This window comes from Mustela nivalis (assembly GCF_964662115.1).
Source record: "Mustela nivalis genome assembly, chromosome: 14".
In the NCBI taxonomy this organism is placed as follows: domain Eukaryota; kingdom Metazoa; phylum Chordata; class Mammalia; order Carnivora; family Mustelidae; genus Mustela; species Mustela nivalis.
In genome coordinates, this window is record NC_139033.1 from 82265746 (window position 1) to 82403647 (window position 137902).

Here is a 137902-nt window from a genome sequence, read left to right on the forward strand (position 1 = left end):
AGGGGGGAAGGGGAATGGGGGGAGGAGGAGGGGAGGAGGAGGGGGAAGGGGGAAGGGGAATGGGGGAGGAGGAAGGGGAAAGGGGGAAGGGGAATGGGGGAGGAGGAGGGGAGGAGGAGGGGAGGAAGAAGGACTAGCATTTGCCAGCTGGATAAGTGGTGTTGCAGGGAGGGAATGACAAAGGCGTCCCAGGCAAAGGGAGCAGCAAGGACAGAGGCAGGGAGTGTGGAGTGGCAGGAACACTGGTCTTGGAAAGGGAGAGATGTAGGATGTGAAGTTTTGGGCCATCAGAAGATCAAGTCAGAGCCTCACCAGCATGAACCAGAGCAGGGTCTAATTTCTGGAGCCTCTCTTCCTAGCTGGGTGATGAAGGACAAGCTACCACTCTCGGGGCCTCAGTCTCCTCACCTGTGAAATGGAACATCTTTTTTTTTTTTTTTAAGATTTAAAAAAAAAATTTATTAGAGAGAGAGAGAGCACAGGCAGACAGAGTGGCAGGCAGAGGCAGAGGGCAAAGCAGGCTCCCTGCCAAGCAAGGAGCCTGATGTGGGACTCAATTTCAGGTCGCTAGGATCATGACCTGAGCCAAAGGCAGCCGCTTAACCAACTGAGCCACCCAGGCGTCCCGTGAAATGGAACATCTTAGCACTGCTCTGCGGTGCCAGTGAACTTGGTGGTGGGTGTAAATGTGCAGTAACCAGTGCCAGGCATACAGTCAGCCTGCCCAGGAGCTCCTTCCATCCCTGGCCCCTCCTTTGGCCATTGTCAGACTTCTCCTCCAGGCTCCCACACCTCATCCAACCATTGCCACATTCTGGCATTCTCCTTGGTGCCTCCACAGGATGCTTCGAGCTGCTTGAGGGCAGGTGCCACCTTTGTATCTCCCTCTCAGAGCCTAGCAGGACCCTGTGCTGACTAGGAGAAGAAAAAGAAGAACGTGGTAAGGTCTAGCCAAAGCATCTGGAGTCCAGGAGGAGGAGGAAGACTGGAATTAGAGGAGGAAGAGGGGGCTTTTAATGGAAGGCTCAGGGAAGTGGCACACAAAGGCCAGGTCCAAATGAACATGGTCTGTCTGAGTGGAAGGGGATTGGTGTGACCAGAAGCCAGGCCTGCCATGGGGAACAATAAAAGTTTTGTTTTATTTCTTTTCTTTTTTTTTTTTAAGATTTTATTTATTTATTTGACAAACAGAGATCACACCCCAGGACCCTGGGATCATGACCTGAGCTGAAGGCAGAGGCTTTAACCCACTGAGCCACCCAGGTGCCCCTTTTGTTTTCTTTTTTCTTTTTTTTTAAAGATTTTATTTATTTGGCAGAGAGAGAGAGAGATTGCAAGTAGGCAGAGAGGCAGGCAGAGAGAGAGGAGAAAGCAGCATCCCTGCTGAACAGAGAGCCTGATTCGGGGCTTGATCCCAGGACCCTGAGATCATGACCTGGGCCAAAGGCAGATGCTTAACTATCTGAGCCACCCAGGTACCCCTTCCCTCCTGTTCTTCTAAGGTTGCCCCATTCTGTCGTCTGCCTCCTTTGCTCCCTATTAACTTCCTACTCCATTCTGGCCATCCAGACAGCCTCATGGCCTTTGCCAGTATATTTTCTCCTGCTTGAAACAACCTCCTCTCAGTCTCTCAGCTGTTCCATCCCAGGGTTCCAGGGCTGGCCCTGAAGCCAGGAGCTCAGTCTCTGTTCCTAGCTCGCTGCATGAACTTGTGCAAATCATTGGCCTTCTCTATGCTTCTGTTTCCTGTGAGATGGGCTGTTAATGGTAGCCATCTCAGAGTGGTTTCAGAGATTAAGGAAAATAAAGCACAGGAGTGGGGAGCTGGCATTTGAGGTTCCAGTGTTGGCTCTTATTATACTATTTCCTCAGTGAGGCTTCCATGACTTCCCAATGAAAAGTAGGTTCCCCCGTGGGTGCCTGGGTGGCTCAATCATGATCCTGGAGTCCCAGGATTGAGTTCTGCATTGGGCTTCCTGCTCAGCAGGGAGTCTGGTTCTCCCTCTGACGGTCCATCCTCTCGTGCTCTCTCAAATAAATCAATAAAATCTTAAAAAAAAAAAAGTAGGCCCCCATAATCACTTTCCCATCACCCAGGTTTCTTTTCTTTTTTTGATTTTATTTATTTGACACACACAGAAAGAGAATAAGCAGGGGGAGAGTAGAGGGAGAGGGAGAAGCAGGCTCCCTGCTGAGCATGGTGCTGCATTCCAGAACCCTGGGATCATGAACTGAGCTGAAGGCAGCCGCTTAACTGACTGAGTCACCCAGGAGCCCCTCAGTTTTCTTTTCTTCATAGCACTTATCAGTGACCGAAATAATCTTGGTTATTCAATGATCTTATGCAACCAATAATTATTGTGCACCTACTATGTGCCAAACACCTTGTAATCACCTCCGGATGGGACGTTCAGTAAAGGCAAGGTGTCTGCCGGTTCCATTCATCTGTGTTCGCCCAGCATCGTCATGGCACACAGTAGGCACTTCATACGTGGGGGCAGGGGGAGCGCCCCGCCTGCCCCTCCCCCGCTCCAGGAAGTGCGGGGGCTCCAGCCGCCCGGCGGGCCGCGATGCATTCTGGGAAAGCAGCAGCACCAGATCCAAGATGGCGGCCAGCAGGAGGCTGATGAAGGTAAAAGCCATTCTCCGGCGCCGGCCGGGTGGGGGGGGCGGCGTCCCGGGCCGGGGGTCCCCGCGGCGGGCGGGACTCCTCGGGGCGTCGCCGCTCGGTCTCCCGTCCCTGTGTGGCCCCACCGCCCCTCTGACCGCACACGGGCATAAGGAGGTAACGGGGCCGCCTAGGCCGCAGCCTGGGCGGGAGCGCCAGGCCGCGCTGGGAGCTGCCGCTGGCCCCTCCGCCCGGTCCGGGGCGTTCACGTCGCCCTCTGCCCGGAACCCGGCCAGGTCCTTCTCGCGGTCCTTCCCCCGGACCGGGGGCGGCGTTGATGTGGGGACCCCGCCGGGAGGTCCCGAACCGGGCGCCCGCGGGGAAGGCCCGAGCGCCGGAGCTCCGACCGGGAGCCCGCGCCGCGGAGCCGCCCCGCCCTGGGCCGCAGCGCGCCGGGTTTAGAGCTCCGGAGGCTAGGAGGTTGGGAGGCTCGGGTTGGGGAAGGAAGGAGGAGGCCAGGCGACAAAAGTTAGGTCAGTTTGTTGGTGGGTCGTTTGAAATTGCTCTGGGTCCTAGCAAACTGTCGCCTTGTGACTGCAGAGTCACACAGCCGGCAAGTTCCAACTCCAGGAAGGCGTGGGGTCGGCCGCATTCGCGGCGCTGTTCTCTTTCCCCGTTTCCTTTTCAACCTACCACTTAAAATCATCAGGATCTTCTTTCCCTGCCGAAGCAAAAGTGCCATTTTGGGGGGTGGTTTAGGGGTTGGCTTTAGTCGTTCGAACCCAAATCGGTCAAAGTTTATAAAAATAACTTGGTACTTTGTATCTTGCATGCAGCGGGGTGCCTTTTTGCTAAGTGGCTCCTTTGGTGGGGAATACAGATGCTAAACTGGCTTAGTTCTCTCCGGAGTATGTTTGCCGGCGTCCTCCGGAGCCGACCTCGCCAAGACTTGTGAGTCCGCGCCCGGATAGTGCTGCCGGGTTGCACGGGGCCGGAAATAAAAAGACCTAGGAGCTGATTTCCTGAGAGGAGATAAAAAGCTGGGGTTCCTCTTGGGTAGAGCAGTGCTCGGTGGAACTAGACATTGAACTTGGAGTCACAGCCTTTGGGCCCTCCCTCCCTGGGAACGTTTCCTTTCTTTTGTTCACTAAGGGCTGGGAACGACATTTAACTTCATAAAAGTGGATCGGAAGTGGGCACAAAAGAACAGTCAGCAGATTCCAGACTTTTCCTCATCTTTTTTCTGTCTAAGACCCCACCATTTACCCACCAGTCATCCAGATGAGAGGACTGTTATTCACTTAGTTCCCTACCCTACTGCAGTCACCCATTAAGACTTGGGGATTTTACTTTAGAGGGAGTTCTGGAGTGTGCTTTCCTTCCTAATCTTAATGCAATTACCAGAATCCATACTCTCGTCTCTCAGATGCCTTTCCAAGTCCATACTCTTCTTTGACTCACTTCTTGGACACTAAAGTTCTTCTTCTAAAGCAAATATTTAATCCTTTCGCCCCTATTGAAACCTTTGTGATCTTATTGTCCTCAGCAATTAATCCTAACTTGTTATTTGTCGCAAAAGACCCTCCTTAGGCTGGCAGAAATCTGTTTAGCCTCCCCTCCAGTCCCTTACTTTCCCACTACCCTTGCAAATCATAGTAGCTACTTTTTTTTTTTTAAGCTGTTACTTTATGCAGCCCTGTACTTCACATTTATAATCACGTTTAATCATCCTTGAAAAGTAAACATTCCCATTTTGTAGGTGGTAAAATGGAATGCTGAGAGATTGGTTGGGTTGCCTCAGTTTTTCTAGTTTGGGAGGGTAAGCTGTAATCTCACATCTGTTTGACTCCAGAGCCCCCTGCTCTAACTCAGTCAGTCACTATGTGGTGTTCCTTTGTACTTGCTGTTTGGTCTTCGAGAAAGGCTGCCTTTCCCTTGCTTCTCTTTTCCAGGGAAATCCTAGGTTCAGTTCCAATGCCAGCTACTCTGTCAGGCCTTTGCCCCCATCCCCTTTCAGAATAAGTTGTTCCTTTTTTTTTGTGACCACAGCACTTTCTTTATGTTTCTCTTTAAGATTTTGTCCCAATCAGATTTGTGTTAGACTTGCATTTCCTACTGGGTTTTGAGTTCTTCAAGGACAGGAATCTTGACCTAATTCATCCTTGCAGGGTATCCCCTAGTCTACCCCAGTTGACCTAGTTGGGGCTCCCAGGCTTCCAAGGTTCTGAGAAGGGGAATTAACTGGTTTTTAGATTATTTTTGTATTTTCAAAAAATTGGAGCTTAGAGAAAATGTGTAACGGTAACTGAGTGCTTTTTTTTTTTTTTTAAGATTTTATTTATTTATTTATTTGACAGAGATCACAAGTAGGCAGAGAGGCAGGCAGAGAGAGAAAGGAGGAAGCAGGCTCTCTACAGAGCAAAGAGCCCAATGCGGGGCTCAATCCCAGGACCCTGGGATCATGACCTGAGCAAGCGGAAGGCAGAGGCTTTAACCCACTGAGCCACCCAGGCGCCCCTAACTGAGTGCTTTTAAGTGCTAGGTCATTTACATTAATTCTTTTCAATAACTCTTAGAATTAGCATATTGCTGTCTTTATTTTACAAGTGAGAGAATTGTGAGGCTTTGATAGGTTGAGTGTTACCTAAGGTGGAGTTGCTATCTGACCAGGGTGGGAAGAGGTAAGATGTTAAATCTCCCTACCTTCAAATCCCAAGGTCCATGCCTTTTTCTTACTCCAAGGGTACCTGGAAGACTATGTAGTTTCTTGAGTTGTGGATGGAAATTCTTTTCAATTTAGTAGAGGAATGCTGGTTACATGATGCAGGTAATTGGCTCTGAGAGTCAGAGTTTAAGATGTTTAGTTTAAGAAAAAACAAAACCCAAATTATTGTTGCATGTCGATAAATACATGGAAATAAAATAGGCGTTTTCGATGATGAAAAAAACATGTTGAAAAATCAAATGAATTACATCTTTTTTTTTTTTTAAAGATTTTATTTATTTATTTGACAGAGAGAGATCACAAGCAGGCAGAGAGGCAGGCAGAGAGAGAGGAAGGGAAGCAGGCCCCCTGCTGAGCAGAGAGCCCCATGCGGGACTTGATCCCAGGACCCCGAGATCATGACCTGAGCCGAAGGCAGTGGCTTAACCCACTGAGCCACCCAGGCGCCCCTCAAATGAATTACATCTTAAAGAACTTTAGATTTCTTCAAAAACTATTATCCAGGACACTCACAAAGATTTCTTTGTAACAATGAACTGTCTGCAGATAGTATAAGATACATTATTAAAAGTAGACTGGTTTGCATATATTGGGCTGAGAAGTTATTTTAGGCAAGGTGAGTATGATCAAGTCTTTAACTTAAAAATCATTTTCTGGGTGCCCGGGTGGCTTACTTAGTTGGTTAGGCTTCTGTCTTTCGTGCTTTTCGTGGTCCCAGGGTCCTGGGAGTCTCATGTCTGGCTTCTTGCTCACCTGGGAGTCTGCTGCTCCCTCTGTCCCTTCCCCACTCTCTCTCTCAAAAATAAATAAACAGGATGCCTGGGTGGCTCAGTGGGTTAAAGCCTCTGCCTTCAGCTTGGGTCATGATCCCAGGATCCTGGGATTGAGTTCCACATCGGGCTCTCTGCTCTGCAGGGAGCCTACTTCCCTCTCTCTTGTTCTCTGCCTGCCTCTCTTCCTACTTTTGATTTCTGTCAAATAAATAAGTAAAATCTTTAAAAAATAAATAAGTAAACAAACAAAAAAATACAGGGCGTCTGGGTGACTCAGATGGTTAATCCTGCCTTTGGTTCAGCTCATGATCCCAGGATCCTGGGATCAGGTCTGGTATTGGGCTCCCTGCTTGGCGGGGAGCCTGCTTCTCCCTCTCCCTCTGCTGCTCCCTCTGCTTGTACTCTCTCTCTATCAAATAAATAAACAAAATCTTAAAAAAAAAAACAAAACACACTTACCAAAAGGATTAGCCTTTTTCAGAACACTTTTTAGGAATTACAATGTTAATAAAACATTAAATACATTTTAATTTGCAAGCAGCAAATTCAGCATTGATGGCAACAATGTGAATGTAACCATTGCTTCTATCAGGAAGGGAAATAGCTACAAAAGTGAAACCTGTAGGTGTGGTTGAGGAAATTGATGCAGTCTGATCAATTCTTTTCAGCCTCTGAATTGCACACATCTCTCCTAAGGGCCCTCCAGCTAAGTTTCTCCCCACAAGGGCTCTTCTGTAGATTTAAGATTTAAAAAGGGTGGGGTGATATTTTATTAGTTATTATGGTGTAACTGTTGAGATAAGGAATTGAGATTTGTGGCAGCCTTTTAATGCATTTTCAATAATGTTCAGTCGGGGTGCCTTGGTTGCTCATTCGGCATCTGATTAGCGATTTTGGCTCAGGTCATGATCTCATAGGTCATGGGATCATCTCTCTGTGTTGACACCATGCTTAGCAGGGAGTTTGCTTGGGGTTCTCTGCCTCTGCCCCTCCCCCCATTCATTTTCATGTGCACGTGCTTGCTCTCTCTTTCCCTCAAATCTTGCAAAAAAAAATGTTCAGTTAAAACTCTGTATTGGTGTACTTTCTCTCAATCCATAATTACACATGAATAAATAGGAGGAGTCACTAAATAACAGTTCTTTCCTTGGAATTCATAGGCAATAAACTGGTTTGGTTTTGAATACAAGTTTATGTTCTCTGAAGTTGGGTAATTAACACAACAGAGCAGTGAACATGTCTGGTAGGTGGGTTGTGTGTGTCAGAAGATGAGAGTTTTCCAGATGATGCTCTGCCAGTATAAATGTCCTGAATCCACAGGGTTTTGGGGAATTCAGAAAAGCATTTTTTTTTTTAATCGTAAGTGTAAAATCCCAGTAAGTTGGGACGATTTCAGCTTCCCTCAATGACCCTCATTGTACATGTTTCTCCATTAAAAGAAAATTGGGACAGGCCTTGGGAAAGAGAGTTTACTTAGTTGTTGCAACATTTGCAATCTTTTCTCAAGGTCCGCACTGAACAAAAACGCTTGTCTCAGGGTACTTGGATCTATTTTGATTTTGTTACAACTCTAACGAGAGTTTGTCACATTAGCATTGTATTGTACCAAGTCAGCTGGTCATATTCCATTGAAAAGTACCGCTAAATGTTCAAGAGATATTTCTATTTTCTTTGCTGTAACACTAAGGGATTAAACTTAGAGAACCCAAAGGTGCCTCTCCTGAACCCGTAGTTTGTATCTAACCACCTTGAGTTTTCCCTTTGAATGGCACATAGACCTGTAGTTGTCCAGGCTCATCCCATGCACCGTGCTTCTCCTGTCTTGCCTTCCTTAGTTAATGAGCACCTTATCTACTCAGTCACCCATGGAAGAACCTGGGGGAGCCCACCTCACCCCCTCTTCCCTCATCTAGCCACTTGCCAGATTCTGCTGAAGTAGGCCTTTATCTTTGGTCTCTGTGTGTCTTTTCTCCATACGCACAGGCTGCTCACCTGTGAGAGCTTTTGCCTCCAGGTTTCCTCTAGCCAGTCTTGTCCTGTTAGATAAACCTAACCCTCACCTCAGTGAAAAATGGGGGAGGAAAGGGTGTTTCATTCGGGGCAAAGCTATTGAGAGGAAGAATACGGTGTACTGGATAAGAGCTTCTGGAGGGGTGCCTGGGTGGCTAAATTGGTTAGGTGTCTGCCTTTGGCTCAGGTCATGATCCCAGGGTCTTGGAATCGAGTCCTGCATTGGGCTCCCAGCTCAGTGGGGAGCCTGCTTCTCTCTCTCCCTCGCCTCCTGTTCCCCCTGATTGTGTTCTCCTGCTCTCTCTGCCAAATAAATAAGTAAATAAACCTTTTTTTAAAAAAAGATTTTATTTATTTATTTGACAGAGAGAGATCACAAGTAGACAGGCAGGCAGAGAGAGAGAGGAGGAAGCAGGTTCCCTGCTGAGCAGAGAGCCTGATGCGGGGCTCGATCTCAGGACCCTGGGATCATGACCTGAGCTCAAGGCAGAGGCTTTAACCCACTGAGCCACCTGGTCGCCCCCCCCCCCAAAATATATATATATATTTTAAATTTTATTTATTTATTTGACAGAGAGAGAGAGAGAGGGGTCACAAGTAGGCAGAGAGGCAGGCAGAGAGAGATGGGGGAAGCAGGCTCTCCCAGGACCCTGAGATCATGACCTGAGCTGAAGGCAGAGGCTTAACCCACTGAGCCACCCAGGCGCCCCGATATATATATTTTTAAAAGAGCTTCTGGAGGTTGCATATCCTAGGCCTGCCACATCTTAGTGGAGGAACTTGGGCAGGTTACTTGATCTCTGTGTGTTCGTTTACTTCATCTGGTGTGAAAGTGAAATAAATTAGTATGTATCATGTGTTCTGGAGCATGCTTAGCATATCCTAAGTGTGAGATACGTATAGATTATTATTATTATTGAGAGTCAGCAAGACACATCCCAGGACAGTGAGGAGAGCACCCTCGCAGGAGGAGAGGGCTCAGTGCTGAAAAGGTGGGCTGGGCCAGGTAGGGGTGGCATGCCAGGACACGACCTCACCAGAGGCAGAGCCCATTCTCTTACCCTCCCCTCTCTCCTGCCTCTTGAAGTAACCTGTTCCTTAGGGTTAGCAAGAGGTTTGTTTGTTTGTTTGTTTCTTTCTTTCTTTGTTTTTTTAAGATTTTATTTATTTATTTGACACAGAGAGAGAGATCACAAGTAGGCAGAGTGGCAGGCAGAGGGGGAAGCAGGGTCCTTGTTGAGCAGAGGGCCCAATGCGGGGCTCGACCCCAGAACCCTGAGATCATGACGTGAGCCGAAGGCAGAGGCTTAACCCACTGAGCCACCCAGGCCCCCCAGCAAGAGGTTTCTTGAGACAGCTATGTGAACTTGTGCGTCTTTGTTCAAAAATACATACTTTTTCCAGCAAAATTGAAAAGCTCTTGAATTCAAAATTAGTCTTCCCAGTATCTCAGGATCTCACCCTTGTATTATTTCTTTCTGTCCTGCATGTATTATGCTCAGTGCGATGACTGTCACTGTGTCCAAAGATGAGCCGAGGTGCAGTTCAAGGTGCTGAATGGTGCTGAGCTGGGAGTAGGGGATGGGAATTTGAAGGGAACTCTCTCTCTCTCTCTCTTTTTTAAAGATTTTATTTATTTATTTATTTATTTGACAGAGAGAGAAACAGCGAGAGAGGGAACACAAGCAGGGGAAGTGTGGGAGGAAGAAGCAGGCCTCCTCCTGAGCAGGGAGCCGGATGTGGGTCTTGATCTCAGGACCCCGGGATCAAGACCCAAGCTGAAGGCAGACACTTAATAACTGAGCCACCCAGGTGCCCCTCTCTCTCTCTCTCTTTTTTTTTTTTAAAGAGATTTTATTTATTTAAAAGAGTAAGAGAGGGCAAACATATGTGCAAGGAGAGGGAGAGAAGGGGAGAGAATCTGACACTGGGCCGATCCCACAAACCTGAGATCATGACCTGAGCTGAAATCAAGAGACAGAAGCTCCACCGACGGAGCTGCCCTGAAGGAAACTCTCAAATAAGTAGTTGCAGTCCCAGAAATAATCCTGTTGCTTTTTGTCTTCTGTTTCAGCCCCTGAAGCAGAAAGTTAAGGAAGGTTGCTTCTTTCTGGTGGTTGTTCTGTTTTTCCTCCTGGCCCTTTGTGCAGTCTGTTTAAAATTCCAGAGCTTAAAGAGGTCCCCTTGACAGGCTTGGGGGGCACCACTCACAGGCTCACAGTGGAGCCTGGCACACTCACTGCCCAGGCCTCCCTGCTCTTAGGGTCTTCCCATAGCAGCTTTTTTTTTTTTTAAAGATTTTATTTACTTATTTATTTGACAGAGGAAGAGACAGCAAGAGAGGGGACAACACAAGCAGGGGTGGTGGGAGAGGGAGAGGCAGGCTTCCCGCTGAGCAGGTAGCCCGATGCAGGGCTCTCAGTCCCAGCACCCCAGGATCACAACCCAAGCTGAATACAGACGCCCAACAACTGAGCCACCCAGACACCCCTGATTTTTTTTTTTTTTAAGATTTTATTTATTTGACAGAGAGAGAGATCACAAGTAGGCAGAGGAGCAGGCAGAGAGAGAGGAAGGAAGCAGGCTCCCTGCTGAGCAGAGAGTCGGATGCAGGGCTTGATCCCAGGACCCTAAGATCACAACCCAAGCCGAAGGCAGAGGCTTAACCCACTGAGCCACCCAGCCACCCCTGCTTTTGGTTTTTAAGGAAGGAGGGACATGGTGGATAGGAGGAGAATTCATTTCAGGTTAGGTGATGGTTTGGGTTTGTTCAGTTTTTTTTTTTTGTTTGTTTGTTTGTTTGTTTTAAAGATTTTATTTATTTGACAGAGAAAAATCACAAGTAGATGGAGAGGCAGGCAGAGAGAGAGAGGGAAGCAGGCTCCCCATGGAGCAGAGAGTCCGATGTGGGACTCGATCCCAGGACCCTGAAATCATGACCCGAGCTGAAGGCAGCGGCTCAACCCACTGAGCCACCCAGGCGCCCCTTTTTGTTTGTTTTTAAGGTTTTGTTTATCCACTTGACAGAGAGGTCACAAGCAGGGGGAGCGGCAGACAGAGGGAGAAGGAGAAGCAGCCTCCCCACTGAGCAGGGAGCCTGAAGTGGGGCTCGATCCCAGGACTCTGGGATCATGACCTGAGCTGGAGACAGATGCTTAACCAACTGAGCCACCCGGGTGTCCCGGTTTTGTTCAGTTTTTAATATTTTTGGGTCAGTGTTGATGATTGTTTTCTGTACTTCATCATCTTGTCAGATTTTATTTCTACTTCTTTACCAGCACAGTTCAGCAGAGGAGTGAAATACTATTTTGACAGTCTGTGGCCCAGCAGGCACATTTGCCAGCATAGCAGTCAGTAATGTCAAATCCAATGCTCATGGTGGTGCTCTGTCTTTCTGAGAGGGGATGCTGCCTGACTCTGTCACAGAATTGGAGAATGGGTACAACTCAGAAGTTGAACAGCCTCTGAGTCCCTTCTGACATGATTTGTAAAATATCTGCTTCATACTAGTGTACCTCTTGTTAAGAAAACTCAGCACAGGAAAGCTAACCTTACAGAAGGAGACCTGCCAGGTATTTTACACACGGGATTCTCATTCCAGTCACTCGTGCTGGGGCTCTGGACTTTGGAGTGTGTGGCATAGGTCAAGAATGCCAGGTACAACCATGTTCAGATGGGGACAGAAACCTATTCCAGGGGCACGGTACATCCAGAAGCAGACTGTGTGTGGAGCTGACATCAGAGCCCACTCAGCTGGGGCCCCAGCCACGCTCACCTGGAGGTGTGTGGGCAGTGCGTTCCTATAAGCCTGTTCTGAATGTTCTTTTCAGAATGTCCTCTTAGAATGACCTCTTGACAGTGGCCCACCGCTCTGGTGGTGCTGTGGTTGAATGACAGGGACGCGAGTTTTGATCTTCACTTCTACCACGGACTTGTTTCTGTCATCACCTTGAGCCTCAGTGTGCTGATTCTGCAAAAGGGTAATGAAACAACTTTGTAGTTTCATTTCATGTAGTTTCATGACTACTTTGTAGAGTTATGATAGGAGTTGAGCACGTTAGTTGTCATAATAGCTAAGTATAAGATGGAGTACTGCTGACCCATGCAAGGGTTCATGTGTTGCTTTGGGTTCCACCTCCTTTGCTGAGTATTCGTTGAAGTAAGAGAATCATATTTGGGGGGTTTTGAAACTTTATGTTTAGATGTAAAGTATTTTGAACTTCATATTAACGTCATGATTTAGCGTCATTGCCACTGGTTGCTTTGTGCAAGCTTGGAAAGCACATTTCTGTCAAAATTAGTTACTTGGCTCCCATGACACAAAAAAGCAGGAAGTTTTTTTTTTTTCCCCAAATTATTAATGTCCTACCAATTGTGGAGTTGGTACTTGAGAGTGATGCTGTACTTAGATTTAAGGCAGGTTTGTGTAACTTTCCCTTAGACATCCAGCTCCATCTGCCCGGTTTCATTTTACCTGGACAAGAGGAGCCTAGAAACATTCCTTGCACAGCATAAACACTTAAGGGCCAGCTGTGAAGGGTTAGGGCAGTATCTGTCTCTAAGCTGTATCTCTTCATGTCTTTGTCATTGTAACTTTGGGCGAGTGCTATTCCAGAGCAGGCAAGCCCTCCCAGGATCCTGCTTAGGAAATAGGAGGCCCTGCGTTGCCTGTTTGCAGTGAAGGCTTGGCCACCCTCACCCACTGCTTTGTGTGGCTGAGAGATTCTACTCGGTCTCCAGTCCTGGCCTTACCCTTGGGCATCTCTGAACATCAGCTTTATGAGCTGTAAGGTGAAGCTAATACGCCTGACGTGCCTTCCTCCAAGGGATGTTGTGAGCTTCTAGTCCCTATTCTATGTGCTGTTCATTGTAAATACTGCTGAGTGTTGTAACCAACCACCGCTCAGGCTTCTCTGTCAGGGTCTTCCTCCGGCCTTTCACATGGCTGCTTTGGGTGTGGATCTCCTACTTGGAAGGCACACATCTTCTGGAGCATCTTTGTTTTTGGAGATTACCTCCAGAAACACCTTGCTTTCCTAAAAGACCACCTCTTCCCTAGCATCTCTCCCTTTCTCTATGGTATTTTATCATTCTGTTTTTCACATTTTTTAAAAAAAGATTTTATTTATTTGACAGAGAGAGATCACAAGTAGGCAGAGAGGCAGGCAGAGAGAGAGGAGGAAGCAGGTTCCTCGCTGAGCAGAGAGCCCGATGAGGGGCTTGGTCCCAGACCCTGAGATCATGACCCGAGCCGAAGGCAGAGACTTGAACCCACTGAGCCACCCAGGCGCCCCAACACATTCCTGTTTTTTGTTGGGATTTTGAAGGGGATGATGACACTAAGCTGTTGCCCTACAAAGGGGAGTGTGGTGATGATGTATTCTTAGCAACCCCTCTGCCTGTGTTTCTTTTTCCTTTTTCTTTTCTTTTCCCTTTCATTTTCTTTCTTTTATTGAGCTAAGTTGATCAGTTCATTTCTGGAAAAGCTTTGTGCCAACAACTATAAACATATTCCTTCTTTCTTTCTTTTCCTTTCCTTTCTTTCACATGACAAACTTATTTTTTAAGGTGATTTATTTGGGCACCTGGGTGGCTCAGTCAGTTAAGCATCTGCGTTTGGCTCAGGTCATGCCTGGGATCGAGCCGTGCATTGGGCTCCCTGCTCGGTGGAGAGCCTGCTTCTCCCTCTGTCGCTCCTGTTTGTGTCCTGCACATGCTTGCTGTGTTGCATGCGCACGCATGCTGTCAAATAAATAAATAAATATTTTAAAAAACTTATTTATTTGAGAGAGAGGCATGCACGCACACAAGCAGGGTAGAGGGGCAGAGAGCTGAGGGGAGAGCTGAAGGCAGATGCTTAACCGATTGAGCCACCCAGGCGCCTCCACAGTCATTTCTAATTTAAGATCCTTTGAGTTCTGGTCATAGGCTGTTAACGCCATATCGGGTCTATTCCCTGTTATGTAGAGGAGGGAATATGTGTTGGTGCCTCAACACTGTCTTGGATTTTAAGAACTACTGTGATATAATTATGGAAGGGAATGAAACTAACATTAATTGAATATCTACGAGGGGTGCTAAGTGTTAAGCACTACAGTGTTTTTTGTAATTCTCAGTAGAGCCCTATGAATTTGGTTTCCTGTTTTTCAGGTGAGACTACTGGAAGGCTGGGAGCTTCAGGGGGAATGAAGGGCAGGGGTGTAAGCTCAGGCCTGTCCAGCTCCAGGGGCTTCTGCTCTTTCTAGTCCAATGACAGTTTGACAGCTGTTGAAGCAACTGCTTGTCAAATCAAAACATTGTTTCTCTGTATAATATATAAAAGTAGTGCTGAAGAGAATGGTTGGGGATTGCAATATACTGAATTTTTTGTCTATAGGAAGCTTCAGAACAGAGAACAGTAAAGTAACCAATGTAAGTCATAGTAAGCATTCATTTTTTTAAAAAAATGTTAGAAAGATTTCCAGGTTTCTGTTACCACAGACTTGTTGCAGTAAAAAGGATTCCTTACACTGCTTCTGTGTGCCTGGCTCAGTGGGAGGTGTTAGCTCTTTTAGGAGCTTATTTCTAGTCATGGAAATGACACTGAATTAATCAGAGCCTCAGTTATCTTCCTTTGTAAAAGACGGGATTGGATAAGCATGGTGTTTTTTTTGTTTTGTTTTTTGTTTTTTTTTTAAGATTTTATTTATTTATTTGGGGGAGAGAGAGAGAGAGATCATGAGCAGGAGAAGGGTAGAGGGATAAGCCGACTCCCCAGTGATCAGGGAGCTCAATGTGGGGACTCTGTGGGACTGGATCCCAGCACTCCGGAATTATAACCTGAGCCGAAGGCAGATGCTTAACCAACAGAGTCCAGGCGCACCGGGCATGGTGGTTCTTAAACGGGCGTGCACCTCAGTGTTACTGGGGGACTTCTTGGCACAAGTGCCCAGCCTTGTTCTGGAGATTCTAATCCTGCAGTTCTAGAATGAGGCCTAGGCACGATTCAGGCTTTCTCCCTCCACCCTCCCTCTCTGTCCCATCTCTCTGCATATGAGTATTAAATAACTCTCCTGGGGCCTTTGGGTGCCGTCTGATTGAGAGTCCCCCAATGTTAGTTAACACTTGAGCCAGATTTGGCTCCCAGTTGCTTCCCAAACATACCCGGTGATTTCTTCCTTCTGGGGCTTTGCATACATTTCTAACACATGGACACACCTGTTCCCTTCTCTGCAATGGTTTGTTTTTTTCCCCCATTCTCCAGGGCCTGACAGCTTCCCTTCCATGAACTGATTACCCTCTGCTGTTGCCTGCTGGGCCTCCCTTGCTCTGACCTCCAGGTTACTAGAGTAGTACTTATATGCTCTTCTAACCTCATCTCAACAGCCAAGAAGATGGCACTCAGCTTTACTTTTTGTGGTTCCTTTCGGGGTACAGTATGCTCTTTTCCAGTCAACAGATAAGAAATTACAGGATGCTATCGAATATGCTTTTTTTTTTTTTTTTTTTAAATATTTTATTTATTTATTTGACAGACAGAGATCACAAGTAGGCAGAGAGGCAGGCAGAGAGAGAAGAGGAAGCAGGCTCCCCGCTGAGCAGAGAGCCCGATGCGGGGCTCGATCCCAGGACCCTGGGATCATGACCTGAGCCGAAAGCAGAGGCTTTAACCCACTGAGCCACCCAGGCGCCCCTCGAATATGCTTTTTAAAACTATATAAGCACCCCCTACCTTCTGACTTGCTGTCCATAGCACTGATTTGACATCTGAAGCAGCCCTGGCTTTCACAGCTGATTTTTCCTCTGTATTTCTGTCTGGATTTCTTTCTTTTTTTTTTAAGATTTTATTTATTTGACAGAGATCACAAGTCGGCAGAGAGGCAGTCAGAGAGAGAGAGGGGAAAGCAGGCTCCCTGCTGAGCAGAGAGCCCAATGTGGGGCTCGATCCCCGGACCTTGAGATCATGACCTGAGCCGAAGGCAGAGGCTTTAACCCACTGAGTCACCCAGGTGCCCCCTGTATGGATTTCTTAAAGAGGACCATGGTCACAAGCTAGTTTTGAATCACTGGCTTGTGAAGGGTTCTCAGGTCCTGTGTGAGGGTTGTTTAGGAAGATTTTGAATGGTTGTTTGGGAAGATTTTGAATGGTTGCCCATCGTAGATCTCCAAAGAAGAAAAAAAGACTTCCTTAAATACTTTGCCCAAACTCAGATGCACACACTGTAGTTTTGTGACAGCCCACTGTGTATAGCTGTCTCCTGCTGTCTTTTCCGGGATGAGCTGAAGGTTCTGTGGGATGTGGAGTAGCCCGCTCCTGCTGGGGTCAGGGTTGTCTCCTGTTAGTTTCTCGGAGCTATTAATCTGTGGTCTGTTTCTGGAGCTTGCCGCACCCTGGCCTGGGATGGGCATCAAGCTCTCTGAGCTAGAGTCTAGGCAGTGGGCTTTTCCCCTTTTGAAGAGCTGGGCAGCATGCCCATGCTCTTTTGGCGTCCCTCAGTACATTGAGATCCACCTCTGGGATCAGAAATGGACCTCATTTGGAGAAGCACTGCTCTCTTTCTCCTTTACCAATTGCCATGGCTGGGAAGCCTGCTCTTCCCTACCAGGAGGAGTGAGCTAGTTGGCTTGTTCTGCTTTCCCTCGTGCTCTTCCTTTGGGTTGTCAGTATTTGGGTTGTCCTGGCTGATCCAGGACAGCTTCTTGCAGAACTGAAACAAACCTTTGTGGGCTTATTTTGTAAGCTCCTGTCGTTCTTGGCTTTGGTCTTCCTGACTCTGTTCTGGAGCTGGGTCCCTCTGTTTTCCTTTGTCAGGTCCCTTTTTTCCCATCATTTATAATAGTACCCTTTTGAATTTGAACTCTGAACTTACATTGGTCTCTTTAAATTCCTTCTCCAGGGGCGTCTGGGTGGCTCAGTGGGTTAAAGCCTCTGCCTTCAGCTCGGGTCATGATCTCAGGGTCCTGGGATGGATCCCTGCATTGGGCTCTCTGCTCAGCAAGGAGCCTGCTTCCCTTCCTCTCTCTCTGCCTGCCTCTCTGCCTACTTGTGATCTCTGTCTGTCTAGTGAATAAATAAAATCTTTAAAAAACAATAATAAATTCCTTCTCCAGTTCTTCCTTCTCAGGTTCATGCTGAGTTATAGGAGTGCACTTTTGCTTGAGGATTTGTCAAGTGTCTTGAGTCATCTTGCCTTTTCGAGTCTCAGACCTTTGTCTGAATCTCTTTTCTCTGAATGCCTTGAATCCATTTCTTCAAGTTGTTCTCCTTGGTGGAGGTGTGGTTGGCATTGTGGGCCGAATAGTTCTTGACTGGAGGGCCTGCTTGTGCAATGCAAGACTTTTAGCATCCTGGCCTCTGACGGTGCCAGGGGTTCTCAGCAGCTGGGCCTCTAGAGGATGTTGGGAAATTGGGGTGGGGTGTGGTGTCACAATGCTTGGCATGTAATGGGCAGGGCTCGGGATGCTCAAGTGCAAAGTCCTGCCTGGATGGCGGCGCCACCCTGTTGAGAAAGGCTCTCCTAGGGCTGCCCAGCATTCCCTGGAGATTTATAGGGCTTGCTAGCTTGTTTGTTTGACTTGGTTTCTCTCACTTCTGCCTTGTTGTAATCACTTCTTCCTTGTTGGTTAGAATTATGCAAAGGAGGTTGCCTCTTCCGCTCTTTGGCAAGCTTAACTTGACAGCAAGGTAAATTGAGAGTTTATCTGATGACCAGCAATTGATAACCAAGCGTTGGAGTCCTTGAGCCTCCCAGTTCTGCCAACAGTAGTGTCACCTTTCCTCTCTGGCAGAGGGTAGGAGGAATGGCATCCTCTACCTCAGTATGGCTTTTATCTTTGTGCATGTATCTCTCTCTCTTTTTAAGGAGGCTCCATGGCCAGTGTGGGGCTTGAATTCATGACCCTGAGATTGAATCATGTACCGACAGAGCCAGCTGGAGACCCCAATGTTCATGTGTCTCTTGGTTTCAGAGCACCAGTAGGTGCCCTCTCTGTACTCCTGCCCACAGTGCCCACTCCTTCCTCCCTTTTTCTTGAGCAAGGTGCAGGTTTTCACTCATAGTTTATACTGGAGTCTCATCTTGCCATATTTTTGTAATTCTTTTGAAATTTACCTTCTTGGGTTTATTACTGATACATCCTGTTGTTAGTATGTGGATTTCTGAAGCCATAGATTATATGTACAGATTATTTTAAAACTAATTTTCTCCCATGAAAAGTGAATATGATCTTATTGGTTGTCCAGTTTCAGAGCTCTCTCTGGAATTGTTTTCCTGACTACTTTTGGTTTAAAACATTTCTGATAGCTTGGTAGGATTTGTGTCTAACTGGGAATCTTTTTCTAGTATCTTGCATCAGGGACCAGAAGATCAAATACATGGAGAGCCTTTTCTATCCCAGAGTCTTTTTTCCTCCCCAATACCCAGCTTCCTGTCCCTTCACTATCCTGGTAATTAAGCAAGTATTTGAGCATGACCATGAGCTCCCGGGGCTTTTAGATCTCTGCCTTCAAGCTTGCTCTCATGGAACTTACATACTGTTCGGGGAGTGGGGACAAAGTGGTCGTAGAGTGAAATTTATTTATTCCCCATCCTGAAGGCTTCTTTGTCCCCAGGGGAGCGTTTCTGATGAGTCCTGGGCACTAGCAGGAGGACCAGATGGCAGTTGGCAGGTTGAGTGGTCTCTCAGGTTCCATGCTCTCCTTCCTCCAGGCTCAGGAAGAGGGGCGGGACCATGCCTTCTCCACAGCAGGGGCCACAGCCACTGCAACTAGCTTCCTCACGGAAGCTGAGTGTTGCTTAGAAATGGAGCTCCTGGGGCGCCTGGGTGGCTCAGTGGGTTGGGCCGCTGCCTTCGGCTCAGGTCATGATCTCAGGTCCTGGGATCGAGTCCCACATCGGGCTCTCTGCTCAGCAGGGAGCCTGCTTCCCCCCCCCCCCCTGCCTGCCTCTCTGCCTACTTGTGATCTCTGTCTGTCAAATAAATAAATAAAATCTTTAAAAAAAAAAAAAAAAGAAAGAAATGGAGCTCCTCTCCCAGTGGCAGTGGCTCTCTCCTCTCACTGTGGAGCTTGTTAAAAATCCCCCATTTCAGACTCCACCCCACAGTTGCTGGACCAGAATTTCCAGGGCTGGGGCCTAAGCCCAGATGGTTGTGGTGGGCAGCTAGGGTTGACAAGCGGCAGCACCCTGTGGGAAGAAACTTGGTCGGGCGTGTCGCCTGCCGTGAAGCACCGGCATGTCCCAGCTGTCTGTTCTGCGTGTTCATTTGATACCCTTCTCAGCCCACTCCATGCCAGGCAAACCACACATCCTCCAACTTAGAACCTGTGACAGTGGCTCAGTTCTCACTTCGTCTGGAATTGTTTCCCCACGGGGCCTTGTAAACTGTTGCTGGTGTGGTGGGAATGTGGAGTGCAAAGGATCTTTTGGGCTTGAAGTAGAGGCTGGTTCAGAGCTTCTGTGCCGTTGTGGGCCATCACATCACACAAGGAGGGGCTTCCCAGTTGCAAAAGGGTGCATGGGCTGGACCAACAAGGAGGAAGCCAGGGCCCTTGAGGAAGCTGTCCTGCCTCTTCATCTGGGTGGTGGTGCTCTAGGGATGCAGAAGAAGGTACCCAGGAGACATGGAGGAGGTTTTTGTACCAGGATCATGAGGCCAGGTTGGGATATTGGAGGAATTGTGTCACTGCAGGTGTCTGAGAATGGAGGAATATTGGGAAGGTGAGCAGGCGGGCGTACCTTGGGTCTTGGGTCATGATGCCTGCTGGAGGTTGACTGGAGTTGTTGGAGAAGCGGTGGTGCACAGTTAAAAAACAAGTGACAGACTATAGCCTAAAGACCTCTCAGGCAGGGCCCTGAAGTAGTTAGTCCCTTAGTCATGCTTTCTGGAGGAAAGGCATTTGCTGCCTGGACTATTTGTATAATAATCCCTCATTTGCAAAGGGTTCTGTTATGTACAACATGGTTTCCCCTTCGTTGTGTTCAGCTCTGGGTCTTACTACCCCTCTTTTGAAGCTGAGGAAACAGAGGGTCAGTGAGAGGCTCCTGTCCCCCTCCCATCCTAGACTAGATAGTTGTTCTCTTCGTCACGTGTCCCTGCTGACACAGAGTTCTGGAATCACACTTACGCACTGGGTAGAAAACCTGGTGGGTATGTGTTTGCTCCTAGTCTTTGACATCTGACTCATAGCTTAATAAATCTTGGTTGGAAGAAATCAGGTCTGTAGCACCTTCCTTGCACCTCTGCTGCGTGACTGCCCTGTGCAGGGGTCTGAGGGTGTTTAAACAGAGGTCTGGTGACCAGCCCAAAGAGGAGGTGATGTGTCTGCAGAAGACAGTTACTTATCCCACTGAGTTCTGTGGGGTCACTGAAGTGGGGCCTGTCTTGGTCTGGGGCATGGGTTTGAGGGGACCACTGTGGCTCCAGGCCTCTTAACCAGACCAGTCACAGTCTAGTCCACACTCTGCAATTTGGTCATCAGTGGTTTTGGCACTTGGTTTAATTTGAGGGAGTCAGGAGGGATCTTAATGTGTGGTGCTTTCCCCTATTTGACACCCCTTTATGCTTTGTTAATCAACAGGAGCTTGAAGAAATCCGCAAATGTGGAATGAAAAACTTCCGTAACATCCAGGTTGATGAAGCTAATTTATTGACTTGGCAAGGGCTTATTGTTCCTGTGAGTATTGAACACTTCCACTTCTTACCAGATTATTCTTCAAGGTGATGTGTGTGCTGGGCTGACCTCTCTGCTCCCAAGTAGGCTCTTAGGTGAGGCAGCCAAGAGATGTGCAGAAGTGGGCTGTCACTCTAGGATATAATAAGGCAGGGACTTTAACCTCAGGTGCCTGAGTAGAATCCCATCTTTGCACTGGTTTTGTAAGATTCTGGGGGACCCCAAGTGTTCCACATCTGTGGTTATTGCCACAGGGAAAGGAGAGTGTTTTTGTGCTCTTCTCTTCCCTGGCTTCTCCATGCCTGGCCCCGTTTGTCCAGACGGGGCTGCCTTCTCTGACCTCTCTTGGGAGATGGTGGCTTTTCCATCTAGATCTTTTCTTTGCTTCCCTGCCGGGTTTTGCATCTGTATGTCTAAGCCTCTGGACACTTGCGTTCCAGGCTTTATTCCTAGTACCCTCCAATATGTGCCTTCTGTTGGTTTCAAATCCCTTTGTCTAATGGCCTGCCTGGTCCCCTCACCCAGTGTCTTGTTTGGGGCTTCTGCCTCTACTTTCTGACCCCTACAGCTCCTGTTCCCTCTGCCTCACAGACTTCTGCCATCACATCGGCTCAGGCTTGCTCCTAACAATGGCCTTCCTGTGGCCTTCCTGTCCTCTTGATTTAGTGTCTGCTCTTTGTCCATCCTTTCATCTCCTCACCCCTGAGAGCCTCATCCTGTACTAACTCCAGTTTGCAATCCCAGTTTCTCCCACCCTCCTAGAACCATCTCACAGTGAGCACATGGGTTCCCCTCTGTCCTCAGCACCTCAGCCTCAGCAGCCGTAGAGCCTGCTCGCCTCTCCAGCCTTTGGAGCCCGTGCAGCCTCCGGTTCTGTGACCTTGTACCACTCATTCCTGTCTTGCTGCTGCTTCCTGTGAGCTCTCAGACATGGACCTTCTTTAGTCTCCTGCCTTTCTTTAGTGCTGTTTCTTGGGCCCCTGCTTCATCCAGCATCATAGATGAGTAGATTATTACTGTACGTGAAGGAGTCCTGTCCTTGCCTCTGTTCCTGCCCTCTCCCCAGAGCCACACCCTCTGTCCATGAGGTGGCCTCACTTGGACACCGTGTGCCTTCCAGTTTCCCCAGCTCACAACCAGGACTTCATCGCGAGTGCTCCCTTCCTTCCTGTTCTTCAGTCTCCACTGCCTCCTCTTTTCATCCCCACTTTCCCTGTGAGCCTCAGGCCCTTTTCCTGTGCCTGTCCCTGCACTACATTGTTGTGTAGACTCTTTCCTTATGGGCAGATTGGCTACTTTGCCAAAGCAGAACACAGAACATGCTGACTCTAGATGCTTTCTTCTTCTTCTTCTTTTTCTTTTTTTTTTTTAAGATTTTATTTATTTGGGACGCCTGTGTGGCTCAGTGGGTTAAAGCCTCTGCCTTCGGCTCGGATCATGATCTCGGGATCCTGGGATCGAGTCCTGTGGATCAAGTCCCATGTCGGGCTCTCTGCTCGGCGGGGAGCCTGTTTCTCTCTCACTCTCTGACTGCCTCTCTGCCTATTTGTGATCTCTATCTTTCAAATAAATAAAATCTTAAAAAAAAAAAAAAAGATTTTATTTATTTATTTGACAGATAGAGTTCACAAGTAGGCAGAGAGGCAGGCAGAGAGAGGAGGGAATGCAGGCTCCCTGCTGAGCAGAGAGCCTGATGCAGTGCTAGATCCCAGGACCCTGGGATCATGACCTTGGCCAAAAGCAGAGGCTTAACGACTGAACCATCCAGGCGCCCCAGAGGCTTGCTTCTAATGCTGATTATAGGTCATGCCTTTTTAAAAAGTCCTTGCAACTTGAACAGCAGATACTGGATTCATGCTTTATTTTCATGCTTGTTTGAATAATGAAGGAAAGATACACTTTGTAGTGTTTTCAGTACACACTCAGAAATTTTAAATGTGGGAGCATCCAATCTGGTTTTGAGGATGAGTGTTTTAAGATTTCTCCAGGCTTGCAGATGGTGGGACTCAGGGCATTGTGCGTAGGTGGTAGAGGAGCCTCTGGGTGGGAAGGTTCAGCCAGTAACCCCAGGGCTTACCCGCTGTAGAGAATCGTTAGGTGCTAAGTGGAAGAGTGGCCAGGACCATCTGTCCTGTCCCTTTTCTAATTGCAGTTTTGTATCCTACTGACATTAGAAGAGTTAATCCATGGATCTGTTAAAAAATGACAGGAATGAATGGGATGGTTTTGAGTAGTCAGACTTGGGGCAGTCTCCCCCATGATGTCAGTGGCCTGAGAGTGCAGGTCAGCTCCAAGGGTAGGTGGCTGTCAGCAGTCTTAAACCAGAGCATTTCAAGGCCTCCCTCTGTTGTCATGTTGGCGGAGCCTTTGCAATGAATGGGCTGCGGTTTCATAAGTCCAAGGTGGAGACTGTTGTGGTAGAATGCAGTGTGCTTGAGTCTCTAGGGACTGGCCAGGCCAAAGCCTCACTTTCCATTTAGTGGAAGCTGAGTCCAGAGACAGTAGGCCATAGCTACTGTCTCCCCATTCCATTGCCTCTTCCCATTTCTCTCTTGTGTTCTTACTATGGTCACTGCCCAGGGACCCTGGCTTGGTATAAGGAATGTTTCAAGGAGGCAGTTACGGTGCTCTTGGCAACTGATCCCTCAACGGTCTTCACTAGTACCCCACACCTGGGCCTCCGGTCTTGCTGTACCATAGGGCCCAAGTCAGTAGGGGGAATCTTCTCCCCAGACTGACCTGGGGTACACCCAGCTGGGGTGAAGGCAGGGCCAGGCTGGTAAAGGCATAGTAGTCCAGACGCATGCCTTGACCACCTGGTCCTGGTCCTCTAGGAGTGGCTTAGTAAATACTGTAGCTCAGAGAAGGGGCAGACCCAGACTCACCAGAGAGGAAAGATGGGAGTGAACCAGATATGGTGCTTCCTTGAGGCATTTCACTGTTACTAAGGCAGTTCAGGCTTATTCCCTTTAAACTCTTGTTTTTATATAAATTTTTTTCATTTGAAATTCAGAGGTGATAGCTAAGGAAGAAAATGATCTCATAATCCTACCGTGAAGAAATGCAGTAAGTTTTTGGGCACCTGCCCTTCAGGAGCTGGAGGCATGGTGGTGAGCCTTCTTGAATTTCTCACCCAATGAGCACTTTCACTCTTCATCACTATTATTCCTCCTAGCCTTTTTAATGAACCATTTGATAGTTTCATAATTATCACGTATTTCCATCATTTAGTCATTGCCTCGAAACTTTGTGAATGTAACTTTTGATAACTGTACAATATCCCATAATACTTGTGTTATCATTTATTCAATCATTCTTTAATTTTGAATTTTTTTCCATTTTTAAGATAATTTATCCATGAGCATCTGTACGTGAAAATCTTAGCATCTTTGTTTATTTTAGGTTTGATTTTTTATTAAAGTTTTTACTTATTTTTTTAAAGTAATCTCCATACCCAACTTTTTTTTTTTTTTAAGGTTTTATTTCTTTATTAGAGAGAGAGAGCACACAAGTAGGCAGAGTGGCAGGAAGAGGGAGAGGAGGAAGCAGGCTCTCTGCTGAGCAGAGAGCCCGATGCAGGGCTTGATCTCAGTACCCTGGAATCGTGACCTGAGCAGAAGGCGGAGGCTTAACCAACTGAGCTACCCAGGTGCCGCATACCCACCATTTCTTAAAGTCATCTCCATACCCAACTCAAAACCCTCCTGAGACTGAGAGTCGGATACTCTGCTGACTGAGCCAGGCACCCCGTATTTTATGTTTGATCTTAAGATAGCCGTAGTCTGACTGGGAGGATGAGGGTTATATTATATATATCTATAAGCCAGCTTATTGTCAAGTTATTTCCCAGAAAGTTTGTGCCAGTTTATACTTTACGGACACCGTCTGCCTGTGCTTGTCCTTGTCCGTCGTGGAGGTTTCTGGGTGTTATTAAAGCGGGCTCTGGGGTGCCTGGGTGGCTCAGTGGGTTGGGCCGCTGCCTTCAGCTCAGGTCATGATCTCAGGATCCTGGGATTGAGTCCTGCATCGGGCTCTCTGCTCAGCAGGGAGCCTGCTTCCTCCTCTCTCTCTCTGCCTGCCTCTCTGCCTACTTGTGATCTCTCTCTGTCAAATAAATAAATAAAATCTTAAAAAAAAAAAAGGCGGGCTCTGAATGGCAGTAGTTCAACCCCCAGGCTCTGCGGTCTGATTGCCCCAGGTGAGAACCCTAGTTCTACCTCTGACTGGTTTGGGGATCTCTGGCAGGTTAAGCAGTTTGTCCTGGTATCCTCACATCTAAAAGGAGTACTCATCTCTCTGATTGTTGTCCAAGTTCAGTAAGTGCGTGTGTGTGTGAAGTGCTTAGTCTCACTCTTACTATTAAAGTCTTTGTGGGGCTCCCTGCAAAACTGTTGGTGGTATGTAGCAAAGAGCCTGTGAAGCAAGTATACGGAAAGAAATCATTGTGCCAGTGTGACAGGTGCAAAGATACTCAATTAGATTTATGTCTTAGTCCCATTCAGGCTGTTACAGAACAAAATACCAAATACTAGTGAGTTTAACTTAACAGAATTTTACTTCTCACAGTTCTGGGACCTGGAAGTGCAAGATCAGAGTGCAGGTCTGGGGAAGGCCTTGTTCTTGGTCACACACTTACCATGTATCCTCCATGTGAGGGAAGGAGCAAGCTAGGTCTCTGGGGCCTGTTAAAAGGTGCCAATTCATTCATGAAGGCCCTTCCCTAGTAATCTAATAGCTTTCTAAAGGCCCCATCTCCTAACACCATCATGTTAGGCATTAAGTTTTCAGTGTATGACTTTTGGGGCTACACAAACATTCAGACCACAGTAATGTGCATTTCTAATTTTGTCATTGTAGTTAAAGGTTTTGTTATTAATTTATTGACTGTTTATATTTTCCATAATCTGTTATCTGAGTTTTAGTATGCTGCTTTGTTGAATTGTAGGAATTCTGTATATTAGTCCTTTGTGTCTAGGAAAAATATTTTTCATCTTATTGTTTTCTTTCCTTCCTTGTTTATTCAAGAATTCTTAACTGGAAAGTTTCTCTTAAAATTTATGAAATTTTTTGCTTCATTTTTTTTTTTTAATTTTATTCATTTATTTGACAGAGAGAGAGACCACAAAGAGTCAGAGAGGCAAGCAGAGAGAGAGGGAGAAGCAGGCTCCCTGCCAAGCAGAGAGCCTGATGCGGGGCTCGATCCCAGGACCCTGAGACCATGACCTGAGCCGAAGGCAGAGGCTTAACCCACTGAGCCACCCAGGCGCCCCATTGCTTCATTAATTTTTTATTGTAAAATACATTTGACATAAAATTTGCCATTTGGGGGGCGCCTAGGTGGCTCAGTGGGTTAAAGCCTCTGCCTTCGGCTCAGGTCATGATCCCAGAGTCCTGGGATGGAGCCCTGTGTCGGGCTTTCTGCTCAGCAGGGAGCCTGCTTCCCTTCCTCTCTCTCTGCCTGCTCCGCCTACTTGTGATCTTTCTCTGTCAAAAAAAAAAACTTTAAAATTTGCCATTTGTAAGTATACAATTCAGTGACATTAATTATTTTCAAAATGTTGTGCAACCACCACTGTCTAGTTCCAAAATTTTCCATCACTCAGAGAAAATGTATCCATTCACTAATAATACCCTACTTCCCATGGCCCCCCAACCCCTGGGAACCTCTAATCTACTGTTTATGAATTTAACTATTAGAGATGTTTTATGTAAATCATATAATACTTGTCCTTTCGATCTGGCTTATTTCTCTTAGCATAATTTTTCAGGGTCATCCACGTGGTACCACAAACCAGAACTTCATTCATTTTTTATGGATGAAGAATGTTCCACTTTGTTTGTTTGTTTGTTTGTTTTTTAAAAGATTTTATTTATTTATCTGAGAGACAGTGAGTGAGAGCATGAGCGAGGAGAAGGTCAGAGGGAGAAGCAGACTCCCCATGGAGCCGGGAGCCCGATGCGGGACTCGATCCCGGGACTCCGGGATAATGACCTGAGCCGAAGGCAGTCGTCAAACCAACTGAGCCACACAGGCGTCCCTCCACTTTGTTTTTATACCACATTTTGTTTATCCGTTCATCATTTGATGGAAACTAGGGTGAAAAAAAGACACTAGGGTGTTTCTACCTTTCACAACTGTTGTGAACATTGGCATATAGCATGTGTACTCTGCTTGAGTCCTGTTTTCAGTTCTTTAGGGTGTATATGTAGGAGTAGAATTGCTGGATCATATGGTAATTCCATATTTTTAAACTTACTGAGGAACCGCCAAACTGATTTTCACAGTGGCTGCCCTGTGTACAAGCATTCCAATTTCCCCTGCATCCTCACCAACATTTGTTATTTTACTTTTTAACAAAGGTATACCCATTCCAGTAGATGTGAAGATGGTATCTCATTGTAGGTTTGACTTTTATTTTTCCCCCTCATGACTATGTATGTTGAATATCTTTTCATTTGCTTGTTGGCCATTTGTATATGTTCTTTGGGGAAGTGTTAATTCAACCAAGGCCTTTTCCCTCTTTCCTTTTCTTTCTTTTTTCCTTTTTGAAGTAGGCTCCATGCCCAGTGTGGAATCTAGCATGGGGCTTGACCCTGAGATCAAGACCTGAACTGAGATCAGGAGTCAGACACTTAACCATCTGAGCCACCCAGGTGCTCCAAGATTTAAGTTTTTTTTGTTTTGTTTTGTTTTGTTTTTAAAGATTTTATTTATTTATTCGACAGAGAGAGATCACAAGTAGGCAGAGAGGAAGGCAGAGAGAGAGGAGGAAGCAGGCTCCCTGCTGAGCAGAGAGCCCGATGCGGGACTCGATCCCAGGACCCTGAGATCATGACTTGAGCCGAAGGCAGCGGCTTAACCCACTGAGCCACCCAGGCGCCCAAGATTTAAGTTTTTTAGAGCAGTTTTAGGTTCACAGTAATGTTAAGAGAAAAGAATAGAGATTTCCTACATACCCTCTGGCCCCACACATGCCTAACCTCCCCCATTATGGACATTTCTTACCATTTCTTATCATTTGTTATGATTGATGAGCCTACATTGTCACATCATAATCACCTAAACCTATTAGGGTTCATCGTTGGTGTTGTAAATTCTGTGAATTTGGAAAAATGTATAATGGCACATATCCGTTATATTATCATACGGAGTATTTTCACTGCCCTACAATCCTCTGTATTCTACTTTTTCATTCCTCCCTGCCCCTCTCCCCGACCTGGTTGCCCTATGCCCACCCACAGCAACCATTAATCCTTTTACTGTCTCTGTAGTTTTGCCTTTTCTAGAATGCTGTTTGGTTGGAATCATACAGTATGTAGTCTTTTCAGCCTCGCTTCTTTCAGTTATAATCATATACAGTTAAGTTTACTTCGTGTCTTTTCATGGCTTGATAGCTGCTTTCTTTTTCGCACTGAATAATATTCTGTTGTCTGGATATACCACAGTTTATTTATCTGTTCTTGTTTGCTTCCAAGTTTTGGCAGTTATAAATAAAGCAGCTATAAACATTTTTAGTTGGGTGTTTGTGTTCTCCTTCTCTTTAAGTTATAGGAGTCCTTTATATGTTAGAGATATTAAACCCTTAATAGATAATATGATTTGCAAATATTTTCTCCCATTCTGTGGGCTGTCCTTTCACACTTTTGGTAGTGTCTTTTTTTTTTTTTTTAAATTCATGTATAGTTGATACTCAATGTTACATTAGTTGGATAGTGTTCTCTGATGCACGGAAGTTTTTAATTTTAATGAAGTACATTTTGTCTGTTTTTTCTTTTGTTGCCTGTGCTTTCAGTATTATATTTAAAAAATCATTGCCAAACCTAAGTCATACAGGTCTTCCCCTCCCCCCCCTTTTTTTAAAGTGAACTCCACACCTCATGTGGGCGTTGGACTCATGACACTTAGAGCAAGAATTCTACCCACTGAGCCAGCCAACCCCTGCTCCATTTTTTTCTAAGGATATTTATATTTTAGCTCTTAAGTTTATATCTTTGATCCATTTTGTTAATTTTTATATGTAAAAATTATATATGTAAAGGTCCACATTCCTTATTTTGCATGTGGACATCCAGTTTTCCCAGTACCATTTGTTGAAGAGACTGCTCTTGATCTTGGCGTCTCTGTCAGAAATCAGTTGAGCATATATGTGGGGGTTTATTTCTGGACTCTTGAGTTCTATTCTGTTGGTCTGTGTGTCTGTCTGTTTACCAGCCACACTGTTTTGGTTACTGTAGCTTTGTAGTAAGTTTTGAAATCAGAGGTACGAGTCCTCCAACTTTGGTCTTCTTTTTCTTTTTTACTTTTTTTTGGGGGGTGGGGGTAAAGATTTTATTTATTTATTTGAGAGAGGGAAAGAGAGAGCACAAGCAGGGCGAGCAGCAGAGGGAGAAGTAGGCTCCTGCCTGAGCAGGGAGCCTGGCACAAGGCTCGACACAAGGCTAGGATCATGATCTGAGCCAAAGGCAGACCCTTAACAACCGAGCCATCCAGGTGCCCCATACTGTTTTCGTTCTTTCTTTTTTTTTTTTTTTAAGTAAACCCTCTCCCCAACATGGGACTCAGACTCACAACCCCAAGATCAAGAGTTGCATGCTGTACCAACTGAGCTAGTCAGGTGCCCCTTTGCTCTTCTTTTACGAGATTGTTTTGGCTGTTCAGAGTTTTTTGAGATCTCATAAGAATTTTAGGATAGGTTTTTCTATTTTGTAAAAATAACACTTGGGATTTTGGTGGAGCTCACATTGAATCTTGAGATCACTTTGGGTGATATTTTCATCCGAATATTAAGTCCTTCAGTCTATGAACCCAGGATGTCTTTTCATATATTTAGGTCTTTAATTTCTTTTAGCAGTGCTTTGTAATTTTCAGTATGTAAATTTTATATCTCTGTTAATTAGCTCAGACTGCCATAACAAAACACCATAGACTGGATGGCTTAAACGACAGTAATTAATTTTTTCATGCTTCTGGAAGCTAGATGTCCTAGATCAGGGTTTGGCAAGGTCACTTTCTGGTGAGGACTCGTCCTGGCTTGTAAATGGCTACCTACTTTGTGCTACCATGGAGAGGGAGAGGGAGAGCAAGGGAGTTCTTTGATGCTTCTTGTAAATGCAGTAGGTTCTCCCCACCCTAACCTGCAGTTCAGTTGCCCATAGTCAACTGTGATCCCAAAGCAGATGATCTTCCTTCTGACATATCTTCAGGTCAGTATAGTAGCCTGACACTATGTTAGCATGCTTATGCGATTTACCTTACTTCATCTGATCTGATGTCTACGTGATTCATCTTACATCATCTGATCGCATCATTACAAGAAGAGTGAATACAGTACCATGAGCTATTTTGAGAGAGACCACATTTGCATAACTTTTATTATGGAATATTGTTATAATTTTTCTATTTTTTTTTTGTCAGTCTCTTACTGTGCCTCATTTATAAATTAAACTTTATCATAGGTATGTTTGCATAGGAAACAACATAGTATATAGAGAATCTGTTACTATCTATGGTTTCTGATACCCACTGTGGGCCTTAGAAAGATTACCATGTGGATAAAGGGGGACTACTCTACATTAATCCTGTTGGATCAGGGCTCCACCGTATAACCTCATTTAGTCTTAATTATTTGCTTACCCCAAATACAGTCACATTGGGGTTTGGGGCTTCAGTATATGATTTTGGAGGAAACACATTCAGTCTATAACAGCCTCCTTGGTTAAATTTATTTCTAGGTATTTTATTCTTTTCAATGTTATTTTGAATGGACTTGTTAATTTCCTTTTTTTGGATTATTCATTGTGTATAGAAATGGCACTGATTTTTGTGTTGCTTTTGTATCTTGCAGTTTTTCTGAGCTCATTTATTCTGTGTGTTAGGGTTTTCTACGTATGAGATCAGGTCCTCTCTGAGTATGGGTAGTTTTATATTTTCCATACCAGTTTGGATATCTTTTACTTCTTTTTCTTGCCTACTTGTCCTGGCTAGAAGCATCAGCACTTTGTTGAATGAAGTGGCAAAAGGAAGCATCCATGTCTTATTCCTGATTCTAGGGGGAAAATGTTTAGACTTTCACCATTGAGTATGATGTTGGCTGTAGCTTTTTTTTTTTTTTTTTTTTTTAAGATTTTATTTATTTGACAGAGAGAGAGAAATCACAAGTAGGCAGAGAGGCAGGCAGAGAGAGGGGAGAAAGCAGGTTCCCTGCGGAGCAGAGAGCCCGACGCGGGGCTCGATACCAGGACCCTGGGATCATGACCTGAGCTGAAGGCAGAGGCCTCAACCCACTGAGCCACCCAGGTGCCCCGGCTGTAGCTTTTTATATACAGCTTTTGTGGTGTTCTCTACCTAGTTTATAAAGTGTTTTTTCCCTGAAAGTGTGTTAAGTTTTTGTAAAGCGCTTTTTCTGCATCACTTGAGATGACTGTGTTTTTTTTTCCTTTATTCTATTAATGTGGTGTATTACATTGACTGATTTTTATTTATTTATTATTATTATTTTTTTAATTTAAGCATCCTTGCATTCCTGGAATGAATCCTACTTGGGGATGGTGTATAATCGTTATATGCTTCCGAATTCATTTTGCTAGTGTTTTGTTGAAGATTTTGGCTCAAAACTCATAAGGGATTTTGTAATTTTCTCGTAGTGTCTTTGGCTTCAGTGTTAGGGTGATGCTGGCCTTATATAATGAGTTATGAAGTGTTCCCTCTTTGGAAGAGTTCTGGAAGGATCGGTGTTAATTCTGTACACATTTGGTGTAGGTTGTCAGTAAAACCGTCTGATTTAGGACTCATCTCGTTGGGAGGTTTTTGATTGCTGATTCAGTCTCCTTAGTCATTACGGGTTTATTTCCATTTTCTTTTCCTGATTCAGTTTTAGTAGATTTAATGTTCCTGAGGGTTTGTCCACCTCATCTAAGTTCTTGAGTTTGTTGTTGTACACAGCTGTTCATGGTACTCTCTTACAGTCTTGTTTATTTCTGTAAAATTGGGAGTAATGCTTCCACTTTCATTTCTCATTTGAGTAATGTGAGTCTCCTTTCTTTTCCTTAGTCAGCCTAGGCCAAGGTTTATCAGTTTCGTTGATCTTTTCAAAGAATCAGCTTTTGGTTTCATTGCTTTATCTCTTGTTTTTCTACACTCTGTTTCATTTATCTCCTCTGTAATAGTTATTTACTTTCTGCTAGCTTTGGGTTTCGTTTACTCTTCCTTTCTTCATTCCTTAAGGTGTCCAGTTAGGTTATTGATTTGAGATCTTCCTTTATTGTTATTATTAGTGTTCACAGCTGTACGTTTCCCTCTGAGCACAACTTCCACTGCATCCCTGAAGTTTCTGGTCTGTTGTGTTTAAATTTTCATTCATCTCAAGGTATTTTCTAATTTCCCTTGTGTTTTTTTTTCCCTTGACCTATTGTTTGTTTGTTTTGTTTTGTTTTTTAAAGATTTTATTTATTTAACAGAGAGGTCATAAGTAGGCAGAGAAGCAGGCAGAGAGAGAAGGGGAAGCAGGCTCCCTGCTGAGCAGAGAGCCCAACACGGGGCTCACAACCTGAGCTGAAGGCAGCGGCTTTAACCTACTGAACCACCCAGGCACCCCTTGTTTGTTTTTTAAGAATATGTCTGATTTCCACATATTTGTGAGCTTTCCAGTTTTCCTTTTGTTATTGACTTCTGGTTGCATTCCACAACGGCCAAAAAATATACTTTGTGTGACTTAATGTGGTTTATTGTGGAGAATGTTTCACAGGCACTTGAAAAGAATGTGTATTCTGCTGTTGTTAGAGTGTTCTGTATATGTTAGGTCTAATTGATTGTTCGAGTACTCCCATTTCCTTGTTGGTCTTCTCTCTTGTTCTCTTATTGAAAATGGGGTATTGGGGGCTCCTGGGTGGCTCAGTTGGTTAAACCACTGCTTACGGCTCTGGTCATCATCCCAGAGTCCCAGGATCGAGTCCTGCCTTGGGCTCTCAGCTTGGCAGGGAGTCTGCTTCTCTCTCTGACCTTCTCTGCTCTCATGTTCTTTCTCTCTCTCAAATAAATAAATGAAATCTTTAAAAAGAAAGAAAGAAAGAAAATGGGGTATTAAAATCCCCAAAGATTGTTTTAGAACTTATATTTCTTATATTTCTCTCTTCGTTTCATCAATTTTTGCTTCATGTATTTTGGTTCTTATGTTTGTTGTATATAGGTTTATAATTGTTGTATCTTCTTGATGGATTGAACCTTTGTCAATATATAATGTCCTTTCTTGTATTCTTTTTTACTTAAAATCTATCTAGTTTGATATTAATATAGTCCCCGTAGCTCTCTTTTGGTTAGTAATTGCATGGAATATCTTTTTCCATCTTCTAGTTATTTTTTTTTTTAAGATTTTATTTATTTGACAGAGAGAGAGATCACAGGTAGGAAGAGAGGCAGGCAGAGAGAGAAGGGGAAGCAGGTTTCCCGCTGAGTAGAAAGCCTGATGCAGGGCTTGATCCAGGACCGAGGGATCATGACCTGAGCTAAAGGCAGAGGCTTAACCCTCTCTTCTCCCAGGGGGCCCCGTTACTTCTGACTTCTTTATGTCTTTGTAAAGCGAGTCTCTTGCAATCATCATATAGATGGATGGCATTTTCTTATCCATTCTGGTAATTTTTGTCCTTTTTAAAAAGATTTTATTTATTTGCCAGAGAGAGCACGCGCAAAGGGTTAGGGTTATGGTTAGGGTTAGCACAGGCGAGCACAAGCAGGGGGAGTGGCAGACTGAAGGAGAAGCAGTCTCCACGCTGAGGCAGCCACTGCTCAACTGCAGTTGTCCCATCTCTGTCTTTTAAGTGGAGAGATTATCCATTTACATTTCAAGTAATTATTGATAAAGTGTTTGCTTCTGTTATTTATCTTTGTTTTCTGGGTGTCTTAAATGCTTTTGTTTCTAAGTTCCTGCATTATTGCCATATATGTTGATTTTTTGGTAGCATACCATTTTGATTCCCTTCTTTCCTTTTATGTATACTTACTAGTTATTTTCTTAGGGGTTAACTTGCGGATTACAATTAACATCTTAATCTGTTAACAACTTGGTTTGAATAATACTAGCTTAATTTTAATAGTTTTTTGTTTTTTGTTTTTGTTTTAAGATTTTATTTATTTGACAGAGAGAAACAGTGGGAGAGGGAACACAAGCAGAGGGAATGGGAGAAGGAGAAGCAGGCAGGCAGCCCGATGCGGGGCTCGAACCCAGGACCCTGGGATCATGACCTGAGCTGAAGGCAGACGCTTAACAACTGAGCCACCCAGGCTTCCCAATTTTAAGTTTTTAAACACTCTTCTCCTATACATCTCTATTACCTTATTTTTACCCATACCATTTTTATTTCTTTTATATATTTTTTATTTTTTAAAAAATTTTATTTACTGATTTGTTAGAGAGTACAAGCAGAGGGAGTGGCAGGCAGAGGGAGAAGCAGGCTCTATACTGAGCAGGGAGGCTGATTTGGGACTCCATCCGAGGACCCTGGGAGTGTGACCTGAGCCGAAGGCAGACACTTCACTGACTGAGCCACCCATGCGTCCCTACCTCCCACTTCTATATGGATACTGTTGTAAAGAGCAGTTAAAACCCAAAGTACAATAATCTATATTACTAGCTTTTATATTTTTCTGGTAGTTAAATTTATTATTCTTTATTTCTTCATATGGCTTTAAGTTACTGTCCTTTCGTTTAGCCTATTGGACTCTTGTATTTCTTTTAGGGAAAGTGAAGATTCTCCCAGCTTTTTATTTGTTTGTTTGTTTAAGATTTATTTATTTATTTGACAGGTAGCGAGAGGTAGGCTTCTTGCTGAGCAGGGAGCCTGATGTGGGGCTTGATCCCAGGACCCTTGGGATCACCACCTGAGCTGAAGGCAGATGCTTAATGACTGAGCCACCCAGCACCCCCCCCCCAGCTGTTTTAAAAATCTGGGAATATTTTAATTTCTCACTCATTTTTGGAGGATAGTTTTTGCTGATGTCTTACTTATTCAACCCCTTGAATATGTCATCCCACTGCCTTCTGGCTTCCATGGTTTCTAGTGAGAAATCATTTGTCTTACTGAAGATCCAAGAAATCACTTCTCTTTTACAGCTTTCGATATTATCTCTTTGTCTAGGCACCTGGGTGGCTCATTTGGTTAAGCATCTAACTCTTGGTATTAGCTGTATGTAGGTCTTACTCTCGGGGCTATGAGTTCATGCCCAACATTGGGCTCCACACTGGACTTGGAGCCTACTTTAGAAAAAGATTATTGGGGTGCCTGGGTGGCTCAGTCATTAAGTGTTTGCCTTTAGCTCAGGTCATGATTCCAGGGTCCTGGGATTGAGCCCCACATCAGGCTCCCTGCTCAGCAGGGAGCCTCGTCCCTCTCCCTGTGCCTGTAGCTACCCCTGCTTGTGCTTGCTCTCTTTATCTGTCAAATAAATAAATTAAAATCTTTTTTTTTTTTTTTTTTTTAAAGCATCTCTTTGTCTTCAGTGGTTTGACTGTGTGTTTTGGTATAGATCTCTTTGAGTTGATTCTGCTTGAAGTTCATTAAGCTTCTTGTATGTGTAGTTTATCTTTCATAGAATTTGGGAAGTTTTTACACATTATTTTTCTTTTTTTTTTTTTTAAAGATTTTATTTATTTATTTGACAGATGGAGATCACAAGTAGGCAGAGAAGCAGGCAGAGAGAGGAGGAAGCAGGCTCCCTGCTGAGCAGAGAGCCCGATGTGGGGCTAGATCCCAGGACCCTGGGATCATGACCTGAGCCGAAGGCAGAGGCTTTAACCCACTGAGCCACCCAGGCGCCCCATTTACACATTATTTTTCAAAAAAAATTTTTTTGCCTGTTTTCTCTTGCTTAGCCTTCTGGAGGTCCCGTAATGTGTATTTTGGTCTTCTTGATGGTATTCCATATTTCCCTAGGCTCTGTTCACTTTTCTTCATTTCTTTTTCTTTCTGGTCCTCAGACTGGATAATTGTCCTAACTTCAAGCAGTTCTTTCTGATTCTTCCACTTGCCAAAATATACAGTCACACGCCTCTGCTGTGGCTTTCGTTTCAGTTATTGTGTTTTTCAGCTCCAAAATTTGTTTCCTTTTTATAATTTCTGTCTATTGGTGTTCTCATTTTGTTCAGAAATCATTTTCCTGGTTTCATTTAGTTCTTAGTCCATGATTTCCTTTATCTCTTTGATCATGTTTAAGACTGTTGATTTTAGGGGTGCCTGCCTGGCTCAGTCAGAAGAGCATGTGACTCCTGATCTTGGAATTGTGAGTTCAAGCCCTACATGGGTGTAGAGATTACTTAAATAAATAAATAAATAAAAACATTTAAAAAAAAAAACAACCGTTGATTTTAATTCTTTGTCTAATAAGTCCAGTGTTTAGACTTCTTTAGGGATGGTTTCTGTCAATTGGTTTTATTCCTTTAGATGGGTCACACTTTTTCTCTTTCTTTCTTTCTTTCTTTTTTTTTTTTTTAAGATTTTATTTATTTATTTGACAGAGAGAGATCACAAGTAGGCAGAGAGTCAGGCAGAGAGAGAGGGGGAAGCAGGCTCTCTGCTCAGCAGGGATGCTGAGGCAGTTGGTGGCTCGATCCAAGGACCCTGAGATCATGACCTCAGCCCAAAGCAGCCGCTTAAATCCACTGAGCCACCCAGGCGCCCCTCTTTTTTTTTTTTTTAAGGTTTTATTTTTGGGGCATCTGGGTGGCTCAGTTGGTTAAATATCTGAGTTTTTTTTTTTCTTTTCTTTTTAAAGATGTTATTTATTTGATTGAGAAAAAACACAAAAGGCAGGGAGAGGGAGAAACAAGGTCCTTGCTGAGCAAAGGGCCTGATGCCGCACTTGATCCCAGAACCCTGGGATCATGACTTGAGCTGAAGGCAGACACTTAACCAACCCAGTGAGCCACAAAGGTGCCCCAAGTATCAGACTCTTGATCTCAGGGTCATGAGTTCAAGCTCTGGGTTCGGCTCCATGCTGGGCATAGAGCCTACTTTATTTATTTATTTTTTTAATATATTTTTTTTAAGATTTTATTTATTTATCAGAGAGGGGGGCAGAGAGCGAGCACAGGCAGACAGAATGGCAGGCAGAGGGAGAAGCAGGCTCCCTGCTGAGCAAGGAGCCCTATGTGGGACTCAATCCCAGGACGCTGGGATCATGACCTGAGCCGAAGGCAGCCGCTTAACCAACTGAGCCACCCAGGCGTCTCCATAGAGCCTACTTTAAATTGGGGGGGGGGGGGGGAGAAAGGATTTTATTTTGTTATTCATTTATTTTTAAAGATTTATTTGAGTGTGTGTCAGCATGAGTGGAGGGAAGGGCAGACCGAGTGGGGATGCAGACTCCATGCTGACAACCGTGAGATCATGACCTGAGCTGAAACCAAGTCAGCTGTTCAGTCAACTGAGGCACCCAGGTGCCCTGAGATTTTATTTTTAAGTAATCTTTATACCCAGGGTTGGACTTGAATTTTTAACCCTAGGATCACTATGGACCTAGCCAGTCAGGCACCTCTCCTTTTCTTTGTGTACTTCGTGGTCTTTGTTTTTGGTGGTGGTGTTGAAAACTGGATATTTGAATATTATAATGTGGAATCAGATTCTCCCCCTTGCCCAGGATTTGCTGGAGTTTTTTTCGTTTTGTTTTCTAAGTGATATCAACAGCCAAGGTAGGGCTTGAACTCAAAACCCCAAGATCAACAGTCACATGTTCTACTGACTTAGCCAGCCTGGTGCCCTGGGGTTTGCTATTCTTGATTGTTGAAGGTTTCATTTGTGTTTTACCCCTTTTAGGGCTGTAATTTCCTTGAATGCCAAAAGCCTAAAAAAATAAAATAAAATAAAGAGTTTCTCTCAGTCTGTGCAGACTGGCTTCGTGCTGGGGTACTACTTTAACGCGTAGCCATTTCAGCTGCAATTCTCCCATAGCCTTTACTTATTGCTTACATTGATGCTACAGTTAGCCAGTGCTGAAAGCTACAGATGGGCCTGTGACTGCCCAGCAGGTAGCCTGCCCTAGTCATATGCGTGACTTTCTCAATTCCCCAGTATCCCAGGGCACATTTGAAGGCCCTAGTTTTCCCCGGTTTCTCCTTGGCTTTTCCTCTTTGCTTTAGGAAGTCTATTATATGTCTCAGTCACTCTCTTTGCTGTGCTGTGGGCTTTTCATTGCCTCAGTGTTTTTGAGCAGGGCCGGGATTTTCCACCCTTGTGTGGATTCTGAGTTAGGCAAAACAAAGGTAAGCGCCTTGTAGTCAGCCCCTCAGATTGCTCTAAGACCAGTTTGAACAGACAGACGCAGTAATTTCCAAGTAAGGTCTACTCTGCTCCCTCTGGAATCAGGGACCAGGGCCCCACGCTGGAAATAGAGGCTGCCTTCTTGCAGACTTCTTGCAGTCCTGCTAGGGAGCGGGTGGAGTAAAAGCGAGTAAAATTGCCACAAAGCTTTCCTGCCAGTTTTCAGTTGCCTTTTTCTTGATTCTGCATTCATTCCATTGCTGTAAACCTTGGATTGTTTTCCAGAGTTCATATGAAGTTGGTTCTGACAGTTTCTGTGGGTGTGGGATTTTTGTTTCTTTGTTTTGTTTTATGTTTCTGTGGAAGGGAGTTTGGAGCTGCTTGCTTTGCCATTTTGCTGATGTTGCTCTCTAAATTTGTAAATTTTAATCAGGAATGAGTGGATTTCATTAAAGGCCATATTACTGTCAATTAAATTTTATGATATGGGTTTTTCTTTTTTTTTTTTTTTTTTTTAAAGATTTTATTTATTATTTATTTGACAGAGAGAGAAATCACAAGTAGGCGGAGAGTCAGGCAGAGAGAGAGAGAGAGAAGCAGGCTCCCGCTGAGCAAAGAGCCCGATGCGGGGCTCGATCCCAGGACACTGAGATCATGACCTGAGCCGAAGGCAGCGGCTTAATCCACTGAGCCACCCAGGCGCCCCTATGATATGGGTTTTTCAAAGTGGCCTGTTAATTTCAAGTCTCTTCCTTTTCTGGATTAACCCCTCCTTCATAATGAGCTACTTCTAAAATATTCCATTGTAGGGATGCCTGGGCGGCTCAATCGTCTGCGCGTTGGCTCTTAATTTTGGCTCAGGTCACGATCTTGAGCCATGGGATTGAGCCCTGCGTGGGGCTCTGCTCATCAGGGAGTCTGCTTCTCTCCCTCTCCCTTGCCCCTCTCCACTGCTTGTGTGTGTGCACACACATACTCTCTCAAATAAGTAGATCTTCAAAATACATTTTTTAAAAAATTAAAGTGAAAATATAAAATATTCCATCGTATTAAGTTTACTAGTCTTTAGTGTTTTTGCCTCTGTTTATATGTGAGATTGGATTGTGTGTTCTGTGTGCTAGTGGATTTGGGTAAATGGTCACATGGACTTCGTGTATCATGAAGTAGCAATTTCATTCTTTTCCTGTGTTGTGAGTAGCTGATTTTTGCTTTTCTTGTAATTTCGCTTTTATATTTTGATGTCTTCTATTTTTCTTGGTGTTTGCTCTTTGTCCTTTTCTAATTTTGTGATTTGAGTGCTTGCATTCTTTAAGGCAGGAATTCATTACATCTTTTTTTTTCCCCCTAAGATTTTATTTGAGGGAGAGAGAGAAAGAGAGAATGGGGGGGGGGCAGAGTTAAAGGGCTGCGCTCGGAGCTGGACATAGGGTCCGATCTCACCACCTGGAGATCACTACCTGAGCTGAAACCCACAGTGCTTGACCGACTGAGCTGCCCAGGCATCCCAAGAATTCATTCCATCTTGAGTTCTGTTCTTGCCTAGGCTACTTCTGTCCCCTGTCATTGTCACCCTGAACTTGTGGTGCTGCTGCTGCTAGTTTTAGTTTTACCTGTTACTCAGGTACAGGTAAGACATGCACGGATGGAAACAATATAAACAATAACAGTAGTCGTCTTCTGATTGCCTGTGCCTCAGTTCCTCATCTGTAAAATGGAGCTAATAAGTGCCTGCCTCTCACAGCGGGCAGGGGACTAAAAATAGTTGACAGTGCTCCTTCCTGGCACAGAGCAAGTGTTTACCTCAGCTAATGCTGTGGTTAATGCTCGAGTCAGCTGCCTGGATGTCTTCGCCTTTGGGCTTCAGAACCACAGACTTGTGAGTCATCTTTGTATCCCTGAGGCCTTGTATATCAAAGGCTGCCTTAAGAATTGTTTTTAAAATGAAATGAAGGCCCTCTGGGGAGGCCTTGTACTTCCTTGTTGTTTCCCCTGCCAGCTGGTGGGAGAGGAAGCAGACTCTCTGACATGGCAGTTTCTCTGGCTTCCACGCTGGCTCCTGGGGCTCACTGCTCTCCTTTTGGTGCACACACACACACACACCAGATTCTGGTGAACCCCTCTGGAGTAGTTTTGGGGATGGGCATGAGTTGCACTGATAATACCCTCTTTCAGAAACTGGAAGTACTTCTGTCTCTGTGCAGGCTTTTTCATTTCAGAAATTCTTTGCAGCACCTCCCAGGCTCACCATCACATCTCCCCCACCTGGGCTGGATACCAGCCTCTTTGGAACAGCTTTGCCCCCTTGTCTCGTGCGCTGCATATCAGTGCCCACCACCAGTTGACTCTAAGTTGGACTGTGGCTAGGGTACTCGAAGCTAATTGTTGAGTTAAATTCCTGTTAACTTTAGGGAGAGGCATCACATTCTCCCAGGAACATCACACCTCTTCCTGCTTGGGAAGCCTCTTCTACTTAAGGCACCCGTCCTCCTGAGTCTTCTCTGAAACTCCCCATCCCCTGGTCTCAGTGAATCACATCCTTCCATGTTCTCTGCAGTCACCGTTCATACTGGTGAGGTCGCTTTTGATTGCAAGTAAGGAAACCCCCAACTCAGCTTTGCTTCGAAAAGGGAAAGTTAACTGCTCCAGAAAGTCCTGTGGTGCATGCTCTGGGCTGGTTAATCCGGCAGCTCCGTGATGGGAGTAGGGACCTGAATTTGGCCTGTCCCTCTTCTCCAGTTCTTGGTTCTATTCAGCCTGACTTTCAGCCATTCATCACATAGTTGCTGCAGTACTGGGGTCTGCTGCAGGGCCCACAGTGGCCAGGGTAGCAAGAGGACCTCCTCTTCCCTTCATTTCTTTTCTGTCTCTTTGAACGGTTTTTTTGAGATAATCATAGATTCTCATGTAATTATAGTAATAGAGATCGGCAGTACCTTTCACCTGTTGCATAACCATAGCAGAGTATCATAACCAGAAAATAACAGTGATGTAGTCCACTGACCTTGTTTAGATTTCTCCAATTTTAGTATGTGTGTGTTTTTGTCTGTGTAGTTTTTTGTGTTTTTTTAAGGTTTTATTTGACAGACAGAGATCACAAGAAGGCAGAGAGGCAAGCGGAGAAAGAGGAGGCAGAGAGGAGGAAGCAGGCTCCCTGCCGAGCAGAGAGCCCGATACCAGGCTTGATCCCAGGACCCTGGGGGTCATGACCTGAGCCAAAGGCAGAGGCTTTAACCCACTGAGCCACCCAAGTGCCCCTTGTCTGTGTAGTTTTTATCGTATGTGTAGTTTGCTGTGACCAAGAACAAAGACACCCATCCTGGAAGCTGTCCAAAGGCCGCCACATGTCATTATCCAGAACCAGGACACATGGCTTACCCCTGCCCCAATCCCAACCCCGTCTATCACTGGTAGGAAAGTCCCACAATGGATGATAGTGCTGTCCAATTGGGATATCCTGTGAGTCACAGCTGTACTTTTAAGTTTTCTAGTATTTTTAAAAATTCATTTTGGCATTCATTTTGGTAAAATAGTTTAGATAAATTATATTAAAAATATTTCTTAACACATAATCCCAATAATTATTACTGAAATATTTTAAATTCTTTTTTTGTACAAGGTCTCTGAAATCCAGGTGGTATTTTGCCCTCATAGCACATCTCAATTCAGAAGAGTTTCTCTTCTCTTCTCTTCCCTTCCTGCTCCACATGTGGAGCCCACTGTGGGGCTTGAACTCCTGACCCTGAGATCAAGACCTAAGCTGAGATCAAGAGTCTGATGCTTAACCAACTGAGCCACCAGGCGCCCCAGAAGAGTCACATTCCAAGTGTGCAGTTTGTTGGACAGGTTTAGACCAGTCAGGACTTACCTCTAGATCACAGTGAGGGAGCAGCATGACCACGTACAAAACTGGGGTTTTGCCTGCAAAGAAATGGAGGAATGCCTGTTGGCTGACAGCTTGTTGGGGTGTGCTGTGACCTGCACCACATCACTTGGCCCCCCCATCTTTTTTGGGCACTCCTCACAGTGTGACTTCTGCTTTATTGTAATATGAATATCTGTCTCAACAAGTTCTGGGTCAGGTAGAAGCCTGTATCAGTTTCCCTTAACATTTCTTGCCCCTAGCACTGATACGTCACACATAGTAGCCACCCCCCAAACAGTTTGTAAATTGAACTTGTAGTTACCCAAAACCAGTATTTCTCAATGCAGTTGCGTTATGAATTGCATTTTGGTGTGTGCCTGTGGATTATTTGTGTAGGATTGTCCTTGTTTCTTGTCCAGTAGGTGCCAGTGGCCAGTTTTGTCATTGGGACAATGTAGGGACACCCTCAGGTATTTCTCTCTCTTTCAGGATTCTATTTATTTGAGAGAGAGAGAGCACTAGCCAGCTGGAGGGAGAGGCAGACTCCCCACTGAGCAGGGAGCCGCCCAAGAAGGGCTCTGTCCCAGGAGCCTGAGATTATGGCCTGAGCCAGAGGCAGACATTTAACTGTCTAAGCCACCCAGGCGTCCCTCCTTCCCTTTCCCCATCCCCTGCCCAGGCATTTATAAACCTGTGAGGGAGGAATAACACTACCCTTAGTTGAGAATTACTATTTCTGTGTTAGCTTTGATTTGGGCAGGGCAGGGGTTTGGCGGTGGTGGGGTGGGGGGATGATTTATTTATTTGAAGCAGAGAGCAAGAGTGCGTCAGCGAGCGCGCGCACTTGCACGAGCAGGGGGAGGAGATAGAGGAAGGGAGAGAATCTCAAGCACACTCCCTGCCTAGCGCAGTGCCTGATGGGGGAACTTGATTTCAGGACCCTGAGATCATGACCTGAGCCAAAACCGAGTCGGATGCTCAGCCAACTGAGCCACACAAGCGCCCCAGTTTTTTTTAAAGTCTTGTTGAGATTCACAAACCATGCATTTCCTCCTTTTAAAGTATACAATTTGGGGGCACGGGTGGCTCTGTCAGTTAAGTGTCTTCCTTTGACTCAGGTCACGGTCTCAGGGTCCTGGGAATGACTGCCACAGTTCCCTGCTGAGCAGGGAACCTGCTTCTCCCTCTGCCTCTCCCCTTGCTTGTGCTCTCTCTTTCACTCTCTCTCTCAAATAAATAAATCTTTTTCAAAAATAAAGGGTACAATTGAGTGGATTTTAGTATATTTAGAGTTGTGCCACTATAACCACTATTACAACATTTTTCATTATTCCCAAAAGAACCACCCCTACCCATAGCCATCACCCTCATCCCCCTAGGCCTAGGCAACCAAAAAGCTTCTTTGTCTCTGTAGCTTTAGCTTATTTTGCATATTTCATATAAATGGAATCTTACAATGTATGACCTTTTGTGTCCGGCTTCTTTCCTTAGTGTAATGCTTTCAGGCTTCACCCATGTTGTAGCGTGTATCAGAAATTCATTCCTCTTATTGCCAAATAAGTTTCCATTATAATGGTTATATTCTGTTTACCTATCCATTCGTCAGTTGATGGGTATTTGGATTGTTTCCAGTTTGGGGCTGTTAAAAATAATGCTGCTGTGAACATTCACATACAGGTTTTTATGTGGAATGTTTTAATTTCTTATGGGTATTTACCTAGGGGTGGAGTTGCTGGGTTATATGGTAACATTATGTTTAACCATTTGAGGAGTTGCCAGACTGTTTCCACAGTGGCTGCCCCACTTACATTTCTACCAGTAGACTATAAGGGCTCTAATTCCTTATATCTCTGCCAACACTGGCTACTGTCCATCCTTTTTGTTACAGCCTTCTTAGTAGGTGCAGAGTGGTATCCCACTGTGGTTTTGATTTGCATTTCCCTGATGACTAATAATGTGGAATATATTTTCCTGTGTTTATTGGACATTTATATATCTTTTTTGGAGAAATGTCTGTTCAAGTTATCTTGCCAATTTTTAAAATTGGGTTATTTGGGCATGTGTGTTTTAATTTTTTTTAATTCAGTTGTAATTAGCTTATTATTTATTTTTATTTATATAATTAATTAATTAATAGAGACATACAGCGAGAGAGGGAACATAAGCAGGGGGACTGGGAGAGGGAGAAGCAGGCTTCCTGCTGAGCAGGGAGCCTGATGCAAGGCTCAATCCCATCATGACCTGAGCCAAACGCAGACGCTTAATGACTGAGCTACCCAGGCGTCCCTAGCTTTGTTGTTGTTGTTTTTAATATTTTATTTATTTTTTTAAAAAGATTTTATTTATTTATTTATTTGACAGACAGAGATCACAAGTGGGCAGAGAGACAGGCAGGGAGAGAGGGGGAAGCAGGCTCCCCGCTGAGCAGAGAACCCCATGAGGGGCTTGGTCCCAAGACCCTGAGATCATGACCTGAGCTGAAGGCAGAGGCTTAACCCACTGAGCCACCCAGGCACCCCCTAGCCTTGGTTTTTTAAGAAAGCAGTAATATCAGTTTTTCTTTCTTTTTTTGAAGATTTTATTTATTTGAGAGAGAGAGTGAAAGAGAGAGCACACAAGCAGGGGGAGTGGCAAGGTGGGAGGAGAAGCAGACATCAGGGAGCCTGATGTCATGCTCAGTCCCAGGACTAGCGATGGTGAGCTGAGCCAAAAGCCAGTGGTTAACCAACTGAGTCACCCAGCTGCCCCTCAGTTTTTCTTTCCTAAAAAGAACTTGTTTTATTTCCATGTGAATGACCTGGAATCGACTCCCTGCCTCCTAGATTGGCTGTGAGGTTCTCATACTTCCTACTTTATTAGCCACTCTAAGCTGTGATTTGTACCTGGGATATTCAGAGATGTGGAAATGTTTTCTGTGTACATGCTTTTGGGGTCACTGTGTTTCAGGCACATTAAAGCATTATTTTGAGAGCTGACATTCATGGCCATAACATAAACCCTGACATTGATGGTTTATAATCAAGAAGAGAATCTGTTGGCTTAGCAGTTCAGTTAGCAAACATTTGAGGCTTGTTTCTGAGGGTGCCTTGGGTCCTTGCTCTCACGTATCTCCTGGACTAATGGGGGAAGACAGGTGATCAAAATGCAACTAGGAGAACACAGTAAGGAGCTCACCAGAACAGAAAGGTTCCTTGCCACCACTTCTCTCTTAGATGAAACCAGGCTTCTTCCTTATATGAAAACATCCTCAGGGCGCTGGGGTGGTTCAGTTGGTTAAGTGTCCAGCTCTTGGTTTTTGGTTCAGGTCATGACGATCTCAGGGTCCTGGGATTGAGCTCTACAAGGGGCTCCCTGCTCGTTGGGGAGTCTGCTTCAGATTCACTCCCTCTGCCACCACCCGAACCCATGCCTTCTTTCTCTTTTCCAAAATAAATAAGTAAATCTTTAAAAAAAAAAAGAAAGAAAGAAAAGAAAATGGAAGAAATATCATTTCTGATTTTGTGGCTTCCCAGAATGGGTGCTGCCACCATGTCCTCATGGCTACCTACAGCCTTGCCAGCTCTGCTTTCCTGCTTTTCAGCCAGGGGAGCTGGCCAGTGCTCTTGGGAACACATGGTAGCTTTGTTTTTATTTAAAAAGTATGTTGGGTCTTTACTGCTCCTGCAGACACTCATGTTACTATTGATTTCATCTTTGCAAATGAAGAGGAGTTCATGCCCTGCAGAGGGGCGGTGGTAAGGAAATTGTGGTGCATACAAACCATTATGAAGATTGAGGAGCTAAGTGTATGGGTGAGGAAGATAAAGTCGGTAGCACACTGCAATGTAAATAAAAATAAAGGTGTTATGGCACCGCACGTACAAATCCCAGCATGTGAGAGAGTGCGCGCTGATGTGTTCACCTAAAAGAAAACGGAAAGGAGTGCCACCTGCTAGGGTGCTGGCCGCAGTTCTCTGTTAGGGAGAGAGACAAGGGTAGCCTGTTTTCTACCACAACACAGATTTCTCTCTCTGATAGCACCGAATGTCATTTTAGCAGCTCTGGAGGCCAGCTTTTAGAAAGCGGCGTGTGTTCTTTCTTGGCTTCCCTGCCCTCCTTCAACCTTGAGCTCCTCTCCTCTCCCTCCTGGGAGAAGTTAGCCACCTCTGGCGCAGCTCCCTCAGCCGCCACTGAATCAGAAATGTAATCTATTCAACAGAGTTTTATTGCCTCGATTTTCTGTTTGTTACTTAATGGATACAGAATGTTTGAAGGCAAGGAAAGTCTTGAAATTAGAGAGAGGAGGTACAACATTATGAATTCATTATACCACCAAATCATACACGCCAAAATAGTTAATTGTATGTTACGTGAATTTTGCCCCAATTAAAACACTTTTTTCCAGGGCACCTGGGTGGCTCAGTGGGTTAAAGCCTCTGCCTTCGGCTCAGGTCATGATCCCAGGGTCCTGGGATCGAGCCCCACATCAGGCTCTCTGCTCAGCAGGGAGTTTGCTTCTCCATCTCTCTCTCTGCCTGCCTCTCTGCCTACTTGTGATCGCTGTCAAATAAATAAATAAAATCTTTATAAAACAACAACAATAACACTTTTTTCCTGCTTGTGACAAAACCTAAAGACTTGCCAAAGCTAGTAGGGTGCTTGGGTATCTGTGACACTGGCACCCTCGCCTTCCTTTTTTCTTCCATTGCCCTCTGGTGACTGGTATACTGTTCTTGAATAAAAGTATCTGGGACTGTCCCAGGCAAAGTATAAAAGCTCCTTCAATGCTAGATTATTTTTTCAGTTTGGAAGAAGGAAGATTTCTCACAAGTCCACCCTGATTCCCGGGAGCACATGTGAAGCTTTGGTTTCCTTCTTTCACCTCTTTGTTGCTGCGTTCGTAGTTCCAGTCTCTCACCTTCCTTTCTGGGTCCTTACTCACCTTACAGCCCGCTTCACCGGAAATCCTCACCTGCCAGACCCCTTCCTTCTTTCTGCATCGCCTCTCTGGACTGAGATGGAGCCAAGTACTGCCTCTCTCAGGACCCAGCCCCGGTGGGTTTTCCGCTCTTCTCTGCTTTCCTGCTGATTCTCCTATAGCTTCTCACTTCTGCCTTTCTGTCGCTCTAATGGTTGTAGCCAAATGAGGGGATCCCTACATAAAACAATTTTGTCGCCAATCTCACATTACACTGGAGATATTTTGGGGGAAGAGCATCCCTCCATATTGGTGGGAACTGTTGTGCTCCTGTCAAAGCCAGCTGCAGGCTTTGTGGACAGAAGCCACAGGGGTACTGCCCTCTGTGGTCTCTTTGACATTGAGTGTGGCTCCACCTGCAAGGCGCTGTGGCCTAAGAAGTGGGCAACAGCTGGACTGCAGGGTGGGAGACCGTGTATAGCAACATGAACAGAAGTACAAAAGGACAGAGACAGTAGGAGTCCAGTTTCGTAACTACTTGTAAGTAATACGTACAGATGTCCAGAATAAAATGCCTTTGTTTACACTACATATGTGTAGAGAACATACCAGGGCCATGCTGCAGGGGACTAACAGCTCTTATCCTGGGGGATGGGATGTTCAATACACTTCAGGGTACAAATGTTAGCTACTTCATTTTTTTTTTAATTTATTTACTTGTCAGAGAGAGGGAGCAAGCGCAGGCAGGGGGAGCAGCAGGCAAAGGGAGATGCAGGCTCCCCGCTGAACAGGGAGCCCAATGTGGAACTTGCTCCCAGGACCCAGGGATCATGATCTGAGCCGAAGGCAGATGTTTAACCGACTGAGCTGCTCAGGCATCCCAGCTACTTCCGTTCTTGGGGGGAAAGTGGATTGTGTTGAGACGTACATATGAATTGAGAGCAGAGAAAGTTCCTTATTGAATTCAGTTCATGGAGATTGTGATTTTTAAATTTAGATATAATTAAAAAGGTAGCTTGGTCACAAGAGACAAAACAGGTTTTAAAAATACTCTCTCATGGGGCTCCTGGGTGGCTCAGTGGGTTAAAGCCTCTGCCTCAGGCTCAGGTCATGATCCCGAAAGATCGAGCCCTGCATCCCTCTTTCTGCTCAGCGGGGAGCAGCTTCCCCTCCTCTCTCTGCCAGCCTCTCTGCCTACTTGTGATCTCTGTCAAATAAATGAATAAAATCTTTTTAAAAAATGAATAAAAATAAATAAAAATACTCTCTCGCACTTATAAGTTTTAATATGATGGAATTCTGTAACATCGGGTATTTGTTGACAAAGACTTATACTGCGAAGTGCACTACAAACCAAAACCATTGGAGACAGTACAAACGACTCCTCTTTAGAAAGCAACATTAACGCAGAATGAGCCTACTAATCGAACAGATTTTGTGATTCAGGCAACCAGAAAGTGCATTTTCATAACAGATACGAAAGAATAAATACTTGACAATTTACATCTTCTTTGTTCAGAGAAGACCCATGACAAGATTCTAGAGTGGACCCTGAAGGCTTGAGCGCATAGTAGAGCTCCGTTCTAGGGGCTGACTGGGCTTGGCATCCTGGTCGTAGTGAATCTCTGGCTTCGTTAACTTGCTGGGAGAAACATAGGGAAAGGATGCTGCTGAGGGGTCATCACTAAAGGGGGCAGAAGTGGATGCAACACACAGAGCCTTCAGTTCGTCTGACCCTTGAAGAAGGGACAGCACGGTCATTAGCTCTAAACCAGGATCCTCCTGTTCACATCAGGTCAGGCATGAGTCCTGTGTGTGGTGTCAGTTAGCTGTGCACACGCTGTGGGGACATGCCGTGTGGCAGCAGTCCATGTCAGGGAGTGGGAGGACTGGCCTGACTTCCTCTCACTGCTAGAGAACTGTGTGGTGTCCTCACTGCAGCACAGAGAAAGCAGTCACAGCAGTGACACAAACGGTGACTTCTGTGGGATAATTGAAGGAGTCGGTCTTCACTCAAGGAAGAGAAGACATGAAACACAATGGGGTCTTGGGATTCTTAAAGGGTTGCCCTGGGAAGGAAAAGTTAGGCTTGCCCCTAGGGTTAGGGGTAGGATGCACAGGTCAAAGCCTGGGTGGGTGGGGGGTGGATTTGGTGCCTGTGTGGAGGAGCTTCCTCTCGGCGAAGTCGGTCTTAGTCGCTGCAGGATGGCTTTGTGCCTTGTACAGTGGGTGTTAGGAACGGTGAAGGATCTCAAGTTTTTACCCTACTTGCAAGCTTACAGCTTATTGGATGCGGCAGGTGACATAAGACTTCTAGTCCAGAGGCAGAAAGAGACAGGGACTCAGGGCACAAAAGCAGCGTGAACAACAGCACATGCTCATGGCTTCCCTGGGCCCGCAGGTCACACAGAGGTGACGAGGATGGGCCTGGAGGGTTCCGGCACGTGTAGTGAGTTGTGTTACCAGAGAGGAGGTCTGAGTTTAGGTTCTTCGGCTGATTGCTCAATTTCCATCTGACTTGTCTCATTTCCAGATGTGGCTGATGACAGCATCTGCTTGAGGTTGCCGTGGGGGGAGGTGAATTGGACGGAAGACAGAGAAGCAGCTAGCATGTCATAAATCCTTGGTAAAGAGCGGTCAAATCTTCTGTACATGCATGTGTATCATGACTAGAAGCAAAGGCAGAAAAATGGATTGTAAGCACAAAAGCAGTACCAAAGTTAGTTTTCTTTTTCCTTTTCTCCTCAACTGTACTGTTTATAAAATAAACAGTAAACCCTTTAAAACCAGTCATGTCTATAAAGGGAGAGTGGATACATGTTTGGCTAATCACCTATAGCGTCTTCAGGAGAGAGAGAAATAAAACTTGAAGGCTTTGCACTAACTGAGAGCATGTAAAATTAGAAGAAGAAATTAATTTTACATCTAAAAACATTCCATGACACGGTGGTATCAGCTAAAAGGAATGCAAGACACCCATATAGGCAGGAATAACAGAAAAACATTGCTCAGGGTCATGTGTAAAGATAAAAGTGCTAGAATCTTTGGTGAATTTGACAATGGAGTGGTGTTACAGCTTGATCTTGGTGTGAGGCAAATTCCTGGATAGTTGTGTAATATCTCTCTACTGCACAAACATGTTTTTTCATTAAGGTCCCTTGTAGTTTCTGAGCTACCTTCCACAGAGTAAGTTTAGCTCTGAAATGTAAAAAACTCACATGTGGTGCTTTAGGCCTTTCTCCAGAAGGTATATCCTGTGTTTTAATTTTTGCACGCCTTCTTCCGCAAAAATCACTGGCACGGGTGGACAGTCTGTGTGATTGGCACGTCCCCGATCTACTCCTTTGTTCATCCCCAGAGCCCCAGACAAGGACAGAGGCTCAGGGAAAGTAAGGTGAGTGTAGCCACGTTCCGTGGGGAGTGGTGAGAGGCCCAGCCTGTAGTGCTTCTGGCAGCAACAGAGCTGCTTTTCTTTGAGCTTTTTGCACCGGGACCAGGCATGTTGGACCGTGTGTGCTCAAACCTCCTCCTCAGTGCGCACTGCAGTTACAAACCCACATCAAAGCCGTCCAGGAAGGTCCCAGGCTTGCCCAGTGAGCAGGAGGTAGAGCCGAGGTTAGCACTGCTAACCGGACTTGGCTCATTCTTGTCTCCCAGCTCCTAGCGCAGGGTCCAGCATCAGGTAAGCCTCAGGGTTGATCAGTCTGGGGCAATGAATAAATAAATCTGGCAGATATGGCCAGCCAAACAAAAGTCAAACAGAAAAGCTCTTTTTACATGGCTCAAGTGGTAGAAGTGAATATGGTTTTTGTTTTTGTTTTTGTTTTTTAAAGATTTTATTTATTATTTGACAGAGACACAGCAAGAGAGGGAACACAAGCAGGGGAGTGGGAGAGGGAGAAGCAGGTTTCCTGCTGAGCAGGTTGCCTGATGCGGGGCTCGATTTCGGGACCCTGGGATCATGACCTGAGCTGAAGGCAGACGCTTAACTGAGCCACCCAGGTGCCCCGTGAACATGATTTTTACTTAGAAAATTTAAACTTCTCTTAAAAACCAAAAGCAAAAACTAAACCCCTAAAAACCAAAAATGAAAACCAAAAGCCATCTTATCTTCTCCGAGTTCCCCCATTGGTAATTTGTACAAATCTGTACATTTGTAACAGTGAGTCAAGCTGTCCTTGGTAGTGAGTGACTCTGGGTAGGCACAAGGCCTGGGAGGGGTCTGCTGCCGCTTTAACTTCTGGAGAGTGTTCTAGAGAATTCTGAAGAAGGGATTAGCAAAGGTTTTGTTGGGATAAAAATGATTTTCCAATCCTGTCTTCTCCTAACCTTTCTCAGGTATGTGCCAGGTGTCTCCCCACATAGGCACCTAGCCTGGACTGTTTGCTAACATCTCCACCTTATTCCAGACCCTGAGTCTCCCAGCTTCCTCACAAGCTTCCCCACAGATTAATCTTCTAACAGGGTATCCACTGGTCAGAGGGGAGTTCAGTGGCCTCAGCCTTTCTTCGGGAAGACCCCATGTAGGCACTCAGCCAGTCTGGTGGCTCCCAGCCTCTTGTCTTGGCCCAGATCACCCCTTCCAAGCCCCCATCCTAGTCTTTAGTCTTCTCTGCCTGGAAGACCTCTTCTACCCCTCAGCCTTCCCTAACTTTACCTGTCTTCAAAGCCCTTGCACCATGCCTCCCTTCTTTGGGCAGGATTAGAACATGGGTCAGTGTGGAGACCTGGTACCTGCCAACCCCTTTCCCCAGCAGAGGAGCTGTGTTTGCTGGAAGATGCCCAGGTGGTCTGAGGGTTAAAGAGGAAGGGCCATGGTGTGAGGGCTCTCAACAGCATTCCTGGGCACTCTGAGAAGCTTAGCTTTCTTTGGGTTGGGTGTGATACAGCGGGAGAGCCAGAGTACTAGGAGAAGGCAGTAGATGAAGGGTTTGCTCCACTTCCTGAATGTAGACGGAGGGTGGGGCTCTATCTTGGGTCATCTCTTAGGGGCTCCTGGGCCCATGAGGGTGTCCAGCCGCTGAGGTCTAGATCTTCGAGCCATCATAGGAACAGGGAGGTGGGGCATGGTTCTGGCCTTGACTGGCTACCAGCTAGGGGCAATTTGAGCTCCCCAGAGTCTAGCCATCCAGCTGGATACTGGTTTTACTTTGAGGAGATCTAGCTAGCCAGAATTTGAAGCCCTGGCTGTTTGGCCTCCCAGAATGCGGTATAGTCTTGGTTGGGTTGTTATTTAGCCCTGCTGTGACTCCTCATATTTTCCTTTTCTTCTTCTTTTTTAACCTTTTTAGATTTATTTATTGTTTTTAAAGATTTATTTATTTATTTTAGGGAGGAGGAGAGAGAAAGACTCTCCAGTAGACTCTGCTGAGCATGGAGCATGACAGGGAACTGTCTCATGACCCTGAGATTATGACCTTAACTAACTGCACCATCCAGGTGCCCCCACCTCTGTTTTCAAAAAAGATGAGATATTTGTAAAAGACCTGTCTGATAAAGAGCTATTATCCAAAAATAAGCAAAAAAGTCTTAAAACTCAATAATAAAGGAAAAAAAGGCAGATTTTATTTTTTATTTTTATGTTTTTAAAAGATTTTATTTACTTGAGAGTGAGAAAGAGTGAGCGTGAGAGCACAAGCTGGAGGGCGGGCAGAGGGAGAGGAAGAAGCAGATGTGGGACTCCATCCCACGACCCTGGGATTATATAACCTGAAGGCAGATGCTTAACTGACTGAGGCACCCAGGTGCCCCAAAGTCTGATTTTAAAATGGGCAAGAAAGGGGTGCCTGGGCAGGTTAGTCAGTTAAGTGTCTGCCTTCAGCTTGGGTCATGATCCCAAGATCCTTGGATCAAGTCCCGCATCAGGCTTCTTGCTCAGCAGGGGGCCTGCTTCTCCCGATCCCTCTGCTTGCTGCTCCCCCTGCTTGTGCTCTGACAACTGAAAAAATAAAGTCTTTAAAAATAGATAAAATAAGTGTCTTTGAAAAAAAACAAAACAAAACAAAACTAGAGGCGCCTGGGTGGCTCGGTCATTAAGCCTCTGCCTTGGGCTCAAGTCATGATCCCAGGGTCCTGGGATCAAGCCGCACATTGGAGAAGTCTGCTTCTCCCTCTCCCACTTCCCCTGCTTGTATTCCCTCTCTGACTCTCTCTCTCTCTCTCTCTGTCAAATGAATAAATAAAATCTTAAAAACAAAAAACAAACAACATACTCTTAACTTACAATCCAGGAATCATGCTGCTCTGTGTTTCCCCAGTGGAGGTGGAAAGGGGTGTCCGTACAAAAACCTGCACACAGGTGTGTAAGGCAGCCTTATTCATAGTTGCCCAACTCAGAAGCAACCAAGATGTCCTTCAGCAGATGAATGGATAAATAAGTGGTGCTAAATCCAGACAATGAAATATTCAGTGCTAAGAAGAAATGAGCTATTGTGCCATGAAAAACATGGCAGAACCTTAAATGCATATTACTAAGAAGGAGGCCATCTGTAAAGGCTATATATACTGTCGGGGCCACCCTTCAAGTTTTCATGAAGGACTGCAGGGCTGCTCTGAATGTATGATACCTTACCCAAACCATAGAATGCACAACACCAAGAGTGAACCCTAGTGTAACTGGACTGTGTGTGGCAGTGAGGTGTCCATGTAGGTTCATTGATTGTAACAAACAAACCAGTCTGTGGGGGAGGCTGTGTGTGAAGGAGGGGACTTAGAGGAACCCAGCTCACCTTTCCTCTGCTTTCCAAAGGTAGAGCATTCTGTGGCACCTGGCTGGGTCAGTCAGTGGAGCCCGCGACCCCTGGTCTCCAGGTTGTGAGTTTGAGCCCCACATTGGGTGAAGGGATTGCATAAGAATAAAATCTTAAAAACCACACAAACAAAAGTAGAGCATTCCTAGGAAACCTTGTGTAAGCCAAAGTGGTGTAAAGCAAAGAAACATTTAATTACCATTAACTTACATGGAAAAAACGTATAGTGTTCCCAGACCCCCAAAATAACCTCTCTCAGGCTTGTCTGATACTTTAGGACACACCTTGCTAACAGATAACACAAAATAAATCAGATAAAGCACAGGTGCTTTATCTGAATTCAGCGCTCTGCAAGCTACACTGGATGTAGTTCCTGGGGGTGGCTCTGGGCGGCGCCACCACTCTGGCGGCTCCTGGTGCTCATTGTCTGTGTATAAAGGATTGCGGCAAAACAACCACTGGGTGCTATATTTCACTTTTTTGCCGTTTTCGATAAAAGTGAAAATCCTCTTCAGATGTCTTTCCGTTGGCTAGCAAAATAGTTACTAACGTAGGCCTTTGATGAAAGTGAAGTGGCGTCACTTTTGGAAAGCAAGGGATACCTGTACTTCCCTCTTGCTGTTGCTGTAGACCTAAAACTACACAAACAAAGGCTATTAAGGGTATAAAGATAAAGAGACCACACCGTCTATCTCAGAGTTTTCTGGAATTTAGCAGACATCTTGTTGTAGAAATACTGATTATTGGTGGCCCTCAAGGTGACAAGGTTTCAATTGGCATACTTCTTGAAATAAATTAATTTTTCAAGTAAACAGAGCAGTTCTGTCTCAGCGACAGGTTTTTGAGCTGTGGTGTGTTCATTTGCCCTTTCCTCGTTCCCTGCAGGACAACCCTCCATATGATAAGGGGGCCTTCAGAATCGAAATCAACTTTCCAGCAGAGTACCCATTCAAACCACCGAAGATCACATTTAAAACAAAGATCTATCACCCAAACATCGATGAAAAGGGGCAGGTCTGTCTGCCAGTAATTAGTGCTGAAAACTGGAAGCCAGCAACCAAAACCGACCAAGGTAAGGCATGCTTCTTATGTCTTCCCAGATGGTGCTGCTGTGGGGGCTGGGGCCATGTCTCACAGTCCGGAGAAATTTTTACCTGACCAACTCCAGTGCACGTAGAAGTGCTGCTGAGGTCCCACCATTTCTCATGGACAGGACACATCTCAGTTAAACTGTTGACCTGTGTAGGTATTGGAGGAGGCCCTCCTGTGTTCTGATCAGTGGGGACACATGTAGAGAGACCAGCCCAGCATTGGCTGCCCATGCAGTAAGGGGCCACCCTTCAAGTTTTCATGAAGGACTGCAAGGCTGCTCTGAATGAGAAAGGGTGAGTGGTGTTTAAGGTGACCTCACACAGCAGTTAGCACATGAATTTAGACTTGAAGGAGGAAGGGAGGTTAGAGAGGTCCTGCCAGACTAAAAGAAGGGCGTAAGGCAAATCCATGTGGTGGGCAGCACCATGCTGGTGGCTCAGAGTGGGTGGCGTGGCGGGGAAGGCATGGTCCTGTGGGCTGTGTGCCCTGACAAAAGTACAGAGTTGGCCATGTGTGGTCACATGCCTCTGTGTGAACATCCATGTGCTCATTTTTCTGGGAAGGATACTTGATTGATCATTATGGTTAGCTTTCCTCTTGTCCTGTGGAAATTGGAAATATCTAGATTTTGTTACAGACTATGTCCAGTTTTTATTTGTTAACTCCAGAACTTTCTTTTGAACGCCTCATCTCATAATTTTAGTGGCTTTCTGATGTATAGCTACCTGAACCATTGTATGGTCTTTACAGATTAAAGGGAGTGGATGAGGCTGGAATTTGTGAGGCCAAAGGTGGTTTTTCAGTGACCAGTATAGTCATTTTTTGGTGGAACCCCTGGAAGAAGGAGTTGAAAACCTTTTGCACAGGAAGTTGAGCCTTCCTTATTTGAAATAATCGCCATGAAATGTGTCCACCAGGTTTCACAGATGAGTCATAGAAAGGACTGGGTTTCAGTGTTGAATCAGAATAGAAGGATCTCCAGTGGACGTGACATTTGGTCATGTACAGGCTGATATTTATAAAAGCTTGACAAAGTATGTTCTTCAGTGCACACCCTTGGGTTTTTTTCCTATAGAAATTCCTTGTCCTCATGTACGTCAAGCATGTTGTCCCTGGCACTTGCTGCTGTGTTCCCTTGCTTCTGCTGTTACTGTATTGCAAACCACCTCAAAACTTCACGGCTTAACATAACAAGAATTTGGTATTCCTCATTCTTTGGGTTGGCTGGGATCAGCTGGGTGGTTCTACAGTTGGTCATTCCTGAGGTCACTCACGGGTCAGTATCTATGTAATTCAGCATTCATGGCAACTTCAGGGTATATAACTAGTGCAGAAAACCCTAGAATCGACTGTACATGGCATGTCCACAATAGGCACATCTACAGAGAACATAGAGTAGTGCTTGTCAGGGCTGATATGGAGGGATTAGGAAGTGGGTGTGAGAGTGGGTGGTGTTTTTGGAATGATGAAGATGTTCTGGTGAACATTTTCACCAGAAATGCTGGTATGACACAGTTTTTGTGTATCTACTAAAAAACAATTGTACTCTTTCAAAAGTTTTTTTTATATCTCAGTATTTTTAGTATCTCAAATTTTAATTACAAAGTAAAGCATTAAAAACTGAGCAGAAATAGCAGGAGAAAAGTCAAGAAACAAAGCAAAACTTTATCAGAGATGTAGTAGAAGTTGGTGATAATCACAGCAGAAGAAAAGAACTTGAAGACAAGAGTTCTCTTCAGCAGTATATGTGGTTCTAGTAGATGTCTCAGCAGCAGAATCAGAGCTTAGTTTGGTGGTCGAACAAGATTTGCCATATAGAGTCATCAAGAAAGCCAGCATAATATGGACTCTACAACAGCAACAAAATTATATAAAGAAAAAAATCAAATAATTCCTAAATTGAATGTTTCAGTTCCTCCTACATTATCTTAAGACAAATCAAGCAGATAAAATTTAGAGGATTCAAGAAATATAATAAACAGCAGAAAACTAATTAGATTTTGTAGCACATTCTGTGGGAAGGCTGCTTATGCACTGCACACCTTCAGGTTGAGGGAAAGTTCTATTCACATCTTATTCTGAAAATGGAGCCCCTGGATCTCCGTGAAAAAGGGTGGGCATTGAATCACGGATATTATTTACATCCCCTATTACAAAGAAACTGTAAGAACAAAAATGAGGAAATTTTATAGCCTTTATTCTCTGATCCTATACATTGAGAATAGGAGGTAAATTTTGATAATTTTTTAAACTCTTCCATTTTGGAGAGAAAATAAAATACTTCTGAGGAATATTTGGGTCAAAGAGAGGTTAAAAAAAAAAAGACAGGGCTAGACCATTTGTGAAATATAATGAGTGTGCTGTTTTAAGTATGAAAATCCTGGGATGGGGGTCACAGTTGTAGTCTGAAAAGCAGTTGTAGCTGTCAGGGTCCTCACTAGCAAAACAAGCTAAGCTCAGCTGGCTCTTATTACAGTTGAGCTGAAGAGGAACAGAGAAAGGGTGAAATACTTGCCAGAACTACTAAATAAATTGGAAAATATTTTGACTTGATCAATAAGTGAAAGCAAGTTCCCAGAAAATAATTAAATAGATATAGTAAACTTGCAAACTGATTAGCTTTTGAAGAGCCACCCTAAATAGTGAACAAAGGGTTCTCTGCTGAAACATTGGCTGTGAAGATGATCATAGTGAAAAGCAGAGAGCCTTAGTACCCTCACAGAGGGTGAGCAGGAAACCTTGAAAACTCCTCACTGCCCTCCCCACACACCCCCACTGCACTTATCCAGGCAAGGACCGCTTGAGGTTCCTGAAATGCTAATGAAGCAGCGGTTCTGCTAGAGAACAGTCTCTGATCACAGCAGAAGACAGGAAGCCATCTGTTCATGCCCTGAGCCACATGTGGTGCAGGATTCCCGCCTGAAGTTGAGACGATGGAGGGATGTGGAGCAGTCTCACAGCTGAGCACAGGGTGGAGGATCTGGGAGCTTGCTAAAGGAGGGCATGGCGGGCAAGCTGGGGTAGTGTCTGCGAGAAACTGAAAGGTGTCCTCTGGAAGAGTATTGGTCCCAGTGCAGTTGCTTCCCCTGGCTGGACAGGGGTGCTCATTTTAATGTTTGTTGATGCATGTCTTCTGTTTCTAGCAAGTGAAAGTGATTTTCCATTGGAGTTACATTTACTTTTTCTTTGAGAAAAGTTTTCTTTCTTTGAGAAAAATTGTATTTTAAAAAATGAGGTGACTTAGAGGAAAATATTAGGTAAATAATCATTTAGGCCATATGTGGATATGTGGCAAACACTAGAATCCCAGTGGAGGGAGTTGGGGAAATAGGGACAAATAGGAACAAACAAAATAGCTTTATTATCATTCGTGCTGTTATAGAAGAATCAAATATGAAAGGGATAAATCTTAAATAAACAGACAAAAAAAAATGCACTTCCAGGGCCTACTTCCTCTTAGAGATATTTACAGGTGGGAGGTGATAATGCCTGCCCCTGAGGGTGCTGTGGGGATTGGAGTAGGAACTGCCTCAGCCTGCAGAGATGCTTCCAGGCCCTTCACTCCGGCTTGCTCTTCACAGTCTACCCTCTTTGGCCTCCAGCCCCTCCTCCCTACTCAGCCTGGACCCCGAGAGCCCTGCATGCGCCTCACCTGTTGCTCCGTCTCACCTGGTAGCACTGACAGGCAGAGGTGAGGGCAGGTGGTCTTTGGGTGCCTGGCCAGGAATGCTTAGTGCTGTTCCTCCCACTCAGAGTGAGCTAGTGGCTGAGTAGGCCTTTGTGCCTCGCTCAGCCATCATTAGCATTTAATCCATAACTTGCAATGCAGCGGGGAGAACATGGTCCCCAGCAGAGGAACCCGTGGCATCTGTAATCTAGAGGAGAGATGCCTTTTTGCTAGGAATTTGGCAGCGGGAGGGAACCCAGCATTCTGAGGGGTGCTGGTCCTAATCAGGGCTGGATGAGGAGAAGCGTGTGTGAGAAGGCAAAGTGGCTGCATGCAGCCCACTTCTGAGGTGAGGGGGCCTGGGGTTCCTGGACCTTCCGTTTCCCCCTCAATCTCCCTTCCCCACATTCCATTCCCTTGTGGCCTTGCCACCCCAGGGCCAGCCTTCCAGTACATCTAGGCCTTACTGAACTTTGGGAGAGTGTTGTGGGGCCCACCCCAAGCATTTGGTGTGGTTTCTGCTTGTGGAATCGAGAGCATAACTCTAGTGAGGGTTATCTACCTTCCGGTAGTTAAGATAGGGTGTCAGGTGAACCTTTCTCAGCTAGTTCAGGAGCTCCTAGGGGTCTTCCGGAGTGGGCTCACTGTGCATTTACACCATGCAGACACCAAGCTCCCCTGAACCACTCGTAGCGATGGGACATGTCACCCGGTCCCTACCCTAGAGAAGCTCCACCTGTGTGTGCAGGTGTGTATATGTATGTGAGGGGGTGTTTGTGCTAGGCCCGAGAGCTCCAGAGTTCGGGAGAAGGGGGAGTGAGAGTGACTGGGGGGCCCTGAGATGTCAGTTCAGGAAGGTTCCTGGAGGAGGCTGAGGTGTCATTCTGAACAGTTACCCACTGTCATGGTAGCAGCTTGTGGTCCAGCACTTTCTCCCAGCTACAGAGAAAAGATGGGTTGCGTCCTGGTGGTTAGAATTTTGGATAAATGGGAGGCCGCTTTATCTTAAAAGCACATTGATGTAAATCAGTGTTGTAGTCAAAAGTTGCCCTTTCTGAGACTGTTCTAACCAGCGGTGCCTGGTCCTTTTCTTGGCAGTAATCCAGTCCCTCATAGCACTGGTGAACGACCCCCAGCCCGAGCACCCACTTCGGGCTGACCTAGCTGAAGAATACTCTAAGGACCGTAAAAAATTCTGTAAGAACGCTGAAGAGTTTACAAAGAAATACGGGGAGAAGCGACCTGTGGACTAAACTCTGCCGCGACCGATTCCAGCGAGTGTGAGCGGAGACCCTGAACAGCGCATTCAGACACCCCGCAAAGCAGGACTCTGTGGAAAATTGACACGTGCCGCCGCCTGGCGTTTGCTTGTGGCAGTTACTAACTTTCTACAGTTTTCTTAATCAAAAGTGGTCTAGGTAACCTGTAAAGAAAGGATTAAAAATTTAAGATGTTCTAGTTCTGCTTTCTTTGTTTTAAAAATCACTGCTTCAATCTACTTTAAAAGAATGGTGTTTCTTTTCTTGTCCAAATTGATCCAGAACCTTCAATTTACATTTAGCCCTTAAGGTTAAGAAAAAAGGAAAAAAAAAAAAAAAGATTGCAGTTCCCTTTCTTCCCCTGCCCCTGCAGCTCCCACTTTCTTCCATTTGGTTTATTTTTCACCCATTCACTTCCTCCAGACCCAGGGCTATCTCCTCTGCAAAGGGGAAGAGACCGCTCCTGGCCGTTGTGGTGGCTTCTCTCCCATGTTGCACTGCCCTGTGTGGGAGTTGGTTCAAATTCTCCTGGCTCCAATTTAAACATCCTTTAAAAAAAATTTTAAAACAAGCAAACCACCACTCACCATCCCACCACCTTCCCCTCACCACCAAAAAAACCCAACAAACAAAACAAAACAAAAAAACCAGCCATGAAAAGGGAGGCCCAGTTCTTATGTAAAAATCTGGCCAGTGTTACCACAGTAACATTGATTAAATGGGCAAACCCTGATGTCTGTATGTGTGATTGAACTTCAGCCTGGCCTGGCCTGCTTGGGGGAACCCAGGTCTGTGGCCACGCCAGGGAAGGGCCTGCCGACCGGAGGACGCTGTGCACTTGCGTGAGAAATTCCTCGCCAGAGAGGCTCTCGAGGCCAAATGTTGACGCTCCTCCCTGCAGCCACTGCAGAAGACGTGCTGGTCATTGACGACAACGCTGAAGCCAGAATGTCCACGTGAAATTTCACGCTCACCTGTCACCGAGCTCCATATGAATGTGCCACGGAGCTCGCGCTCCCAGCTCCTCAGCGCAGCACAGCCCCAATGCGACCCTCCCTCGGCACAGTTTGACCCTTTGCGGGGTTGGAATTGGCGGGACTCGGCTGTAGCCAGCAGCAGGCTGGGGTTGCCGACGCCCTGCTGGCCCCTTCGGAGCAGCCGGCCAGCCCAGGAACAAGATGGCCTTCCCTCTCCCTCTGGACTCACAGCCTTTGCAGAGTCAAGCTCCACTTGAAGCTCACTCAGTAATATCCTTTACATGTGTTTTATATTGTTTTGACTGCCTTTTTTTGTAGAAATAAAAATTGACCTTAGAATTTATCATCAGATGAACTTGTAAGGATTTGAATGTTACTGTCTTTTCAAAGCAAGTGGGACTGCCCCTGAAATCGAGAATGCATGTTACTGACACCCGGAGGAAGCTGATGGTCCAAACGCCGTTATGTCACCAACTCCTCCTTCTGCCACTGGCGGCTGCCCTTCTGGTTCTCAGGGGGAAACTAGATCCTGTGGACAAGATGACGTAAAGAAACTGCTTTGTGTTTTTAGCTCTCTTAACGTGGGATCTTTCCGGGGCTTACAGACCTGTAAGACGGTTTCACCTGTGCAGAGGTGGGTGTGATGGGTAGGTTAGGCAGCAGAATGTTGTTTAGTTGTCCAGGTGCGTGGCCCCTGCAGTATGTCAGTGAACTCCGCTTCTTTAGTCCTAGGTACGCCAGGGGCAGGTTCTGGAGACTTCTCTGTGCCCAGGAACGCAAGAGTGCCGGGCCAGTGTTTCCACATCTGTCTCTTCATTAGCAGAGAGGTGATGATGGACTTTAATTTCACTCACACGCAGGTTTGTAATAAAATGCCAAATTCTGTCAGAAGCTATACAAATAAGCCACCAATTGTTCTCATTGCTTCTCTCAACCCAGAAATATTGCCATTCTTGGGAACTGTCCCATTGCTTCATCTCTCTCTACCAGCGTAGCTCTGCCCGCCTGTCCCCCTCTCACTTCTCTGCTCATTGTGGGAGGATACCTTTGTCCAAGCCGACAGCTACTTGGGGACTCTGAGCCCTGGCATGGCAGCCCACGGTTTGCCCCATCAGAGGCCTGGCCCTGGGAGAGCAAGGCAGTGGGTGTTCCTCCCTCAGACCTAGGCGGTTTGTACCCTCCAGCCTGGGCAGTCCCCGGGACAGGCTTTGAAACATGCTGGCCAGCAGTCCTGGCTGCTCCACACCCAAACAGCTGGGCCCTCTGGAGAAGGGGAGAGCTGTCGAGCAGCCACTGCTGACCTGAGCCCACTCAGGAATTCACGTCCGCCAGGTTCCTTGGAGTGCGCTGGGTCCACCCCCTTTGCCCTGCCCCTCCCCACCATACCCATGGTGGAGAATAGGCTTTCTAAGATGCTGCGATCCCTTTTTGCTGCCCTTAATAAAAATGCTCTCCGACACTGGTTTGGTCTTGTGGGTTTCTTCCGGACTGGGAGTGGGCAGAGCCAGGGGCCTGTGTTCTTATAGAAGGGAGGGGGGTGGCCAGGGCCCAGGCTCGCTCTTCTGCCTGCTTCTCTCCCCATGCCCAGCTTTTCCAAGAGGCGCACAGAGGTGTGTGGCCTTCCTGCAAGGGAAGCAGAAAAGACTGGAGATCCAGACCATCAGGGCCTGCGAAGGGCACTTTGGGTATCAGGCCTCATTTCAGTCCACTTGTCAGTACCCAGAGAGTGATATTCTCCACATAGAGCAGAGGAGCAGACTGAGGCCCTGAGAAAGGTGGCTGTCATGTTCAGTGTCCCAGAACTAAGGAGGGTGTGCCCGAGGGTGGGGCTAGGCCATTCCTTGAACCTGCCTGGAGCCCCAGGGACCTCCTGTTGTATTGACTCTGCATTGGCGTGATGCTGATTTTTTTATTTCCTTGTCTGGAATTTGACACCAGCGGAGACCAGACCTGTCAGATAGGTCTGCAGGAGTCCAGGAGGAGCCCTTCTGGGAAATCATTTTACCAGGAAGCAAGGAGCCGGTCGGTCCTTTCCCTTGGTCATCAGCAGGGTACTCTGCTGTCTTCTAGCACCTCATCCTCTGTGACTCTCAAGACAACCCCACGGACACGATCCCTATTTTTACAGAGGAAGAGACTGCGGTTCAGTGACAGCCAAGGAAACCAGGCCTGGGTTTTTACAGTCTGGTTTCAGAGCCTGTTCTACCACTCAGGTTCCTTGGTGCCCAACCATTCCCAAATCCAGAGCCCTGCAGGACCTTTTCTCAACTTTCTAAACTCTGGAGCCACCACTCTCTCACCTTCCTCACTCTTGTATTAATTGTTCAGCTCAAAATGTGTATCTCCTTCATCACTCCGGTGCGCACTGCAGCCTGGCTCCTGTCTGCCCCTAGCTCCCTGAGGCTTCCTCTGGCAAGGGCCCTGGACTTCCTCATTGTGCAGTCCACGCGCTGGCGGCCTTCTGCCTTACCACTTTCCCTCCCCTTGTGAGGCAGACCTTGGTCTCCAGATGATTCTACCAGTCTGGCCATGACCATGGCCCCACTCTGTTCCTTCAGTGGGCCAGCACCTCCGTGTCCCACCCTGCCAGGGCAGCCACCTGACTCCATCTGAGGCAAAGCCAGATCTGGGTCTTGGCTCTTCCTGCCCTCCCTGCACTGGCTCTCCCACCTCTCCCTGTGTCCATCATGCAGCACAGGGTGCTGGCACCAGCCAGAGAAGGAGCAGGGCTGAAGGTGGCCTAGCTCAGGCGACTCTTGCTAAATAGCTATTTCCTGGGTGATTAGAACGTGTTCTTGCAGGAGGGCTCCTAGGGGCACCTCCTGCTCCTAGGAGCCCTAGGAGCCCTCCGGCAAGACATTGCCTGTCAGAGGATCAGAGCAGAAAGGACTGCCCAACAGTGGGTGGAGACCATAATCGAGGCCTAGAGAAGTCACTTCTTCCAGAGAGTGTTCTCCCAGCAGGCCTGGCTTGGTTAGGAATCCCCTTTTGCCCCACAGTCTGCTTTGTGTTCCTTCCCCTTCCCCATCCCACTGCAGTCCGGATCATACCAGCTATCCCCGTGTTTGTCCCAGACTGAGCTCCTAGCAGGCTGGGCTGTCCCGGCACCCAGCCCCCGCCTGGCCCACAGTAGACCTTCCGTCCATGACTGATGAATGGGTGGAGAGCAGTAGCTCCCACTCGCCTAAGCCATCCAGTGCACAGCAGGTTTGACATAGGAATATCCCCATGTCCCCAGTGCAGTGCTAGTGACCTTGGGCCCTGTGCTATCTGCAGCCTTCTGCCTTACCACTTTCCCTCCCCTTGTGAGGCAGACCTTGGTCTCCAGATGATTCTACCAGTCTGGCCATGACCATGGCCCCTCTCTTCTCTCCACTGTCATGGTCCCTAGGGCTGATCTGGGCCCTCAGCTCTGCTCACTCCTCTCCCTATATGAGCAATAGGAGCCCAGTCCACAGCTTCATCTTTTTTTTTTTTTTAAAGATTTTATTTATTTGTTTATTTAACAGACAGAGATCACAAGTAGGCAGAGAGGCAGGCAGAGAGAGAGGAGGAAGCAGGCTCTCCACTGAGCAGAGAGCCCGATGCAGGGCTCGATCCCAGGATCATGACCTGCGCCAAAGGCAGAGGCTTTAACCCACTGAGCCACCCAGGCGCCCCCACAGCTTCATCTTGCTTCTGTGCAGATCCCAGTTCTCTCCTGTCTCCCCACACCTCTCTCCTGATCCTCGGAGCCACACAGTCAGCTGCCTCCTCTCAAAATAGCAGAACCCCACCTTCTCCCCAAAGGAGGTGCCTCTCTGCCAACAGGCTGCCTTCCCACCACCCCTCTACCCGCTCCAGTCAGCAGCCTGCAGGAGTGTGGCCAGACCCTACTGGGCTGAGGCAAGGAGGTGAGGGCATGGCACTAGGAGGAACTAAGTGATTCCAGTTTACAGCTATGAAGGAAAGGTAGGAGGAAAGAGCCTGATGCTGAAAGAACCATGGTCAAGGGAAGGTTGGTGTGAAAGATGGAGCCACAAAAGAGTGGGCCGAAGTCACAGTAAAGGGGATAGAGGTGTAGGATGGGGTCAGCAGGAAAGAGAAGCAAGATCTCACCCTTAACACCTTCAGAAAGCTGTATATCCCTCGGGGCTGCCTAGGCTGAGAGAGCTCTCTGGTCGCCTGACCCCTTGCCTGACACGGTGCATGGTGAATAAATGAACAGGTAGCTTTAAAGCCATGCTCTGCCATTTCTACTTCTCGGTCTGTTAAGATGGAGATACTAGATCATTGTTCAATCTGCCTTTCCACACGCCAGAGCGGGGCAGGGCTCTGTGCTCCCAAGAACTCCCTGCATCTCCCTGATCCAAGACACATGAGCCGCAGTGACAGGGCACACACACATCACCAGGTCTGGTGAGGAGTCCTGGATCCCATTTCTGCAGAAGACTGTTCCTCCTGGAAAAATTTGAATAGGCTTGCAGGACTTCCTTAGATCTGCCCCTAGGATGGCAAAGGGATGTCTGCTTAGAGCACGTGACTTTTGGGGTGCCTGGGTGGCTCAGTCCGCTAAGCTTCTGACTCTTGATCTCAGCTGAGGTCTCAATCTCAGGGTCGTGAGTTCAAGCCCCGCAAAACAACAAAACAGGTGACTTTTTAAATAAAATTTGAGATGATAATATTACCTTCCAAAAAGTAGCCTGGTGAGACATTGTTCTCCCATCCTCCATCCCCCCAAAATAATAAAATTAAGCATGGACAAAACTTGGAGTATGTTCTGTGTTATCTATTCTGTTATAATGACCAGGTTTGTGCCCCAAAGGAGTTGCTTTTGCCCTGTCATGTGTCACATGTGAACATTTTCACAGTTCACAGGGCACAGTTTAAGAAACCACCCAGATTTGGGGTCCCTGGGTGGCTCAGTAGGTTGAATGACTGCCTTTGGTTCAGGTCATGATTTCCAGGTCCTGGGATCAAGCCCCACATTGGGCTCCTTGCTTAGTGGAGAGTCCGCTTCTCTTTTTCTGCTCCTCCCCATCCCATACTCATTCTTTCTTTCTCTCTCTCAAACAAAACCTTATTAAAAATTTTTTTAAAAAAATTAAAAAATTGAAAATTTAAAAAAAACACCCAAGTTTACAAGACATACATTTATTAATACAGTGATCTCTCTCTACTATATCTGAACAAGGAGGGTGCTTTGGCAGGCCCCAGGCTCAGATGTCATAGGACCTATCTGCCAGCAGCCAAGATGGGTTGCCAAAACTCTGGCCACCATTTTGAGCCATGAGGACCTGGACACAGAGATGACAGGGGCCTGCCCAGGGAAGTATGTTACTGGACCCCTGCTATCGGCCTGGTTTCACGCTGTCCCAGGGCTTGACACCAGCCCCCTGTCCGTGCACTACAGGACATTTGTGCTTGGCTGGCTGTCAGGGGCATGGTGGGGAGGGCTCCAGGAATGCTTCCCCAGGCCTCTTGGAGTCTAGGTCATGGAGTGTGCAGAGCTGCACTCCGTCCTGTGCAAGTCGGGCCCGAAGCGTGGGTGCGGTGAGGACACGCAGTTCATGCAGCCGCTCCCAAGAGCAGGAAAAGGCATCCGGGCCCTCACCGCAGCCCCCAGCCGGGGGCACACTAGGGTAGCCGGGGTGTGCCATCAGCTCAGCTGTTAGGGCATGGCCTGTGGGTATGCCTTCCAGGGCCCGCGCTAGTGCTCCTGATACGCGGTGAGCAGACATGTGCCGACCACAGGTGCTCAGGCCCACGAAGGCATCCGTCCACCTGTGGATGTAGGGGCATCAGCGGCAAGGACCAGCACAGCTGTCATGGGCAGGGGTGGGGGCCACGACAGGGATCACCCAAGGAAGGCCATAGCTGTCAGGTGAAAGTTCAGCAGGACGCACTGGGATAGGGGCGGGAAAGGGGCGGAGGGCCTCACCGTAGGCCGTAGCGAGAGAAGGGGCCCACGGCGGCCCGGGCGTCGCGCTCCACCGCACAAGCGAAGGCATGTGCTGGGGCCTCGAGCCACGCGCAGCCGCCCACCCCGCGCTCCACCGGCAACCGTGTGAAGCGCACCCGGTTGGCCTGCAGCGTCTCTGCGAACACCTGGCACACGCCTGCGGACGGGGAGGAGTCAGGAAGCAGCCCGTCCTACTACCTGGAATCACCTCTTACCCCAGCCCCCCACCGGGGAGCAACGCCCCCCACCCCAACCTGGGAGCACGTGTACGTGCTGGTGCCCGTCCACGTGAGTGGGTTCCCCGCCCAGTAATTCCCGGAAGCGTATCAGCTGGGCCTCCAGCTCTTCCCGCACCTGGAGAGAGAACGACAAGGCACCTTGAATGTCGGGGAGCAGCTACCTAGAAGGCCTCCCTCCAGGTGCCTCTGCGTGCCTGCTCCACTATGAACCAGGAAAGCATCCATCGCGCGCCCCTGCCCCTAATGGCTTAACGGTACCCTCCGGACAAGCCTTGGGGGTCAACGCGAGCCTCTTCCTGCAGCCGCATCTCCGCACCTGGGGCAAGGCTATGTCTCCGGCCGCCACTGCCTCGCGAAATCCCATCTTGCCGAGGAAGAAGCCTTCGGGGCTGAGCAGCGACGAGGCGCCGTGGCGGGCCGGGCCCACGGGGCGGCCCTCGGACAGGTTTGCGTGGAGGCCCGTGGGGATTTGATACCTGCAGGCGGAGCGCGAGCGGGAGCACTGGCGGCCGCGAGAGGCGGCTGCCCAAGCCCACCCAGACCCCGTACGGTGCCGCCACTCACCTGCCAGCTAGCTCCGCCGCGCTCTCTGCGGCTACCCCGTTGACCAACAGGGACACGCTGGTCACAGCCCCTGCCAGAAAGGCCTCTACGATGCCCTCATCGCGCCGCGGGCAGTAACCAAAGTCATCTGCGGTGATTACCAGCCGCACGCGCGGTCGGGCCATTGGTACTTCCGCGGACTATTCAGGACTCCAGAGCACTGGATGCAGGCCCCGCCCCTAAACTCTGTCCGAGGCTCCGCCCCGACGCGCACGTCCCGGCGCGGCTGCCCTTCGTCTTTGTTCTCGCCACCTACCGGTCCCAATTGGAACTGCAGCAGTCCCCTCCCACCTCACAGTGAGTTGGCCCTAACCAAACCATTTTGTTTGCTGCATTTATTGTAACGAAGAACTCTCAGTAACTGCAAAAATGTTATCTAGTATGAAAAATACAGGGGCGCCTAGGTGGCTTTGTCGGTTAAGAGTCTGCCTTCGACTCAGGTCACAGTCTCAAGGACCTTAAGATCCAGCCCCTAGTGGGGCTCCTTGCTCACCCTGGAGTCGGCTTTTCTCTCTCCCTATGCTCTTCCTCCCTGCTTGTGCTCTCCCAAATTTAAACAAACAAACAAACAAACAAACCCACACAAAAACAAAAAAAAAAAAAAACTTTAAAAGAAATATGAATAATCGAGGGAAAAAAACCTATTGGAAAAAAATGATCTCTTAACCATAGTGCCCTTCCAGTATTTTACTAAACAAACCCGTTTCATTTTCTCCCCCACCCCAAAGTTTTTTTTTTTTTTAAGATTTTATTTATTTTATTTGACAGAGAGAGAGAGATCACAAGTAGGCAGGGAGGCAGGCAGAGACAGAGGGGGAAGCAGGCTCCCTGCTGAGCAGAGAGCCCGATGCGGGGCTCGATCCCAGGACCCTGAGATCATGACCTGAGCCGAAGGCAGCGGCTTAATCCACTGAGCCACCCAGGCGCCCCCCCAAAGTTTTTGAGTAGTTTTGAGACAATAATGATCACATCAATGTTATCTCATTCTTGTAACTTTTCATTTTTTGATAGTGACTATGAACTTTTTTTAATTGCCTATTTGGTGATTTTTTTTCTAGGAAAAGGCTTTTTTTCTTTCGTTCATTCTTTCTTTTTCTTAAAATAAAAGTTCTAAGTAATAAAACATGTATACCAATGGCTTCGTTTGAGGATGCTTTAGTCCCTGATTCTACAACTTGAGCTCTGTTCCAGGCTACAACTTTTACATTCATAATCTCATTTTTCCCCCCTCGTAGTCCAGAAAACTTTCCTTATTGATGACTATATAAATAGTCACCATGGTTGACAGAGCATTTTTATTGTGATGTGGCTGCTTTGGTGTTCCCAATGCAAAGGGCAGAATTTGTGTCCAGCCCAAGAGGTTGGTAAAATCATTCCTGTTTTACAGATGAGGAAACTGATGCTCAGAAGGGAGAAGTGTCTTGCCCAAAGTGAGCTTGCCAGGAGTAGTGGAGCTGGGACTTCCCTCCAAAGCTCTGGACCTACTCTGGTTGTCTAGTCCCTAGCTCTCCCCTGGGTCAGGGGCAGACAGGGCAGAGTTGAGCGTGGGCATAACCATATTCTCCTCCTGGGATGTTGTAAAGATCAGAGGCCTCACAGTGCTCTTCATCAAACTCTTGGTGTAAGGATTGTTGCATTCAGTCGTAATTATTGAATTGTTGGACTTCAACTATTTTTCTCCCCTGAGAAGATGATCCTGGAAAGCCAGAGGCCCCAATGGCAAGCAGATTGGAAAGAGAAAACTGACATTTATTCAGCACCTACTGGTATTAGACATATGAGAGATTGGGGGGAGTGCCTCAGTTCCTACATCACCATCGTTTGACAAGTAGCAATACAAGAGGCAGAGTCTGGGATAGGGTTTTTGTTAATTCTGTTTAGGGTGGCAGGCCTTCTGAGAAGGCTTATCAGAGGAGTGACACCTGGAAAGGACTTTAGAAGTTTACGGGGCAGAGGGGGAAAGGAGGGAAAAGAAGGAAAGATACCCAAGGCTCTTACTGGCATGAGGGATGTGTTGTACGCAGATTTTATTTAATCTCCATACTCCCATATGGAAGGATGCTCAAGTATTTACAGAGACAGAGCAGATGATCAGAGAGGTTGAGTCACACTGTCAGGAAACAGCAGAGCTAGGAATTGAAGCTAGGTCTGTGTCTTACAACTGGGACTCAATACTGCGCTCAAGGACACCGCGCAATGGGAGGGCTGAAGACCCCGACCACCACCACCACCCACCCCCACGCCCCCCCCCCCCGCTGTGGTTGTCCACCCTGGGGAGGGGAGAACCCTAGAAGGAGCAGTCAGAGAGCAGGAGGCACAGGACAACGCAGCGACCAGAGTGGAGTCGAGGAAAGTGCTTGTGTCACCAGAGGCGGCCGTGGCTTTGATCTTTTAGGGATCCCTTCGTGTGCAGAGCGCGGATCCGAGCCCGGTCTTGGGATTGCTCCTGGCTTGGGTGAGCAGTTAAAGGCACCCACTGACTCCACCCTCCTTCCCCTCCACCCGGCTCCTAAAGCGAATGTGGGCGGAGCAAAGACAGAAGCGCGGAAAGGACTAGCCTGGTTCCCGCCCCCATCCATTGTGCCGGGGGAGCTAGGAGGCACTTCGAGCCAATCAGGACGTAGCATGTAAATGAGCAAGACGGGCAGGTTGGGGGCGACTCCAGAGCTCGGTGTCGCCGCCCTGGCGAGGGCGCAGACTACATTCTACATTGACTGGTCGCGAGGAGGCGTGGACTCTGGTGAGCAGGTTGGCTCTGGGCCAGGGGCAGATGCCAAGGAGTTTTGGGTCTGTGAGGAGGGAGGGTCAGACATACTCAGGCCCAGAGATGGTCGGAGACAGCATGCGCACGTCTTTGAGGACCCCACCCCCGACGACTCTGGACACAGACGGTGTGCAGACACCCAGGGAACGCTGAGCAGAGGAAGGGCCCGATGCCTGAAGGACGCGGGGTGAGGGGAGCGAGGGATCCGTGGACGCCGGGACCGCTGACGCAGTGGCCGACAGACGAAGGGAGAGTTGGACTCATGGAGGCCTAGGGAGACCCTCACGCCATCTCCCGCCTGGCGCAGAGAGGAATCCGTGGCTGCGCTGTGGAACCGGAGAGAGAGGAGGAGGATAGCCATCCCGTCCGCCTTCACCATGACCAGCTGCCGCCACCATTCCGGGTACTTGGCAGACGACGAGGCCGGCCACACCACCTACGTGGCCCGGGTGAGTGTGTCCGGCAGGGCCCTGACTCCTGAGATTCCCCCCAAATGTTCCCCTCCAGCTCCAGCACCCCAGATCACAGCACACACACACACCCCTCAGTGCCTATTGACCTCACCTCCCAGCCTCTTAGTGACATCCTTATCACCTTGACCACTCCTCTGACCTGCTGGGCCCTAGTTACCCACAACTTCATTCACTCTGTCCTCTGACCTCTAGCAGCTCTGGAGGAGCTTGTTAGACTGGTACCCCAGTGGGAGCATGGTGTCTAGCATAGCCCAAGGCTCAAAGTTTCAGAAGCAGCAATGGAGGCACCACGGGGTCAGGACTACAGGTGGTCTGTATAGTGGAGACAGGATTGGTCCACTCAAAATACAGATGAGAAGCCCACTTAGGACTCCAAGGGGTTTGTGATTGCCCATTCCTGCCCTGTGTGAGAGCGGAAGTGGGCTTTCAGACTCCCCGACCACATCTTGTATATATATGCAGTGTATGTGTTAGGGAAACATCAAAGTAACCCGAAATTGATGCCTACTTTGTGGAAGAGGAAATTGGACCTCAAGAAGGGCCATGGTGCCTATGGTGTCAGAGCTGACAGTGGCAGAGCCAGATTCCAAATCCAGAAACTTCCTGACTCCAAAACACCTGCCTTCCACGGTCCCCTCCCACTTAGCTCCTGGTACCCCAAGAGAACCCGCAGAGACCCCTATCCCTGCGGTACATCCCTGCCCTATGTGACATGCCTGTCTGCTCTGGTGCAGCTGCCTAAGAAGCCACTGTTTCCGGGAATGGGGCAAGCCGCCAAGTTGGGCCACACGCCACACCCACCATCGAGGTACACCCCCACAGACAGCTTAGGGCTCCGTGGCCACCGACGAAACCCAAGGGACCCTCAGCCCTTTGGTACCTTCCTGGATTTCCTCGTCGAGGGTCAGGTGCTAGACAGCCTACAGACGGTGGTGGAAGAGGCAACTGAGCGCATGACTGCCACGAAGACAGAGGCTGGGGTGCCCCTGGTGGAGGTGCAGGACCCCATAGAGGTGCCGAGGGGTGGGCGGCGGGCGCGTGCCCGGCCCAGCCTCAGTACCGTGCACCGGCACCGGGCCCGGCCCAGCCTCTGCACTGGACAGCCCAACAACTACCCCTCCTCCTCCAGCTCCATGTCCAACTCCCATAGCAGCTTCACAGCTGGCTGCCAGGGCTCCCACAGCTGGGACAGTGACCTGGGCGCCCGTGGCATGGGCTCACTGCCACCCATGAGGGACAGACTTTTGCTGGAGAAGAACCTCAAACGGCTTCTGAAGCTGGAGAACCGAGGGGTGAGATCTAGCGCCATGGCCCAGGGTGGGCGGGATGGACCCTGGTCCAGAGCACAGGGCCAGGGTTAGGCCTGGCTTGGCTGCTCTTGGATGCCTCTGAAAGTTCCTCCTCTCTCTGCAGAAAGGCCTGGGTCCATCCTGCATCCGGAGGGACTCCCTGCTGTGGAACTCCCTGGCCAGCCAGTCTAGCAGCCAGTGGACCCAGGAGCCACCTCAGTCATGGTTCTCAAGCCTGCTGGACTCAAACATAGGCACACCCCAAACATCAGAGCCCGGGTCTGGAGAACGGGATCTGACGTTTCTCAAGCGAGAGTTCGATAAGGAGATCAAGTCCTTGTTGAACCAGCCAGTGTCCTTTGACCTGCCCGGCTACTGTTCATTCCGTGAACCCCATCAGACCCTGGACTTTCTGGCTGATCACCACCTCTTCCCTGCCCTGCAGAGTGTAGTCCGCCAGGCTGTGGACAAGCTCAGTGGCGCCTGCCGCCATGATGGCTGCCCTCTTTTCCCATCAGAATGGGAGCCCGCCACAGATCCCAATTCTGACTCTGCGATAGGCTCCAAGCCAGCCACACCCACCGATGGGGAGAACCCCTACGATGTGCTTCCCAGAATCTCCAGCTCCAAGACAGATCGAAGAAAGAGCACCAAGGGCAGAGGACAGGGCAAGCCCAAGGAAGGTGGTTCCCCTGTGTCTAGTGCCCAGGTGGCCACAAGATACAGGATCGAGGTGACACCCAAAGAAGAATCCAAGGTTCCTTCACCCCACCCCAGACAGCAGTCTCCTGACCAGAACCCTGAAGAACAGAGACCACCCATCCCTTCTTCTGGGCCCCTGAGCTCCAGCCAAAAGGCCCATCCCTGGCGGAGCCTGCACCTCACCCTGCCTGTCCCTGGGATTGTGGTGGAAGGGTCCTCCAGTCAGACCCAGCCCACTATTCGGGGCATAGCTCCTCTCATCTCCCCCTACCCTGGCTTCTCCCACCGCCTCCCTGTGTTCTCACCACTTGCCTCCTCAGTAAGAAGCTTCTCTCCATCTCCTGTTCCCCTGTATCCAGAGAGGACCTCAAGGGTGGAGCTAGGGGGCTTAGGGAAAGGTTCTCGTGCGAAAGGCTCCTTTAGTTACCACCCTTAGCAGCTGTGGTCCCAGGTATCTTGCCCTGAGTGGTGGAAGCCACCTGAGCAGATGACAAGCTGATGTGGAGCAGAAATCCCAGCCTTGCTCCTGCCAGGTGTGGTCAAAGATGAATAAAGCCTATTTTTTATCCTGGGTAGTTTTGTAATGTTTGCCTGTGAATCTCAGAAGCCCTTCTATGCAGGCAGCATCCTGTCTGTTGTGGACAGCAGTCTAAGCCAGAGTGGGGCACTGGGTCCTAGGTCCAGTTCCTTCTGCTTCCTCTCTCTAGAGCAGGACTCTCTGGTGTATCTGCTGAGAGGGAGTTGCTCAGGCAGGGTCTGGAGAAGACATAGGTGGCTTCACCCTTATAGATTCCCCCACCACAACAGCCCCTGACCCTCATCTCACTGATCAAGGCTCAGGCAGGCTTCCCTCCTCTGAACCTTGGCCTGGGGGAGAACCTAGAAGAGCACCAGTGATCCCGGCTCCAGCTGGGCTGACACCATGATTGACATCACCAGCTTGGCTGCAGGCCTGGCTGGCATGATTGGTGTGAGGCCAGTGTGGTAAGTGCAAGGGTGTGGCTGACACGCAGGGCCTGCTCTCACCTGTCACCAAGAAAAGCGTGGCAGATGTGACAGAGCCATAGTGCCAGGGCAGTGACAAGTGTGGCATCCGTGTGGGTGATGTGGAGAGTGCTCTGGGGGTGAGGGGCATCCTAGGACATCAGGAGTGGCATGACGTATCTCCCTTTCCCTCCCTGGCTGTTGCACAGAGCCCCACTTACAAGCTCATGAAGAAGAAGCCACTGCCCTCCATCTCCTCCAACTCCAGCATGTCCCACCTCTCCAACCCCTTGTACGAGGACCTCGTCAGCTATTTGGTGGACCAGGTTGTGTCCTTGCTCACCTGCAAGTACAAGTTTGAGAAGAACCTCTCCAAGAAGCTGGGCTTCATCTCCTTCCCAGTCACCGAGATGCTCATGGACCTCTTCCTGGGCTTCAGGAAGCTGAAGGACTCCCACATCTGCCTGTCCCCCAAGATTGACTGGAGCTGCCTCCAGCGGAGGCTGGAGCAGGCCGAGTGGGCCCAGCAGCTATCCAGACACACGTCCCAGCATGATTCCTCCTCCCAGCGCAGCTCCCACCGCAGAGCCCCCCACCACAAACCCCACCACCGCAAGGCCCCCCACCACAGGCCACCCCAGAGCAGCACAGAGTCGCCCTCCACGCTGCTGGAGCCGGGCCCCCAAGTGGATCAGGAGGAGGCCATGGAGTCCAGCCTCAACAGTGAGTTTCCAGGCTCTCAGCTGCTTCCAGCTCAGGAGGACTCTCCAGTTGGGGGCCAGGAGCCCGCAAGCCAGCAAGAGCCCAAGACCTCCATGTTCTCCGGCACGAGCATGGGCTCTAATAAGCATCAGGAAGTCCTAGACATGGACAGTCAGAGCGAGGAGGAGGAAGAGGGTGAGGATGAGGACGATGACTTCTTAGGGGACAATGACACATCCCAGAGCTACCCAGGACTTCAAGTGGGGGTGGGGGTCACCCACTCTACAAATGTGGGCCGCAGTGACCCTCCGTGAGGCCTCCTGTAAGCTGCACTTGATTCCCTATTCCTCCTCTTGCTCCAATGCTGCCCCCCTCACCCCCAGCTGGTCTCCATCCTGAGCAGAGGTCAGGGTGGGCTGGACAGCCATGAGGAGCTCTGCTGGCCTGTCAGGGGAGCCAATGGGAGAAATAAAGCTTGTCTTGATGGAACACCGTCTTCTCAACCACAGACCGCAGGCCCACATCCACAGACCTAAGCACCTGCCCTGGGGTGACACCTCGGCCAGGCATTCATGGCAGCTACCAAGCCCTGACCTTCACTACCCCCACAACCCACACACGCTCTGCTTGAACACAAAGCCCTGCTCAGGGCTCTTTCCCACTCCAGTGTGCACCTTCCTGGCTCTTCCAGCCTTTTAGGACTCGTGGTCCCTTTCCCTAACAGCCCCTGGGCATTGAAGTTCCTGCTTCCAGAAGGTTCCTCCTCTGCCGGGGCAACATCCTGCTCCCTCTGACATTCCTCTCCAAGAACCATGCAGCCGCCCTTTCCCCATGGCCCTCTGTCTTTCTAATTTGTGCTTCTCAGCTTCAACTCCCAAATCTGGAGGGTCCAAGCTAGGTCCCATGGGAGTGCTGGTCTGGCAAGCTGTGTGTTGGTTGCCCCAGGCTGGCCGTGGGATCACCCTTTCAGCAGAGGCACTGGGCCAGACAGCTCCCTCTGGAAGGGTCTGCAGACAAGGCTGGTGCTGTGATTGGCAGGTCTCATCTCCCAGGTTTTCTCCCGGGACCTCTGGCTGTCCTGTGCCACCAGCTCAGCACCCTCCCTCTCTCTGCCTTCCCAGGGAAGCCTTTTTGTTCCCCAATCCAGGCATCTTCACCCAGGGAGCTCCTTGACCTCTCGCCACCACCCTGTTGCCCTTGTGGCCAAGAGAGCAGGTGATAATGCTCCACTCTGCCTTGCTGTGTAGGCAGCCATTGCAGGGAGACCGGTAGGGGTCCCACACATCCCCCTGGACCCCATCTGGGTGTATAGAGCCCGAATCTGCTCAACCCAGCCTGGACGTGCTCAGTGGCCCACGTAAGACGAAGCAATCGCAGAGCTGCTCTAGAGCTGGGCAGGGAGGACCTTCCACATCACATCCATGCCCTGCCATTCTGGGGAAAAAGACTTCCTCTGCTCTAGTCAAGAGGGACCAGGGCCCTAAAGTGGATGGGTCAGAGACCCATTTTTTTTTTCCAGAAAGATCTTGTGGCAAGGATCTTTTAGGGCATATGCTCAACTCATAAGGCCCATTCCCTGGGGCCACCCACTGCCACCACGACCATAGTGTGGGCCCACATTTTTATACCTTCTTGCTATACCACTTGGCCACAGTCAATTAGCCCTCTTGCCACATTCTTATTTCAAGCTAGGCCAATCAGGATTTTCCCCCCAGGAGCTTATAACTGGGATGAACTGAGATTTTTTTTTTAAGTTTTTTTTTTTTTTTTTAGTCATATCTAAATCTGAAGTGGGGCTTGAACTCACAACCCCGAGATCAAGAGTCACATGCTCTTCCAACTGAGCCTGCCAGGTGCCCCAAGATAGACTGAGAAATTCTGGTGCAGTTTGCATTGAGTGCTAAAGACAAGCATGACCATCTTCCAAACCTCCGCAGAGAGGCAGGAAATCCTGTCTGCAGAAAAGAACCTGGAGAGGAGCCCTGGGGCTCTGGAGACACAGCAGCTGGGAGGTGAAGAGAACATACCCCCAACTTGGCCTCAGAAGCACATGCCCAGAGAATGTCCCTGGAGTGGGAGCAGCCCCTTTGGGAACTACTGGTATACTGTGCTAAAGACATCTGTTTCAGATATCCATGGCCATGTAACCACTCCAAGGTTTAAGTGGCTTCTTTTTCCTGATGCTGGAGCTTGGCAGGCTTGACTGACCATGGTATAGGCAGTCTGTGTGTGGCTGCTTCCAGCTGGGGGCATGACTAAGACCAGAACATTCTGCATGACCTCTCCCCATCCAAGGTCTCTCCCCAAGATTCCTGATCATTCATGCAGTCATTTAGCCTGCCCTTCTTACAGCACGGGGCAGCAGCTGGATTCCTAGGGAGAGAAAGCAAGAACCACTACTCCTTTTGAGGCTCGAAGTCCCAAAACAGCATTTCTGTGTCATTCACTTGGTCAAAGTGAAAGCCCAGACATGAGACACGACTCTCTCTCTCTCTCTCTCTCTCTCTTTTTTTCTCTCTCTCTCTTTTTAAAGATTTTATTTACTTGAGAAAGAGAATGGAGAGAGCATAAGCAGGGTGAGCGGCAGGCAGAGGGAGAGGGAAAAGCAGGCTTCCCACTGAGCAGGGATCCCAGGACTCCAGAATCATGACCTGAGCTGAAGGCAGATGCTTAGCTTAACCCACTGAGCCATCCATCTTGGGACTCGTCTTTTTTTTTTTTTTTTTAAAGATTTTATTTATTTATTTGACAGATCACAAGTAGGAAGAGAGGCAGGCAGAGAGAGAGGAAGGGAAGCAGGCTCCCTGCTGAGCAGAGAGCCCAATTCGGGACTTGATCCCAGGACCCTGAGATCATGACCTGAGCCAAAGGCAGCGGCTTAACCCACTGAGCCACCCAGGCACCTGGGAGTCATGTCTTGATGAAAGAAGCAGCTTACACTTATGGGGATGGAAGGAATTGTTAGTAGCCATATTTGGAGGACAGCTACCCCCCTCCTGCACCCCTACAGCTGATTGCACCTTGAGCAATCCCTGGAACCAAATTGAGCAAATGAGCATCTGAACCTGAAGACAAACTGTGGGTGGAAAGTGGAGGTCTGTGGAGAAACCATAATTCGCCCTGAGCATCCATCCATAGGGTGAGCTGAGGAAGGTGGTCTGCAAGGGGGAGGCAGAGAAAGGGAACAGCTTTGAGAAGGCATGAGGCCCTCAGAAAGTTGAGGGAGAGCCACATTGGCTTCTCCTACTCTGTTTTTGAGGACTGTACTGTACTTGAAATCCTGTTTTTGCCTGCCGGGGAGATTGCCTGCTGTGTCCTCACCATCCTCTGGTCTTACATGCAACAAGAAGCTGTTGGTCTCTTTAAGCAGGTGCCTGGCATGATTTGATATATGTTTTGTTTTTAAGATTTTTAAGTAATCCCTACACCCACATGGACCTTGAACTCACAACCCTGAGATCAAGAGTTGTGTGCTCCCTGACTGAGTCTGCTAGACCCCTCTAATTTAAGAAAAAAAAAAATAATTTTAAGTAGGCTCCTCGCCCAACATGGGACATGAACTCATGACCCCTGTGATCAACAGTCACATGCTTTACTGACTGAGCCAGCCAGGTACCACCCCCCCCCCCTGCCCCGCTATATGCTATTTAAGGTATAAATCACTTTCCTGTGTGGAGAGTGACTTGGAGGGGACTGGGCAGTGGAAGTACAGAAATCTGTTAGGAGGCCATGGTCGATATCTGGAGAGGAGATATCGATCAGTAGATACCCATCTGGAGAGTGGCTTGGACTCAGGTGGTGATAAGGAATGTTGGAGAGATGCTTTACAATCTGTTTTGAAGTTAGAGCCATCCAGATGTGTTGGATAAGATGTGAGACTGTGGTAAAGAGAGGACTTAAAGATGAGTCCCAATCTGGGGGCTGAATCAAGGCGAATGGAGGTGCTGTTCCTGAGACTCAGAAGCCTGGGGGAGGGGAGAGAAGTTTGAGGGAGGAGACCAAGAATTCTGCTTTGGACGTAGTAAGTCTGAGATGCTTGTTGGGATGGACATATCTGTTGCTTTTCAGATTGTACTCTAGTCCCTCCACCATGGATTGAAGGCCCCTCAAGTGAGTGCAGGGTCTGCCAGCGCCAGGGCAGACTTTTAGCAATTTAGACAACCTAAGCGCTGAAAAGATCATGTGTCTTCTCCCATATGTAATTCAAAATCAAAACACTATTAAACATGAAAACTCCTAAATAACATGTTTCTGTAATTAAAATGGCTCTGCTCTGGATTTTCTGAGTGCAAAATTCTGAATGACTTAATTAAATATAAACTATTCTCACTGCTTTGTTGGTGCCTCATGTGCATGGGTAGTCTGCCTATTGAGTAATGAATGGGACAGCCCGCCAGTTCCCCAGTGGCCCCCGGAACAGGGCCTGGAGTTAACTCAACATAAGAACGTTCCACAAATGAATAAATTAATAGTCGTATAAGTTTTCCTCGCTTAAAGATCGAGCTGACAGACTTCTGGGAAGGCACTGAGACAGAGTCCCACTCACATCGGAAACCTGGCACACTTAGCGCCCACAGTCATTTGGTCTCCCAGGGTTCTGGTTTCCTAAGAAACTTTGGAGCTTTTGGTGAGAACCTATCGTCATCCTCAGCACCGCAGATCCCTGCTGCCCTCTGCTGCCCGACAGCATGTGATTCTGCCCTGGGAAGCGTCAGTGAGTTGTCAGGGGAATTAAAAAACCAGAGTCCAGGGACTGAGGTAATCCATTTCCAAAAAGGAGGCAATGACCGATGACTTGGGGAATCAACTAATCCCGGGACCCAGGGACTGAAAAACCAAGTTATCCAGTACCTGAGATCCATCGACCGCAATGTGACCACAAAACCTAGTGGTCCAGCAACTCTGAAGCTGAGGACCCATAGTCTGAGAGGAAAGATCGTGATTGAAAGCCTGACGACCCAAGATCAAGGGGTTTTGTGAACACGTGCCCGCCGGGTTCTGGCATCCCCAGCCAGGGGTCCTTGGATGGGGCGCCCAAAGCGGTAGCGCGGCTCTCTAGCGTCTCTTTAACCACTGGGCGCCGCACCAGTCTTCCCTTAGCATTCATTGGTGAGTCCTCGGAAGCGTGGACCAATCAAAACCCTCCTCGTGTCTCCAGCCCCCCCCCGTCGCCGCTCTGGAAAGCTGGGGGCGGGTCCCCTCCATGCTGACCCAATGGCAATGCAGGCGTGGTGCCGTGCTGGCTGACGATTGGGTACCCATACTGGCTCTGTCAGAGCCGGATTGGCCGGTGCTGGAGACGGAAGCGTCCCATGGGCCCGAGCTGCCGGAGCTCGGCCGGGGCGATGTGGAGCGCGGGCCGAGGCAGAGCTGCCGGACGGGCGCTCCTGGGGCTGCTGCTGACGCTCTTGGTGCCGAACAGCTGTGCCGCCAAGACCGGCGCAGGGCTCGTGACCTGCGGGTCGGTGCTGAAGCTGTTCAACACGCAGCACAGGGTGCGGTTGCACTCGCACGACATCAAATACGGATCCGGTGCGCTGGGCCAGGGACTGGGGTATAGTCAGGGGGCGGAGCCTGCGGCTGGGAGTTTGAAGGTGGGGTGGTCTTGGGGGAGTCTGCAGGGCTACGAGTCTCGGGGTCATCAAGGAGCCTGGCTGGGGAGTCAGGGGGGGCCAAGGATCGGCCGTTTTAAGGGGGTCGTCGGGACATTGGGGGCGAGGAGAGTTGTCCAGGAGCTGCAGGCCAAGGGACTTGGGAGTTCAGCCAGGGGCCAAGGGCTGGAGATGGAGGCTGGGAGTGAGCCGTTGGGGGCCCCAGGATTGAGGTTGTCGTGGAATGTTTATGGTGTCTGGGTCAAGGGTAGGGAATTCGAAGACTGACCGCGACCCCGGGTGGGGTGGGATGTCGCCCCTCAGGCAGCGGCCAACAGTCGGTGACTGGCGTGGAGGCGTCTGACGACGCCAATAGCTACTGGCGGATCCGCGGTGGCTCGGAAGGCGGCTGCCCGCGCGGGGCCCCGGTGCGCTGCGGGCAGGCGGTTCGGCTCACGCACGTGCTAACCGGCAAGAATTTGCACACGCACCACTTTCCGTCGCCGCTGTCCAACAACCAGGTGAGCCCTCGCCTCGCTCCTTGAGTGTGTATGTGTGTGTTTGACGCGGGGTGTGGGGGGGTGTCAGGAACAGAATCTAGACATCTAGACTCTTCCTCTCAGTGTCTCTGAGCGTCAGCTTCCTGTGTGAAATGCGAATTTCAGTTCAGAAATGTTTCCTGAGCGCCAGCTCTGCGGGGCAACCGACAGGAAGAGAGATCTGCTGGGCTTATCTCCTGGGGTTGAGTTGGACCCAGGAAGCAGACTCACAGGGTCTTTCGGGTAGGGAATCAGAAACCCGGCAGGGGAGGAGGAACTCAGGCTGGGTCTGGAAGGATAGGTAGGAGTTCTTCAGGCCACAAAGGGGGAGAACAGGGGTTTGCCAAGCCTGTGGGGAGAGCTTGGGCTCCAGTGGAATTCACTGAAACTGGGGGATGGAGAAGTGGAGGGGTAGTGTTGGGGTAGAAGGGGCTACTGGGGTTAGGGAGGTATTGGGGAGGAACAGAGGCTGCCTGGGGGACTTGCGAGAAGAAGGAGTATGAAATAGAGGCCTGTCAGCCTAGGGGCTGGATGTCATACTGAGTGAGGCTCAGAGAGGTTAGGAAGAACATGGAGGAGAGAGGAGGAGGCCTTAGCTACTTGCGGGCCAGTGATTACCGCCCAGACAGATGGGGTAGGGTATGCATGTGTTTGAAGAGACCGTGTTGGGGAGAGCACCCGGGTGCTGGGGGTGGTGGCGGTTGTGGCCCATTTTGCAGTTGTGGAAGTTGAGGCTCAGAAGGATCCAGGGAAGAACCCAAGGCTCAGTGCCCTGGGTGTGAGTGCTGCTGCCAAAGTGACCGCAGGGGATTCAGTATGCCCTCTGTAGTAAGCACTGTCCTTCTACCCCCTGCACCCATAGGAGGTGAGCGCCTTTGGGGAGGACGGCGAGGGTGACGACCTGGATCTGTGGACAGTGCGCTGCTCAGGGCAGCACTGGGAGCGAGAGGCTGCTGTGCGCTTCCAGCACGTAGGCACCTCTGTGTTCCTGTCCGTCACTGGAGAGCAGTACGGAAGCCCCATCCGTGGGCAGCACGAAGTGCATGGCATGTCCAGCGCCAACACACACAATATGTGGAAGGCCATGGAAGGCATCTTCATCAAGCCCAGCATGGATCCCTCTGCAGGTCACGATGAACTCTGAGTGCTGTGGGTGGGTGGATCGAGGGTAGCAGGGTGGGGCATCTGCAGGACCACTCTCTGAAGACTTTGGGTTTGTAGGGGTTCTCAAGTGCCTTTGTGATTAAAGAATGTTAGTCTGTGATCATGTTTTGCTGTAATCCTCGGGGTGACCAGGAGGTGCTGGCTTCCTCTACCTGGTTCACCATTTCTTCCTTAGTGCAAAACCTCTTGTCTCCAGCATGGAATGACAGCTCAACTCATCCACACCTTGATGCTCTTTCAGGTACTCTAACACTGCCAAGACAACAACTCTCTCCACCTTTACATGGTCTGATGGCAGGTGACCCCAGTTCCCTAGCTCCTGAGTTTCATGAACCTTTGCTTTAAGGCCTCACACCCTAGCCTGCCTGGGCAATGTGGCATCTCAAGCCCCCACTACAACTTTCCAGGGTGCTAAGGAGATAACAAAACTTTGAAAGGTTTTGCAAGGGAAGGTAATCACAAAGAACTGCTGCCTGCAGATATCTGAGAAGGCTTCCTGGAAGGAGAGGCACAATTTTGGCAGGCAAAGCTTTATAACTTAAAGGTAGGAACGCTAAACAGGAGGGCCCTAATAATGGAAGGGAACAGTTTTGCTGGTGCGTAGGTGACCTCTAGAGGTTATGAGGAGGACTACAGGATTCCTGAACTTGCTAACATGGCCTATGTGGGGCTGTTTATGTAGGAGGGGAGGGATTTAAGTGACCTGCTCACTTTCCTGAATGAGAACACAAGAGCCCAAGGAGAAGTGGGGGATAGCAGCTGGCGGGAAGGGGCTTGGAGGAGTGTGGGCAGAGCACCTTACAGGTGAGAAATCCACTGGTCTTATGGGGGTGTGAGAAAAGCTCTAGCCAATTGTGAGACTTGTTGGGAAGTCCCTGTAGGCTCTGGGCCATTACTGGCCCACCCTCTCAATCCATGAGCTCCTGCTCTGGTCAAACACAGGCCTTCTGACTCCTCTTCTGCCAAACCCCTCAAGCATTGTCTACAAGTTTAAGCTCCTCTCCCATCACTCACCTGCCCTGCGACAGGATTGCAGTATGCCTAGATGAGTAGCAGAATCAAACTGTACAGCACGTAGGAATTCTTGGGGAACCAAGACTGAAGCCGTAGGAACACTTAAGATGGCTCCAGGCAGAATGCAGGACAAGACCAAAAATTAAATTGCAGCAGCAGAGCACCCATTTCCTGAACACTAAGTGTCAGGCACTTGGCCAACGATTTATACAGCATCTCATTTGCTCCTGGCAACAATTCTATGAAGCAGGATCAATTGTCTTAATTTTGCAGATGAGACAGCAGGGTGGTATAAAGTTTCAACCCAGCTGTACCTGCCTCAGAAACATTTGCTCTCCGCCATCGGACTGAGAGAATAAAATGGGGTGGGGGGGGCAGGCAGCGATGCACTATAGTCTAAGTAATGCCCCCACACAACACACACACACACACACACACACACACACACACACACACTGCAGCTGTGTGAGGGCTGAACGGTGTATATCTTTCTGGGTCATCAGCTCTGGGCAGGCTCTTAATGCGTTTCCACAAAGTGGATAATAATTGCGGGGGACTCAAGCCAACACCCTCTTCCCCGCACCTCCCACAGATCCACAAGGCTTCACTGGCTCCAGGACCAGGTCTCTGCAGCTCAGGCCTAACCCGGTGGCTCCAGGTCAAGCCAGGGATGAGGTGGGGTTGGGTGCGGAGCGGGGGCTACCCTAGCAGGGAAGCCCACTGCAGCCGAGCATCTTGTTCGGGAAGCACAAGGAGAGATATCAAAACGCAAAATGAAGCAGCCCGAGGCCCTGCTCCACAGAGAACTAGACAGAGGTTTCGGGCATTCTCCCAGGATCGCAGGCCTCTTCCCAGTGGGCTCAGCTGCGTGGAGGGCGCCCGCCTCCGGGCTTCCAAGCGCTCTTGCCGGCGCCGCTATTAAACTCGCGGAGACTGGAGCTGAGAAAAGGCGGGCAAAATTCCTTTTGATAAGTTATGAATGGGGAGAAAGTGTTTGTAGTACTCATTGTTAAAACCACGGAGCCGGGGACTTGGCCCGCTCCCGGCCAATCGGAACCCGGAGGCTATTTTGAAATCGCTCCGGCTTTAGCCAATAGGCGTGCAGGAGGTGAAGCCCCGCGCCGGCTCCGGCCAATGAGTGCGGCGTTATGCTAAGAAGCCGGGGGCCGGGCCCCACCGACTGTCAGCGGGTTAAAGATGGAGCCGGCTAGCGAGAGGGCGCCACGAGGTGCGGGGTCGTCCTGATGGTGACGACGGGGGCGACCAATCGCCAGGACCTTTCTCTCGCTAACCTTCCGCGTCCTGCCCCCGGCCTGGTTTGGAAGGGGAGTCCCGCCGCGTGAGTAGCAGGGTCCGAGGCGGAGGGCACCGGCAGAGCGGCCCTACCGGGCGGGACTGTGCAGAGGGGCGCAGCCCGGACCCCGGGCGCCCTGTCCGTGCAGGGGACTCCAGAAGGGCGGGAAGCCTCCCTTGTTCCTTTGCTTCGCTCTGGGCCGCCAGGCAGAGAATCTTTAGGACTGGAACCCAAGTTGGGGCTAGGGGTCAGGGATGGGGGCCTGAGCCGGCAGGGGCGCGCCGTTCGGAATGGGTCCACCCTCTTCTCGAAGCCGCAGACCGAATGAGGCCGTAGTGTCGTCGGGTTGTACCCACTCTGGTTCCTTGAGGGAGTGGGCTTGGGACTGCGGCGGAGCGCGGGTCCCTCTCCTTTGTGTGTTTGCCCCCTCCCCCGTCCGCTCCCGCTCCTGGGTTGGAGCTACCCCTCGGTCTGGGGTCTCTCTCGCACCGCAATGTGGAGCGTGCTGGGGAGGGTCCAGGACCTTCTGACGACCTCTAGGACCGCAGCCTTGCCGAAACCCTCCCCGCCTTGAGGTCCAGGACTGGGCATCTAGCCCCACCCACCCACCCACCCACGGTTGAGCTTCCCGCTCTGGGCTTATTGGGGAATGTGGGGGGGGTCCCTCCTGCTGGCCTCAGGTGCTCTGACGAGGTTGCACTACTGTGCTCTGAGAAGCAGTGCAATGATATTGTCAAAGCATCTGGGACCAGCCTTGGGAAACCCCCCTTCCCCACACTATCAACCCCCTCCCCAGGATGGGCCCCTTGGGCCTACAGGATCTCCCCTCCCCCCCATCCCTGGCCTCCCTCCCTTCTCCATGGAAACTTGAGATCCTGGCCAGGCCTGGGCCTCTAGGGTCAGAGGGCACCCTTCCCCCCAGGCAGAAGCCCCACCCCAGTGGGCCTGCATTCCAGGTCTCAGATCCTCACAGACCACCACTGGGAGAGGCGCTGGCAGGCCTGCCTGACACTCTTTCCCTGTTGCACTACTGTGGGCCGCTGGGAAGCAGTGCAATGATGAAAGGGCATCAGTCAGGCCTAGCCCAACACCCATAGCGCCTGAAGGGAGGGAGTTTTGCTGCCTCAGTCCGCTTACTAGCAGTGAGGAGTAGGTGTGGAACGGCACTGACCCCTCCATCAGAGGACTAGGTGAGTGCAGAGCTGGGGGATCCTCCCACAAATTCTCCTTCTGGGTTATGGCTGGACAGTAGCAGGGGCATAGGCCCCGGATTCAGAAAAGCTCTGCTTTGAAGATCTTTCCACACCAACTCCCTGGGTAAGACTGGGACTTCAGCTTTGGTCAGGTCCTTGTGGAGAAGTGGAGACCCACTGTGTTGCCTGGCTCAGACCCAGCTCAACTTTGACCATGCACAGGCGGACTACACCCCGCCCTCCTTGAGGGCTTGGGGAAGGTCAGACTCTGGAGAGAACATTCTCCTGGGTTCTTAGCAACAGCACTATGTGGGGTGGGTGGGTGGACTTGGGCCATGAAGCCCCTAGGTGATACCCATCAACCATGCCAGCTTGTTCTCTTACAGGGAGGTATGCTGCCCTGAGACTGCAGGAGGGACCAAGAGGTGCCTGGCATGCCCATCCTAAAAGCTACAATTAGGGGGATTGCCAAGGAGCCAGGCCCCAGGTGTGCCTGCAAGGTCACCTCCTCCATCAGGACCTACCACAATGCAAAAGGCTTTTGTGTGCCCAGGGACAGTCATTCAAGCCTGCCGCTTTTGAGAGGAGGCATAGGTTTCCAGATGGGCATTTGGGAGTACCCCTCACCCCTGGCTAAGCACATCAAGATGTCAGCTTCACCCCTACCCTGGGGAGAGGGTAGAAGACCGGACATCCATGGCTGGTGGTAGCCATCCTTATTTCTGTGCAGATTTTGCACTCACTGGCTGGAGACCCTCATACAGATGTCTCTGGCCCCTGCCGGGGGATGCTTGTGAACTCAGGGCTTTGCTCAAATGTTCCCTCCCAGGGAAAGCCTTTCTTGGGCTCCACAGCATCCAGTATCCCTCCAGCAGAGCCTGCTAGATTGAAATTTCTCATTGTGGCTGAAGTCCTCATCAGACTGGGAGCCCTGAGGGCAGGGACAATGTCCCTTTTTATATCTCTCTGGGCAGTGCCTGGCACAGAGGAGGGGACCAATACAACTTAAAAAAAAAAAAGTACATGAAGTGTGAAGTATTATTAGCATAACATGGTGGGGGGACTAATTAGAAGTCTGCTTGACCCCTCAGAGGTTACTTGTGCTGTATATAAAAAGACACATATATTTCAAAGTCTTTAAGTCACACGGCATCAGGAAGTACAATGAAGATTTGAGCCCATGTGTATCATATCTGTTTGCACCCCTAGGCTAAAATTTTTTTCCTCTTTGGTTGTTTCCTCCTTGGTTGCTCTCTGACCTCAAAGTGGGAGGAAGTGAGGGCCATCTCCTATGTCGGGGACAGCAGAACCTAGAGGGTGCTGGTTTGGTAGTGGGAGGTGAAAATTTTCTTTAGACTTCTCAGATACACTCCATGGATCTCAGGTTGATGGGGGTGAAGGGGTTTGGAAGGTGACAGAGAGGAAGCGATCCAGGATGGACCCCCTTATCAGTGTGGCTGCGGTGGATGGTGGTGACATCGCCGACCTAGTAGGAGAGGGAGGAGAGAAGCCGGTTTGGGGTTGGGAGGGAAGAAGCTGTATGCCAAAGTGGGTGTATGTTCAGCATGAGACGCCCAAGAAACGTCTCCAGCCAAAACTGGGATGTGGTTTTGGAATTCAAGGGAGGTCTAAGGCTGAGACGCGGGTTAGAGTTAAGTCAGCTTCGAATTGGGACCAAGAAGTGGAGTAGGATCGACCCAGCTGGTACCGCGAGGATGGGACCTTCTCAAATGCGTCAGGAGCAGCTGGAGATGCTGGTGAAGAGGCAACTGCGAGTACAGAGTAAACGAGTGGTTATACAGGGGAAGAGAAAAGACAGAAGCTGGGGAGGGCTGGGTTTAATGCTGGAGAGTAAATTAGGAGGAGGAGAGTGAAGTCTGAGTAGAAGAGTTAGGGTCTGAGTGAAGAAGCCCTTGGGGTGTTGTCTACAGACCTCAAGGAGGGAGGGCGAGCAGGCGGAATGGGGAGGGGGGAGAGCCTTAAAGTTTGAAGAGTATGGCTGCTGGCCATGTTCCCAGCGCGGCCACCGCCAGCTCCCCGATCAAGGTCTGCAACACATCAGAGGGATGAGGCCTCCCCGGAGCGCCGCGGCGTTTACCCCGTCGAAGGTTTCAGAGCGCATGCCCAGAGCGGGGGTGGGGGGGCATTGTCACGTGCGGCTGCCTTCAGCGGATTGGCCCCTCCGCTCGCCAGCTCCGGGGGTGGGATTGGCTAGAGCGGTCGGGGCGGTGGCGGCTGCACGCGGAGGGAGGCTGCGTCCGAGCGGCGGCTGTGGGGCAGCGAGCAGGTGAGTCCCCTGCGGTCCCCGCCCCGACGGGCCCCCGCCGCCTACAGCGACCCGATCCCTGCCCCTTGGGACCTGCCCTTTTTCCCCAACGGTCGGAGGCGAGCTGGGGTGGGGGGGGGGGGTCGCCGCGTTTGAAGGCTCGGTGGCCCCGCCCCGACGGCCGCTCCGCCCCCAGGCCGCCCGGGCCGCCTGCAGCCCCTCTGGGATGGAGGTCCTGGACGAGTTCGACAGCGAGTTACCCCAGAGGGTGACATTCTGCCAGCTCATCTCCGAGGAGGACTTCGAGAGGCAGGCGGCCACCTACACGGAGCGCGCGCTGCGCCGCCTCTTCCGCAGCATCGACCGCAACCCCGCGCTGGCCGAGAGGGTGGTGCGCAAGGGCAAGCTGGCCGAGTACGAGGGGCGCGGGCTCCTCTCCTTCCTCTGGGTGCGAGCCGGCGGGGCTGCAAGGGGGGAGGCGGGGTGGTGACCACGAGGGCGTGTGCTCGCACCGCTCCTGCTCCTCTTCCGAGGGTAGGTGATTGGGGGTGGGTTGGGGTGGGGTTCTTTCTGAAGCCCAGGCTGCCCAGCTTGGGGAGTGCAGCCGGCAGGCGGCTCACCTGTCTGGCCTGCTCCTGCTCTGCCTCTCCGTTTGTCGTAGGCCAAGTTCTTCTGCGCAGTCCAAGGGGAGCTGAATTGTTGCAACAGCATGGGTACCCTGGAGATGCACCAGCGCCTAGAGCAGCTGAAGAGGGGGATCCACCGCGTGCACCTCTACTCCCAGGGTGAGGTTCAGCCCCTGCCAGACTTCAGTAACCCAGGAAACTTGACTCAGGTTCCCTTATCCCTGGTTCTCTGCTTGGCACTTTTTTTTTTTTTTTTTAATTTGGTGTTAATTTTTGAAGTATTAGGAAAACGAACATATACAAAACTGGAGACCACAGGGAACACTCAGGGACCAGCCACCCTTCAGCTCCAGCAAGTATCCCCATCTTGCCATGCTTGCTTCCGGCTCTGTTCCCCCCCTTTTTCTGGAGCGTTTTGGGAGAAATCTCAGACATTATTGTAATCTTGGATCCTTTAGCGTGCTTTTTGATATGTTAAAAGACATTTTATAATTACGATGTTACCTAGATGTTGACAATTTCTTTTTTTATTTTTAAAGATTTATTTATTTATGTATTTGATGGAGAGAGCACACGCTTGCAGGAGCAGGGGGAGGGGCAGAGGGAGAAGGAAAAGCAGTCTCCCCATGGAGCAGGGAGCCTGATATGGGGCTCCATCCCTGGACCCTGAGATCACTACCCCAGCTGAAGGCAGATGCTTAACCGACTGAGCCACCCAGGCACCCGACAACAATTTCTTAATATTAGCTGATACTTAATATTTGGATGTTAGGTCCTTTGAGGTTCCTTTTCACTAGGATGGCCATGTACTTCGTGTCTATGTTGGCACACTTGTGAGGGTGAAATGAAAGGGGGCCACACTAGTGACCACATAGGGATGCCAAGTGAGGGATGGCCATGTCTGTTGGAGTCCGTTTGAAGTGGGATGCTCTCCCCTTACTCTCCCCATGCCATCAACTTGAAGAACTGTGTTGTCCTTTGGGACATTGCGCTCACTGGATTTATATCTGTTGTTAGGGTCCCCTGGTGTCATTTGTCTTGTCCCTCTCTCCCTGTATTTCTTGGGCATTTGCTCTAAAACCTTGATCAGATGCAGTTTCAGTTCTTGTGGTTCATTTGCCTTCAGTGATACACTAGCTAGTGGTGGAGTGGCTTTCTTCATTGTATCAGGAGGCCCAGCTTACCTGGATCTCTCACTTTCCATGATGCTCAGTGTGAGTGCTCCACATTTCATCTGATGGGCCCACAGCATGTGTAAGCTCTCACACTGCCTCCCGAGGAAGTGTCCATGCTATTAAACTCATTTTACAGATGAGGACATAGAGGCCCAGGGAGGTTAGCGAACAATGTGACAACAGTGTCACATAGTAAGCAGTAGAGTCTAGAGTGGAACTCAGGTATGGGTTGCTCTAGGGCTCGGGCTCTTCTCCTCCAGGTCAGTGCTCACGGTGGTAGTGATCATCATTCTAGATGAGCCCTTTCTTTCTTTTTTTTTTCCCAAGATTTTTATTTATTTATTTATTTATAATAAATAAATAAATATATAAAGAGAGGCAGGCAGAGAGAGGGGAAGGGAAGCAGGCTCCCTGCTGAGCAAAGAGCCCATTGCAGGGCTCGATCCCAGGACCCTGGGACCATGACCTGAGCTGAAGGCAGAGGCTTTAATCCACTGAGCCACCCAGACGCCCCTAGATGAGCCCTTTCACTGAGCTGTATGAGGCACTTGTTCATACCCATTTTGCTGGTGTCCAGTAGAAATACTCAGACTCACAGAATATAGGAAGAAAACCTAACGTGGAAATAGGAGAGGGGGCGGGCCCCAGAGTCCTGTTACTCAAAGGCTTTCTCCCGGAGCCCACTTCTACAGAAGGATTTCCTTACAGAGGAGAGGGCCTTTGCACACCCCCAGGATGGCCCTGGGGCTGGGTGTAGCTGGTGAACTCACCTTCCAGGGCCTGGATACCTCCTGGCTAAATCAGGAGCTTTCTACAAGGTTTGGGGGAGGCAGCAGACTGACCTGCTTGGGACAAGCCCAGCCTTCCTAGAGGGCAGTACTCTGTTCTATCTCCTCAGACTCTGGCCTTGAAATCAGCCCATCAGGGTGTGGGTCTTGCCTGGGCTTTGTACAGTGGGAGCTTCCAGTTCTGCTTGTGTGAGAGAGACAGACAAAAATACCCTTTCCTTGTGGGGTTATCTGTGGGTCAGTGGGATGGTACATGTTGGTTCCTGTCAGCAGTGGCTCTGGATGTTCTTACATGGTGCCCTTTGTGGGAGGAAGCTTGTGAAGAGCCTACACCATTGTTCAACCTCTGCTCTGCCCTGCTCTGGCCACGGCGGAGGTCCTCATTGGTCCCTTTTGTCACAGATGCCAAGAAGAAGAGAAGAAAGCCAAAACTGAAGAAACCAGAACCCATCCTCTTGAGAGACCGATCAACCTCCCCATGCCTGCCACCAGCCCTGCTGCCACCTACCCCACTGCCGTCATCCGCCACCACCATGGCCTCCGTGGTGGCCCCATCGCCTCCCGTCTACACTATGCCTAGGGTCTTTGGTCCTTTCCCTCCACTGCCCAGCAAGTCGGTCAGTGAGCTCATCCCTCATTCTGTGTGGCCGTGGGAGGGGCAGCCTCCGCCCCTGTGCTCAGAGCCAACTCCGAGGCTCTCCTGGGCCCACGGCAGTGACTGTCAGAACTTTGTTTCTAAGCGGCACAATGCTGTCTGGAGGCTAAATTTTGGGTAGAATGTTGATAGATAAAGCAGATAAAAGGGGTCTGCTCCAGTTGAAGGGTTGGAGGCATGGAGTTTTACCTGCTGAACAAGGCAGCCGCCATGGGGCAGAATCTCCACCTAAAGGACAGGTGGAGAACCATGGTTGCCATACCCCCAACATTTCCAGCCTCACGCCTGTCCCACTTCATGGCTGGTGTTCTCCTTCCCACTCTCTTTAAGTGCCTCTGCAGTGCCTTCCTAACTACTGCCCTCTCCTGGCCCCTGCATATCCCTCACTCTCAAGCCAGGCAGCCTCCTCAAACTCTCTCCGTTCCCAGCTCCCACATCCTGTCCCTCTTAACACCAAGCTTGAGGTGGGCACTAAGGAGGACCCCGATGCATTTGCTGAATGAGTGACAGTCACATCGTTTCTCTAGTTCTTGTATAAGGTGTTTTTCTTCCCCATGAAGCCCCCAAACTTATCCTAAGATTTCCCTTATTTTCTGCAGATGGAGAAGTTGGAGGTTGCAAGGTCAGAAGTGAAACTGAACTGGGCTGGCCTATCATCGAACCCAAAGAGGTGGAAGGAATGGATTCTAGGCTCAGGGCAAATGAAAAGAGCATTTTAGGGAGCATGTTGTGGGCCATGCTTGGCTCCCATTTTTCCCTACCTTGTTCATCCTCACCACAGTCCTGAGGAGGAGTTATCCCCATTTTATAGGGACGGGGTCAAGGCTCCTAGAGGTCTGCTCTGCGCCCGGGAGTCCCTGTGGGAGGGCCTGCCCAGGAGGAGTCCAGAGCTGATGCTCCCCTCCTCACCCTGCCTTGCAGACACATGGTTGATCTGACCCCCTTGGTCCTCAATCCCGGAGGCTTCCATTTCTCGTACCTGGCTGGAAACAGTGCGCACAAGCTCCACTGCCCTGGCTTCCCCTGGTAAGCGTGCCTCTGAGGCTCTCTGGGGTGGGATGGCATCATGGCAGTGAGAGCCAAAAAACGTTCTGCGTGGTGGTCCTTCGCATTTCCTGAAAGGGCCCTAATGTAATCGGGTGCTGGAAAAGTCACTCCCCCTTCCTAGAGTGTGTAAATGCTGAGAATGGGCAACAAGGAGCTCAAAGATGTACCAGAAAGGGAACAATTCCATCGACTGTGGGTAGCCCTAAGGTTTACACACATGTGTTTTGCAAAGCAGGGGTTTACTGAATATGTGGTTTGTTTGTTTGTTTTAATCACCTGTTTTCGACATTTATGGTGGTGGTGAGTATTTCCCATGGCATTCCGTGGAGTGTTATTTCAAAGTATGTACGTAGATTGGCTCCTTCATTGCATCAGATGATTTTTTTTTTTTAATAGCTATTTTTTAGAGGAGTTCTATATTCACAGCCAACTGGAAAAGTGCTGACAGTTCTCAGAGCCCCCTCCCCCTACTCAGGCACAGACCACCCCCCTCCCCCCGACTATCAACATCTCCTACCTTACAACTGATGAACCTACATTGACACATCATCACCCAGAGTCCATATGTTTGGGCTCACTCTTGGTGTTGTATGTTCTATGGGTTTGGACAAATGTATACTGACAGGTGTCCCCTATCATAGTGTCCTGCAGAATAGCTTGCTTGCCTTCAAAGTCCTCCAGGCTCCAGCTGTTCTTCCCTCCCTCCCCCTTAACCACTGACTACCACTGATCTTTTTACTGTCTCCATGATTTTACCTTTGCCAGGATATTACATACTTGGAATCGTACAGTATATAGCCATTCCAGATGGGTTTCTTTCATGTACCGTTCCTCCATGTCTTCTCGTGGCTGGCTCGTTCCTTTTCGTCACTGAATAACTGGGTACACTAGTTTATCCATCCAGCTGCTGGAGGACATCTTGGTTGCTTCCAAGTTTTGGTATGGACAAATGTTTTCAACTCTCTTACCAAGGAGCACGATGGCCAGAGCACATGGTGATCATATGTTTCATTTCATTTTATTTTATTTTTAAGATTTTATTTATTTATTTGACAGAGAGAGATCACAAGTAGGCAGAGAAGCAGGCAGAGAGAGAGGAAGGGAAGCAGGCTCCCTGCTGAGCAGAGAGCCCGATGCGGGATTCGATCCCAGGACCCTGAGATCATGACCTGAGCCGAAGGCAGCGGCTTAACCCACTGAGCCACCCAGGCGCCCCATGTTTCATTTTAAAGAAACGACTGAAGTGGTTGTGCCATTATGGATTCCCGCTAGCAGTGAGTGAGAACACAAAAAATGACTTACCATGTAAGAAACCTGCATAGTTCTGTAGAGATGATTCTATTTTTTTTTTAAGATTTTATTTATTTATTTGAAAGAGAGAGACCACAAGGAGGCAGAGAGAGAGAGAGAGAGTAGGGAAGCAGGCTTCCTGCTGTCATTTTAAAGAAACGACTGAAGTGGTTGTACCATTATGGATTCCCACTAGCGGTGAGTGAGAACGCAAATGACTTATCATGTGAGAAACCTGCACAGTTCTGTAGAGATGATTCTATTTTTTTTTAAATTTTATTTATTTATTTGAAAGAGACCACAACAGGCAGAGAGTAGGGAAGTAGGCTCCCTGCTGAGCTGAGAGCCCAATGCGGGGCTCGATCCCAGGACCCTGAGATCAAGACCTGAGCCAAAGGCAGAGGCTTTAACCCACTGAGCCACCCAGGTGCCCCAGAGATGATTCTAAATTTAGTTGATGGAAAGTTTATTCATGTAGACACCCAAAGTGTAAACAAGCCTTTAAATATGTTTTTGGTTTCCTTAGTAATGAAAGATGTACATGTTAAGGTTGCTAGGATGTGTGTTCTCTGCCTATCAAAAAGCCCCAGGTAGGGGCTCAGTGGGTTGAGGCCTCTGCCTCAGCTCAGGTCATGGTCCCAGAGATCAAGCCCCGCATTGGGCTCTCTGCTTGGCGGGGAGCCTGCTTCCTCCTCTCTCTCTCTGCCTGCTTCTCCACCTACTTGTGATTTCCGTCTGTCAAATGAATAAATAAAATCTTAAAAAAAAAAAAAAAAAAAAGCCCCAGGTAGGGACTCCTGGGTGGCTCAGTGAGTTGTGTGTCTGCCTTCGGCTCAGTTTATGATCTCAGGGCCCTGGGATCAAGTCCCATATTGGACTCCTTGCTCAGCAGGGAGCCTGCTTCTGCCTCTGCCTGCTGTTCTCCCTCTTGCTCTCTCTTTCTGAAAGATAAGTAAATAAAATCTTAAAAAAAGAAAAAAAAAACCCAAGTGAAGAGAATCCAGTGCTATAAAGGCTTTAGGAAGAGAATCATTTTGTTGTGAAAATACTATATACTGGCTTTTTCCTGTTAAAAGGTCTTTGAGATAATTTGCCTAGTATATATGAATTCACCCATTTAAAATGTTCACTTTAGTGGCCTTTTCTGTATTCACATTTGTGCAAACATGCCCACTGTCCAATTTTAGAACATTTCCATCATGTCCAAAAGAAGGGAGTGAAAAGACAACCCATAGAATGGGAGAAAAGATTTGTAAATCAACAATAAAAAACCCATTCTAGAAAATGGGCAAAGGACTCAAATAGACATTTCTTCAAGGAAGACCTACAAATGGCCAATAAACCCAGGAAAAGATGCTCCCCATCACTAGACATCAGGGAAATGCAAATGAACACAGTGAAATACCACGTCCCACCCCCCAGGATGGCTCTTAACATCAATGGCATGTTGATGAGCATGGGGAGAAATTGGAACTCTAGCATGTGACTGGTGGGGATGTAAAATGGGGCAGCCACCATGGCAAAAAGGCATGGTGGTTCCCCAAAATGTTGTGCGTAGGATTGCCATATGACCCAGTAATTCCACTCCCAGGTATATGGCTGAAAGAAGTCAAGTAGAGAGACTCAGATGCTTGCCCATGAATCTCCGTAGCACCAGCATCACAGTGGCCAAAACGAGGAGTCTAGCCATATAACAGAATGTTGAAACAAGTGAAAGAAGCCAGCACGAGAAGACAAATTACTGTATGGTTCCAGAGTCCTCAAGACAAAGTAGATGAGAGGTTACCAAGAACTGGGAGAAGGAAGTGGGTTGTTGCTTAATTGGTATGGTTTCTGTTTGGGAGGATGAAAAAGTTCTGGAAATAGATAGTGGTGATGGTCACAGGACATTGTGAATGTATCTAATGGCAATGAATTGTACACACAGAAATTGTTAAAATGATAAATTTTTATGTATATTTTACTACAATAGAAAACAAGAAACCCTAGCACCACTTAGCTGTCACCACCCCAGTTCCTCCATCCCCTGGCCCTAGGCAGCTATTAACCTACTCTGTGGATTTGTCTGTTCTGGACATTTTATATAAATGAAACCATACAATAACACGATCTTTCGCGACTGGCTTCTTTGATTTAGCATAACGTTTGCAAGGTTCATCCATGTCAAAGCATGTGTTAACTACGAATTTCCTGTTTGTATGTTTGTTTGAGTTGGCAGAATAATTTATTTTTAGTTATTTATTTTTAAAGATTTTATTTATTTTGGAGCGAGAGTGAGTGCGTGCATGCGAGTGGTAGTGGGAGGGAAGGGAGAGGGAGAGAAAGAATCTCAAGCAGACTCTATACTGAGCGTGGAGCCTGACGCAGGGCTTGATCTCAAAAGGCTGAGGTTATGATCTGAGCCGAAACCAAGAGTTGGATGTTTAACTGGCTGATCTACCCAGGCACCCTTGGGGATAATTTATTTATTTATTTATTTATTTATTTTTTGTATTTAGGGGTACCTGGGTGGCTCAGTTGTTTGGGCAACTGCCTTTGGCTTGGGACGTGATCCTGGCATCCTGGGATCGAGCCCCATGTTGGGCTCCTTGCTTGGGGTTGAGCCTGCTTCTCCCTCTCCATCTGCCTGCTACTCCACCAGCTTGTGTACTCTCACTCTCTCTCTCTCTCTCTCTCTGTCAAATAACTAAATAAAATTTTTTAAAAATTTAAAAATTTTTATTTAGGGGCACTTGAGTGGCTTAGTGGGTTGTTTCTGACTTCAGCTCGAGTCATGATCTCGGGGTCCTGCGATCGAGCCCCACATCGGGCTCTCTGGTCAGTGGGAGCCTGCTTCCCCCTCTCTCTCTGCCTGCCTCTCTGCCTACTTGTGATCTCTCTCTGTCAAATAAATAAAATATTTAAAATTTTTTAAATTTAAATTTGAGTTAACATACGAATTTCCTGTTTCTTAAATGTCTTTTTTAAGACAAATTTTTGTTTTTTTAAGATTTTATTTATTTATTTGACAGAGAGAGAGAGACATCACAAATAGGCAGAGAGGCAGGCAGAGAGAGGGGGATGCAGGCTCCTTGCTGAGCAGAGAAGCCTGATGCAGGCCTCGATTCCAGGACCCTGAGATCATGACCTGAGCCGAAGGCAGAGGCTTAACCCACTGAGCCACCCAGGCACCCAAGACAAATCTTTTTTAGAGCAGTTTCAGGTTCACGGCAAAACTGATAGGAAAATACCGAGAGTTCCCACGTGCCCCCTGACCCCAGTATGTACACAGCTGCCCTCATGAACAACATCGGCTCCGGAGTGATGTGTGTTGTAACAACGGAAGAGCCTGCACTGACATCATTATCACCCAAAAGTCATAGTTTCCATCCGGGTTCCCTTTTAGTGCTGTACCTTCTATGGGTTGACTTCTTATGGTGGAATGGTATTCCATTGTATGGCTCTAATACCGCGTTTTCTCTATCTGTCCATGAGCTGATGGACATTGGGGTTGTTTCCATTTTTTGGCTCTTGTGAATAATACTGTTAGGAACAACTGTGGCCAAGTGTCTGTGAGGACATGGTTGTCCATTTTCTTGGGTATACCCATAAGAGTGGAATTGCTGGGTCATATGGTAAGTCTGTATCTTGAGCAGCTGCCAAAGACACAAGGCCCTTATCAGACATAGGATCTGCAAATATTTCCTCCCACTATGTGGGTTGTCTTCCCACTTTCTCGATGGTGTCTTTTGAAGCACAAAAGTGTAAGCTTAGTCCTTTCAAAAGGCAGTTTATCAGAACATCAGGACCCACAGGTGTTTTTAAATTCTTTGCTCTGTTGTTTTAAGATTTTATTTATTTGAGAGAGAAAGCACAAGCAGGGGGAGTGGCAGAGAGAGAGAAGCAGGCTTCCCGCTGAGCAGGGAGCCCGACGTGGGGCTCCATCCCAGGACACCAGGATCATGACCTGAGTTAAAGGCAGATGCTTAACCAGCTGAGCTATCCAGGCATCCCTGCTCTGGTATTTTCAGTCCTGGAAGCTGGTCTCAAGGAGATGATGAAGGGAAAGAAAAAAGCGATTGTGTACCAAAATGTCTGGGGCAGTGTCATGTAAAAGAAAAACTGGAAACAGCTTAAATGTGCATTCACTGAATTATGGAATATTATGCAGACATAAAATTATAAACCTGATCATGTAGATTCATGAATTATGTCTAAGTGGAAGCAGTAGGCTATGCAGTCAGATCAGAAGTAGGTGGGATGAAGGGATAGGAAGGGGACTGACAGCTGGGTGACAGAGAAGGGGTTGTCAGCAAACACGCACAGTGTTGTCATGAAGCAACCTGTAAAAGTGAGGCGTTGGCCTTACGAGATCCTCACAGAATTATGGGGCCATGCACTGGGGCTGGACACTATCAGGGCATTGCTATCAAGATACCTTCTAACTTTCTCTAGGCATCATTTTATAAAGGTGTGATTCAGTTAGACAATGTCATTTTTTTTTTTTATCTTGCCTTTGTCACTCATCGTTAAGGCCATGGGGACAGGTCCACGTCTTCATGTTTTTTTTTTTTAATTTTTAATTTTTTATAAACATATATTTTTATCCCCAGGGGTACAGGTCTGTGAATCGCCAGGTTTACACACTTCACAGCACTCCATAGCACATACCCTCCCCAATGTCCATAACCCCAACCCCCCTCTTCATGGTCTTTTGAAGTTAAGCTTCACTGGCTGTATGATACCCTTTGTCTATAGTGCAGTCCCTTACTTAACTCCACTTGGGGCTTCCATGAACACACGAAGTACTTCTGGTTCCTTTTCCACGAGGATTAAATTTTATGTGCTAAGCCATTCCTGAATTTCAGATGATTTTCCTGAAGCGGAATTATAAGGGAAATGGTATGAACAGTTTTCAAAAGCCTTTTTTTTTTTTTTTTCCAGACTCTAAAACAATACGTATTTACTGTGGACAATCTGAAAACCACACACAAAGGAGAAGAAAAACCATACCAAACCACCCCTATTCCTACTGCCAGAAATAACCGGCACTAGCATACAATATCTTTTCCCTGTGGAGATGCATATCTATACACGTCTGGTAGTCTGTTACCTCATTGGGACTGTCCTGTTGGGCAGTTTCATAGCCAGCTGTAGAATGTGTTTCTTCTCATGTCCTTAGAAATAGACTTATATTAACCAAAAATAGATGCACAGTGCTCCATTGTATGGATGGAAGATTTCCTCAACTGTTCTTGCTTGTTGAAACATTGCCCCGATGGGGACAATTTTAGGCTCTTGTTACATATTGCTTTCTGAGTGAGCTATGTTCTCCTGATGCTGTCATCAAAACTGGGGTATTTTTAATTGGCTTTAAAAAGTACAAAAGCAGGACACGTTCTATGGGGAAAAGTTTGTAATAGAGAAATGAGTATGTAAAATATAAGAGGCCCCTGCTCGGAGTCCCACTGACAAGAGTTTCATGTGTACCCTTCTAACACACACACACACAAATACACTGGTTAATTTTGTAACCAACACATGGATTATATTGCATGTACTTCCCAGCAGCTGGCATTTTTCCACTACCGTATCACTGGGGCATCGTTACTTGCTGGGGTCTCCAGACCTACCTCACTCCTTCCAACAGCTGCAGAACAGCCTGCCACATGGCAGCCATGGTTCCTTTACCCATTCCCAGATGAATGTTTAGGTGGTTTCCAGGTTTTCACAATCACAAACATTGCTGTGGTGAACAGCCTGAACAACCATCCGTGGGAGAGAGTTCTGGAAGTAGAAATGCCCTGAGAGCCCATGCCATAGCCTCTGGTTTTGTTATGTGTACTTCTGGTGGCTCTTTGTGCCAGTATCCCACCTCATGGACATGTCTTGGCTATCTCCTTCACAGGACCTCGGCTTGTAGTGGCTCCCCCAAGACCGAAGAGACACCACCCTCTCCTGTGAAGGCCTCCATCTTCACCCCGCCTGTCTTGCTCAAGTTCCAGCCTGTGCCAAGACCCAAGGATGACTCTGAGAACGACCCCAGCAGCACAGAGTCTGTGCCTCCCAAGAGGGGCCCATAACCTCTTCCCTACAGACCATGGCTAGAGGAGTGAATAAAGTTCCTGTGGAGGTGCTTGCTTGTGCTGGGCTCCCTAGAAGCTGTACAGTCCCATGGGCTTCCTCCAGTTGGAAGAGGTGGTCAGGGTGGTGCAAGCCTGAGGCCCCGGAGGGCCTGAGCTTGCATCCGGTAATTGGTCAAGTTGGTGGTAGTGTGTAGTCTCCTTGCTTGCACTCTCATATGGGAACTGAGCCACGGTACTTTTTTTTTTTTAAGATATTTTTAAAATTTGAGAGCATGAATGGGGACGAGAGGGAGAAGCAGGCTCCCCGTTAAGCAGGGAGCCCTATGTGGGGCTCAATCCCAGGACCCTGGGTCATGACCTGAACTCAAGTCAGACTCTTGACTGAGCCACCCAGGCACCCCAGCCATGGCGCTTTGAAAGAAATGAGTGATGAGACAGGGCTGTCCTTCCCTACAGTGACTCTGGCCCCTTTGGGTCTCGCTTGACCCCACTGAGTAGGAAGTCTATCATTTTTCCCTATACTTGGCCTCTAAACTCAAACCTTATCCAGGTGTGGGTTTAAAAACAGTGATCTGTTCCCTCTCTTGAGGAAAATAAGCTGGTGTATAAGTTTCCAACTTGGCACCTCCCTAAGGAATTTCAGAGACAGTGACTTCCTTCACACAGTAACCTGAGAATCCAACCTGCATGTGAGATATGAGTCCTCACTAAATGCTTGGTGACTGCTGGACATTACAGATAATCACTGAACCCTTGTGTATGCCCCACACCTTGCTTGGGACTGGAGATAATAAGCCAAGTTGTTGGGGTCCCTGCTCTTAAGGAGCTTACATCCTGTCCTCCTGTGTGTGTCTGTTATGTGTGTAACCAGTGCAGAGATCTAATTAATTGTAAGTCCTGTGGGAGCTGAGTTGGACATGTATGCAGTGGGCTGTCAGGGAGGGCGTCTCTGAGGAGAAGACATTTATATTGAAACCTAGAAAATGAGAAGGAGGCAGCCATGAGATGAGAAAGGCCAAGGAAGCTGGCTTTGGGTGACTGGCTGGTGGTACAGTTGAGTAGGGGAAAGAAGGGGGATGGAGAATTCTGTTTTGACCAGACGTGTTAAATTTGAGATCAGGGATATCTAAGTAGAAATCAGGAATCTGGAGTGTTGGCCGTCTAATGATGAGAATCAAGGGATACAAGTAATATTTAAAGACACGAGCCTCCGTAAGATCATCCAGTGCGTGGGTGTAGATGGAGGCCCAGGGCTTAGGCTGGAGCAAATGAACATAGTGATTTGGTCAAGGGAAGGGTCCATAGGGGTAGAGATGCGTGAGGGCTTTAGATTTTTTTACTTAATGGCTACTTGTCCCTAATTCGCCCAGAAGAGGGGCCTGGAGTCGGTGGGGACTGATTAGGGGGAGCAGAACCGGTACACAGCGAACGCGGACGTGCCTTTGGAGTTGTCTGCGGTGAAACGAAACAGATGAGCCCGAGGCTGGTGGGACTTAAGGTGCCTGGCTGACTTAAAAGACCTGAGAGCCCGGGTGAAACCAGGGCGCGCTTGAGCAGGAACGGCACGTAGCCAGAGCTGGATGGGAATGCGAAAGATCCAGAGAGAGGACCCCCAGCGCCTGAGAAAGTGGAGCCTCGAGATAGGTATCCTTTGCCTCACCATCACCTAAGCCTTATGGTGAATTCGGCCCTGGCACCCTAGAACCCGGCTGTACTTGCTGGGCATGCGCACTCGGCAACAGGTGCCCCAGTTCCCTTAGGCACCGCGCCCGCTTCCGGGGCGGGTCCACGAGACCCGGAAGTAATTAGCTGGGCCGGGAAGTCGGAATTTGGATTGTTTGCCGTCGTTTCTCCGTACTCATTAGTTCTGGCACTGCCAGCGTTGCCGCTGCCGCCGCCATGGGGAAGCGACAGCATCAGAAGGACAAGATGTAAGTTGAGCCGGAGCGGAGCGGAGCCTCGCTCGGCCTCAGTGCCCGCCTGTCCCGCACTCCGCGCCGCCGTTCTTCCCTCTCTCAGAGCTGGTTCTCAGAGCGGCTCGTAAATGGCGCTTTGTCCCGGAAGCCTCTGCCCTTTCCTCAGGCGGGGAATTAACCCCCGTCCACCCCACCCCCAGCGCCGAGGTCTCTCGGGCTCCCGGTTCTAACACACCGTAGGTGCCCTCTTCTGAGCGTGCCCTCCCACTGCCTTGGCGCTGGGCGAGCACGGGCCCCTCTGCACTCCCGAGCTCTGCTCCCGAATCAGCCCCTGCCTCTCCCGCACCTCCAGTCTCCCTGTATGCTTGTTCATCCGCCTATACTCATGTCCCGGAGTCTTGCAGTTTAAAACAAAACTAGTCGTGCCCCGTGCTCCCCTTCAGCTGCCACTGTGATTTGTTGGTTTTTTTCTCTAAGGACGTGAAAGACTTGCGTCTGCTTGCTGTGTTCTGATGTCTTCTTGAAACTACTCCAGGCAGGCTTGACTCCCCAGCACTACTCCTGTCAGGATCCTAGTAACTTCTCTGTTGCTAAATCTAGTGATCAGTTCACAGTTCTCATTTTGTTGGGCTTCTCAACAGCATGACACAGCTGACCACCTCATTCCTTCTGAACACCTTCTTTGGTATGTGGGACACCATAGGCTGTTGGTTTTACGTCTGCCTCAGTGGCGTCGCTATCCTCAGTCTCCTTTGCTGGATCCTCTTTCCTCTCCCAAACTTCATACATCCATGTCCTCCACGTTTTTTCTTCCCTTTGTGTTCTTTGTGATCTCCTCTCTTGCAGTAGTCAGCTGCTTACTCAACATTTCCAGCTGGAGGTCTGATAGACATCTCAAATTTAATGTGCTCCTCCTTCATCTCCCCTCTCTCAGTGGTCACACCGCTGTTGGGTTTCTTAGAAGTCTGGGAGTTAGCTTTGAGGCCTCTTTTCTGCGGCTCTCTCCTCCCCCTGTTCATCAGTAAATCCTTGTGGCTCTTCCAAGAGCCACTTCTCACTCATCCAGCAACCGTCCCGTAGGAGTTTATGTGCACTCGTCCTTGAACCTTCGTAGTTGCCTTCTGATTGGTTTTCTGTTGCCTCTCTTGCTTGTCCCTCTCTACACAGGGTCCAGGGAAATGCTTTGAGGACTTATGTTAGTCATGCCAGGGCCTTACTCAAAACCCTCCAGCAGCTTTCCATACTGTTTAAAGCCAATACTTAGCCCTTACCCGGCTTGTGGGGCCCTGCATGATCTGACCACCGCCCTTCTTCATCTGCTCCTGGATGCCCCTGTGTGCTTTTCTTCAGCGACTTCACCCTTTTCTGAAAACACAACAGCTTTTCCTATGTCAGGGCTTTTATATGTGATAAGCCTGCTTGGTCCCTCTATCTGGAAAGTTCTTCCCTCAGATCTTCACATGGCTAGCTCCTTTGCATCTTTAAGCCTTCTGTTAAATTCTGTTCATTTCCTTCAGAGGAGAGCAGGACTATTTGTATTTGCTTATTAGTTTGTGTATCTCTGTGTTCTGTTGCATTAACCACTTTGTGTCTGATACGTAGCAGGTGTTTTATAAGCATTTGTTGAATGAGTGAAACGATTCAGTCATCGGTTACTTCCAGAGACTGTCCTCTTTATAAAGGGTGTTGGTAGTAAGATTCTCTTTCTCTTCTTCAGGTACATTACCTGTGCTGAATACACTCACTTCTATGGCGGCAAGAAACCAGGTAAGGCATGAAATCCTTCTTTTTCCCTTGGTGTGGATGTGTGTGTATGGAGGGGTTTGTAATTAAGTAATAATGGTCTTCACTACACAGTGAGACTGTAAAAGTTAACAATGAACAAGAACACAAAGTGTAGCAGACAGATGGGTTGAGAACACAGATAATTCACAAAAAACACTGAACACATGAGAAAATTAATCTCGGTGAGGGTATATATATATCTATATATATTTTTGTGACAGCATGCCCGAGAGCTACTGCAGGTGGGGGGAGGGGCAGAGAGAGAGAGAGAGAGAGAGAGACTGACTCAAGCAGTCTCCATGCTGAGCACAGAGAGGACAAGGCCTTGATCTCATAACCCTGAGACCATGACCTGAGCCAAAATCAAGAGTTGGTTGCTTAGGGTCACCTGGGTGGCCTAGGGGGTTAAGGCTCTGCCTTTAGTTCAGGTCATGATCTCAGGGTCCTGGGTTTTAGCCCTGTATCACAATCTCTGCACAGCAGGGAACCGCTTCCCCTCTCTCTATGCCTATTTGTCTGCCTACTTTTGATCTCCCTCTCTGTCAAATAAATAAAATCTGTAAAAAAAAAAAAAAAAAAAAAGAGTCAGATGCTTAACTGACTGCCACCTAGACACCCTGATGGTGATATTTTTTGACATAAATAAACATTCTTTTTTTCTGTTAATAAAAAATGATAATACTCAAGTTTATCAAGGCTGCATTAAAAAGAGCACATTCTCATTAATTGCTGATGGGGATAAAACCAGCACAGCCGTCTTGGAAAGCCAAGCCAAGCCCCACAGCAATGTTGTGGGAGAAACCCAACCTCAGTGGCTTATTGCTCTAAGTTCGTTCTTGATATACTCCATGTGTTCTACCTATTGAAAGGTTTTGTTTGTTTTTAAGATTTTATTTATTTTTTTGGAAGAGGGAACACAAAGAGGGGGAGTGGGAGAGGGAGATGCAGGCTTCCTGCCAAGCAGGAAGCCCGAAGCGGGACTCAATCCCAGGACCCTGGGATCATGACCTGAGCCGAAGGCAGACACTTAATGACTGAGCCACCCAGGTGCCCCTATTGAAAGGTTTTTTAACCCATACTAGTGTTCGCACTAGATGATTAACATGAACTATTTCTTAACATGGGATTGTGTTGGTGGTAGGAACACATACATGAAGTTATTTATAGAATAAGCTTTCTTTTATTTTCGTCTTAAACAGATATCCCACAAGCCAATTTTCGTCGTTTACCTTTTGATCACTGCAGGTAAGAGTTTCGAGTGTTAATCTGTCCCTCCTACTTATTTCCTGGTACTCGTTATTTGACAGTGAATCTGGTCCTTGGGGAGGTTTATGTGGGTTCCGTCTGTACTCCCCCACCTAGATTTTCCTTGAACTGAGAGAAGGTGACCTAAGAGTGATAAGAATTAATACTTAACTTTCTGCTCATTCTGTCTGTATGTTTATGCGTTGTTTCTTTTAGCTTCTTTCTTTCTAAGGTAAGTAGACTCTGTTGTTAAGCCTGTTTTACACTTGAGAGAGTCAGTATTTAAAAGTGGGAAGTCCCTCACCCTGGCGCCACATCCAGAAAGTGATGCCACTGAGGCTTGAACCCAGTGGTCTGACTCCGGGCCCATGTCTTTTGTGCTTTTCTTTTAGTCCAGGGTCTAAGTAGTAACAGCAACAGTAGTAGTCATGATACTGTGAACCCCTTCCCCCTTCCCTGGGAACACAGGTTACTGTTGGGGATGGGGAGAGACCCAAATGTAGACACTCCCAGATGCTTCTTCCCGCCATGGTTGGTATGTGTATGAACAGAAGGTGGGTCTGCTGGAGAAGTAGGACTAGCATTAACGAACCCCAGACATTGGGGGTTGGGGAGATGGGCCACTTGGGCCTCAGTTTCCCCAAGCTTAAGCTGTGATCATCCCTGGTCTGGACACATGCATTGTGGGTATGGGTGTATGTGTGTGTCTCGTTGGTTTCTGATTCCATAGGTCATGATGGGCCTTGAGAACTGACAGAGCTCTCCTAGTGCTCTCAGATAGACACCACAGGGCAGTGAGCATGTAGGAAGGGCCAAGGGTGCAGCCACTCGGTCTGCCCCAGGAAGATCCCATGTTGCATTGAGTGAGGGCTTTTCCCTCCTTCTGGCACTTGCTCAGGGAGGGTCCACAAGTGAGACAGAGGCATCATTGGTTAGATTTCTCCCTACGGATATTTGTCATCAGTCTCCCAGGAATCTGGTCTCATTCATAGTGTGCATGAATGGATTTTATGGAAATACTTTCATTCTTGGTTTCCAGTTCCTCCAAGAGATCTCTAAACTGTGTTTCATCCACTTTTTAAGTACCTTGGGTTCTGGGTAAAAATGCACTTTGAGAATAGGCCCTTTGATGCCCATTTTGGAGAAGATGCATGGAGCTTGCCGTCTGGAGCTTGCTTTGGTGTTGGACCCTGTTGTCATCAGCCCCCAGCAGCAGCAGGATCACCACTGGTTGGAGGTGGTGAGGTTGTTCCTTGAGGGCTTTCTGGAGCAGCATCTGGGGAGGTGACCCTATCATTGCCAGGCTCTCCAGGTCCTGGGGACTGACCTGTGCTGATCCAACTTAGAGATGACCAATTTACAAACAAGCCAGGTCAGCCGGGGCTCTTGCTGGCTGGTGATGGAAACCCCGTGCAAGAGAAAAGGGTATTGGCTCAAGGAAGTTCACCAGGTATAATCTCCCTTCATCTGTGGGTTCTGCTTTTTACCCTCTACGAGGTGGTAAATGGCTTGTGGCAGTCTGGGACTCTGCAGACCCATCTACCCCCATATCCGTGTATTAGAACTTACCCAGGGCTCCTAGGGCACTTGCCTGAGTCACATGCCTACCCCTTGGAAATGTGGGGGGGATTGTGTGCATACTCTAAGCAGGAGTGGGCCCAGCACCCCCAGACCAGGATAGGCCCACCACAGTCTCTTGGGATGAGAGAGGGCAGCTCTCAGTAGAAGAGTGTGGCCTGCCTGCTGTGTGAGGTTTTAGGGAGTGGATTCTAGTGCTGCCTCCAGGAACTTGTTTTGGGCTCGAACATGTCAAATGACATAGCAGAGAGTGTGGGGAAAGAGAGGCTGCTGTTGCCCCAAGGTGCTCTCAGCACCTCTTGGGACCCTTGCCTTGTATTTATTGGTGTGTGCAGGGAGCTTCTGAGGGGCAGGGATGTGGGGTTCACCTCTGAACTGACACCCAGCCCTGGCTGGGCAGAGGATCCCTGGAATTGTTGGAGGGAAGAAGGAAGAAACAAAGGGAGAAGTCATGGGAGCCACTGTGTGACCTGGAGTGACTCTGCCCTTTTCTCAGTCTCTCTCTGCAGCCCTTCGCCTACCCAGTCTGCACCCCTGAGGGTGTCGTCTTCGACTTGCTGTGAGTTTCCCCTCGACTTTTGAGCTAACAAAGGGGGTGAGATTGTTGACACTCACTCTGGAAGGGGGTATGGAACCAGCTGGGGGGTTTGAGTCTTAGGCACTGCCAAGCCAGGCCACGCTGGGGTGTTGGCAGCCTCGGGAGTGTTGGGTGGCCTCTTGGGGACCCAGGAAACTTCCGGAGCTTCGGGGATGAGACCATAGTGTTGTTGTGACCCCTGAGCAGGCAGCCTTGCTGGCAGGCACTACTGTCCCTGCCTGAGGTAGCATTGACCTCTCCCCATCCGTGGGTGGGGGCACCTAGGGTTCTAATTGGCCTACCTATACCTGTTTAGGAATGTTAATGAACTTGAATACTTTTCAATTTATGAAAGTAGAGCCATAATTGAGGTACACTTTCCCCGTACTGTGTTTTGAAGCATGGTGTTTTATGTTCCAGCATAAACCAGCTTCTGTAAATTCTTCATGCTTCAGTCTCTATTTAGAAAATGTGGAAAATACTTCGAAGTTAAAGGAAAAATTTGCCATAATAAAACTATCTGGGATAACTATGGTCAACATTTATACCCTTCTTTTTCTGTGAGTTTATTTGTGGTACATGGTTGGGGTAGTACTGCAAAGACAATTCTGAATCCATTTTTCACCCAGTTGTGTCATTCAGAATTCTCTGGAAGCCTGACTTTTGGTGCTGGCCCAGTATGTCACTCTGTGGACGTATCAACATTTACGTTTATCTTTTTTTGCTGCGTTGTGTTGTTTATCCATAACCACAATAAAAACGCTGGATATACGTTGAAACCCATGTATCCAGAAACACTCCTCACTTCCTTGGTCAAGGCAAGGGGCTAGCAGAAGTGATGCGGAGCAAAGCCCATTCGCACCGCTCACCTGGACGTGGCCCTGGTAGATGGTGGGCTCGTCACCGGGCTGCACCTGGCCACCTGGCTGACATTCTCTCTTCTCTTCCCTTTAGTAATATCGTCCCTTGGCTTAAGAAGTATGGGACCAACCCCAGCAACGGTGAGGTAGGTGGCGGGGCATGAGTTTTTAAATAATGCCGATTGAACGCTGTCCTCTCGTCTGTCCTTTGTTCTGTGGTTTTTGCGTACACATGAGAGCGGTAGAGGACTGTGCGTGGGGCACCATGAGTGGGACTCTCCTCCCCTCTCTTGCCCACACTGTTCCTTTCTGGAAATGTTCCTTACATGTACATGCGTGTGTACAGATGTCCATTTTCTTTCCTTGGGTCCTGATGCAGTCCCACGCGTGAACCCCACTGTACCTTGCTTCCTCGCCTGTTGGGGTGATAGAGATCTGAACGTCAGTGTGTAGAGCTGTTCCATGTCCTGTCATGGCTGCCCATGTCTTCTTGTGGGGCTGTTGTGGCATTTTGGAAGTCACCTGCTGTTACAGCAAACAGCCACCACCCTTTGCCCATCTCTGGACACATATATGGGGGTCCTCCCAGGACTACTGGGTCATGGGGAGGGTGTGTTTTCTGTTTCTGCAGCTACTGGCAAACTGTCCTCCAGAGAAGTGGCAAATGCCTGTTTTCCCATACCCTCAATAACCACAAGGATCAAGTTTTTAGAAATTTTCTTTGCCTCAGGGTGAGAACATTTAAAAAAACATTTTAAGATTTTACTTTTAAATAATCTCTACACCCAGTGCGGGCCTCTAACCTACAACCCTGAGATCAGAGTTGCATGCTCCACTGACTGAGCAAGCTAGGTGCCCCTTAATTTGTGTTTTTATCATGATTAAGGTTAAGCAGCTCCTTCTCTGTCACGCACACAGGCCCAGTGTCAGGAATTCTGTGCCACTCGGGAAAAGAACCCCAGAGCCAAGTTCCAGCGTAGTCACCTTTTCTGCCCCCCACTGTGGGCCTCCATCATAAACCTGTGGGGCTGCTGCCTTTCCCATACTCTGGTGGTCCCCTTACTTCTTGGGGCCCTCTTGTTCCCTTACACTGCGGCACAGGCCCATTTCTTCAGTTCCACAGCTGCAACAGGTAGGGCCTGGGAGCTATCAGCTGTGGGAAGTGGGGGCACTCCCCGGCAGGGAGCTGGGGATGGGGGGTGAGGGCCTTGGGGAAGGGTGTTGGAGCAGCACCGTTGAAGCTGAGACCCGGGGATGGTGGCAGATGGTCAGAGGCCATGTTAGGCAGGGCTTGAAGGCCCTGGGGGGGAGTTTGGGTTTGTTCTGGGGGCGCTGGAAGCTGGACAGGGTTTCATGCAGAAGCATGTTGTGATCTGGCCTGTGTCTTTGTTTTATTTCAAAGAGTTTATTGATAGAGAGCATACAAGCAGGCAGAGTGGCAGACAGAGAGAGGAGCAGGCTCCCTGCCGAGCAAAAGTCTGATTCAGGGCTCGATCCAAGGACCCTGAGATCATGACTTGAGCTGAAGGCAGAAGCCTAACTGACTAAGTCACCCAGGCGCCCCTGGCCTGTGTTTTGAAGGCTCACTTTGGCTGTGGTGTAGGAAACGACTACAGGGAGGCAAGGTGGAGGGTGGGAAAGCAGCCAGGGGGCTGTGCCTTTGTCTGTGCAGGAGGTGCTGCGTGAACTTGGACCAGGATGGAGGCTGAGGAGGGGGCACAGAGAGACTGGACCCATGGTTGTTGTTACAGATGGACCTGTGGGCCTTGTGGGGCTGTCACATGAGGGTCTCTGTTTCTCCGGGGCTGGGAGAGCCCAGTAGGAATCTTTTAGTGCAGTCCCATCTTGGGAGGACTGGGTCACTTACATCCTGTGCCAGAGGTGCCTGGGACAGGCAGGTGGAACTGGGCGATCCAGCCTCTGCTTGGTGTTCCAGGCCAGTGGGGCTTCAGCAGAAAGGTCTATCCCTTCGAAGTAGAACCCTGAACAGCAGGAGGGATTTGGGTGCATGGAGTGGAGCAGGCAGTTGGGGTGGAGGTGGGATGAGGAGGGCCAGCAGGGAGGGTAGGGACTTCTGTGAGTCCTTGGAGGACAGTCAACACCAGGGGGAGGTGTTGGAGGCCGAGAGGTTTTTCACCTCATGAAATATGGCCTGTGTGAGGAGGAATAGCGGGCTGGGCGAGGCAGCCGGTTCTGGCATCATGGAGCGGAGAGCCGGCTGGAGCCAGGGGGTTGGAGCCCATCTGCTAAGATGAGGCCCTGCCCTGATGGGGAAGACAGCAACCTGGCTGAGGCCTGGTCGGCTCTGTGACGGAGACCCTGGTGGCCATGCAGGGTGGAGGCCACCTTCAGGGAGGCCCAGGAGGACCTGGGTGCTGTGAGGCTGGAGGGGGAGGTTAGTGAGGGGGCGAGCAGTGTGAGCAGTGTCCTGGTCGCTAGCTTAGGACAGGTGAAATGTCACTGGTTTATTACTTAGCTGAGGTCTTCTTACCTGATTCCTAGAGGCCCTTCTGTGCTGTCTGGGCTCCTCTGGCCCTTGTGACAGAGTGTAGGGTGCCCTTGGCCCCTCGGATCAGGTGGGTGGCTTACCAGCGGTTTTTCCCTGCCCTTGGAAGAAAGGGGGTTAGACTGGGGGGGTCGTGCTTTCTGGGCCCAGCCACCCAGAGCCTGTGGGGTTTTTTCTCAGATGGTTGAGGTGGTGCTTGCACCCTGGTCTCCGGAAGAGCGCTCTCCTTCAGGTGTCTGCTGTGTTGTTCCTCACTTTTTGTCATTCAAAGGCATGACTAGGCAGTGTTTTCCTGTGAGGCTTTCTGCTGGGAAGCCCTTGTGGGCTTCCAGGGGCTTCCTGTGGGGTCTGTGATGCCTGCCTGTGCCCCGTGATTGGCTTGTGCTCGGGGTTCATTGTCTTCCCTGACAAGAGTGTTACGTCTGCAGCAGACGAGTCTGCGGGGCTCGTCAATGGCCAAGGCTCCGTGCTCTGCCCTCCCAGTGGTGGCTTTCCGCCTCCACCCTACCCCTGGCCTGCCTCAGGTCTTCTTGTCCCTGCTCATTGTCATGGCCTCGGTCTCCTTCCCCATGGATATTGTCATTTGGTTGCATCGAGGGCACTTTTTTTTTTCAGGCTTTTTGCTTCATGGGTGCTCTTTAGGGCCCCAAAACTTGTAGCTGCTCTGGGCTCGGCCTCTGGCCAGGCCTAACGTGGCAGCTAAACCAAGGGCAGTTCACCAGGAACTGGCTTGGCCCATGTCACTTCCCGGGGACCCAGGAGGAGCATGTTGTGTGCAGGATCCTGTTCCCAGGCAGCCTGGGCCTGAAGCAGGAGGGCTGTCTGATGGGAGCAGCCTGGGAGCGAGGACCCCGTTGCTGAATGCTCACTGCACTGGTGGTGGGGCGGGGGCAGTTGAGGGGCCACCGCAGGAATGAAACTAGCCGTGGAGGAGCGGGTGAGGGCTGGCCACTGCAGGAGGGCGAGGACATGGGGGCCTGGCCAGCATCTCCTCTGTGGCTTGGCTAGGCAGGGCTAGGCGAGGCCCGCACTGGAATGGCCAGGCGCCACCCGGATGTGGGCTCTCAGTTAGGTGCTCCTGGGCATGCAGCTTTCCCTCCCTCTTCTGGGGGTCTCTCTGCAGTCCCCTTCTCTTGTTCCAATCCAAGCCCCCGACCTCGGGGCAGCCTTTTCTTCTGGCTGCCTGGACCTTGTTTTATTGTAAAGTCGCTGATAGAAGAGGTAAACTGCAGATGGCGCAGGAAATTTGAAAACTGGAGGATCTCATCACAGTCACTCCGCATGTGGGGGTATTGATTCCTCCCCCACTCAACAAACTAGTCCTACTGCAGAACAGCAGGAGCACGCTCATGTACTCCGCAGCTAGGTGAAGAAGTAACATTTATTTGTTTATTTATTTTAAGATTTTATTTGTTTGTTTGACAGAGAGAGACATTGCGAGAGAGGGAACACAAGCAGGGAGAGCGGGAGAGGGAGAAGCAGGCTTCCCGCTGGGCAGGGAGCCTAGTGCGGGGCTCCATCCCAGGACCCTGGGATCATGACCTGAGCCGAAGTCAGACACTTAACCAACTGAGTCACCCCAGGTGCCCCCATAACATTCTTTTTTTTAAAATTTTTATTTATTTTATTTATTTTCTAAATTTCAGCGTACCAGAATTCAGTTTATTATTATTATTTTTTAAGATCTTATTTATTTATTTGACAGAGAGAGAGATCACAAGTAGGTAGAGAGGTAGGCAGAGAGAGAAGGGGAAGGGGAAGCAGGCTCCCTACCGAGCAGAGAGCCTGATGCAGGGCTTGATCCCAGGACCCTGAGATCATGACCTGAGCTGAAAGCAGAGGTTTAACCCACAGAGCCACCCAGGTGCCCATTCATTGTTTCTGTACCACACCCAGTGTTCCATGCAGTATGCCCTCCATAATACCCACCACCAGGCTCATCTAACCTCCCACGCCCTGCCCCCCCAAAACCCTCAGATTGTTTTTCAGAGTCCATAGTCTCTCATGGTAACATTCATTTTTAACTTCAGAAGTAATCAGTACATCAGGGCTCATAATAAAAATGTGTCAGCATTGGAGAAGTATAAAACACACCTCCACTCTCGGCCTCTAGGCAGGGGTTGCCCTGTGAGCAGGTCAGTGTGCTGCTCAGAGGCTGGGGTTTCCGTGGAGCAGCCCCTCTTACCCATGTGACTGCTGGGTCTCAGGGCCCTCCGGGCGGCCCCTGTGGCTCTCCTCTTGCCTGCTGCTGTGAGGGCTCTGCGTGCTCAGAGACCTTGCCCATCTCTCTGCCTCACCCATCCTCATAGGCCCTGCATTTCTTCACATCAGCCACTTGCTCCTTATTAATTATTAATTTTTCTTCCAGAAACTGGATGGGAGGTCCCTGATCAGGCTGAACTTTGCAAAGAACAAGGAAGGTGAGAGATCCCTTTTACAGCCATTTTATTTATTTATTTATTTATTTTTAAAGATTTTATTTTATTTATTTGACAGACAGAGATCACAAGTAGGCAGAGACATAGGCAGAGAGGAGGAAGCAGGCCCCCTGCCGAGCAGAGAGCCCGATGTGGGCTCGATCCCAGGACCCTGAGATCATGACCTGAGCCGAATTAACCCACTGAGCCACCCAGGCGCCTCCTTTTACAGCCATTTTAAAGACTGTGCTCGGACCCCAGCGCCCCTGCCTCTCACCATATTTTCTGCAGAATCCATCATTCCTGTCTGATCAAGCCGGACACTTAATTTTTCTTTTTCTTTTACTAAAAGATTTTATTTATGTATTTGTGTCTGTGTGAGAGCGAGCGACCGCACAAGCAGGGAGAGGGAGAGGCTCCATACCAAGCAAGGAGCCTGACATGGGGCTCAATCCCAGGACCCTGAGATCATCACCTGACCCAAATGCAGCTGCTTAACAGACTGAACCTCCCAGGCGCCCCTTAATTTTTCAAATATGTAAGGGCGCCTTGGCTGACTCAGTCAGTGGAGCACGCAGCTCTTGATCTCGTGGATGTGAGTTCAGGCCCCACCTTGGCAGTAAAGATTACTGAAAATAATAGAATGGTTGAAGTGGCAAAAGTTAAGTGTATTTTGCCCCAATTAAAAAAAAAAGATGTAACAATTTTTCTTTAAAGGTCCAGATGGTTTAAAGCTGGGGAGGGGAGAGAGGGTAACATGTTGAGTTTGGGGCACTGCTTCCCACAGGGCAGTGGGGCCGTGAGGGTTGCGGATGGCCATTGTGTGGACATTTGGGCCCTGTGGGCATGGACCCTGTTTAGCTGCGACCCTGGTCTGCTCATTGCTGAGGCAGGAGCTGCTCAGAGGCCCAGGGCAGGTGGGGGTGGGGGGTGTGTTGGGTTTGCTGGGGACTTCTTCGGCTGGGCTTCTCACCACTGGTTGTGAAGCCCCATGCTAGCCCAGGGATCCTGCTTTCCAGCTCTCCACACCCTCCACTGTTCTTGTCAGATACCAGAGCTGAGGTGCTTCCCCACGGGCTCCCACCTTGCTCTTGGCTCTTTGTGGGCCTGGCACAGTTCTTGCAGCCCGTGCAGGTGCCGTGGCTGAGGTTGTTGAGAGCGCTTAATGGGTGCGTGCATCCCGGGGAAGATGCTGGGGCCTGACACGCCCATCTTGCCCCAGAGCCTGGCCCACAGTAGGTGCCGGCTCACTGTAAATGAGGGTAGGCCTCGACAAAACTGGAGCACGGCGCTTTGTGGATGGCCTGGGGACTCAGAGCTCCATGATGATAGATAAGCACTGCAGACCTCCTGCTCAGAGCTCTGAGCTCTGAGGAGCTCGGAGATCCGCTGACTCAGAGGCCCACTGTGTGTCTCATTCAGCACATATTTACTGAGTGCCTGCCACGTGCAGAGAGCAAAACAAGCCACATCCCTCCTGGAGTAAAAGGAGCTTACATTACGGCGAGGGAGGAAACTGGACAATGGTTCACCATAGCGTGTCAGATGCTGCTTCTGCCAGCAACCAAAGATAGGGAGCGGGGAGGTGAGGGAGTCACAGCGAGACACACTGATGGGGTTTGTGTGGAAATCCGATGAGACAGGAGGTGTGAGGGGATGTGGGGATAAGCATTCCAGGCAGAGGGCACAGCTGGTGCAAAGGCCCTGAGGAGGCCTATATTGCTGGGACAGTGTGGGGGTAGAAGCAGGGGTCCAGGGTGGGGATGGTGCAGAGCAGTCGTGCAGGACACGGCACCCACAGGACTCCTAGCTGCCAGCCAGAGAGGAGAGATAAGATCTGACCATCCGAACATTTACCTGGTTTTATTGTTTTAACATTTTCGACCAGCCAGCACCTTTTTTTTACTTTCTTTTCTTTTTTTTTTTTTTTTTTTTTTTTAAAGTAGGCTCAAGGGGCCCCTGGGTGGCTCTGTGGATTGTCTCTGCCTTCAGCTCAGGTCATGATCTCAGGGTCCTGGGATTGAGCCCCACATCGGGCTCTCTACTCAGCAGGGAGCCTGTCCCCACCTCCCGCATGCCTCTCTGCCTGCTCGTGATCTCTCTTTGCCAAATAAATAAATAAAATCCTTTAAAAAAAAAAAAAAAAAAGTAGGTTCCATACCCAGCATGGAGCTCAATGCAGGGCTGGAACTCATAGCACGAAGATCAAGACCTGAGCTGAGATCAAGAGTTGGATGCTTGGAGCACCTGGGTGGCTCAGTTGGTTAAGAATCTGCCTTTGGTTCAGGTCATGATCTCAGGGTCCTGGGATCAAGTCCCTCATTGGGCTCCCTGCCCTGCAGAGAGCCTGCTTTTCTCTCTCCCTGTGCCTGCCACTCTGCCTGCTTATGCTCTCTCTCTGTCAAATAAATGAATAAAATCTTTAAAAACAAAACAAAACAAAAAAAGAGTTGGATGTCTAACCGACTGAGCCACCTAGGTGCCCCTTTTGCTTTGTTGTTGTTTTTAAAGATGTATTTGAGAGCGAGTACGAGCACAGGCATGTACATGTGTATGAGGAAGGGGAGGGCAGAAGGAGAGGAGGAGAGAGAATCCTCAAGCAGACTCCACGCTGAGCACGGAGCCTGCCATGGTGCTCAATTCAAGGACCCTGGTTCCATGACCTGAGTCGAAGTCAAGAGTTGAATGCTTAACCAACTGAGCCACCCAGGCCCCCTTTTGGCTTTGTTTTTATTTTATTTATTTATTTATTTATTTTTTTAAATATGTATTTATTTGAGAGAGAAAGAGAATGATAGAGAGTGAGCAGGAGAGGGAGAAGGTCAGAGGGAGAAGCAGACCCCTTGCTGAGCAGGGATCCCGATACGGGACTCGATTCCGGGACTCCAGGATCATGACCTGAGCTGAAGGCAGTCACTCAACCAACTGAGCCACCTGGGCGCCTCTTTGGCTTTGCTTTTAATTGGAAACTCCAGACAAATGAAAGTAGAATTAGTACGGTGATCCCTGCTCCGTAGCCATCACCCAGTTCAGTTCCTGTCCACTCAGAGCTGTGTGGTTTTATCTGTGCTCCCGTGTGACACCTGCTTAGGTAATTTTGAAGCAAATACCAGATACCATGTTATTTCATGCTTAAGTGCTTCAGTGTGTATGTCTAAACGATAAGGACTTAAAAAGTCATCATAGTACCATCATCACACCTAAACACTTAACAGGAATTCTTTAGTATCAGATATCCAGCCTGTGGTCAAAATTCTGGAATACTTTCATAATCTTTTTCTTCTAGTTTTCTAATCAAGATTTTTTAGAAGCCCACACAAATCTGTGTGCTTGCTTTGTCCTGAGTCTCAATCTGTAAATATCCTCCCCCCTTTTTCCGCAGTGTATTTGTTGGGACTTATTTGAACGGGCTTCCTGGCTGCTTGGTGCAGAGCTGGCAAGGCAGGGGCAGGGAGGGCAGTGGGAGTTTGTTGCAACAATGCAGGCACGGGTACAGGGGGTTAGGGAATGTGGCAGGGTATGAGGTGGAGGAGGAGGAGACCAGGGTAGTGGCTGCTAGCAGCAGGCTGATGGCATAGACGCCTTCAAGGATGGCCGTGTGGGGCTTGGGTTTTGTAGGACGATTAGGAGTTTCCCACTGGGATTGGAGCCGGGGACTTGAGCAGCTTACTGTCTGTGGGTCTCTGTTCTGGGCCTGCTGACACAGGGTTCTGTGTCCTCCCTTGCTCTGACCCTGGCCCTTTCTCCGACTGGTTTTTTATGTGCCTTCTTTCTAGGAAAGTACCACTGCCCAGTGCTGTTTACCGTGTTCACCAACAACACCCACATTGTAGCTGTCAGGACCACCGGCAATGTCTACACCTACGAGGTGGGTTCTTGGGAACCGTGTCGCCTGTAGGCTCTTTAGGGGTATGTCTCAGGGCAACCCTGGGCTGGTGCTGAGGTTGCCCTGGGCACCGTGGGCACAGCCTGTCTCTGTGGAGCCTGCATTCTGAGAGCCACTAGTGCAGTCAAGAAGAGGTTTGCCCTTCTGGTGGCCTCCAGACCTGAAACCTGGGGGTTGGTTTTGTACCCCAGGGGTCCGCCCCACAGTCCTTGTCTTCATTGATCAGGCCCTGGGAGGGAACCTGTGCTCTGAGGGCAGGCCCAGGGCTGAGGGGAGCATTGAGCACCCACCGCCCCACCTCCTGCTGGAGTCCCCAGGAGGAGCAGACGCAGGCTGGTGGGCAGGTGGGAAGGGGAGGCCCTGATTTCCACCCCACAGCCTGCTGCTCCGGGTGGGCTGGCAGAGGGTACCACAGCAGTTGCCACGGCACCATGTTGCACGGAAGCCCTCTCTGAGCTGTTTTCCCACCTGTCCCTGGCTGTGGGCAGGGTCTGGGTGGCCAGTGCTGCCCTAGAGGCTCTGAGGGTCACTGCTGCCCACAGAGCACAGATTTGGCTTGAGGGGCTTGGTAGAGCTGCAAGGCTGGCCTTGTAGAGCCCGTTTGCTGATGTCTGCTGTGTGTCGCGCGAGTGTCCTTCCGTGAGCCTTGCTGAGATGGCGGATTCTAGTCTCTGCGGCTCAGCTGGCTCCACCCTCTGGGGTGGGGGGGGGTACACGGTCGTGCCATCCTTTCCCTCCCCCCTGGAATGGCACTGGCACCTGGGTGACCTCCTGGCTCCCAGGGCCAGGGTTGGGGCAGGCACCCTAACAGCGGGCTCCCTCCTGGCTGCAGGCAGTGGAACAGTTAAATATCAAGGCCAAGAACTTCCGAGACCTGCTGACGGACGAGCCCTTCTCTCGGCAGGACATCATCACCCTTCAGGTGGGCATCCCCTTGCCACTGCTCTTCTGAGGGTGGACCCCGATGCCCTCTGCCAACCCCACCTCCCTGCACAGGCTCTGGGCATGCCTGGTTGTGGTTTCCCAGCTGCCCCTGACTGCTGGCAGTGCCCCCAGCTCCAGCACCCCTGCTCTCTATCCGCCTGGGCCTTTGCACGGCCGCTTCTATCTGGCTCTCACATCTCTCCTTCGGATCCCTGTCCTTGCTATGCCAGGGTATCTTATCTCTGCCCCCAAAGCCATCTCCATATCCAGAGAGGACGGGCTGGTATGTGTTCTACTCCAGTGTTGAGCATAGGACGTGCCTCTAGGTGTCAGCCCTGAGCGGGCTCCTGAAAGACCTGGACTTAGAAACTCTGGGGGTGGCCTCGTGGGCCATTCCCATCCTTGACTTATCCCATCCTTATCAGAGGTCCATGCATGCTCCCTCCCATGGGGTGGGCCCGAGGTGCTGCGGGCTCTGTGTCTGGCAGCTGGGCTGAAGGGAGTGTGGTGAGGGTGTGTGTGTGTGTGGGAGGCCTAAGTTGGCTGCCTCACGTCTGCCCTCACCCCCTAGATGAACGTCCATCCATGCTCATCGGCCGTATGCTGGGGAGAACGGGACACAGTATGCCAGTGTCTGTCCACCACCCCCCGCCCACCCCTGCTCTTGGCTCTGTTTTGGCAGAGCCCGCTCCTGACTGCAGGTGCCCTCCATTCCCTGCTTGACACCCCAGATCTCCATGGTGCCCCTCCCTCTCTCTTTCCGGGCCTATGCCCCTGGGGCCGCCCGGCTGTCCTTTGTAGCCCGGCTCACTCTGCTGCACATGTTCTTTTCGCTTCAGGACCCCACCAATTTGGACAAATTCAACGTCTCTGATTTCTTTCATGTGAAGAATAACATGAAGATGACAGATCCTGGTAAGTATAAGCACAGCTGGCTTTGGTGCCAGGGGTTTGGGTGAAATAGGTCCATGCCTTCTGGGTAAAGCCCTCCCCTTGCTGGGGGCGGGAACATCCAGGAATCTTGCTTGAGCCCAGACTGGCCGATGCTCCCTTCTGTGCCAACCTTGGCACGACCGCACTCACCCACACCCGTCCATGGGGGGCATGATGTGGGGAGTCCCAGCTGGGGCCCATATGCTTGGTGCCCACAGCCACATATGGTGGAGGCCTGGGCCCCACCTCCTCCCCACTCAGGACTCTGCCTCAGGCCCCCTGAGTGCATGTCCTCTCCCAAGTCCTCCCCTTGCTCCTTAGAAATTGTCTCTGTTCCCACTTCAGGGACAGGTCATGAGTGCAGGCTGCTGGGTCCCTCTGGCACGGAGGCAGGTCCTGGGAGGGTAAGGGGTGACTGTGGCCAGGGCATGGCTAGGGACAGAGTCCAGAGTAGACCACAGTGGAAACCGCCTGCGGGTGGGCTATCTTGCCACCCTTACGAGCTGTTGTTCGCACTCTTCCCCGTCCCCCTCCCCTGTGTCGTGGCCCCCAGGAGTCACTGTGTGGGGGCTCGGCTTACTTGCCTGCATCCTGTTCTGGGCTTCTGCTGTTGCAGCTGGCTCTGGCCTCTTGTCCCTGTCGCGCCTGTCTGGGGACATCACTGGGGGATCGTCTGAGCAGGGTCACTGTGCTGTTTTGTAGATGAAGAAAAGGCCAAACAGGACCCATCTTATTATTTGAAAAATACGAACGCCGAGACCCGTGAGACGCTGCAGGAGCTCTACAAGGAGTTCAAAGGGGACGAGGTCCTGGCGGCCACCATGAAGGTCCCCGAGAAGAAGAAAGTGGACAAGCTGAATGCTGTGAGTAGGCAGAGGGCTACATAGCTGCCAGCGCAGCCGGCCTGCCCATCTCAGCTCCTCAGAGAGGTCCTGGGGAAAGGGGCTTGTGGGGGCCCTGGGATACCTTTGGAGGGTGGTGGCTGGGACCCCTCAGAGCCCAGCTGCCCCTTGGGGGCCCAGAGGTGGCCTGCACTGAGGCTGGGCCTCAGGAGGCTGGAGGTGGCTGGTGCATATGCTGGGGGCCCACGGGGTTTGTGTCTCACGCTGGCCCAAGCTCGGCAGCCTGGAGCGGATAGGCTGGGTGGACCTCTGCCTGTTTACCATGTGGCGCTGCAGCCTCAGGACAGCAGGGACGGGACAGCCCCTGGGATGCAGTCACTGCCCTGCAGAGCAGATCACTTGTTGCCCAGAGGAAGCCCAGGGAGAGACTGCAGGGGTGTTTCGGGGGACCATGGTGCTGAGGGGAGGGGACAGCTGGTGCCCACCGCCTGGGCCTCTGCCTGGGTGTCACGTTTGCTTTTCATGATACCCACTTTTGGCTCCAAGGCCCCCAGTTGGCAGTGATGGTGACAGGATTTGTGCCCTAGCCTGTCAGGCCCCAAAGCTGCTTGTTCCTTTGTTCAGGCAGGGCTCCAGGGGATGGGGGAGGGAGGGCTCTGAGGCTCCCTCAGAGGATTATCCTGGAAAACTCACAAGAGAGAAGGAAGTTTGTTGTTCACAATCCCATGCCTCTAAAACAGCAGTGCTTAGCATTTTGGTGTACTTCTTTCTGACGGGGAGAAATACCTTTTTTTTCCTCTTCTCTGTGTCTGATAAAAATATTTTTAACATATTGGGGCTTATTTTTCCCTGATTGAAAAAGCAGTGTGTTTACTCTAGGAAATTGAAACCTTTGAAAAGAAACTAGCGTCCCTCATACTGTGAACCCCAGCAGTGACTGGTTCCTAGTTCTGTCCAGGGTTTCAGTTACCATGAGAGCCTTGGCCACCTGGGTCTCAGCCTCCTGGCTGGTCAGGGCCCTCTGTCGCACATGCCCCCGGTCAGTCCCCTCACTCCCTGAGCCTTTAGAGAAAGAGCCAGGCCCCCAAGAAGTCCCTGCTGGGCTCTGTGGGAGGCCGCCAGGGACAGCTTCTTGGAGGAAGGGCACTGAGGGGGCCCCGAGAGGTGGGATCCTGGCCTTCCAGCTTCCCGGGACACTGCTCATAGACCACCTCGTTTCCTCTGCAGGCACACTATTCCACCGGGAAGGTCAGCGCCTCCTTTACCTCCACTGCCATGGTTCCGGAGACCACGCACGAAGCAGGTAGCTGCCCTTGCATGTCCGTCCCCAGCAGGCTGCCTCACAGCGGCCAAGGGCGGGCATCCTGCCCCTGCACCCTGTGACATGCCATCATGCCTGGCCTTCATGGGTGCTTAGGCAGCTCTGGTGTGGTTAGGCTCTGGTGTGGTTAGGCAGCGACAGGCCTTTTCTGAAAGTGTGTGTGTGTGTGTGTGTCTGGGGGGGCAGAGGCTGCAGTGGGGGCCCAGCCGGGGGGTAGGAGGTCCTCCTTCCACCCACCAGGGCTGTCCTGTCTTGGGCTCCAGCCTACACCCCACCTTGGCACTGGCCCCATGTCTCTTCCTCTCATGTTTTCGGCCTACCTGGCCCCCACTGTCCCCTTCCTATCCAATGACATCCCATTCCAGCTTTTCCAGGCTCTCCCACCTTACCTGCCGAGCCCCGCCGTGTCCCCCGGCCCCTAGACCCAACCTGTCCTGTGGCTTGGGCACCATGAGCCCGTGCTTGGCCAGGGCCCATCCTTGGGCTCCCCCCAGACCTGGTATGGGTAGGGGTTGTTGCCCCAGCCGGAGGGCAGCACGGACTCAGGCCTCGGTTTGCAGCCGCCATTGATGAGGACGTGCTGCGCTACCAGTTTGTGAAGAAGAAGGGCTACGTGCGCCTGCACACCAACAAGGGTGACCTCAATCTGGAGCTGCACTGCGACATGGTGCGTGTGGCCGTCCCCACCAGAGTCCGCACGCCTGCCCAGCTTTTCAGTCCGTAGTCACACCTGTATGTGCTTGTGGGGGAACGAATGTTCCACCTGCCCCCTAGAAGGCCCAGTGCCCGCACTCCCCTCCCCAGAAGGGACCCTGGGAGCTGCGCATGGTGCTTCCTGGGCCTGTGTTCTGGATGGGGCATGCATACCCATCCCACAGAAGGGGTCAGGCTCCACACATGCACACCCCCCTGCCCCCCCACTTGCTCAGGTGTCTCTTGGTGGCCCTCGCTCAGGGTCATGGCAGATGTACGTGTCCTGTCATTCAGCCTCACGGTGCTGCTTTACGGGGTCTGGCCTGGGCAGCTGACCAGCCCCCCTGCCTGATCCGGGCCCTGGGTGGTGCTTGTGATCCTCCCACGGTCTGCTCCTCGCCTCACGGAGGCATCTGGGTTATTGTGTAGACGCCGAAGACCTGTGAAAACTTTATCAAGCTCTGCAAGAAGCAGTACTACGATGGGACCATCTTCCACAGGTCCATCCGGAACTTCGTGGTGAGTGACGGGGATCTGCGCTGGCCGCAGACCTGCGCCCCCGTGGGGGCCATAGGGCTCCTGGCCGGGGCGAGGGCTGCAGGGACTGCTGAGAGTCGTACCTGTGAGCCCCTTCTCCCCGGGCGGGGAGCATGCAGACTGACCCCTGTGAGTCCCCAGCCCGGCTGTGCTGGGCTCGTGCAGAGAGCTGGCCCAGGAGGGCTGTGTCCTCACCAGGCACTCAGTCGCCCTCAGGCCTGCCAGGCAGGTGGGGAGCGAGTGGAGGGCTGGCGGGGACTTCGGGCTCCCAGGGCAGAGTTTGCTGACTGGCCTTGCTTCCTCTCACAGATCCAGGGGGGTGACCCCACCGGCACCGGCACAGGTAGGCACCGGTGCGCGGGCTTCCTCAGCAGCTCTGGCTGCTCTGTAGGCCTTGCGGTGGGGTGGGTGGGGGGGTAGTTGGGTGGGGTCTGTGCCACCAAGAGAGTTCCAGATGTGGATTCTGATAGGACAGCCACTAGCCTGAGGGGTGACCTTAGGTGCATCCCTTGGTTTTTTTTTTTTTTTTTTTTTGAGATGGTTGCACAGCCTGGATGGGCTGGAGAGGCCATGCGGTGCCTTCTGGCTGCTCTGGAGCCTCCTCTGGGTCCATCGGCTCCAAGGGCCCAGGCAGTGTCCTCACCCAGTGTGGTGTGAGTGGGCATGACCTGTAGCTCTCACCCTGTCCTCCTTGTCCTAGGGGTCCAGCCCCATGCAGGGCTCTGAGGGGCCTGGGGGCTAGAAGTGGGGAGGTCCGTGGGGAGATGGTGATGAGGTTCCCTCAGAGCAGGGCTGCCCCCTGGAGTACTCAGCAGGGCCCCTCGGGACTCAGCGCACATCTGTGGAACTGGGCTGCGTCCACTGGTCACACTTGGCCGGGATCCAGGCATTGCTGCTGCTAGCCTTGCCCCTTCCTCCCACAGGCGGGGAGTCATACTGGGGAAAACCCTTCAAAGATGAGTTCCGGCCCAACCTCTCGCACACAGGCCGGGGCATCCTCAGCATGGCCAACTCAGGGCCCAACGCCAACAAGTCTCAGTTGTGAGTCACTGGGCACCTGTGGGTGGGTCCTCTCTCTCAGCTTTGCCCTCCAGGGCGTGCTCCACCCGAATCCTGCCCAGAAAGTAGGCAGCACCCTGGGGGAGAGGACCCGCATCCCCCCAACCCCACCCCTGTGTTTGTGCATGCATCCACGAAGGATTAAGCCTGGGTGGTTGCTCAGAGGCCCAAGGGAGGCTGTGGGAGGCGGCAGAAGCTGGCTCCGGCCGCAGAGAGGGGGTATCCCAGGACATGGAGTGCTGGAAGTCTGGGCCTGGGTGGCCCTGTGTCCTGATGGAAAGGTAGGAGGTGAGGGCCCCACAGGAGTGAGTGTGGGGAGGGGAGTGGCCAGACCCAGCCTGGGAGGGGCAGGAGTGGAGGCAAGACAGTTTTCCAGAGGAACCTCACGCCATGGAGTGGGCAGGACAGGGGAGATCCGTCTGTGCAACATGGGGCCTGGTGACCGGTGATGGTGGCATCGGCGGTCGGGGGGCGGCGGTGGGACGGTGGTGGGGGGGGTTCCTGCACATTTGATGGGATTCCCCTGCAGCACCGTCCCGTTGGATGGAATGGGGGTGCCCAGCCAACCAGAGTTTCTCTTGATCTATCTGTCCTTCGCTCTCTGGGAGCTGTAGTTCACCTGACTTCCATTATTTCTGATTTTTAAAACTTCTTTGGTTTCTGCTTGTTCTTTGTCAACTCTTTCCTCTTTGCTCACTTTTTTTGAGGAGGTTTGTATTTTTCTTCTTTTTAGATTAGGCATCTGTTTTCCAGATACTTTTTCCAGGTATTCCCAGTTGGAAAAATCGTCCATAGTATTTTAAAATATACAGTATATATTCTGAGCCACCCAGGTGCCCCTTATTTGGTATTTTAAAATCAAAATTCTTTTCCAGTTCAGTTGCTCATATAAAGTCTATTTTGGGGAGCACCTGGGTGGCTAAGTAGGTTAAGCATCTGTGTTCAGCACAGGTCATGATCCAGGGTCCTGGGATCGAGTTCTGTGTCAGGCTGCCTACTCAGTGGGGAGCCTGCTTCTCCCTCTCCCTGCCTCTCCCTTGCTTGTGTGCCCTAACACTCTCTCTCAAATAGATAAAATCTTTTTTTAAAAAAGTTGATTTTATATCTAACTACTTTATTCAAATAGTTTATTAAGAGTGTCCTGGGTTTGGGGCACCTGGGTGGCTCAGTCAGTTAAGTGCCTGCCTTTGCCTCAGGTCATGATCCTAGGGTCCTGGGATCAAATCCCATATAGGGCTCCCTGCTCATCAGGGAACCTGCTTCTCCTGCCTGTTTCTGTCCCTGCTTGTGTGCACTCACTCATTCTCTCTCTCTCTGACAAATAAAATCTTTAAAAAAAAAAAAAAAAAAGCGTCCTGGGTTTCCTAGATATTCAGCATTTATCAGCTCAAGGTGTTGTTGCTCTTCTGGCGGGGACACTAGTTCCCTCATGGTCGGGCCTGTAAGGAGAGCACGTGGGCGTCCTGCTCTCAGGTTCCGTGCTGTTTTGCCATCTGATCAAATTTGTTGCCGGCCCGACTCTTTGGGAGAGGCTCTGTTTCCAGTGGCTTTTCTCTTAGCATCTGTTACTACGATCAGACCGTTTTCTTTTCCTTCTGGAATCTGTGGACAGAAGCGTTGGGTTGACCAGCCTGGCTTGTCACTGTTTTGTCCTGGAAGGCAGCTGGGCTGGTCGGGCCTGAGGCCCAGCGTGAATCGCCTGGGGTGGGTTTAGCTCACTTCCGGTCTGCTTGGTGAGGTAACATGCCAGGGACAGCTTTTGCGGATCTTTCACACTGACTCCTCAGTTCGGGTTCTGCTTTGAGGGCCATCTGGGTCGCTGCTGTTGTGCCAGAATGGAACTGGTCCGTCTCTAGATTTCCAGACTTCTGCGGCATCTCCCTTCCTGTCCGTCACTGTGTCTGCATTCCCGCTCTCCTTAATGGTTTACGGAAGGCTTTCCTGTTTTTATTTTATGCGATTTCCTTCTGTTTCCATCTTCACTGGCTTCTTCTTCCCGTTTCTCTCCTCTCCCAGGCTCCCATCTTGCTCGCCACCACCGCAGACGTCCGAGGCTGTGCATGCCTACGGCTCGTGTTTCCTTCGCTGTCTTCTGGGTCATATAACGAATTGTAGACTTGACTTCCTTTCTGGTATATCTTTGTTTGCCCTGTCATTGCTTTTCTTTCCTCCTTTTTCCTTCAAGACTATTTCATTCCCTTTTAAGCTTCCTGACCTGTCTTAGCAACGCATGGCCAAGAGACCCACTTGATGGTCAGAGCTCAGGTCTGCACAGTTGTGGGGGTCTGTGGAGACTGTCCTGCTGGCCGCGTCTGGTCAGGCCTGGTCGGGTCTGAAGGGGTGTTGACCCCGGTGGAATGGGCTTCAGCTTCTGTCCCTTGCTTGACTGTGTGTGCCGTGGGCTGTCGGGGATGTGGGTAACATGGTGTCCCAGGAGGGCTCTCCGGCCCAAACCGGTTGCTCCTCCAGAGACCCTGCCCCAGAAGGCTTCTCTCCCATCTCTTCTTGGGCCTCTTCCATGCTTTTACCTGGAGCGTTCCAGATTCTTGAGGTTTTAGGGGTGTCTTTTTAATGGCACACACCTAGATTTGGGGTTATTTTAATTCAAACTGAGTCGTAGGTGTGTACTTAACTTTCTAGTCAGTATCTGTATTTTCTATTATCTTAATTTGTACTTCCTGGTTACCCCCCCCCTTTTTTTTAAAGATTTTATTTATTTGACAGAGACAGAGACAGCGAGAGAGGGAACACAAGCGGGGGGCAGAGGCAGAGGGAGAAGCAGTCTTCCCGCTGAGCAGGGAGCCCGATGTGGGGCTTGATCCCATGACCTTGGGATCATGACCTGAGCCAAAGGCAGATGCTTAACTGACTGAGCGAGCCACCCAGGCATGCGTGGTTTCCCCTTTTTAAAAATACTTTTCATTTCTTCCTTTTCTCTTTCACCTGATTTGGAAGTTATGTGTCACTTTTGGCTTTAAGTAGATTTATTTAAAGTCTGCACTTACCACTTAATCTCTCTCCCTCCCTCGCAGACAAACCCTGCCTGTGCCATCCCCCCAGCCCAGCCAGCTCACATGTTCTTATAGTTGGATATTTAAGTTTCACTCATTTTTACACCAAATTAGATTTGAAAATTTACTAGGTCAGCATTTATGGGTGTTTACCCACATTCCTCAGGGTCTCTGCTTCCTTTCCTGCCCGTCTCCTCTCTTCCAGTTCAGAGTCCGTGCATCTTCACGTGCTGTCACAGTGGGATGGTCTCTGGTGTCCAGTCTCCCTTCCCCCCACCTCAGACCCCTCCCAGCAGCCTCTGCCTGCAGGCTCTGGCAGTGTCTGTCCACCAGAAGTTGGCTGCAGCCTGATCTGGTGGCAGAGCCTCCCCTGGCCTTGCCCAGGCCTTCTCCTGGGGAACCAGGGTTCTGGTCCCCTCAGTGGCCTTGCCTGACGGCCTGCCCCAACCAGGCATATGTGTGGGGTCCACGCATACAAGTGAAGCACCAGCTTCTCAGAGCTGCTTTTGAGGGACAGGGATGCGTAGTGGGTGCCCAGAAGCCTTGGGGGCCAAGCAGGCTGTGTGGGGAAGCTCACAGGCTCTTCTAATTTCCCCTCCTCCTCACCCAGCTTTATCACCTTTCGATCCTGTGCGTACCTGGACAAGAAGCACACCATCTTTGGGCGGTAAGAGGTTGGGGGTGCTGGTGTGGGAGGGCTCCTTTCTCAGTGGGACCCTCTCACTGCCTTTCCCCATGTCCGGCTCAGTGCTCATTTGGTCTCACAACCACCATCACTGCTGAGGTCACAGCCTTTTCTGTTAGCCAGGGGATGGCTGGCTCTGTGGACCTCCTGGCTGAGGGGAGGGCCACTCCAGCCCCTTCTGGCCAGCTGCCCTGTCCAAACTTGCCCCCCTTGGTTCCCCTCCCCAGGCCACGCCCCCATCCATGTGGCCCTTCTCAGGCCCATCCTCTGCCCCTCTTGCCATGCTTTTGGGGGGGTATTCTTCCCTGGGGCACATTCAGAGGTACCCTTGTTCCTTGGCTACAGGGTTGTTGGGGGCTTTGACACGCTGACAGCCATGGAGAACGTGGAGAGTGACCCCAAAACCGACCGCCCTAAGGTACGTTCCAAGGGAGACTGGGGGAACTGCTGCCCAGGATGGGCACGGGGCAGGCAGGTTTGGAGGGGCCTGCCGCCTCCCACCGCCCACTCACTTGTCTCCCTCTGTTGCTAGGAGGAGATCCGCATCGACTCCACCACCGTGTTTGTGGACCCCTACGAGGAGGCCGATGCTCAGGTGAGGAGGCCACCGGGACGGCGGGAGGCTGCAGGAACCCCACCCAGCCTGTGGGGCTCCAAGCCAGCTGTTGCCCTGCTCCGTCCCAGATTGCTGAGGAATGGAAGAAGACACAGCTCGAGGAGGCGGCCCCAGAAAGCGCTATAAAAACTCAACAGCCCAAGGCGGGGAACCAAGGCCCCCAGACGTACCGCCAGGGGGTGGGCAAATACATCAACCCAGCAGCCACGTGAGTGCAATGAGGGTGCTCGTCCCATTTGCGGGGCTTCCCAGCGCCCATGGTTAGAGCCCACCCGTGGCAAGAGAACGAGACAATGGCGGGGAGCAGGTGCCGTGGGGGCCACTGTGTAGGCTGGAGCTCAAGGACTCGGGGTTGGGGGGGAATATGTGACTGCACGACCTCACACTGAGCAGGCGCTGTGGGTGTGCATGGGCTCCCAGCGCGGGGGACTCGTCTACACCCAGCAGCTCAAGCACTTCCCCTCTTCCCAGGAAACGGGCAGCAGAGGAAGAGCCTTCAACCAGCACAGCTGTCCCTGCAGCCAAGAAAAAGCCCAGCCGAGGCTTTGGGGACTTCAGCTCCTGGTAGCAGCAGGTCTGCCCCTCTGGAGCCCTAGAGGGACTCAGGGCTGGGGACCTGTATCCACACCATGGAGGTCTCCGCCTTTCTGACTACAGCTCACTAAAGCTCTTGCTTGTTGCAGGAGTCCCCTTTCTTGGCTCTCGGAGTCCACAGGCCTTCCCCGCCTTCACTTGGTACAGTGGCCCGACCCTCTTCCCAGGCCGGGGCCAAGCCCAAATGATATCTCAGACCACCAGGCGTGGGCTGTGGCCCTTAGGCCCACCTGCACAGTGGGCCTGGGTGGGGGAAGAAGGCAGAGGCTGTGCCTTCCTCCCCGGCCCCATTTTTGTCGTCTCCCTTGGGTACTGTATGCTCAGCGTTAGCACCTGGGACCTCAGTAGAAACACAGGCTGGCAGAGCCCGACCTCCTCGCCTAAGGCCGTGGGGAGGACAGCTCCTGGGTGCTGCCACAGACTAGGGAGCTCCTGTTGCCTGTGGCTTGAGGACCCTTGACCAGAGCCTTGACCTGAGTTCCTAAAAACTCTCCTGCTGCCTTTTGCCTGGACTAGCTGAGGCCTGCCCTCCCCCCGCCGCCGCCCCCGCAAGGACTCTGGACGGTCATAGCCATGTTCCCCCGTGGGCCTGCTCTGGCCCTCCTGCCTCAGGATGGGAAGAAGAGCCCATGGGAGCAGCTGCCCCCACGCACCCCCCGCCCTTAGGGCCTGACTTTGGGCTCAAACATTTGACTCCTCACTCCAGCACTATGGCTTTCAGACCAGCCTCACCATTGTTTCTGGATTTAAAAATCCCTTCTCTTTATTTTTCTATAAATGTCAAAAAATCCTTTACATTTGCTTGTCTGCCCTGTGTTTTCTGTTTCTTCTGTAGCCTGTCCCCATGTGGCTTCCCTGCTCCTGACCTTGACACTACCTCAGCTTTCCCAGAGTGCCTCTGCAGAAGCGTGGGACAGCTATACACCTCCTCACCTCCTCACACCCACTCCTGAGGCCTGTCGTCCTCATGTTGGCACGGGCCACGACCCCCTCGAGCTTGTCACACTGCAAACCTCACTTAACGCTCTGTCCTTGGTGGTTCTTTCCCTCACCCAAACCTCAGATCCATCAGTGTCAATAGCAGCTTCCAAATGTACCTGGGTGCCCCCCCCCTTTTTTCAAAGATTTTATTTGACAGAGATCACAAGTAGGCAGAGCAGCAGAGAGGGGAATGCAGGCTCCCTGCTGAGCAGAGAGCCCAATGTGGGGCTCCATCCCAGGACCCTGATACCATGACCTGAGCCGAAGGCAGAGGCTTAACCCACTGAGCCACCCAGGCACCCCAGGGCTCCCCTCTTTCCACCTCTGATATTGAACCCCAGACCCAAGCCTGCTCTCTAGCCTGCCTCTGTTCAAGCTTCTTGCACACATCCTCCAGGTGCCATCTGGGCCCCTTCCCAGAGCTTGTCTGGCCATCGTCCTCGTTTCACACCAGTCACTGGCCGTCCTGTATGTGAACAAAGTCTGTGCTCCCCACGCACCCTGTCCCTCCGCAGTCCTCTGCCTGTGACTGTAGCCAGGGACCGGGGTTCTAGAGAGCACCTGCTCAGCCCTCTGCACCTGGGGCCAGGCCCTCGTCACCCTTCTCCCTGACCTCCCCACCATCCCTCCCAGCTGCACCGAAACATCAGGGAGTTGCTGTTTGTGCCCAGAATGCCTCCAGGAACCTGGTTCGCCCAGGAGAGGGCTGCATCAGGGACAGCCGTGTGAACACACTTGCAGACCTCTGAATAGCTCTTGGTGACTCAGGGTGCGGGTGGATGGGTGAGGAGGTGGCCCTGGAGAGGGAAGGTTCCAGAGGGCCCCCGGGCTCCTCAACCTTCTGAGTTTGGGGATGGGGAGCTCAAGTGAAGCTTTCTTGGGCTGCGTGTACACTCCAGACTTGCCTGGTGGGGGGCCTGGTGGCACCCTGCTCTAGGACACGGCAGGCTGCACGCCACCACACAGGACCGGAGCAGCCACAGGAGGAGCTCGGAGATGCAAAGCTCCCAGCGGGAACCCAGGGCCCCTCAGCATTGGGGCATGGTGCCTGAGACAGGAGGTGCTACCAGAAAGGACACATCTGACAGTGGAAGCTTTATTTTTCAACCTCACAGAGACACAGAGGACAGAGGGCTGGACGCAGAGGCTGAAGGAGGCTTGTGCACGTGAGCTTGGCAGTCCTGTTCCAAGGGGCAAACCTTCTGGCTGCTGTCCATCTGTATGTCCTTCAGCTGCACCCAGTGACCACACCCACCTGGCCCAAAGCATGGCCAGCCCACCGTTGGCTGCAGGCCCACCCAAAAGCCTTTGACAAAGGAGGGTTTACATTTCTGTAGGTCGTTTTGGAACTTTTAAATTAATTTTCTAAATAGTAAAACCGCTTGGATTTTGTAAGTACCTGGTGAGGTCCTCAGGTAAATTAAAAGGGCTTTTGGAAAAATTCCCATGTCTGATCTTGCCTAATATCTGACAGATGCCATCAAGAATAAGCATTAAGGTACAAAAATACTATATATATGTATATATAAAACAGCAACAAAATGAAACCACACTGATAAAGCAGACGAGCCATGCCAGAAAATGCAACATGGTTGAAGTTCAATGCATTTCTGGTCCTGGCATCATCTCCCATTCTTTAAGGAAACAAATACTTTAAATAATTTAAATAAAAGTTGCAGGATGATACTTAGTGTCTCAGAATTTAAGAGGGTGGGACATTCCCACACTTCACCAGCACGTCTGGTTGTGTGTGGTCTCCCGAATGTCCTTCCCCTGAAGCCAGCTCACGGTCTGTTCATTTGGTTTTGAAAGGAGCTTGGATTTTTCAGAAGACCATCAAATAAAAGTGGTAAAGAGTTTTTCGTTGGTATTAATTACCAAAAAAAAAAGCCTAAGACCACTAGTAAAAATGTTTCAATGCCATCACAAAAGACAATACAAAAACCAAAGTGCTCAAATCCAAGGAGCAGTAAACTTGCCCAAAACATATAAAAGCTTTAAATATAGTTTAGTATATACAAAACTCGGTCAGAAGAATTTGAGAAGATTCTTCAGTTTAAACGAAGAGCTTGTGGGGAAACACTCAGGAGCCCGGCCCTCGGTGCCCCGAGGACCCGCCCCCCAGCCCTCATCCTCTCGGGGCCTCGGTTGCAGCATGGAGGCTTGCTGAGGAACCACGGCAAGGAGGGAAATGTCAGTTTAGGCGAAGTTTTCAATGAGGAGCGCTCACTCCTCAAATTAAAGGGCCTTGCCAGCCACCAAAGTGGCCACTGAGGTCCGAAGCCGCAGATGTCCACGCTGCCTGTGCCAGCTCGAGGGTGAAGCGTCTTCGGGTTTCGGAGCCTGGCAGCGAGTGCGCCACGCGTGCAGGCCTAGGCCCCCGGGGTGCCTGAAGGCTGTACAGCTGAACGTGAACTTATACACATGGGGACTGTGCTGGGACAACCTAAACTGCGGGGGACGCCAGCTCGGGGAAGCAACAGCCTGCTGGAGTACCTGCACGCGCAGAGGCCCACACAGCTGTACAGAGACCTGCCCTTGACGCTGGGATATGCGCGGACACTAACCTGGGCGCCCGTCCCCTCACCCAGGGTGGGGCGCTGCATCTCCCCACGTTCTAAGGCTTCGCTTTTAGCCAGAGAGACGGTGCCAAAAGGGAAGCTCTGGGTGAGTAGCTGTGCCAGAACCAGTCAGGGGAGCCCAGTGCCTGGTCATAGGCTCTGGGCTCCAGGGAGGGCCGGGACCTCCCACAGGACTGGAAAGCCGTTCTCTCGCCCTTCCTGGCCAGCTCACACTTGCCCCTGGGCTGACCTTTGCTGCAGTGGTTTCAGAGCCACCGGCCAGGCTGAGAAACGTCTGGGTACGCTGCCCTTCTCTCTCCCTGCCTCGCTGGGCCCTTTTCCTGCCCCTCGGCAGTGAGGTCGCAGGAGTTTCATGCCATGCTACACCCAAGGTCCCGCCAGACTCCTGGAGCAGCAGGCCGGGCCAGGCAGCTGGAGTCAGGTCGGAAACCTGAAAACCAAAACCGATTTGGGAATGGTTTTTGGCCTTCATTCTCTGAAAACTGGCCAGAACCTTGCGTAGTGCTGTCTCCCTGCGGAGGCGCTGGTGGATCGGAACTTAAAATACATTGCTGAGACACAAGGTGTAGACGACCATCCAGGTCCCTTCTGTGTCAGCTCAAGGGGCAGAACCAGTGGGGCACGGGAGACCCATATTCATTTACGAAGTTTAAATCTGTTTTGAAACTTTAACCTTTCCTAAAAAAATTTTAAAATGATCTCCCAAATCTCAACTTTGGAAGTTCATCCGGCTAGTTCTGACCTCTTCCATATGCAAAAGTATTTCTTTTTCTTCAAGTACATCAGAACAGAAAAGGAAATCCATTTTGATTCCGTCCAGTGAGTTCATCCCTCACTGCGCAGACCACCCTGTCAGCGACTGACACAGAAGCTCCACTTCCAGCGCCCTGCTGGACCGTGGCCTCCGCACAGGTGCACCTTCGGCCCCTTGGAATAGCCTTTGCTAATGCTTGCTTTCTAGATAAAGAAGCGTTGGCTTAAATAAACAAGATGTTCCATTAGACAGATTTCTCTATTTATAGCTTGTCTAAAATGTAATCAGTGGTATCTTCTAGTTCTGAGCAAGCCTTCAAAAAAAAAAAAAAAAAAAAGGCCCCTTGGTGTACAGATTTGTTGACTGTTTCTGGAAGATTCCTAAATGAGCTCTATGCCTTAACAGCTCATCTGCAAAAGGAATAACTCATCTGTAGTTTCAGGAATTAGGAGAAAAAGTGGCCTACAGTATCCTTACTCAAAAAGAGCGGTGTGAACTCACTCTCTGAAAAGCTCCCTAACCCTGTGGTCTGCAGAAATTTGTTTTTTTGTTTGTTTGTTTTTTATCAAACATGAAAGAGCACAACCAAACTCTATCATAAAGGCATAGCTTAAAAGAAGGTATTAACTAGATAGGGAAGTCATCAATTGGTTAATTCTGTCTCTAGAACTTGAGGAGTTGGGAAAAAGGTCACTGAAACATTTCAGAAACAGCCATGTACGTGAACAGGACAGAGGCTGGAAGGACACCTTACCACCGGAACGGCCGGGAAAGGCCCACCCGCCGCAAGGTTCAAGTTCAAGAAATCCGGCCGTCCAGGGTGCTCCTATGTCTCCGTTACACTTACAGTCTCTTCCACAAACTAGTATTCAGAAGAGAACGAAGTTTTCACTTTACTCCCAACCATTGTCTTTGATCATGTGGGCAAGCTCAATAATAAATTTTCCTTCCTTATATTTCTGACTGCTTTCAAAGGCATGTTCCTTGAAAAAAAAAAAAGAAGAAGAAAAGTAGAAAGAAGGTTTCAGGACAGAATCGACTTCACTTTTCAACTTCATTACACTCTTGGCAAAGAAAACAAGCATATGGGGTCAAATCTCCCCAGGTGTCCCTTGTTCCACAGACCAGGGCCAGGGGAGGGGTCTGTCTCTGTGATGAGCCTGGGCACGGAAGGGCAGCCCACCTCTACTTGTCCTTAACCTTACAGATCCATTTCACAGGGAAAGAGTAATTCAAGTTTGTCCCTGAGCATCTACCATGCGTAAGACAATCCGGGGGGGAGGGAAGGGGAGTGAGATCCTGCTTGCAGGGACTGCAGGTAAAAGGCCAGTGGAGGCCACTATAGCTAGCACCGGGGGTCATTTAAGATGCTGGAGGGAGAGAGAAGGCCCGTGGCTGGGCAGTGAAGGTAGAAATGGAATGGGGTTTGGCAGGGTGTATGTGCGTGCACATACAGGCCTCTTGGAGCCCATCTCCACGCCGGGGATTGCGTCTCCTCATGTGTGTCGAGGCATGTGGAGGACAGGAAGTCAGGCATTCCAGAAAGAGGAAGCACAGGCATCCCTGACCAAGATGACCAGAATGGCTGTAGCAGACAACAGGCAGGCACCAGCCACACCCAGACGCACCTCTCAGGTGCCACGGCTGGCGCTGGTCGGGGGCACAGGAGACAGACTTGGGAGTCAACAGGAGGGGTGGGCACAACGGCATCAGGGAGTGTGGGGGGGGGTTGGGCGGGCAGAAGCTGCCTGTGGGCCAAGCCCCAGGTGGGCCGGTGAGGCCAGGCCTTGCTGGGGGCCGCCTCAGCCACCAGGGAGTGTCTCCCGCATAGGTGGGCCGCTCGCCTCCTGCCAGAGGACCCTCGGAGGGCAGGGCCACATGCCCACCAACCAGCATGGCTGTTACCCACGTCCCACCTCCGGGAGTCAGGGGAGCGTGGGTACGACCATGTGAGGACCTCCATGTTCAATCGGCTAGAAAGACACTCTACGACGAGAACAAGGGACACTTCAGGCAGGAGGTCTTACTCCTTTGCAAATTTTGCTCCTGACTAACACGTGTTTCGGAACCACGGTGAGTCGGCGCGGGCTCCGTGGGCCCGGAGTGCACGGGTACTCACATATTTCCACCCGAGCGTGGTTTTGCAGTTTTCACAGTAGATGTCTGCGACCGCGTGCAGCCCAGTAAGAAGGACCCTCTCCTCCGCTGGGCCACAGCCCACGTTGACCCTGCAGGGGAGCAGGTGGGACTGTGCTGAAGACCAGAGGCCCCACCCCTGCCCACCACCACCCTTGGGGGAAGGATCAACTTATTTCTCCAGAATCCCAAGATGGGATGGGCTTTGGGGGCCATGACCACCATCCTGCACGGAGCACCGTCAAAAATCAAACCCACCACAAATGGGTCACAGACCATGCCTCATGTGGGAGCTAGGTCTCAGGTAAGAGCACACCCTTCCCGCAAACTCTCACACTAAAGAGAGCAGAATTCTTTAAGCTATCAAAACACTGGGTCATTCTAGGGGCACCTGGATGGCTCAGTCATGATTCCCGGTTCCTGAGCCTGCTTTTCCCTCCCCCTCTGCCCCTGCCCCCCCACCCCTGGCTCGTGCTCTCTCAAACAAATAAGATCTTAAAAACCAAAACCAAAACCGCTGGATCATTCTGGCTCATCAAGGAATTCTGCAGTCCAGCTTTATGTGACCATTGTGCATGGATGGACAGGAGCACTGAATGTAATCGGACCATGGATACAGCCATGTCCACAAGGCCAATGGCAGTAGTACTCACACAGAATTGAAGAGGTAGGCTCGTCCCTGACTTCCCTGAAAAGACTGCAAAGAAGAAAAAAATTTTAACAGATGTACTGCGGTAAGAGGAAAAGTCTGGCATTTAGGGATGAAGATGGAGAGACTGTTTCAGGTCACGGACTTCAACGTGGGTGGAAGGGCCACCTTGTAGGGCATTTCGAGCAGCACTCAGGGGAGCGCTGACCACAGGCCTACAGGACCCCAGACCCACAGAGGACCCAGAAGTCAAAGCGCTCCTAGAGCCCCAGAAGGGCCGCTCAGTGTCCCGATTCTCTCTGCTGGACTAGCTCCCGTCAGTCAGACAGTAGGGGGAGGGGACATTCCCATGCTTTGCCATTGAAACTGAAAGCAAAACCCCATCCCAAGATGACGCCTTCCTTGGAGGAAGGGACCTTCTGGTGACATCTCCCCCAGGAAAGTGCTTTAAGCCAAGGAACAGCCTGTAGCATACCCACGGAGTCTGGGATGATAATGGAGGCAGGATGGGGCACCGCTGGGTCAGTTCCAGACTTAGCGCCCGCACCCTGCACTCTCAGCAACAAGAGGGAATATGGGTTCCCTCGTAGACAGACGGGGGGCTCGTCTGCTTTGGTGCCAGGTCCAAATGACCGAGCAGAACACAGGGACCTCAAAAATAACCAACTGAAGAGAACTTCTTTGAGTGCTTTTTTAGTTTGTTTCTGTTTTGGGGTTTGTTTGAGGTTTTTTTGCCTACCACCTCAGCACAAATTCAAAAGACTGTGAGGAATGTTGACTGGAGCAGAGGGGGACAGGATCTGTAAATGGAAGAAGCACACGCTGTGTGACCAGCCACTCCACTCCTAAGGTTTCACTGTCAAGACAAACCAACCAGAGCACACAGGGAAATGTGTGACAAGATTGGTTACTGGTAAGTATTTGCAATTGCAAAAGCATGGCACACGTGGGTACCCACACAGTGAGCAAACGAAAGCACTCACATCCAGGACACATGCAGACATTAAGAAGGGGACGGAAGCAACTGGGCACGAGCGTGTGTGGTGAGAGAGTCACACTGGGAACTGAAGGAGAGCTGGCCATGACACGCTGTGCTGTGCCGTGTTGTGGGGGCCCTTCAATTAAGGGGAAAACCACAGGGCACCAGAGTGGCTCAGTCAATCAAGTGTCTGCCTTCGGCTCAGGTCACGATCCAGAGGTCCTGGGATCAAGTCCCACATCGGGCTCCCCGCTTGGTGGGAAGCCTGCTTCTCTCTCTCCCTCTGCCCCTTCCCCTCCTTGTGCTCGCCCACTCTCTCACACACTCTTGAAAAAATAAAATCTTAAAAGATAAAGGGAAAACCATGATCTTATAGACCAGAAAGAGACCACATATGCCACACAACTAACAGAGACAAGCAGAAGGAATGGAGTCAGGGGTGAGGAGGGGAAAGCAGATCTGTCCCGGCCTCGCGTGCACACGACACTGCACTGTGCTGGTTCCTGCAGTCCCTTGCACGGGCACAGACGGCAGCTGCCCCTGCTGACCAGGGACACACATCCACTGGAGCAGCACAGAGACCCTCATGCTAGCCACTAAGGGGCCACTGGGGGCCCTTTGTTACTGCCGCATACCCTCGCCTGAGGCTAGTGGGTTTTGATCTAAACATACAGCTTTCAGACTTAAAAAAAAAAAAAAGAAAAGAAAAAGAAAAACACTTTTTAAGAGTTTTCCTTTCCAGGGGCTTTCCAGAATTAAGAATATTACTTTATGTCCAGTTTAAGAAATAATCATGTTATGGGCTTCCCCTCACATCCTTATTAGCCTTCAGTTCTTTTTTTTTTTTTTTTTTTTTTTTTTTTAAAGATTTTATTTATTTATTTGACAGAGAGAGATTACAAGTAGTCAGAGAGGCAGGCAGAGAGAGAGAGGAGGAAGCAGGCTCCCTGCCAAGCAGAGAGCCCGATGCGGGACTCGATCCCAGGACCCTGAGATCATGACCTGAGCCGAAGGCAGCGGCTTAACCCACTGAGCCACCCAGGCGCCCCTAGCCTTCAGTTCTGTAGACTGATTTTCCTAATTCTCTTGCCTGCTCTTCAAATTCTCCGCCCGCACCCCTATAAATCCTTATTTTAAAAAAAAAATTTTTTTTAAGATTATTTATTTATTTGACAGAGGTCACTAGTAGGCAGAGAGGCAGGCAGAGAGAGGGGGGAAGCAGGCTCCCCACTGAGCAGAGAGCCTGATTCGGGGCTCGATCCCAGGACCCTGGGATCATGACCTGAGTCAAAGGCAGATGCATAACCCTCTCACCCACTGAGGCGGCCCACAAATCCTTATTTTTTAAACAGGGCTTGGATCCATGATGTGGCCAGATTTGTGGGTGGGGGTGAGACAGAAGTCAGACTAGAGCAGGAGGTCTGCGAACTTCCATAAACGAGGGCCAGCTGAGAAATGTTTTCAGCCCTGGGGGCTGCGAGGCCTCTGCGGTAAGGATGCTGGTGCTCTGGCCAGCCTGACAGCAGCCACTGGTGCTGTGGAAACACACAAATGTGGCTGTGGCCCAATAAAACTTCCTGGGAACAGGTGGGGTGCCGGGGATGGCCCACAGATAAAACCAGAGCCTTCTCACGAGACCCGCCTGCATCAAGGAACGGCTCCCTCAGGCCGGGGCATCACTGACTAATGACAAAGATAGCCCTCTTCACAGCTTCCCTCATGGGTATTTTTCTAAAAGATCCAATTTTTCCCATCCCCCCACGATACCCTGTTTTCTTCTTAAGTATTCCGAGTTAACATTTAATTTCCTCATTATTGGACTCTTTCCACAGATCTTCTAGACTTCCTTTGCTCCTTCAGTGTTTCTTGGTCTTATGTGAACTCTATTGCTCTGACAAATAACCTACTCATCTTGCTTTCTGTGATTTTCTGTCCCAGCTGCCTAGCCCTCCAGCATCCACCCCCTGTGCCAACACTATGCCCAATGGCACACCAAGATCACAGTCATACCGAGATAACAAGATAGCAGTCAGTCACACTCAATCACGCACAAAACATTCATCAGTGCTGTTCAGAAGGCCCTAGACTACTAGGACGCCACCAACCCCGGAATTCACATGTGGTCAAATGTCCATCTGGTAGGGAGGTACAATCACAGTGACCGGGGGCCCATCGCTCCCTGGACACCAACCACTTGCCTTGGAGATCAGCTCATCGTGGTTGGCCAGGTGGGCTCTGCAGTGGACACAGCTGTAGGTTCGGTGACAGTTTGGCAAATAAGCTTGGAACGTTTTGGATTTTGTCATCTTCACCATCTCGGCTGGGTGCTCCTCGCTCAGCTCAGGGCTGGCACTGGACGGCCGGCGGCTCTGCTGGGCCCTCTGACAAGAGAAACAGCGGAAGATGCACGCAAGGGCCGTCGTCGTTCAGAGGGCGTGTGGCACTGTCCACACAGTTGGGACGAGAGAAAAGCGTCACAACCTGTCAACCAACCATGACAAAGCACAGGGTTATGGAGGGGACAAGAGACTTCGAGGAGGGATGCCTGGGAATTGTGTGTTCCCAGGAACAGGGTGGGGAGAGGCAGACCCAGAAGATCGAATTCTTTACTATTTGTCACGGTTTCATTCTAGATGCCATTGGAAGTGGCGAGTGAACTACTTTTACATCCAGATCACTTGAGAAAAACATCTGATTTAGTGCATTTTAGGCTGTGTGTGACTTCTGGAAAACATAAAGGAAAAAGCAGCCAACAAGCCTCCCGTCTGAGTGAGGCCAGCAGCAGGATGGCACACATCTTGTTCCAAATCCTGGAATTAATGACTCAAAGCACCGTGACATTTATGAATACGCAAGAGGGATCCAGTTTAATTAATCGTGAAGAAGTTACATATCAATCCAGAAACAAACCCTT

At 49.7% G+C, this 137902-nt stretch overlaps 7 protein-coding genes and 1 long non-coding RNA gene across 19 annotated transcripts in view; 5 read left to right on the forward strand and 3 right to left on the reverse strand.

The window, feature by feature from the left end:
- The first annotated feature begins 2523 nt into the window (after positions 1-2523).
- UBE2L3 (ubiquitin conjugating enzyme E2 L3) lies at positions 2524-61977 on the forward strand. 7 transcript variants are annotated; one of them, XM_082697770.1, is made up of 5 exons: positions 2524-2632; positions 20676-20771; positions 54409-54595; positions 58218-58306; positions 59381-61977. In XM_082697770.1, the coding sequence occupies exons 1-4, from the start codon at positions 2606-2608 to the stop codon at positions 58289-58291; spliced, it is 384 nt and encodes a 127-aa protein (XP_082553896.1). In that variant the 5' UTR covers positions 2524-2605; the 3' UTR covers positions 58292-58306; positions 59381-61977. The 7 variants fall into 7 exon arrangements, with proteins under 7 accessions (XP_082553896.1, XP_082553895.1, XP_082553897.1 ...); XM_082697769.1 differs by lacking the exon at positions 58218-58306 and having other exon boundaries at positions 2528-2632; XM_082697772.1 differs by lacking the exon at positions 58218-58306 and having other exon boundaries at positions 2632-2785.
- Positions 61978-65635: 3658 nt separating this feature from the next.
- On the reverse strand, positions 65636-67426 carry YDJC (YdjC chitooligosaccharide deacetylase homolog; the record flags this gene model as incomplete). Of its 2 annotated transcripts, XM_082697735.1 has the most annotated exons (5): positions 65636-66281; positions 66439-66616; positions 66714-66813; positions 67015-67174; positions 67263-67426. In XM_082697735.1, the coding sequence occupies 5 exons, from the start codon at positions 67424-67426 to the stop codon at positions 65933-65935; spliced, it is 951 nt and encodes a 316-aa protein (XP_082553861.1). In that variant the 3' UTR covers positions 65636-65932. The 2 variants fall into 2 exon arrangements, with proteins under 2 accessions (XP_082553861.1, XP_082553862.1); XM_082697736.1 differs by lacking the exon at positions 66439-66616.
- Positions 67427-69950: 2524 nt separating this feature from the next.
- Positions 69951-74704, forward strand: CCDC116 (coiled-coil domain containing 116). Of its 4 annotated transcripts, none has more exons than XM_082697674.1 (5): positions 69951-70041; positions 70373-70514; positions 71273-71830; positions 71952-72848; positions 73723-74704. In XM_082697674.1, the coding sequence occupies exons 2-5, from the start codon at positions 70443-70445 to the stop codon at positions 74527-74529; spliced, it is 2334 nt and encodes a 777-aa protein (XP_082553800.1). In that variant the 5' UTR covers positions 69951-70041; positions 70373-70442; the 3' UTR covers positions 74530-74704. The 4 variants fall into 4 exon arrangements, with proteins under 4 accessions (XP_082553800.1, XP_082553803.1, XP_082553801.1 ...); XM_082697677.1 differs by lacking the exon at positions 69951-70041 and having other exon boundaries at positions 70388-70514; positions 71273-71346; positions 71668-71830; XM_082697675.1 differs by lacking the exon at positions 69951-70041 and having other exon boundaries at positions 70388-70514; positions 71952-72584.
- On the reverse strand, positions 70315-79272 carry LOC309847485. The gene is made up of 3 exons (XR_014302453.1): positions 79067-79272; positions 76424-76588; positions 70315-70391 (listed from the first exon to the last, which is right to left on the reverse strand). It is a non-coding gene; the product is annotated as an uncharacterized lncRNA (long non-coding RNA).
- A 222-nt stretch (positions 79273-79494) lies between these two features.
- SDF2L1 (stromal cell derived factor 2 like 1) lies at positions 79495-81609 on the forward strand. Its single transcript, XM_082697768.1, has 3 exons — positions 79495-79747; positions 80131-80327; positions 81208-81609. The coding sequence occupies exons 1-3, from the start codon at positions 79528-79530 to the stop codon at positions 81487-81489; spliced, it is 699 nt and encodes a 232-aa protein (XP_082553894.1). The 5' UTR covers positions 79495-79527; the 3' UTR covers positions 81490-81609.
- A 5538-nt stretch (positions 81610-87147) lies between these two features.
- On the forward strand, positions 87148-98972 carry LOC309847454 (uncharacterized protein). Of its 2 annotated transcripts, none has more exons than XM_082697738.1 (7): positions 87148-87297; positions 87473-87724; positions 87938-88061; positions 90268-90482; positions 91120-91190; positions 91442-91546; positions 98745-98972. In XM_082697738.1, the coding sequence occupies exons 2-7, from the start codon at positions 87503-87505 to the stop codon at positions 98917-98919; spliced, it is 912 nt and encodes a 303-aa protein (XP_082553864.1). In that variant the 5' UTR covers positions 87148-87297; positions 87473-87502; the 3' UTR covers positions 98920-98972. The 2 variants fall into 2 exon arrangements, with proteins under 2 accessions (XP_082553864.1, XP_082553865.1); XM_082697739.1 differs by having other exon boundaries at positions 87149-87297; positions 87473-87667.
- A 1727-nt stretch (positions 98973-100699) lies between these two features.
- PPIL2 (peptidylprolyl isomerase like 2) lies at positions 100700-127702 on the forward strand. The gene is made up of 20 exons (XM_082697708.1): positions 100700-100853; positions 102556-102605; positions 103823-103868; positions 105943-106005; positions 106978-107029; positions 111758-111809; positions 115583-115674; positions 116525-116614; positions 117456-117531; positions 118252-118412; positions 119619-119694; positions 120273-120379; positions 120835-120924; positions 121252-121285; positions 121866-121983; positions 125623-125679; positions 126043-126115; positions 126230-126292; positions 126382-126521; positions 126785-127702. Exons 1-20 carry the CDS (start codon positions 100822-100824, stop codon positions 126879-126881), a joined length of 1569 nt encoding a protein of 522 aa, XP_082553834.1. The 5' UTR covers positions 100700-100821; the 3' UTR covers positions 126882-127702.
- A 1268-nt stretch (positions 127703-128970) lies between these two features.
- The window catches only part of YPEL1 (yippee like 1), a 24123-nt gene continuing 15191 nt past the window's right edge, over positions 128971-137902 (reverse strand). The window contains exons 2-5 of the mRNA XM_082697793.1: positions 137187-137469; positions 134014-134057; positions 133344-133452; positions 128971-132207 (exon numbers count right to left, since the gene is read on the reverse strand). Of these exons, the coding sequence (XP_082553919.1) occupies positions 132118-132207; positions 133344-133452; positions 134014-134057; positions 137187-137303 (360 nt within the window). The 5' untranslated portion in view covers positions 137304-137469 and the 3' untranslated portion in view covers positions 128971-132117. The remainder of the gene's footprint in view (positions 132208-133343; positions 133453-134013; positions 134058-137186; positions 137470-137902) is intronic.

Excerpts from the sequence above, each read along its gene's own strand:
- UBE2L3 (XM_082697769.1), top strand. The coding sequence starts at position 2,606 with ATGGCGGCCAGCAGGAGGCTGATGAAG. Across the intron at positions 20,772-54,408 it reads GGCAAGGGCTTATTGTTCCT|GACAACCCTCCATATGATAA; the intron begins GTGAGTATTGAA and ends CGTTCCCTGCAG. Across the intron at positions 54,596-59,380 it reads AGCAACCAAAACCGACCAAG|TAATCCAGTCCCTCATAGCA; the intron begins GTAAGGCATGCT and ends TTTTCTTGGCAG.
- CCDC116 (XM_082697674.1), top strand. The coding sequence starts at position 70,443 with ATGACCAGCTGCCGCCACCATTCCGGGTACTTGGCAGACGACGAGGCC. Across the intron at positions 71,831-71,951 it reads TGAAGCTGGAGAACCGAGGG|AAAGGCCTGGGTCCATCCTG; the intron begins GTGAGATCTAGC and ends CTCTCTCTGCAG. Across the intron at positions 72,849-73,722 it reads TCTCACCACTTGCCTCCTCA|AGCCCCACTTACAAGCTCAT; the intron begins GTAAGAAGCTTC and ends GCTGTTGCACAG.
- SDF2L1 (XM_082697768.1), top strand. The coding sequence starts at position 79,528 with ATGGGCCCGAGCTGCCGGAGCTCGGCCGGGGCGATGTGGAGCGCGGGC. Across the intron at positions 79,748-80,130 it reads CGACATCAAATACGGATCCG|GCAGCGGCCAACAGTCGGTG; the intron begins GTGCGCTGGGCC and ends GTCGCCCCTCAG. Across the intron at positions 80,328-81,207 it reads CGCCGCTGTCCAACAACCAG|GAGGTGAGCGCCTTTGGGGA; the intron begins GTGAGCCCTCGC and ends CTGCACCCATAG.
- LOC309847454 (XM_082697738.1), top strand. The coding sequence starts at position 87,503 with ATGGAGGTCCTGGACGAGTTCGACAGCGAGTTACCCCAGAGGGTGACA. Across the intron at positions 91,191-91,441 it reads CTATCATCGAACCCAAAGAG|ACACATGGTTGATCTGACCC; the intron begins GTGGAAGGAATG and ends CCTGCCTTGCAG. Across the intron at positions 91,547-98,744 it reads CACTGCCCTGGCTTCCCCTG|GACCTCGGCTTGTAGTGGCT; the intron begins GTAAGCGTGCCT and ends TCTCCTTCACAG.
- PPIL2 (XM_082697708.1), top strand. The coding sequence starts at position 100,822 with ATGGGGAAGCGACAGCATCAGAAGGACAAGAT. Across the intron at positions 100,854-102,555 it reads CAGCATCAGAAGGACAAGAT|GTACATTACCTGTGCTGAAT; the intron begins GTAAGTTGAGCC and ends TCTCTTCTTCAG. Across the intron at positions 106,006-106,977 it reads GGTGTCGTCTTCGACTTGCT|TAATATCGTCCCTTGGCTTA; the intron begins GTGAGTTTCCCC and ends TCTTCCCTTTAG.